Source organism: Paramormyrops kingsleyae, chromosome 6, assembly GCF_048594095.1.
Source record: "Paramormyrops kingsleyae isolate MSU_618 chromosome 6, PKINGS_0.4, whole genome shotgun sequence".
Classification (NCBI taxonomy): domain Eukaryota; kingdom Metazoa; phylum Chordata; class Actinopteri; order Osteoglossiformes; family Mormyridae; genus Paramormyrops; species Paramormyrops kingsleyae.
Genome location: NC_132802.1, coordinates 26977503 through 27120421, shown reverse-complemented (window position 1 = coordinate 27120421; position 142919 = coordinate 26977503). Strand labels below are relative to the sequence as shown.

Genomic DNA, 142919 nt, shown 5'->3' with positions numbered 1-142919 from the left:
TGCTTCCCTGGTCCGTACCTCGTAACTCATGGCAGTATGTTTCATTCACCCCAGGGTCAGACCTTAGCTTCTTCTCCAGAGAATAACAGCAAAAAGCATGATCATACTTATACCTATTATTCATCTAAAGTATTTTTAGTGCAAATGCATAATGTATTGAAAGATTTTTTTATCCTTCCCTTTGTCTATTTCCATGTTAGATTCGAGTGGACTGAGCCCTGGTACATTTTGTCTCACCCAGTGTCTGACTCTTATTTATTTGCCAGTGCAAGACACCAATCAGCCTGAAATTGGTTTCTGCCATAATGCACCATGCAGGTTTAAAAATTCATCATAGCATTTTATGGTGTCTCCTAGAGGTTTTACTTACCATTTTGGATTGCTAAGGTCTGAGGTCATACCTATTCTTCTACATGCACTCATTTACTCCAAAGGAATAATTATTTTGCAGCATTGGTATAAAAGTTGCTATACACATCTCTTTTATTTGTGATTATCTCACCAAATAAACAGAAATGCTAATAGCTGCCTGATTGCTAGCATTTGTTCTTTCTCCACTGTTTTTCATTGAGTTAGTCCCCACAGGGCCTGCAGACTGAGTGGCTCTGTTTAATAACTGGAGACGTGAGCCCAGTGACAGACTGGGTAACTGTGTATATTCACATGGATTAAGGAATCCTGTAAACAAGGCCACTGTCCACCTTTGTGCTTCACTCAACCACACTGAACCACAGATACCATTTTCCATACGCAGGCTCTGTTTAACATAAATTATTAACGTTTGAACAAAAAGCAGTGAGTTTGTTTATGTGTCTGTGTATAATGTGCATGTATGTTTTTATGCATTATGAATTATGTGTTTATGTATTTATCTGTCTGTGTTTGTCAGTGTACACATGACTGTCTTATGGAAACATTTTAAGAAAAATTATACAAGATAAATATCTCATACTTTTTTTAATCTAATGAAAAAGATTAAAGTAAGAAAAAAGCAGTCAGCGGGAGGACCCCTTAAATATAGCTCTGTGTGTGTGTGTGTGTGTGTGTGTGTGAGCGAGTTTACCTATCCTTATGGGGACATAATGTCCCCATAACGTGATAAATATCCGTTTTTTTCCCTTATGGGGACCGGTTTCCTGGTCCCCATAAGGGAAAACTCTATTTTATAAAAATCGGTGACTGCTATGAAAAAACTAAAAATGCAAAAACTGTATTTTGTTTGGTTACTTATGGTTATGGTTAAGGCAGGGTGGGGGTTAAGGTTGTCATAGTTAGCGTTAGCATTTTTCCCATTGAAATGAATGAGCGGTCCCCATAAGGATATGTTTACCCTACATGTGTGTGTGTGTGTGTGTGTGTGTGTGTGTGTGTAGTCCAGGTATACCCCCACAACGTGACGAATACCCATTTTTTACCCTTTTGGGAACCAGTTTCCGTGACTGCAATGAAAAATCTTGTATTTTGTTTGGTTACTTATGGTTATGGTTAGGGCTGGGTAGGGGTTAAGGTTGTTAGCATTAGCATTTTTCCTATAGAAATGAATGAGCAGTCCCCAAAAAGATATGATTACACGAGTGTGTGTGTGTGTGTGCGTGTGTGTGTGTGTGAGTGTGTGCAGGTGTGAAGTAGCACTCACCTCTTGGCCAGCCAGTGTAGACAGCAGGCTGTGAGACGGTGAGGTGGGTGGGGTCCCATCTTCAGGGTGAGCAGGACTGGGATCATCTCTCCATTCCTGCAGATGCACAAAAAGTTCAGATCAGGCCATCCCTGAATGTCGGCAGCCAACTAAATGCTTTAAAGGGACAGTTCACCACAAAACAGAAAAACAGGTATGTTTTAGAGTGGTTTTAGTGCTATCTATCCATCTAGGCGGTGATTGGTGTGTGGAGTTTCTACAGCCAATATCTCCAAAACTAGGCAACTCCTAGGCAGATGGATAGATAGCACTAAAGCCCCTCTAAAACATACTTTTTTCAGTTTTGGGTGAACTGCCCCTTTAAGAGCTTCCTACTTAACCATGTGGCTCCACCCACAATTTTCCTCATGGCGGATTAGTTATTACTGGGTAGGTGCTATGCGATATCTCTACTAGGAAGCCGAATCAAAGTGAATAGCTATCACTGTTGCTCCCTGGCTGCTAAAGGAAGGTTGCTCCTCACCACAGTTGGAAGCACCGTCACTCCATCTTCCTGCCCATGGATGGTGCCCGGGTCCTGGGTCTGCGGGCTAGGCGGGGGCTTGGTACCGTCGGTTCGGCACACCGTCCGCTCACCCTTGCCGCCCCCGCCGCCGGGCCCGGCGCTCAGCTTGCGCACTGGGTTGGTGAGCCACTTCTTGAGGGTGCTGATGGAGCGACGGGAACCGGGGGAGCCGGGGGCAGAACCTCCAGAGGCCTGGGGGGGCAGTGATGCCACCGAGGTGGAGATGCTGCCCTCGCTGCCAGCCACAGAATATGACTCTGCTGTGAGGGGGGAGACATGAGTGATGGGAACAGGAGGTGAGTGGCGGGAGGGATGGGGGGAGGGGGAGGGGCTTAATGGCAGGATAAACAGAAGAGGACCCAGGACGACACCTGCTAAAATCATTCCTAGTTTTCTAACTTTTTGCCTCCGGGACAAATATAAATTCCATAACATATTTATATTCAAAAGACAGTTAATTTACCTCCACATCTGAAAGAAAACCTTATAACAACAAGACCACACGCTCTAATATTGGGGAAAAAAATCTGCCTAAAATGTATAATAAGTAATAGTGTTTTTTTGCAGAGATGGTTTAGCAGCAATATTATATTGCTGAATAAATTTAAATCAGTCACATTTTTTGTTCATATATGGAACAGATAATTTTAGTATCACCTTAGAAAATGGCAAAGTGAAGGAAAAGCCAGTAAAATCAGTATAGCAAGCAAATAATGGAAACTTATAAGGACTTATAAGTTTGTTTATCTGGTTTAGCATTTGTGCTAAAACAAGCTTGTCAGTTTTTACTTATTTCAAAATCGTTTTGAATCCTTTGAACTGTCAAATCCCAAATTTGGCATTTAATAAGTTATACAATAAATGGTCAACAGAAGTTAATGGGGGGGGAGGGTACCACAAGGCCGTCCTGCCTTTCAGTAGCTCAGAAGAGGAAGGGAGCGCTAAAGAGGGGAGGGCTGCCGTCTCTCGGTGAAAGACCAGGAGTGGATAATGACCCACACCAAGCCAGCCTGGGAGCGATTCTGCCCCGAGGGATAAAACGTCCATTTGGGCTGCTGGCAGGATTTAAACCCTGTGCCAGGGGAGAATATAGGTGCGGCTGTCATTTAAATGATTATTAACAGCCGCATGCAGCACAGAGTTTTGTTACTTAGTCCGTGGTGCTTTATCATCGTTGTGTGAAGCAGAGAGGAAAGTCTGTGTCAGTGTTCTTGGCTGTTGTGTGACCCTTGATTACTAAGAATAGTCCAGACACAAATCACACACTGAGTCTCCGGGGGAACGTCACAGAGATCATGGGAACAATGTTTGGGGGGGGGGGGGTTATTTTAATTCTGAGCTAGAGGAGGATCATTTATTACGCTCAGGCCTTGTACCGCCACTCTTCCCACATTAGCAGATCAGGCAGGCATTTAGGAAAGTATCTAGTACGTCATCCTCAAGTCCTTTTCTGTTCTTCATGAATCGATGTGACCAGTGGTGACAAAGACACACGGGTTTCTCTATGTTCACAACGAAGGGTGGCGTTAATGTTGATATTTGTTGTGATAGGTGAATTCAGTGTTATTGAACTGAGCTTAAACTGTGCATATCCTGGGTCTTTTAATGACATTCTTGTTATAGAAGCGCTGAGGCAGACTATGCATGAATGCTTCATGGCTTAGAACCCAACTCACCTTGAATAAATTGCAGTGATTTGCTTCAGATCAAACAGAATCATATTCACAACTACTCGATGTGAATGATTTGCTTGGTCCTTGCTGGTTGGTGTGTGTGAATGCAGGAGCGTTGGAACCAGGGGGGAGTGGCATATACCCTCCAAAATTATATTTGCAGTCATTTATTCCCCCAAATAAATAGACCTTTGTATTTTAAATTACTATGCAGTTGTACCAATCCCCCACCCCAGTGTCAAACTTTCTCTTACACCATTGTGTGTATGGCATGTGTTTGAGCAACAGATATCAATATGAAAGGAGGTCAATGAGAATTTCTCAGCATAGATGAGACACACATTTTATATCAACACCAAGAGGTTTAAAAGTTGTGAAGTGGCTCGATGGATATTATTCAAGGGCTGGGAATTGCATTCCCGTTCATGGTTCTCTGATTGGAGGTCACATTTTCTTTCTGTGTTTGCACTGGTTACGTCCTATAGTGCAAAAACATTTTAGGTGACTCTAAAATTCCCATCACTGCGAGTGTCTGCATAGCAATGGACTAGAATCTAGTCCAGGGCTGTTATGCAGGTTAAATAATATAATCTACAACTGTGTATTGTAAAGCTGATGTGTTTAGGAATGCAGGGCCCTACGTCTGAAACTGCTCTGCATTCACACATTCCAGACTTCATGACTGATGCATGAAAATCCCAAGGAAGCGCTTTAGGTGGTACATGAAGAACTTTGCACTCCAAGTGACAGAGACAGCTACCAGATATTCTATTTGCAGTCCCTGCATGATGAACCATAGAAGAATGAGGACAGATCCTCATCATCCAAAGTTTTTTTTTGTATTTTAGCATATGCATAACTTAAGTCAGATTAATCAGAATAGCACAAATGCATGCATATGTATATGGAACACTGTAATCAGACTAAATTTCTGAAGGTCTGCTTTCATTTAATCTTACCGCTTGATGTGTGCTGTGCTTTCTAACAAACAAGACGTGTTGCCTGTTGTCACACCATAGCAACACGGTAAAGGCTTTCTGTCATTATTGTTTATATAAGCGCTTGCTGGGTGGAAAATTAGCTTTGGTCAAACGAGTGGATTCAAGAAGGCAAAGCTCGTGCTTAACCTGGGGTGCAGTTAACCTCCAGGGGCTATACTACAAAAATATGGTTAGTGGGTGGCACTGTGGCCATATACCTCGAGGTTAGTGAGTCTGATTGCTGCCCCAGCTTAGTGCAGCCTTTGCATGGGTCTCCTCACGATGGCTTCTGCAGATTGGTCTGTGACTGTGTGCCTGCTGTGTTTGCTGTGGTGCCCTGTGCAGGAGATATGCCTCCTACTGCTCTATACTTCTTGGATTTGGCTCTAGGCTCACCGTAACCCAACATTAGATAAGCAGTGATGGAAAATGGATGTGCACTGCACAGAGAACACAGCAAGGTTCCTTTTGCCTGACCTTACCTACACATGGCACAGGTTCCTGCTAGTTTAGCATATCATCTGAAAAAATATAATGGTAATGTAAATGTGGAAATCAATGCAAAATGTTCTTTATTTGGATTGCGGTTTTCCCCTTGGGGCTTAATTAATCCAGCTTTACCTACAACTGTAATTTAAACGTTTATTTGTGTTTCACAACCCTAGATAACTTGCAGCCCTTCAGTAAGTCATGCGGGTATCAGAAATATGAAGACCTATCCAGCTTTTCATAGTGTCATTATAATTAAGCCATAAATTGATTTGTGAAATTACTTATGAAGGTGAAACTTAAGTGTTTCAGAGGGGCTTTCACAAACATGGGCCATATGACCCCGTCCCTAAGATCACAGCATACTTTGAATCCAGAATAGTTCACATTTCCAAATTCAGTATTTTGACATGGCATGCACCACATTTCTAAATGTACTTCTTGTTTGCACAGAAGGAGGTAGGTGTCCAAACGGTGCTCTCTTTGCATGAAAGCAAAGCGTGAGGCCCCTTTTTATGAACATTTACAAAGGCTTCCCACTAATGGGATGCCATGAACAAACAGGATGTTTATTGTAGCCCCTGGTTAATTCCTCCCTTTTGTGCTATTTCACTGGATTTATGCTGCTTGTCTCAGGGTCAATTAATCATGCATTGTAGCAGGAGATGCACTGCAGGTGTCAGGCAGAGAAAAGTAGCCCTATTTTACTTAAAATGTCCTTCAGAAGAATTAATCTCAAAGAACTTTTGAGAGCAGCTCAGCCCAATGAAAACTAGAAACACAACATCACAACTATCTGCAAAATTCTGCATTTTAAAGAACTTTTTTCCTTGGCAGTGAAAAGAGTAAGTCATTCATATTTGCTTCATCTTCCCAGTCTTGGGCTCAGGGCACATTTTATGGTGCGCCATTTTGGACATTGCAAGTGCACATGGAATACTCGTTAGTGTGATCCAATTGTTCTTCACTGGCAAGCCAGGCTTTGAACTACGTGAGCCCAGGAAGGAGAAAAAAGTGCACAGGAAGAAGATTACATTACACAGCTGGGGCGCCCCATGCATCCTGAGGTCGAACAGTCTGACATCTTTGGAATTTGTGGGAAAAACCAGAGCTCTTCATTACATCTCAATCTGCTGCTAGTGTGAAAGAACAACTAAGACGGAAACGAACACAGGGCCTGTGTACAAATCACAAGAGTTACTAAAGCTACAGACCTTCCTGAGAATATTCAGAGTCCAGTGAAAAGAAGATGGTCATCTCTATCAGTCAACCAGGTAACATTTAGTACACAACAGCATTACAAACCTATTTGGTGTAGAGGAATTTAACAGTTTTTAAAATAATATGTTTAAAGAGGATGCAAAGCCTTACAAAAGAAAATTACAGAACATTTCCATTTCTCATGTCATTATTGCTTTTTTTTTTTAAAATGCATGACTCATTTGCTTGTTCTTATACTGCTCCTAGGAATGCAAACTTTTATCAAACAGCATGTGGAAGGAAGGTATTTATAACCAGGGAGAGCAGTGACCATAACATGATGACAAACAGACGCAAGTGATAATCCCTCCTTATCTCCTGCCTTGAAGACCTGACATACCCATGAGATAGTACTGTGCCATGTTAGCTGAGCTCAGCCTCAGTACAAAAATCCATCCAATGCAAAATGACTCAATACATAATACAGTCTCGGCCATTATCAGGAATCCTGTGCAAAAAGTTTCAGATTGTGTCGGCTGAAGGGGCCGAGATTAGAAAGAGGTATCCTCTTGAATCAAATGACCATGACGTATATGGTGTAATAATAATGACACTTTTATTGATCCTTGTGGGGAAGTTCCATTTTAGGCCTTGTCCACACGTACACAGGTATTTTTTAAAACAGCGTTTTTCCTCCTCCGTTGTTCAAATGAAATCCCTGTCTTGACAGTGCTAAAAAGGACTGTCAAGAGCAATATTACTCTAACCGTGAAGCCATGTTGGCCAATCAGAAGCTTTATTACCAGTTCTGCTAGGCTAAGGACAGTTCATGTAAACAGCAATGGCGAAACGCTTTGACATCAAAGAAAGTCAACAACGGCGCACAATCTGATGTCACAAGCCAAAAACTTTCTGAAAATCTTCACCCTGGACGGGGTTTTACAAAAGCTCCATTTTCAGTGATGTGAAACACTGTTTGCATGTGGACGAAAGGCCAAAACGCATAGAAAAAACCTATGTTTTTAAAATGACCCATGTACATGTGGACAAGGCCTTAGTCCTACTCCCATCCTGCACTCCATGACGCACACGTAGGAAAGAGGAAGCTTGACAGTGAAAGGCAGCCCCCCCATGGAGCTGGGGGGTATGGGTCTTGCTCACAGGCTCATGGACATGTGACTGTTCGGCCAAAGCCATGCTCGAACCGCCAACCTTTCGATCGCAGATGCAGACGCTTAGCCCACTTAACCACATACCACGTATCCAAATGAGAAACTGCTCCCAGAGATTTCCTCACATAACAACGATGTCCGTTTCCACTGACACTGATCGTCTGCATCAGGATGTTGCCTGGCATTCTGCCTGTTAGTGTAGATAAGCTCATGCCATTTCAATATTTCAATATTGGCTGTTACTCCTCATACAGTATTACCTCTGCACTCACCACTAACCTGAGGTGTATCATCACCATTATCACCAGTCACAGGTTGACAGGGGGCACAGCTCTGGTGCTCAGTAAGGCTACACGGGCAACATCTCTCCCCGTGCCTAGCAGAAAACATGCTATGATGGGCACTTGGAACCACGTGGAGCCACGTCATCCATCATCTGCTAGGGCGTCCGCTACTCTTGGCAGACCTGCTCCCGAGGGTCTCCCCAACTCAGCTGGGTTTCATTCATTTAGTTCAGTTTATTTGGGTTTGATCATAGAGAATTAAGTGTTGAGTGGAGTACTCCCATTCAGCCAGCATGCCCTGAAGGGTGGGAAGAGAAAACACGAGGGAGGAAATCCAAAGGGCACTTGGAGCAGTTGTGTAGTAGGGGAGGGGAACAGAGGAGGAGGGACCAAGGTGGTGCATGAGAAATTGTTGGCCTGAGGTTTTACAGTGGTCACATCTGGAGTAGCTATCCACCATCGCCTGCCCAGAACTTCAAGGGTCACAGTGACTTCACGGGCCATCAAGGCATGTCCTGGTCATGCTGTCCTACCGGTTAATCTGCATATCAGCAACACCACATTTAATCTGTTTTATTTAAGAAATGACACAAAGCTATGCACGATGACAGAATGCTGCACATTTTCTCCCACATGTAGTGCCTTTTTCAATTGCAATGATCCAGTACATGCAAAACTGGAACAATGAGTGAGGGCATGAAGCCTGAAAAACATTATGCCTAAATCGTTGCACAGACACAACCGAAACTGTGTAAATCACAAAAGGAAGGACAACAGCACACAATATCCTGTTGCTTGCATAAGTGTTACGTTGCTAAATTCAGTCCTTTGTTGCTACGTTCAGTGCAGTGTCACTTGCTGTGCTCAGTGCAGCACGCTGTGGATCACCTCAATTTATTAGCTTCTACGTCAGTCACTTGGCTTTTCTGTCCTTATTATCTAGACCACAGGATGTCATTGTCCAGTGTGGCTGAACCTCTAATCACAGCTGGTTTCACCAGTATAATCTTATGACAGCCCAAGCTGAGTTTCCAGTGCCGTGTTAAAAGACATAATCAAGATCCAGAGGGAATCCTTCCCATTGCATGCCTGCTATCTTGTACAGAGACTCTGTGCAGCTGCACGTTTGGCGGAGGGCATAGCTGCCGCAGCTGCATGGGGGTGGCATGCGCAGGCACACAGGGACGGCTCTGCAGCAGGCCTGACCATGTGGCCCGTGAACAACACGGCCACACCTGCACCGAGGAAAAGCAGGGATCTCCGAGGCATCCCAGCTGAGAAAGAAATCAGTTACAGTGTACGTTGTAACGTAAATCTTTATGACGGCTTGTCATCTGCAGCGCTCCCTCTGATCTCAGCCGCTGCATTTTTGTTCCCCCCCCCCCCCCCCCCAGACATGCACAACTTTCAATCAAAATCTATTTCAATCTATTATCCAGCGGAGAGTAGTTCACTGTACCACCCTACAAGGATCGAGAATTAAAAATATCTCATCATACACTAGCATTAACTACACTGAATTGGAGACATTCTTCGTATCTGTGGTAGATGGTGCATGTCTGTAAAATAGAGAGGAAACAGACAATGGCCGTAGTGGCACTCAAACTGTGGCTCATGAGATGATTTTCTGAATATGTTACATTTTACCTACTGCCCCCCCCCCCCACAGACCTTGTTCAGTAAACATGAAATACGGCATCAATCTAACCGGGAGTCAGGAAAGAAAGAGTCGGAAGACTTCACCAGTGTTTGGGGGACCACACCCAACAATCAATTGGCCAACCATCCCTCCCTTGGAATGAATATACTGGAAAAATCAGCTTATAAACCCTTAGCTTCTGTTAGGCATCACAGTGGGTCTGAAAGATCTCAGCTATGCAAAGATATTCAGATCCGATATTCAGCTGAGTTCCTTAGCTTGATAGAACATTTACCTCCTCACAGACGTCTGACCACATTCCAGAAGTTTCTGATTCCAAGGTTTTCTTAAAAGAACAAAGACAAATCAAATCCTCAGTCAAACCTTCATATCAGTGTTTGCCTTAACCAACACAATATTCAGGGCTGGAATGCAACATGCCAATAACCCATGACCCACTAAATATTATTATTGGAAGAACAGCGTGAAACAAGATTTAAGCACCCCAGAGGATGACTCAGAGTTTAGTAATAGTGGGATGGATCCAGCATGCTTCATTCACAGCACAATGTCTGCTCACCATCCAGTTCCTGCACTGTCAGGGCTAGGATACGAACAGTCAAACACTTGGATATCTCTGTAACCTCACTCAAGCTCCTGAAGAAGTTGCAGCTCAAGCTACGCTTCCCATAAAGCCGCTCTTTCTTCCTGGATTCAGCACAGGAAAGCCATTAGAGTTTCTGATTTTCAATTATTCCATCTGATTCCTTATTAGGGACTTGAAGTGCATTTAGCCGAGATTCACTACCAACGACTGACTCAAATGAACTCTTAATTGTGATTGAAGGTAAACTTAGCACAACAATATAAATGTGCACACATCTACAGTTACACAAAAACCTACATGCACACCCACATTATGGTAATTAGACTTTGCCTGTCTCCCCCTGAGACCTTGAGCTATGATCCTCCTTACATCTACTTTCAGTCATTTTCTACCTGCTCAAATTGCCATAGCAACCACGGAAGATGGAGAACTGAGGGGCACCATTGGCTGTTGATATCTAAACAGTCATTGCACTAGTAGTGACACATCAGTGTTCATTTTACAGAAGTTATCAATTTTTAATATATTAATAAAATCAGGCATTTTAATTAGATCTTACATCACCGAGCTGAGCCCGGTCTTTCAATATCGCTGCCATCATCTCTCATTCTGCCTCTTAGTTCATCCACCAATGTTTCTTTGAAGTGCTGATCTGGATTCAAATCTTTGTGGATCTTATTTAAAACATGTTTTCAATGGAGCAAAATATTTCAAACAACACACATAAATATACTTATTCACTACTTAGCAATTCGCTATTCAGGAATAATTTGCTACAGCCGTCTCCCTGAAAGAATAAATCACATTATGAGAGATTACAAATGTAGCCTGTACAACTGGAAGCCCAGGCAAGACTCTTCGTACATTTATCCTTATTAATGACACCATCTAGAGTCAATAACTAACCTACTTCACTTTTTTTCTACCCGTGTCCTGACAAGACACATAATCCTCTTTATATATGCTAATGCCTGTGGTTTGTAGTACACGAGACCATGTTTGATTCTGGTATGTTTACACAGAAAATATAGGTTTTTAGCAAACAAGCTATTTGTTTCTTACTTAACTACCAGAGCTAACCAAATATCAACATGCTTAATTGCCATTATGCAGCAAAGATGCAAGCTGGTAATGATTACAAGCTTTATCATTCCATCCCAAGTTGTTACAGATAAGAAAATTACCAATCATTTGGCAACCTGGTACATTTCTGTTATATGCATCTAGATGGCATCTAAACAAACTGACTACATCCCTATGTCAGTGTGTTTTATTAGTCTGTTATATTAAGTTATATTATGTGAAATGATGTTTTGGATGGTCTCTTACTCACTGAATGTTAAACCACATTCCTGCAGAAATTCCCTCATTTGGAAGTTTGCAAATAAGACTGGGGGAACCAGTGCTAGTAAAAGTTTATCCAATTTTCCAGTGCCTGTCATGTATTTTTGTTTATTAGCTTGCATTCCACTTTCTCATATTTCTTTTTCATGGAGCTCGACACTATACTACAAGCTGTATTAAAAGTTTAGCTGAATCTTTACTATAATGAACTGTTTAGAAATCCCTGCTCTCTAGGTATCAGTAGCTGTATACCTCATTCATATTGTACCACATACAAGAAATAACAATTAAAAACAAACCTTCAGATTAATCAATGCTTTCTGGACACAGACCCGTTTCTTCAGAAACACCTTCTGTATGACAGCAACTGTTTCATGACGGTTAGTTTACAGACAAACTAAATATTCTCCAGGACTGACCACAAAAAAATCTTACTCTCCCCAGTAAGGAGGGACACCAGCTCTACCTACTAACAAACAAAATAGTTATAACAAAGTCCCAACGCTGACTTGCCTGGATGTGCAGGATGAGGGAGGGCAGACCTTGGGGAGGGGACTCAGTGCCCCTGGGTTATAATCTGATACATCCTGCAGCAATGTCATCATTTATTTACTTTACCAGTCTATAGTGGCCTATTTGCTTTTCTATGCCACGATACACTGAGGATGTGGCATCAGTTCAGGCGATGCCAACCACCACAGCACTGACCCTGAGCCCTCTGGAGGGAGTAGTGAAGAAGAGGATGGTGGCAAACTTTGACAACATCATAATCAATTCTGCCCATCTACTCCAGGGGGCGCTATCTTGGAGTACATCTAGTCACCGGATCAGTCCATTATGTTATGAAGAATTTCTGGAGATCCTTCCTGCTTGCTGCCATCAGGTACCACAAGGAGTCCATCCAACGTGCCCCCCCCCCCCAGCCACAATACACCAGGAGACATCGCAACTCTGCAATAGTAAAAATCTGTGCTGTCTGTTTTCTAACTTCATATGGCATCCACTTATTTTATTATTCTTACTACTTACTACTATTATTATTTTATATATTTTTTTTATTTTTGTCTGTGCATCTTGCCTGTCTTGCACTGGATGTATGTTTGTCTGTGCTCTACATACTTGCTGCTGTATGCACAAGAATTTCCGTCTGGAATCAATGAAGTTCATCCAATGTAATCTCTTGTAATCTTATCTAATCTGTCACCATCAGTGTAAACACATTTTGTCCCACGAAAAGTTTGATAAACTTCCTGTTGGAACATTGTGGAAGGCAAGCATTCCCCCACCCCCCACCCTTTTTGCAACATACTGCACTGAATCCATTGTGCAACAATGTAACCCTTTCCTGCCCAGTCACTCGCTCAGTGACAAGTGGTCTATTTACCGAAACTACAAATGTGAGGTCAAATATATTGTCAAATTAATTTTAAAACATCTTTTAAGAAAAAACATTTGCTTATCACTACATATTCATGTCACATGTACAGTATGCAATTACAGCCAAGGAAAAAACTGTGAGACCACAGCACAATAATTTTGTTTCACTCATTTATCAATATATGGGTGTATGTCTGTGAATAATATATATTTTTCTGCAAATTGCAGTCTGATTCTTCTCAGTTTCTCATTCATGAAGGGCTTCTTCCTTGCTTTATGGGACTTCAGTCCTGCTTCTAGGAGCCTGATACAAACTATCCTAGCTGTGCACCTCACACCTGCACTTAATGTTTCCCATTCCTTTGGAAGGTCACTTGATGCCATCCGCCGATTCATGAGAAGCTGTCGGATAAGTTAACAGTCATCTCTGCCATTAGAATGCCACTTCCGCCCTTTGCCTGGCTGGTTTCTGGTCTTTCCCAGTGTCTCCTGCTTCACCTTATTCTTGTGTGCTGCTCTCTCAGAAATTTTGAACCTGGAAGCATCCTGCTGCTCAGCATAGCTTCTGCCAGCAGAACCAGGATTAAACCAGGATTTAAAAATGCAGATTTGTTTCAAAATATAGAGTGGGATCTTAATTTTTTCCATGGCTGTATATATAGAAACTGTATATGTAACATTATATAATCATTTGTTATAGTGAAGGAAGTCTTAGACTATCGTTGTTCTCCAACCTGTGGTTTTTCTAAACAAGGTTTGGAATTCGCTCCTGAGTTCAATAACAGGTTCTGTCATTCTTCTCTACAGCACATTTACAAACATACCCCAAGCCCAGAGAAAAGGAGAGATGGAGATGGAGATACTGGGATAAACAAAATACGCCAGGAAAGGGATTTACTCTGCTTGTGGGAGAAAAAAGTTTAAGTAGGAGGCGATAAGTGGGTTTCGGAGAGTAAACTGCAAGAAAAGCAGGCCTGATACTGCAATGAGTGTAATGGTACTAGACCAGGGGGATGTGAGAAAGAGTAAGTCAGAGCAAGACGGAGAGATGCAGGAGGAGAGATGCAGGAGGAGAGGTGCAAAAGGAGAGATGCAGGAGGAGAGATACAGGATGAGAGATACAGGAGGAGAGATGCAGGAGGAGAGATACAGGAAGAGAGATACAGGAGGAGAGATACAGGAGGAGAGATGCAGGAGGAGAGATACAGGAGGAGAGATGCAGGAGGAGAGATACAGGAGGAGAGATGCAGGAGGAGAGATACAGGAGGAGATATGCAGGAGGAGAGATACAGGAGGAGAGATACAGGAGGAGAGATACAGGAGGAGAGATGCAGGAGGAGAGATACAGGAGGAGAGATGCAGGAGGAGAGATACAGGAGGAGAGATGCAGGAGGAGAGATACAGGAGGAGAGATGCAGGAGGAGAGATACAGGAGGAGAGATGCAGGAGGAGAGATGCAGGAGGAGAGATACAGGAGGAGAGATACAGGAGGAGAGATGCATGGGAGGCTGAACTTAGCTCCAGGAATGAACTTACTGCTCCAGTGCAAGTTCACATTCCTTACTAGCAAATCACACGATATTGAGACCAGGCTCATTTTGTCTTCATTCTGTCTGGAGAGGACTGTGTGAGTCGGAGACAGTCTGCCAGAGAGCAAGCGGGCCTGAGAGCTTGGGGGGGGGGGAGTGATCAGTGCAAATATAACCCTTGCTACTACACAGAGAGCAGCCACATCTGCATGCTTTTGTGTATACTATTCCTGCCACTTTTTCCATAATGTGCAAAGATATTCAGCAACCTTATAAGCTCATCTCAAAAAGATATGACATCATGGAAGAAGGAGATACGTCCTATTCCTCTGTCTGGCCGTGACAGAGGCCCACCAAAGCACAGGAGCAGTGGTGAGGAAGCAACGTCCCTCTCTGCTGGGAAGATGCCAAGAGAGCTTTCTTTTCATTTGGGGAGGGGGGGGAATTTGCAAGAAAAACATCAGAGTTCCTGCAGATGGAAAAAAAGACATAGAAAAGGCCTTGGATAGGTTCAGAAAGAGGCTGCAGGTGCAGGTTGGAACAGATTGTAGGCCTGGGGATGGAAACCATGGGGGGGTGAGTTTAAGGACCGGACATGTGAAGTGGGCTTGGTGGTGTAAGAAGATTAGGAGCCATCACACATTTTTAGTAATTTAGTAAACACCATCCTCAGCAACCAAATGCCTGGAGAGATAAAGCGTGTCTGTCGCATGTGTGTCTGCGTGGGCGCACGTCTGCGTAGGCGCACGTCTGACGAGTGTAGCAGCTTGAACCATCTGAAAGAGCAGGGTGTCAGGGAAGAGCAGAGCTGCTTTCACGCTAATGGAAAGCAGACGAACTTCAGGCTGCTTAATGTGGTTGGTTGGGGGGGCGGGGGGGGGGGGTGGTAGTGACTGGTAATTGTTGTCAACATTCAGTCATATAATTTTTTTCCCTCTGCTAGAGGGTCTGTCCTGATTCACTGGGACACTGAAACGGGAGATCAAAAAAGCAGGAGGGAAAAAAGCTCAGGAAAATAAAAGGAGTGTAAAATCTCAGGCAGCAGAGATATTAAAGAAAAAAAAAAGGTCTCTGTTTTCCACTCTGCTTTGATCAGTGAGATACTATCCTGACAATATAGAAATTCCCTCTTACAGTAGATGTATCATATTATTTATAATTTATACTTTATTTTGTGCTGACAGCATTAAAGAAAAAGTATAAATTGGCTTTCTTATCTATCTATCTATCTATCTATCTATCTACTTACCTACCTACCTACAGACACAAATCCATACATCAACATGTAGGTAGGCAGAATCTTTTATGTGTTTCATAGACTACATTGTCATCGGAAGCAGACTTCCAAGCTGTCTGACCCGAGCTGATACACCAGCAAACAGACAATTAGGAGGTCTCAACCAAGACATTGAAATGTCAGCACTAATTATTGCTATCCAACAAACCCGTGCCCTTTATAGTGTAAATCATTTCACGTTGCCTTCTCGCTGTAATCTCCTCAGTGGAGCTGTGACTCATGCCTCATACCGACATTGGCCCTGGGTGAAGCTATTGACATCACCAATTAATGCTCACAGCTCTTGGCCTCTGTCCTGTGTTCTGAAAAGGCCAGAGGTTGTTTGTTCCTGCAGACAGACCAATAAAATGGAAACACCAGCAATCAGACATGACTCTCCTCTGCAATGATTGGTCAGTGGTCCACTTCCTCTTTATAACTTGTAGGCAGCCTTCCTGCCCACATGTTTACAATAGGATGGTCAGTCAAACTGAATGATGCACTAATGCACATAAAACATCCAAATGCCTAGGCAGCCTCTCATTACCTATATCGCACATTATACAGAAGCAGCTGGTACTGGTTATGGTACTCATGACTTAACCTAGTGCAGTGAACCAACATTTAATGTGAAAATCAAGATTAAAATGAGGTCTGATTAGCATCAACATGTCCTCTGTCATTTAGTGACTCTCAAAATGGGGATATTCAGACCTCATTCATGACCAACAAACAACAGACCCAAACATAATGAGCATGTGTCACTGATTTGCAATAGGCTACATCATTTTGTTCCTGAGCAGGGTACTAAACATGGGAACATAGAAATGTTACTGAGACATCCCCCATTCACCTCGCTTAATAACACACCTACTTCATAATAACTACTTTGTCATTCTTCACCATCAATCCCAAGCCTGGATTTTATGCCATTGATGCATAGTGGAAAAATAATTTCTGCAGTGTATGTGTGTGTGTGTGTGTGTGTGTGTGAATATGAGTGTCACAATTAATTGACCTTTCTTTTTCTCTCTCTCTCTTCCTCTCTCTCATTTTCTCGCACGATAAGAACATCATCTTTATACTCCTCACACAGCCAAGCAAAGCCAATTAAATTCAGCTCAAAGCTGGGGTTTCTGCTTATTTTGCCCTTTTTACTCTCCTCCACTGTAGCTCAGACTCCTCAGCTGAATGTAGCAGGCTGCCACTGGCAGTTACTTTGTTTCAGAGGCATTATCACTGCTCAGACTCCTCAGCTGAACATAGCAGGCTACCACTGGCAGTTACTTTGTTTCAGAGGCATTGTCACTGCACAGACTCCTCAGTTGAATGTAGCAGGCTGCCACTGGCAGTTGCTTTGTTTCAGAGGCATTGTCACTGCTCAGACTCCTCAGCTGAATGTAGCAGGCTGCCACTGGCAGTTGCTTTGTTTCTGAGGCATTGTCACTGCACAGACTCCTCAGCTGAATGTAGCAGGCTACCACTGGCAGTTACTTTGTTTCTGAGGCATTGTCACTGCACAGACTCCTCAGTTGAATGTAGCAGGCTGCCACTGGCAGTTGCTTTGTTTCAGAGGCATTGTCACGAGGGTGACTCGCACCCTCTGCGGCCACACCACGAACCAGCCGCGCCCCCGCCCCACCCCGGGTGAGATATCCCAGTGAGGAACCCTGTCACCTCACCCACTCAAGGGCTTCCAGACATCTGCTCTTTCCTTCTCCCCCCAAAAAGAGGGACGTGTAATTTTGAGTGCATAAACATGGTGATAAACCAAAAGCAGATACTGAAATGGTCCAAAACTAGGATGCCAGTTTTATAGCTGAACCCAGAGACGATGGACCCAGTAATAATCCATCTTACACAGTAATATCAAAAATTCCATTATAAAGTGCCTGCGTTAACAGAAAGATCGATTGAAATTTATCTGAGGGATCTCAGTTTGTGCAGTAAAACTTTAAATCAAGAAGGTGCATGAAATACTGCCAATACATTTGGTATGGTTTTCACAGAAAGCTGCCCAAGTTGTTGCATACAATCAAATCCACGCATACATTTCGAACACGCTTACGTTACTCGTCACACAGAGGTCAGCTGACCTGGCCAACACACACCTGGTGCAAAGCAGGGAATGCTCTGCTCAATGGTCGAATGTTGCCTGGACCACAGTATGGAATATATTATGTATTTCTCTAAAACTGTCATCTCAAACACTCTACAGTTGTTTATTTGCTCCTTACAGCCTGTGAAATCATTGTGTTACCTACTGAGTCCTAGCCTGCGGTACTGCTATACTATTCACTAGGAGTCCAGCTAAATAAGCACATCCATCTTCGAAACACGTACCCATTACAGGGCCTATCAAAGGCAGCAGAGGGCACAGATGTGCTCACACCCAAAGGGCAATTTAGAAGTCAGTTAACCTAAGTGCATGTTTTTGAACTGCAGGAGGAAACCAGGAAATACCTACAGGAAACCCACAAAACATAGCAACACATTCCACAGGGTGGGATTTCAGCCCCTAACCCTGTCCCGCTGTGGTACCATTCAATTTAATCAATTATTCAGTTTGATAATAACACTATGGGGAATGAAGGTAACTTGGTTTAAAGCAGCCCATATGTTTTAAATGACATCAGGATGAAACAAAACTGAACAAGTCGGTGAGAACAATCTGTCGCATATTAAACGACACTGCCTCGTTCATTTTACGTTACACCACAACCCTAGAGGGCGCATGTTGCAGATCCACATACAGAGGGCAAGTAAATGTATTGAGGCAAGTGTATGAGTCGTTTTAATAACGGAGATGAAAGCTCTTTTAAAATGGAACTTACTCTTGGTATAATACTAGCAACGGCACAGAGAGGGAAGCCGACAATTTAAACGACACTCATGGTTCCACGCTAACGAAACAAGCACATTCCACGGTAAACATTTACACGTCTACAACAGAAATGTCTATTGTACATGAAATGCACATATTAATCTACAGTAATTAAAGTGTGGTGCCACTAAGTGCATAATTAGTCCTGCTGACCAACCCCATGGAGTCACATATATGTCAACCAATCATGAACATTGGGTGGGATCAGAAGAAAACGAAAGGTTCACCTCGGGGTCCCTGCACAGGCAGCGAGTTGAAACATGAACATCATGGTAATGAAGCATCGCAGGACATCACATTGCCAAAGCAATGTCGATTCTGTCAGTTTCGTCTAAAGTATGCAACCAGCTTCACAACTTCCCACACTGTCTACAGCAGCCATTTAAAACAATTGAATTTTGGTGACTGAAAACATTTTCAAAAACAAAAAGAAAGCCAACATTATTTTTCAGTAATGTACTGTATTTTGAATTATATGATATTTTGAGAGAGAGTCTCTTCTTCTTTTGGGTTTTTTTAAATTAGAGCTTGCATGTTTTTTGTCTTAAAATTAAACAACTCTACAGATATCCAATCAGGTTGCCACCATTCGTTCAGTCAGTATGCAGGTCAGTCATTCATTATTCTTACTGCAGTAAGAAGCTACACCATATATCACCCATTTTGTTCTGTCAATAATAAAATGGTCCTTTTGGCAAGCGTTCTCCTAGCTGCGGGTCAGAGTCCAATTCCATAACTCTTTCTTTACATTTTATCAGATGCTTTTGTTCAAAGAGAGGCAGAATTGAGAAGGCAGGGTCAGCCAGCCCCTGGAGTAATTGGGATTAAGGGCCTCGCTCAATGGACTAACAGATTTGAACCACTAGTCTTCCATTCACAAGGATAGAGTTGTAACCCACAGAGCCAGACATCGCCCCAGAAGTGTAGGACACCAAGACCGAGACGGAGCAGGGGAACCTCCATCTTTATAGCCATATAAAATAAGCTGAGAACCTCATATGGCAGCTGACAACCAGTAAAAAACTTGCAGCTGACAACGAGTAAGAAACCGGCAGAAGACAACGAGTAACAAACCAGCAGAAGACAACAAGTAACAAACCGGCAGAAAACAACAAGTAACAAACCGGCAGAAGATAACGAGTAAGAAACCGGCAGAAGATAACGAGTAAGAAACCGGCAGAAGACAACGAGTAACAAACCGGCAGAAGACAACGAGTAACAAACCGGCAGAAGACAACGAGTAACAAACTGGCAGAAAACAACAAGTAACAAACCGGCAGAAGATAACGAGTAAGAATCCAGCAGAAGATAACGAGTAAGAAACCGGCAGAAGACAATCAGCAGACTAAGGTTAGAAAAAAAAGTTTTCAGAGCACAGAAATTTCACTTTATGTATAAATCATAAATTCACAAATCAGAAATAAGCTACTTGTTGAAAAAAGTGTTAATTTTTAGAAGCCCAATGGATGGTTTTCTGTTCCTCCAACAATTTCCTTTGGAAATCCTCTTGAAGAAAAAAACATGCTATAAGATTTTGAGTGGAATTTGCCTATTTATGATAACCTATTGCATACGTTTTATTGTAAAGTATTGAAAGCCGCCTAAGTAATTTACCAGGATGATTTACAAACACAATTGATAAATGACTTAAATCCTTAGATGGTCACATACACTCTACATGCCCCTTGTGTACAGCTAAAGCACATGAGAAAACAATACCAGTAAAGACCATCACAGTGGAAAGGAACTTTGAGGAACTTAGTCTAGCATCTGCGCTTCTATGTGTATGAATGATTTTTCTTATCAAGTAAAATGCACCATGTGTTCAATTTCAATGAAGTATTATGAGAATAAACAGACAGCGGATAATACAATTCACACTATACTGTTCTATACTGTCATCAGTTGCAACACTGCCAGCAGCAATAATTACCCTCCATCAATACCAGCATTATCTCTTTTTTGTTGTTATGCATCACTTAATTTATCCCAACCATCAAAAGTATGAAAAGGAGCTTTTTTTATGGTACAGAAATTCCACATGCTGTCCAGACTTGGCCAAAGGATGTTCACAGATGACTGCCCATCTGTCTAAGAGCCCACAGCCCTTTCTGCCACAAAAACCCGCCCAAAATACCTCTCAGAATGGGGAACACCTTATCCAGTGATTGTCTTCCATTGAATCTGTTTGTTGCTCTATCTGTCAAGCACCCCAAGAGGTTGTTATACTCAAAAAAGGAGTATTTGAGATTTTCTACAGCCAGAATAGGCACTGAGGTAACTGAAGAAAGAGGTCCAACCAGCTGCAAGGATGGAGAGAGCAAAGACGTGGAAAGATGGGAGGAAGCCAAGGAGGAGAGAAAAGTGCAAAAATGCAGAGACCCACTGTGGCAAAGAAGTAAAGGAAGAGATGCGGATGGATTGGGAAGCAAAGAATGGTAACTGAGAGGAGAGAGATCAAGGTCCCTAAAAATGAGACACTAAAACAGACAAGCGATTAAAAAGTGAGTCACTGACCTCTGACCCTGGCATAGCAGCAGCCACACTTTGCCAGCACTTTTCGGAATAAGTGCTGGCAGGCACAGCCCTGGTGATGGTGGCTGCCTTTCATGGTGAACCTCAGGAGCTCGTCTCAGGACCACCAGCCGTGGGCATGGCACAGTGCACGCGCAGTAGAGATATCCCTGCAGTGTGTCCCAAAAAGGCGGCAGGAGGAAAAAAACCTCAAACCATAACGACAGGGGAAAATCCTGCGGAGAGGTCCACGAAGTCAGCACATGAGAAGGATAAGAAATTACCAAAAACAGTCCAGTGGTTTCTCAGTCTGGGAAGCGAGGAAAAGTGGGAGGCAACGAGTATCCCTCACCTTCCTCAGAGTCTGCTCTCCTCTGTTCAGTGTTTGGCTGAATAACGGGCTACGAGTTTGTTTGAGAAACCAGCAGAGAAAGAGAGTATGTGTGTGTGTGAGAGAGAGAGAGAGAGAGAGAGAGAGAGAGCAACAGAGAGAGAGAGAGACGGCAAGGGGGGAGGGGCTGGAGGAGGTGGAGTCAGCAGCTCTGGTTGCTGGCTATTCCAGGATAAGACCCCCGCCCCCCAATCTCTGTATCATGGATTTTCCCCTTGAAAATGTGAAATCCCACTTATTGCATCCCAGTGCTCCCCCACAGCCATTCACTCTCTGCAGCACTACCTGTTACTGCAGAGCCAGATGCACAGTAAACATGTACTGTCTGGCACAAGAAGGAGTTTAATTGCCACAAGACAAAAAAAGGAAATGAGTGCTAGGATCATGTATTTATGCTGTCAGATGCATATCAAAGTTTCCTATTTAGTGTTAATATCACTGCCAGAAAAGTGCCAGGATCTGTCTTCTAAATTTGTGAGCTGCTGTGATAAAAAACATTGAAATATTAATGAGGATAAATTAAATGAAACATAAATTAAAACTTGCTTAAGTATTTCGTCCAGTGGGAAGTATCATATGAGTCTGATCTCCTATGCGTGTGTGCATATCCGTGTGCCTGAAATAACACAGGCAGAAGAGATCTGACATGAAATCTCCCTGCAGTCAGTCCATGCGTGACATTAATCATGTGATTGGTGATTCAGTGGCAGACGGAGAGCGGAACCGGAGGGCGTGGAAATGCGCATGAGTGAGAGAGACCGTATCTGATGGGTAAAATGAGCGAGTGTGTGTCACCGGCAGGGTGAGAGAACGTCCATGCAAGGCCTGTCCCGTGAACTTCCTGGGAACACTGCGGTTAGTGCGGAAGGGCTTCGTCATGCAGCGACGTGAAACCGGTGCTCCTGCAATGTTCCGCAATGCCTTTAGCCGCCGTCTCTTCCCCAGACTGACGCCCTGCTAAGTCAGAGAAGCCCTCCGTCCACTGCAGACATGCATCCAGGTAGTCAAATTACAGGATCGAATCCCGTCCGAAATTTGTTCGAACCCCACCCTACCGAACACCCCTAGAAATTAATTTCCGGCTATGGGCCTGGTCCACAGGAGTCACAATACAGAGAAGTAAGTATTGATAGAAATATCATCATGCATGTGATAAGAGGATAGAGCTAAAAAGCAGGCAGTTGATAACTAACCCCAGTCCCCATGTGCGGAGCAATAGCTAAACCAAAGAACATAAAAACGCCGCATCTTGCTAAAATTCCTTGGTTAACCTTTCAGTCATATTTTCCATATTTTCATCCCAGATAGAACACATTTTGCCTGGGTATGTTTCTCACAGCAGAGACTATAGGCACAGAACGACAGCTAAGGTGGGGAACATGGAAATCTGTTTCCATGAGCTCCCGGGGGGCTGCAGTGGGACAAGTGTGGAGCGCGGAGCGCGGCGTCCCCTGCACACATCAGTTTGGCTACGCGTGGGAGTGATGAAGGCTGCTATTATGAATGGGTCTGAGCTATCGGTCTTGACGCCAATGCACAGCCTGGGTGTCTCTGGTTTGAATGTGACAGAGCAAAATCAGGAAATGAGGTAACACGCCTTCGCATCCTTTACCCCCGACTGTTCTAACAGCCATTTATAAAACAGGTAATTATCCTTGAGAAGGAAAAAATATATAAATGGGCAAAATATACACCTACAGGTTGTTTTGGGGAGGGGTCCATGGACAGCTGCCTGAGTCACAAGATGTACAAACAAACACACAAATATGTACTGACTCATGTCATTCAATATAGGAAGGAGGCATTTATTACTTAATATATTAGTTAAAACGTACAGGGGGCACTGCATGTCCTGTCTGTACCAAACATCAACCGGAACTTTCGTTCAGCTGTAAGTTTCACAGCTCTATAATTTTGGACCCACAATGGACACAAATACATGAAGCAATATAGATCACTGCAGGTCCTGGTTCATGGAATTCCAATAAACAAAAATCAGAGGTTTGAAACCCCGCCCCTCAGAATATCCCCGCCCAGAAAAATCACCCAGGGGACTCCTCCCCGGTCAGTAGGGTTGCTGGACGCCAGCCAGCTATGGGCTGGACACATAAATATTGGCATAATATAACAAGCTAACCTGAAAATAGCTCCGACATCCCAGGGTGATGAGCACGTCCACCCATCATAAGAAAACTACATCACTGACAAATAAACTGCATCACTGACACAGCGCCTTCCTCTTCCAGGACAAAGTATACACAAGACAGACATGAAGTTTGTCTAATATCTTACATGAATAATTAAAGAAAGAAATGAATTATAATCTCAGAAAGGGGACTCAGAATGTGCATATGGAGTGTAATTTAAAGCATGCACATGAATGCCTCTGGACGCATGCACCCGAATTACTGCACAACCAGGACCTTTGCTCTTCTCCCTTATGCTCCTCTGTCTTGCCTCACACATCCAATCCATCTAGAGCCCAAAGTATTCATTTCCAAATATGTTTTAACAAGAGGGACTAATATTTCGTAGGTTGTGCTGACATGGGTTGAGAGGTTCCATTCCAGATTGTTATGCTGATGATTTATGTTTAAAATTTTGGCTTTATTTTATTACATTTGTTATTAAGCCACTGTGATCTTTCTTTCCTTTTTCCCTAGTAAGTTCATATCCTCCTGAGACCCAAGGAAAAAAGTGTCCTTCAATTATAGGTTATTTGTCTTTGGAGGAAATAAGACATCTTACAATTTAGATTTTTTCAAATTTATTTTTATTTTTAATTTCACAGCATGTCCTCTTTAGTGTACAACAGGAATAAATATGTTTCCTTACATCAGTGAAAAGATAGATGCAAAAACAACATGTCCACTACAATGGACATAAATGCATGGGTGGGGTCTCAGGAGGATATACTCCGTCACGTGAATAGTTCTGATTTTAATATCACTGTCACTGGATGATCATGAAGGGCGACACCTAAACACCATCTAAATGGAGAACAGAAGCTCCCAAGACTCCATGACCAAAAATAGAACACACTCCATTTGTCATTTGCAATGTTTGCATACATTGTTCCCTCTCTGCTTGAACCCAAATTTCCTGCACGTCCAATAACCCTAAACATGGGCTGGGAAAATCCAGGACATTGTGAGATAAGGGGGGGGGGGTTTCCTTAACTCACAGTCTCAAAACAAAATGCATGTTGTCTCACTCTCCCAACAGGACATACAAATGTCTCCTTCCGGGAAACAAATGTATAAAAACACCCAATTCCATCACACGCCTATAACTGCATGTGCAGATATCTATCAGTCCATCTTCTGCTGTAGTTATAACTTTAGTCTATGAACTGAACACCTTTGTGTATCTATCCACTCATCTATCATCCAAATGCTTTTCAAAGACAGGGCCTTAGAGGGCCTGGAGCCTATCGCAGGCAGCATAGGGCAAATGATCTTGGATGGGAAGCCAGTCCATCACAGACCATATACACAATCATATATAAGACGGAATTTAAATGTGACTGCATGTATCTGTACTGCAGGAGCAAACTAGAGGAGCAGGAGGACATCCTCATAACACAAGAAGAACATGCAAACTCCACACATCCAGAGTGTGTGTGGGAAGTAGATCCTAACCCTGGAGGTATCACACAACAGTGCTACCCATTGACTCACCACTCAACCTTCTTATAGCCATACAAGACAAGCATGAATACTAACATCAATACCTACTATCACACGAGGACAGACAAATGACAGACAGGCAGAGGGACCTTCCATTCAGAAAAAGCACGCTTTTTAGATTCAGTGTAAAAACTCCCAACACTGGCTCGTGTTCTCAGAAACCTGTTCTCTAAATTGTGCTTTAATTTAATTTCCCTTGCCCTATTACTCACTCTCTCAGTACAGCAGTGCACCATTTAAGGTAAGTCTGCACTGGGAGCACCAGGAGAGCTACTGGCTCTCAGCCTGCAGCGGCTTCATTGATGTTTCCCTTCGCGGGTCAGCGGGGAACCAGCAAGGAGCTGATCTCAGCCATGCTGGGGCAAGCTTGTGGTTCACACTACCCTCAAGCTGTACAGAGGAGTACTGCATCTCTGCCACTGCCCCAAAAATAAATGTTTACATGACTATGAAAAAATCGTTGTTAGACACTCTTTTGGACATACAGGGCGCTATTTGTTGCTTCATGTGTTAGCTTTTGAGGAAGAATAGAGCAAGACTTTCCTAACTGTGCCGATCGTTGCTTTTCCCAAAACTATCAGAAGCCTTCAAAAGCCACTCTCTCTGTCTGGCTCCTTCTCTTCGGTAATCAGCAAATTCCACTGAGACCAGCGTTGTGACCAGTCGCCATCAACACTTGGGTATGAGTCTCAGAGACTCACTGAAGACGTGACACAGACTTGCATGTCATGCAGCACTTGGTCATGCTATATGAAGTTCATGAGTAACGAGAAGTCTGGTGAATCATTCGATTCCAGCACATGCCCCATCCTTGGCACCCCCATCTCCGACCCTTCCCCTTTATGAGATTACTCCCCACACTCTGCGGAAACATTTCCATGTGTGTATTTTTTTTTTGCCTGGCTGCCCCCTTGCCACGTTACACTCTCCCCCTAAACGGCCCCTTCACTCCCGCCCGTAACCCCGACTTTGCCATCTGTCCCGTTCACTCTCACTTTCACGTTGGTTTGCAAAAGACCTTCCCTGAGGCTGAATCCCCCACCAAACAGTGCATTTTATGTTAAAAGGCTTTTCTCCTGCGTGTAGTCAGAGTATGGAATAGTCTTCCTGATAACGTAGTGCAAGCTGAATCCTCGGGTTCCTTTAAATCAGAGCTAGATAAGATTTTAACAACTCTGAGCTATTAGTTAAGTTCTCCCCAAGCGAGCTCGATGGGCCGAATGGCCTCCTCTCGTTTGTATAGTTCTTATGTTCTTATGTTCACTAAATGTGTCTCAGCTCAGCCACAAGCCCAGCCCACCATTTTTCTTTCCTGTGAAGTATACCCAATGTATACCCAATGTATACTTTTGTTTATATTCCAAGCATATATTTTCAACAGTGAAATGAATGAAAATGAAAGACTAATATTTATATTCCTCATTGCTTCCACATGCCATGTACTTGGGGGTATGAATGTTGTATTTCTCTAGCACACAAACACATATGGACACGCAGTTTCTGCAGAAGCCAAGATTCACTGCAAGATGTTCCGCAAGGGGCCCAGTCTGAATGCATATTTATTCTGTGACTGGGAAGCCTGATCTTTTAATAAGTGCTAAAGAGTTAATCGTGACTCTGAATCTTGGGGTAGAATCATAGAGCAAAACTGTTTCTGCTACCTAACAATCAGTAAAAAAACACATATTACTGAGATTATTTTTGCTTTTGCAGTCCAAAAAGTATTCATATAGTAGTTTGCAAGTGCCACCTTTGATGCAGTAACATTATATTATATACTAATATAAATATTGACTTTTTCAAGAAGTTTAAAAAAAAAATGTTTTAAAATGTCACTATATTTTAAGTCAATTTATACAAAATCACTGAAAAAAATGAAAACAAGTCTTTTCACTTTTCTGTCAATGTTGCTTAGAGGACGGATACACACATTAGAGGAGCATCTTTAGCAATAATGTAAATGACACATGAGCATAGATATTGTGAGGGGTTTCATTTCTGTGGTAAAATCCATATGACGTTGAAATCATGGAAATGCTTCAGTTTGTTTCATTTTCCGGTTTCAAGAACTTGGAAAAATATATGGAAATGTCCCATAGCTTTTCCTGCATTTGGGTCTTGTGGCACACCCAAAATCGTAGATTTAATCTTTTTCATTCTGCAAAGCTTCTGATATAACACGTTCACCTGTCACACATCCTCCTCTTTTTCTACAGCCGAGTGGACTCACGCCGACGCTGACCCACCGACATGCACAATCACTCCCACGTCGGCCTGGAAACCGGCCTCAGATCAGTGCCCTTTGGGACGAACCCAAGGGGGAAAAGACTGAGCACTCAGGGCACCGGAACTTCTGCTCCAAAACAGCTGGAATATTTGCAGGCACAGCCCTTTTATGGACATGGCTGCTTCCCCCACGGGGTTTCTCCAGAAGTCTGGCTGCGCATTCTCGCAATCGCTCAGGCAGGACGACTGCATAGTCCAATTAGCCTGAACGTCACTGCTTGTGACAGCTCATATCCTGTCAATGTGATTTGAAAAAGGGCAAGAGACATCACAGGGTTGGCGAACCAGATCTGGTCCACCTAGAAAAATATTTGCCCCCCTGAAAGAGGCTTCCATTTTTAGTTTTCGTTAACCCACCGCACCCCCTAATTGACCCATCTGCGATACTACTGCTAGTTTCCGAGTTTAAAATATTTCAATAAAATTATATTGTAAAGTAAAAAACTATTTCTAGATGACAGCAACTTAATTATATTAATACACAAGTTTCTGACCATTAAAAAACATTGCCCAGACAAATGCTCACGTAAATAAAACTACAAATGACAATTGTCATTTCAATTTGGCCTCTAGAGGGAATATGGCCTCCAATAACATGTAGATGCTTGAAACAGGAAGAAATTAACAGCACAGAAAAAGACGAATTCCACGACCATTCTCAAATCCTACCTTGTAAAGCTATGATACAAACCCAGGAATGAAATTACACAGAACATGGACAAATGAACAGGAAAATCACTTTTTATACTTTTATTTGCTATTTTCAAGACTGAGAAAAGCTGATGACATATCGCCTATGCTGAACCAATCGAGACAAGGTTTATAATGATTCTTACCAGGGGGTAGAGCATTCAAAATAATGTGTTTTACCAAGGACAGCAGTCTCCAAAATGCTTACAATGCCAAGGGAACCCCATGTTAGTATGTGTGTGAGCGCAAGTTTGTTTACAATTTGTTTGTTTATCCGTGTTAGTAAAACTTTTAGAAATTGGTTTGTGCTTGGTTAGCATCCCATGACTGTCAGGATTTAAACTAGAACATGTTTGTGCAAGTTGTTAGGGTGTTTTAAGTGCTTTATTTTGCAATGGTCCAATAACTAGTATTATTAGGGGTGTACAGACTAAAGGGATACAAAATGTCAAATAAGCTAGAATTAGTCTGTAACATGCCAGGGACCATGAAGCTTCGGCAAGAATCATACATTGTTTATTTTTATAAAGTATTTAAAACAGAGCTGTAATTTTATGTTTGCAAAACTATACTGCCCCCTTATGGAGCACCATTGCAAAAATCAGCCCATGGTTGAAACAAATAGCTAAACCTTAATGTATTGTATACCATACTATCTCATACTGTAATTTTTTGCACATTAAGCTCTTATGCACATTACACTTAAAGTATTTATTTTTCTTTTTTTTTTTCTATTACATTGTACCTCTGCATTTTTTGTGTGGACAGAAAAGTAAGAATTTCATTGCACAGAGAAATGCACTTTCTACTGTACATATGACAGTAAACGCTTTGAATCTTGAATTTCACCTGCATTGTTTTACAGATGAACAAATCTCTCAGTTTCAAAAAAAATCTGGCCTCCTCTGGCCACTCTCATTAACAAGGTGTTTTCAGCCGCATAATCGCCTGACAGGGTATTTTATGTTCATCACATCATTCTCTGTAAACTACAGAAACTGTAGTGTGTGAAAATCCCAGATATTCCAGTTTTTGAGATGCTGGAACCACCACATCTGGCACCAAGCTCCAGATCATTGATATCAGGCATCTTGGCCAATCTAATGCTTGGGCTCAATGGTAAGTGAACTTCTTGATCCCATCTCTCCATTACTAATGTATTCATCTGCGGATTCATTCATACATCATCAACTGCCTTCATTATGGAAAACGAGTTCATCCAAAAAAAACAAAAAAAAAGGGAACAGGTAAACTTAAAAAAAGACAGCTTCTCGTATATATATTCCATACCTGTCCTATTCAGGATCGCAGAGGTGCAGAGGCTATCCTGGAAGCTGCGGGCGCAAGGCAGGGAATAACCCAGGATGGGGCACCAACCCATCCAAGCAAAGCTTCTCATGTCTACCCATATAGAATATTCATTCTTATGTTCCCTGGCAGTGAATGGATAGACCTAGACCACTGCATGAGTGCAGCCCCGACCTGAACAGAAGCAGCTCTAAATTAAACGTAAATTTGACCAGTGTAAGTGCTCTCACTTATCTGACAGGTTCCAGGGGTAGAGCTCTGTCTCCAGTCACAGCAGACAGCCAACCAAGCAGCAGGAGCGTGTGTCTGGATTTTGTGAGTCACTGGAAAGAGTTGTGACTATTTTGCTTCTTCCTTAAGATTTTTTGCCCTCATCTGGACTATTTATGTAAACTGATACTGCTTCTTTTGGATCAGAAATAGATTCATTTATTTGTGGATTGCGTGGAATCACACTGGATTGTGCAAAATCTGTATACAGTGTCCAGATTCCTTTCAGTGAAATTATGCCTAAATTGTCTTTGACAACATTAATCCCTTTAAATAAGGGAGTAATTCCAGATGGTAGAAGCCACCTCACAGTTTCAGGGATGGGAGTTCAAATCCCATCTCAATTCCATCTGTGCAGATCATCTTATTCTCCCCAAGTTGCACAGGTTTCCTTCAGGTGATCCAATTTTTTCCCACTCCAAATACAGGCAACTAGATGAACTTGTTACTAATTTGCACATAATACATGCAGTATTCTGCACAGAACACACCCTGCCTTGTGCTCCCTGGAACATCGGTTTATTTATTTATGCCTATACCATTAGATGTCCTTGCACGTCACAATGTTGCAAATCCTGAATTTTGACAGGTTCCAAGTCACCCGACAACCCTGCACTGACTACAAGGTTTGAATATATATGGGCAGGTAAAATATATATTTTTACCCAAACATTAGCAATAACACAGATTATTTATATCTTAAAAAAATTTGAACTTGTTAGTAGTCGGCCCTGCTGAAATTTCATCCTGGATATTTACATACTTTGCCTCAGTTTTATACATGGTGTAGTCAACCTCTTGATGAGTTTATATCGCAATATAACAGAGTATGTCCTGTTTTAGTTTTAAACCCATAGCACATTCCTTTTTTGATATTGATATACACTCCCAAGCTTAGAACTCCCAAATTAGAACATTCTTTTGTACCATCTATGCATACATGTGGTCAGCAATTCCTGAACTTCATTATGAGTCATCTCCCTGCTCTCAGTATATTTTATTACCGAAAAATGACCTTCTTGATGACAGTGCGAGAAATAATGAGGGAAATGGCAGCTTAAAATAGCTGTTGTGGGGCAGAATGCTGTGGGAGGAACAAAGGAAGTAAGGCGAGTGGTCTTGGTAAGTATGAGGTCATAAACAATGGCACAGTCTTGAGTCTCTGCCAAAGCCGCCAGCAGCTCTTGAGCTCCAAATACCCACCAGATTGGTGATCCTTCACGTTCGCTTCTCTGCACAACGACACACAAGGTAAGCAAGAGGCACAAGCAAAGTGAGGCCCACCAACTCTAACTGGATGTAATATAAACTCCCTGCAGTCGACGTTACTCTTGTTCCTGGAAGTTGAAGAACTGCAGAAAAGGATGGTGCATGAGGAGAAGAATCCATTAGCTGGTGTGATTTTCAACCAGCCAACTGATCAAGGCGACAGATAATTGAATCTGACTGTGACTCCTTCCATGAACTCAGTAAACATATTTTTTAACACCTTTCACGAATAATAGTAAATGAAATACCGCAAAACAGTCCCCTGCATGCATAATGATTAGACAATAAAGAACAGCACTAGAGTTGAACAAAAACAAAAAAAAAAACACCTGCTCAGACAACTTAGGGTTTATTTCATGCCTTCATTTCTTAAGCAAAAATGTAACCAAGCTGTCAAAAGCAAGTCATTTCTACAGAACATGTCTCTGTTTTTCATGTGTAAATGTGTTCGCGGACAGGTTACCCTACAAAAGAGCAAGTTGAGGGAGGTATAAAGACAATTTCCCCACGGGGATCAATAAAGTATTGATTATTATTATTATTATTCTCTGAAAACAAGTCATTTCGTTCACCTCCTAGGATTTTCACCACACCTACATAAGTCTGTTGTCATTTACATCAAGAGACAATCCTTTTAAAGATTTAGGGAAAAAAACTTAAACTTTCGATAAGGTACGGCCAAAAGCCACACCAAGACCGTACTGTTGCCACATCCATTTCAATCAGAGAGCTGTATCTCAGGCATGCTTCAGCCAATCATTGCCAAATTTTGCATAGTATTGTACAGCTGTACCACAGAGAGACCCTACAAATTTTGTATCGATCGGTCAAACGAGAGCGCTATAGCCACTATCCATATATGTCTAAGACCCACCTAGGCTAACTGACGTAAAATGAGTCACCAGATCAGGTAGGAAGGTGTCCAGCGATCTCACCCATTTGACCAACAGCAGCGGGTGGCTCAGTGGGCTAAACTTGCATGCATGTAATCAGAAGGTCGCCGGTTCGAACCCAGCTTCGGTGGGTCCTCGAGCTAGACAGCCCGATGTGTGCAGCATGCTCTCTGTAAAGCAAGTGGGGAAACATAAAGGTGTTTTCCCCATGAAGGTCAATGAAGCTTCTATTATTATTATTATTAAACCTGCCATTCAGACGGGCTCAGGCACTCCTCCGGAGGGTTCAATTATAATTATTTTTCTTCCCTAAAACTGAATGCCCAGCCTAAACTGTAAGGCCTAGGCTGACAAAATTTGGCAGTAAGATGCCTATGGCTACCCACTACTCAGCCCCTCCGACCCGTCCCAATCAGTCAGAGGGGGGCGCCGTTGCGCCCCACAACACGTTTTGGTCGATATCTCTTGTCCTACTTGTCCTACACTTAAATTTTATCTCAAGTTCAATTCACTTTGTCGTGCCAAATCCAGTAATATATATAACTTGGTTCTCCATCTTTGTGTTTTTGCATGATTTATTATTATTATTATTATTATTAAATTCCATTTAATGGCAAGAAATGTATGTGGATGATCGAGAATTTGGTAAATAAGTGCATTGAAGTCTTTACTGTGTGCTATACAGGGCAAAAGAAGAGAAGGAGCAGAGATGATTGAAGTCTTACTGTGAATCTCTCCCTGCCAGAGTCCAGCTCAGCACCAACATGTAAGGCAATTACAGCCCAAGACAAGGATCACCAGCAGTATTTACACTCTCTCTGATATGCAGCATCCTGTACTAGGGCACAATCAGATTAATGGCAAACACTGATTATAAAACTTTAAGGAAATTTAAGGAAGAAGGTGAGCAGTTTGTTCGCACATCTGGAACCTGTTCAGCATGTTCCTGCTGCTTCCAGTTTCCTCTGTGCTACATTACCAAAGCTGACCCGCCTTCCTGGCCCCCGCAGTGCAAAGCCCGGTGGCTTGCTTATTACCAAGATGCCAGATAACGCCAAAAAAAACCTCAGATCTGATGAAAGCCTTAACGAAAATCACATAGCGTTCTTTACTTAGTGTGAATGACTTTCCTTGTGTTAACACAAACCTCCACAGTGGGATTAAGGGTCACAGTTCAGAGAAAGTAGGTTGTGCACTGTTCACGCTTAATGTAGCACATTACTTACTCCACATCTTGCTCCACATTACAGATACTGGATATGCAAAGAGAACCATCTGTAAACAGCACAGATTTAACTATTTATATATAACTTCATCCCTTTTACTAAAATTAATAGTAATGGAAGTATGTCAAAATGTTTAGAAAACACAGTTACAGGGCAATATAGTGAAAATTAACAATTATTTACAGTACATGCAGTTTATAAATCCATAATTTATACATCTTATCTTTATAATGGTTTCTCTTGTGGTGTCATCATGCTGTTGTTGATCTGATTTGATAGTACTACACCCATTAAATTTTATATTAGTTTTAAATAAAACTTATTGAAATTACAATATCCTATCAATGCTAAGTCAAACTTGACTTGAAGGCACCTAACAATGGTAATGAACCCAGGTGAACTGGGTAAAGAGATAAATTATCTAGCAAATTAACCAGTGCACACCCTAAAGCAGACATTCACCTCAGAGGTACAGCAGTGAAACCCCCCTGGCATCTTTGCATATGAGTCTCCAAAGGTATAGCTTCTTAGCCAGCTAAAATTCACCCCATAAAAATCCCAGCTTGCCATTAACCTATATTGGATACTTATGGAGGATGGCACAGTAGTTGTCACTGTCACCTCACACCTCTGGCTTTGAGTCTCCGCCTACATTCCATGTGTGTGCAGTTTGCATGTTCTCCCCATGATGTCATGGGGTTTCCTCTGGGTACTCCGGCTTCCCCCCATAGTTCAAAAACCAGCGGAGGTTACTTGGAGTTATGAAATTGTCCGTAGGTGTGCTTGTGTGAGTGAATAGTACGTGAGTGTGCCCTGCAATGGGTTGGCACGCCATCCTGGGTCCTTGTGTGAGTGAATAGTACGTGAGTGTGCCCTGCAATGGGTTGACGTGCCATCCTGGGTCCCTGCCTTCTGCCCATAGGCTCTGGACCCCCTATGACTCTCAATAGGACAAGCGGTATCAGAAAATGTATGGCTGTATAATCATGATGCCTGCCTTAATCCAACTTGAACAAATTTACATAATTTCATGTAAAATAATTGGTTTAGTAATGTAAATATAGATTCAAGAAACCAAGTGGAAGAGGCTTTTTTTCAAAATTCTTTTCAGTGGTTATCCTGGGGACTTACCATGTAATATAGTTTCATCATGGGCGTCGCTGCCATTAAATCTGAGGGGGACGTGTCCCCCTCACATTTCATAATTATTCGTTTGGACCCACCCACATTTAACATAAAATATTAGTTTTATGCCAGTGTGTCCCCCCCAGATTCAAAATGCTTCTGACGCCTCTGAGTTTCATCACATTGAGTATAATTCTATATGTGCAACATGTGCATTTTTTTCCAGACTGTGTCATTTATCAGTAATTGCAGTGATTCCTTGCCATCATCCTGTCCTGCACCTGGTGTCGGAACATTTGTCCCTCAGGCTTCTTTTTGCCCTCATGCACGTGTCTCTTGCCGTGTATAATGAGCAGCCAAACAGATGCTGACACCCCCTTACCTGCTCCTGTTTTCCCAGTCTTCTCCAGACAGTCTGGTGGCATTCGCTCCCAGGCCATTCCTACGGGACCCCAGTCAATCTGTCCTATTCCCTGCTTCTCTCCATCCATCGAGCAGCCATCTTTGTTGATATCTGAAATCTGAACCATGGGATACAGTGTGAAACACTCTCATAAACTCCTTCTGATTACATGGAGCACAGCTTCAGCACCTGCTCAGCCTTCAGTCAACTTCTGTAAAGATAAATTTTGACATATATGACCACATTGATTTAGAGCCAGATTTATGGTGCTTTCCTTGGAACAACATGGAACTGAACAAATATCCACTAAAGCAACCAAGAAGTAATTATTTACACCATTTAGGGGTCATTTCAAGATCATGGGAGTTTTACTTACACAAAAATGTTCTGAGGGCAAAAGGAAAAATGATTGGTTCAGAGAGATGACCAATAAAATTGTAGAGGAGGTGAGTCCAAGCAACCAGAGGAGGTGGACCCAACTCCTCTACAATCTGATTAGTTATCTCTCTGAATCAATCATTTTCCTTCTGCCCTCAGATGTTTTTATATATGTAAAACTCCCACAAGCTACTTGGTTCATGCAGTTAGTCCTTGGAGTCTTGATATCCAAGTATTACTCTGTCACATGGGTACTTTAGTTTGTTTACATTGTTTACATTGTTGTAAGCAATCTCCTACACCCAGTCCTGCTTTTGATAATCTGCGACCTTCCGGTTTCATTCCATTTGAACTCTGAACTTGCAAATTCCTAGCTGGAAATTTCAAATGGTACACCCCCTGATGATGGAATTCGTACTCGAGGTAACTGGAACACAGCATAAGCTAGTTAGCTACAGTACAAGCTACAGAAAAAAAGTAGCTAACTACATCAAAGCCATTTCACCGGTAGGTCTAATACTTAATATTTATACTGTAGGATACTCTTAAAATAGATTCATTTAAAAATGTGAAACTTGATGTTAAAAGTAAAATGAAAATCTATATTTTTTTTACAGTAAAATCCCGTTATATCCGCTTATAACGTTATAGAATATTGTCTATAATGGACGAGGTTCACGTAGGTCCCGGTGTTCTGACGAGTTGAGCTACCTATCGAGACGTGCTATCGAGCCTTTCGGCGCATGTGCAGTTCCACCATCTTGGGATTAGGGTTAGGTTTCAGGGGTTAGGGTTAGGGTTAGAGTAAGGGTTTAAGGGGTTTTTGGCGGGTTAGGGTAAGAGTTAGGGTTAGGGCTATCGATTAGCACTACGGTAGCCTAACTCGACAAAGTAGCTCAACTCGACAGAACACCGGAATTTGGGGCAGAAAATGTCATACGCCCCAAAATCAATCAGTCGTATAGGTTATAAGTCGACGGCAACCGGTAGTACTTTTTAACGATGTATAGCGTTTTGCCATTCTACATTGCTGTTTGTAAATAGTTAGTTACTGGAAAAGCTACAGCGTTTTAAAAGTAGTTTAGCTACTAATAAGCTACTAAAGAAGTAGTAAAGTTAGTAGCCTTCCTAATTGTAGTTAGCTACTCCCTAACACTGTCAGTGGCACTGAGGTATACAGCAGCATCTTTATGACCCGCTATTTAAATTGTTTGAATTGTTTGTGCTGTTGCTCAGGGTGTCAGAGTATACATAAATTGTGACATTGTAAGTCTAACTGCAAGATATAAACATACCTAACCCTAACCCTAACCCTAACCCCCCCTCCCGAAACAAGTAATAAATCATAAAGTCCTGTACCAACTTCATTTTACTGTACTCTAAATATTAGTACTGTTATTATTGCTTTGCATTAATTGGTGGTGCTGAAATAAGAGTATGCTTCGCATTTCATTTGTTGATTAAAAAATGGATAAAGTGAAATTTACAGACATTAATAAAACATCAAGTTACAGTTTGAGGTATATTTTTGTTTTAACCAAGCAATTAATAACATTTCAATAAAAGTTAAATGGCAAATGAATATATATTAAATAAATTGAGGGCTTGTTTAGGGTGAAAACAAGCCTCCATCCCTGCTGCAGTTACATACTTGGCATATCTTTACATTTAATTCTTTCCCTTCTGATAATGTAACTCCTTCTTCTTCGATTTGTTTGTTTCCTTAAGGCCATGACAATCTGTTTTCTTTCTGACTCCATTGCTGTTCACCACTGCAAGAAGGTGCCATACATGTACCACAGCTCGCGGTAAACATGTATCGTTAAGCGTACAAAACAGACATTCTGGCATGTCCACCACGGGGGTAAAAGTTAACATTTTATCGGAGCACAATTAACCATAGCAGTCATGCCAGTGTTAACCCCTGGGACCAGAACTCTTCTAAAAGAATGGCCCAGCAGAGAGATTTATTTAGCTAGCTTCAATAACCTCTCCAAGCATCTCTCCCTTCCTCTTGAGGATGCTTCTGATCTTATCTAAGCTTATTTCTGGAATGTGCTTGTAAAAATCAGCTGCCACTCCGACGAGCAAGGGTATTGATAAGTTTCTCTGACTCAGTGAGTCAGAGAGATGCCCCTCAGCAAACCCCCTTTTCCCAGCATTAAAGGGCACAATTTTTAATGGACACATCAAGATAATGTTTTTTAATGGGGAAAGAGTTGATGCTAGCCTCAAAGAATTATAAAACATGAGAAATAACTAGGTTGTATGCTGTGAAAATATGGGCTATATCGTTTATCTGAATGAGCAATTTAATGCAAATACTTCTGCATTGTGAGAATAATAATAATATGCAAAACAGTAAAACTATACTTCACAAATTAACAATATAATTAGCTCTTCCTATATATGTTTAAAAATGTCATATTGTAACAGTGTCACAATGATGTCAATACTGATAATTACTATGTTGTAAAAAACTACAAACAGATTCTGTAAAAGTAGCTAGTGCTTCTAAATGTACTGTATTGGGTGGTGAGGCTGTGCCTGAACCTTTGCTCTAGAAATAGCATCATTTTACTGATAGCTAAGACACATAGATAATATTATAACCATAGGAAGTTTTCATAGAGCTGGTCCTACAGGCATAAAATGTTGTTTCCTTACTCCAGCTATCGTGTTCAGTTCCTTCACACAGTATGCTTCATCACTTTAATTTGGCCCGAATGGGTGTACAGCAAACAGCTAAGCCGAACGCAACAGCGGGGTTTCTTATACACAGAGGTCCTGTGACTTACCCATTGGTGGTTGGGTATGGCCAATGAGGTCAGCATGTCTGCCATGGCGCCCAAGATGCGGTCTGTCTGCCCCTGGTTCTTCTGGAGAGCGTTCATCCTGCAGAACTTTCCCTTCTACCACTGCCTTTGCCTCCTCCAGCAGCCTCTGCAGTTTCTGTCACTTGTTCCCTCTGGATCTTAGCACCATGGGCCACAGTGTTTCTCTCGTTTGTCTGAGTACCAAGAACCCTCAGCCACATAAATAATGCAGACTCACTTCGGAAAACATGTCCCTGTGTTAAAGGCGAGCCGGCTTCTTCTTCTCCTCCTTCCTGACTGTCTCATTCCTTCAGGATCAGTTCATCTCCTCAGGCTGGCTTGGAAATAACTTTGAGTTGCTTTTCATGCGTGCTCAGCTATTGCCCTGTTTTCTTTCCCAAATTCCCAAATGTTAAAGCCGTGTTATGTTAAGATTAACCATCGTACCCTCCCAAAAATTCTGTTTCCAAGTTTCTCATTGGCTATCAGACATCACCTCCCCTTCTCTGAACCTCTCCTCCCTGTTCAATCCTTCCCCTTATAGTCTTTCTCTCAATCCCACCTCCCAGCTCCCTCTGCAGTGCTGTTAACCTTCTCCATCTCTCTCTCCATCTTTCAGCCGCTGTTCCTCCTCTCCTCCCAGGACATCCCATTATTTAAATCCTTTCCACTTTCCACTTTGCAACACATGGCCTGTGTAAACCCTCAAGATGGTTCTCATCAGCCCACCCATTCTAGGCAAGCCTGGGGGGGAAAGTATGTGCACAAGGAATATATAAATGGATATGCTTGGTTATCTTAGAGGATCAGGTTTTGATGTCCCCACAAGACAAAATCCTCGGTAAGTTGTGGGGGCTTGGTCAAAAAAGCGAATGTTTTATTAAAGAAACCGATTTTAAAAAAAGAAGAAGAAACTGAAAATGCCAAACCTTTTTGGTTGCTACTCTTGTGAATTTTGATTTCACTAGAACTGCTGTCTATGACATGACTATACAAATGTAATAATACATAATAATATGCACCTTCCTAACAATAAGTGTTTGTGCATGTGTTTGTGTGAAGGTTACCAAAAAGTTAGACACACAAAAATAGCTGGTTAAAACTCATCTGGTCTGACAACAGGCCTGTTTAAACTGGTTCTGGCATGAACTATGGAGGTAATATTAGCCAAACATATGGCTTTTGTTAGAAAGGAACCTTCATGCCGCTACTCCTGTACCTGGGCAGTCTGCTTGATCAGCGCAGGGGAATATAAGCACCTTGTCCACTGAAATTAAAAACCGACAAAACATGTTTACAAAGCTGAAGTGATGACAATTATTTCTGTAGATTTTATTAGTTCCTGACCTATGCCATTCTGCACATAACATATAGCATCTAATTGCAAAAGTTAACGTCATTTAACTAGGGCAATACATTATTGCTTCACAGATAATTTGGATACCATGGAGTGTTGAAAATAGAAGCCGTTTAAAAATATTACTAGTACCAGGAAATAATGACTCACATGGCTATCTGGTACTTGGTGATATATACTTTTCACAGAATGGAAGTGAAAATTGACTTCGCGCTCTGACGTATGGCTGCAGGATGGCGCCCCCTTCTGGTAGACTACAGCATTACAGCCAAAACAACATTGTAATAGTAAGTTTCCCTATGTTAACACTACATGATTGGACTTAATTTATTCCTTTCCCTTGTGCTTTTCTGATTAATCGGTCTTGTGTTTCACCTCGCCCAATACCGATTTAATATATTTTATGTTTTAAAAGTTTTCTGTTTCTTAAAGTTTTGCTGGGATCGCAAATGTTATGATTTTTATTTTGAAAAATGCAAAACATGAAAGTAAATCAGTTTGGTCTGTCTCTGTTGGGTGATCAAACTACCCATTTGGATCCCGACAATCCGTAGCCGTAGTATTTGGTACAAATACTTCAAAAAATATCTTATTACAAATTAGAAATACTTGCTCATGAAATGTAAGAAAATAAGACAGTGATGTGCTATTTTTAAATGCATATAAACCTGGTGATGAAGGTTCTTAAAATGACAGAATATAAATAAATAAAATGACATATTATATTAAGTATTTTAAATATCTTAAATACATAAAATACAATCTTTCAAAGTATTTTGTTACAAATTATACGTTATTTTTTTCCTGTCCAGCAAAATACAAATTTCAAAATACTCAAAAGTAATGAAATACATATTTTAAATACCTTTCATTGAAATCCTGCCCATTTCCGACTGTGACACATGTATCCGCATGTGTAAGTTGCCTCTGCCTGGTTATTGTAATGTCATTGCACTACAGATAAAATTCAAGTTTTCTTCCAAATAACGACAGGCAAAGGTTTATCTACTAGACACTGTGTTTTCCTTCTTAAGATAATCAGCACTCGGATGCGGATATATCAAAAGAGTGTCCATCATCATAGTTCTATATTTGCTCTTGTTTTAAATATCTAATTTATTCAGTGTTATATATATTAATTTTGACTTTGTTCATGGGTGGCGTGGTGGTGCAGTGGTTAGCAAGGAGGTCCTGGGTTCAATCCCAGGTCCTTTCTGTGTGGAGTTCGCACGCTCTCCTTGTGTTCGCGTGGGTTTTCACCAGGGGCTCTGGTTCCTGCCTGTGCCCATTGTTCCCAGGATAGGCTCTGGTCCCCCCTCCCCCATGACCCTAGTTGGGATTCAGTGGTTTCAGAAAATGGACGGATGGATTTTCCACAATAAAAGGTATAGCACTTATTCAACAGGCAAATATGAATACAACATATATATAGGTTCATAAGATTCTTGTATCAAGTTTAATTTGTGCCAAAATATAGGGGGTTAATGGTATTTAAGGGTTCATGGAGGTCACTGACCTGGGTTAGCTGAGGGAGCATCAAATCTCACAGAAGAAGCAGCCTGTGCTGCTACTCCGACCCTAATCTGCCTGCTTACACCACTGGGACCCTGCTGCCATCATGTGTGAGTATGTCAGCCTGCCGTGCCCTCACCCGTAAACCTATGGCAATCTTTAGAGGCCCATGTGACAATGCTGGCTGATTAGGAAGCTTTACTTAATTAATAAAGAAGGCCTTTAAATCTGAAAATCAACAAAATGATCCATATATTTAACACAGTAGAAATGTGTAACATAAACAGTCATGTACTTTGCACATTAGCTAAATTGTAAGAATTGGTATACCTCTATGTGTGTAACAGCCTGAAATAACATTTCCTCTTACATATCTGGCTCACAAACGTGAGTCGACACTGACTCACAGGTGTGATGCAGTTACCAATTAAGACAGCAGTAACAAATGCTCATATATAAATTATGACAAAACCCACTTCAAAAATACATTGCATAAATTAATCATTCTACTAATAACATAATGTGTTATATATACAATTACACAGATCCTTCGAAAAAAGATCTATGGACAATCTTTAGCATTAAAAACTGCCAGAGTCATCATGGACCAGTGAGGTCAAAGCTGGTCATGTGACTAACCGATCACTGTTCACGCCTTGGGTAGCATAAGGAGGAAGTTCTGCTGTAACTCCAAAGGGCATCTTTCAAAGAAGGAAACTGCTCTACACATTCATTCTGTATCATATTCCATTAATCATGCAGAAGTCAGCAAACTGACTACATTACTTTATTCATTATGTTATTTAAGAGTTGTTTCACAGAAGCAGAGAAAGTCTAATTCAGAGTTCAGGAGAAATAGGAGACAAAACGGGAGATGAGGGGAAGAGGAGGAGAGAGTGAGAGAGAGAGAGACCCAGGACCTTCAGCCTATTAGCAGGTAAAGCTTACTACTCTTACTCCCCCTTAATCCCCCTATAAAATCTCCTCTAAGGAAGAAGAGCAGCAGCACACTTCCAGAATTAAGCAGGGCACCTGCATGAAGACTCAGGGGGATCCTCTTATTTTCCGGCAGCAAAAATACACGAGTGAGAGGCAGGCTGGAACGTTAACTCTGAAGACACTGGGAGAGCAGCGGGGTCCCATCAGAAGAGGATCATCAGCTGTGCCCCTCTCCAGTCATGCGGGACCATGTACACCTGGCTGGCTTTCTTAACAGTAAGTGAAACATCCGCTACTACTAACTGTTACATCTTTGTCGCGGGGAAAACTTGGATTGTCATTTTTAGGGATGTATTCATGAGTAATATGTCCAAAGTTTATACAGAAACCACCACTATACAGTCGAGCTATGAAGCCAAAGTGATAGCTAAACATGGAAATCTCAGCTTGAGATGGGGGGCAGGCTCACAGTGGGGAGGGGGACAGATGCCGCTTCCTACTGGAATGGGATGGCAAGGGTTCATCTGTGAACACGCCTTATATCAGCCCAAGTGTCCTATATGGGTCCTGGGCGTATGACAGCCCCATTCAACGGACTCCACCACATTTTAATGTCAACTGTGGAAACAATTGTGATTCTGAGAGAGAGCCTTTCTTCCTGTTTTAATCTTCTCTCCTTATCTTCTTCTCTGTCTCTCTGTGACAGAGAAAGACCCAGCAGCGTGTTTAACTCGAAAAGGCTGCCAAATATAATCACATGACCCTTAGGAAAACTCAGGCATATTTTTCTTTCTCTCCGTTGTGCATTTGACAGCTCTCATTTAGTGGATTGTGACTGGACAACTTATTGTGATTTCACCATGGTATTTCAATGACTTGGGTAGCTCTGTAATTCCTTCCAAGGGTAGAGAAAGAAAGGATTCAAGTATGGCTTTTTTGTCAAATTATGATTCATAGGAAATATTATGACCAATTTCATACAATGATCAATTGTGCCCAGGGAACTGGGTAAAAGTATCTCATATAGCCACACTTAATTAATAAAATGGGACACAACATTATACTGAAATGGCCTTTGGGGTGACAGTCATTATGATGCTTAAGGACATACTTATAGTCTAAAGACTGCTCAACTCCCAGGAGGTGCTGTTGGACTCTTCAACAAAGTATTTGATCTTCAGTAAGGCATAGCAATTGTATAAATGGGCATGGTTGTAACTCATTTTGAATTTGGATGGAAGCAGCAGAGAATCACTAATAAACAGTGCTTTCTCAGAATGAGTAATTTTCAGTAATTAGAAAACTGCAAGCATCTTCTTGCACTGAGTGACATGAATAGAGCATAGATAGAATAATGAGTTTTATGAGTAAGAGATGTCTGCTGACATAGAACTGTGCTATATTGTTAGAAGTCTGTAATGACATATATGAACACCTAGTAACAACACTGCCCTGACTGTTATTTCTAACACAAGGTCTGTGAATCCTGTCCCTCCCAAATCTCTGTTACGTAATTTAGCTATTTTGCTAGATATATACTGTATTTACCTCAGAGAGTAGTAGTTTATCCTTATCAAGTACTAATATTTATTCTGAAGAGGCAAAAAAAATTGTGCCATGAAGATTTGGACATCGAGTGAGGGACTGTCAGTGACAGATGTAACAGTAGGCCATGGCTTCATGTGAAGTTCAGGCCATATGCTCCATCTGAGCCAATTAAAGGCAGCCAACCTCCTGCTCAGGTAGCAGCTGTGTACCACGTGTTACACGACCAAGGCAGAGTCCTGCATGTAAACCATAATATGGATTCCAGTGCTATCTCGGCCATTTAGATTAAAGGTAAAAATTAGAAATTCCCAAATTTCGCTTGGACATTGTAACAAAAGTCTCTGCCTGATTGTTGACATTATTGGCTACAGTAATCGCACTTGGCTACAGTAATGCAAATTTGAAGAGCACACCTACTAAATGGAAAACACCCTTTTCTTGGGCAACAGAAAATGCACGCTAAGCAACGCCAGGCTTGGGATTTCACTAAAGAAGGAGTTTTTCCACAGTGTATTACAGAGGAGAACATCAGTAAAAAAAAAAAAATATTGTGAAAAGCTGCAGCCACAAATAAACTGGACTAGACACAAATAATAACCAAGGCCATTCCTTTATTAATTCACTGTATTCTTTAAAAGAGAAACTTTGTCATATGTGTTTACTTATTGATTTAAAATGCCTGAGCAAAGCTTTTGCTTCTACCTCAAAGCACAAATAAATAACTCTATGGCGTTACTCGCCATGTTGCCATGAACTTTAAAATGAAACATTGGGGTTTGCGTGTCTTTAAAGGTTTCAGCTTTAGAGATGGATTTATGTCTATTTACCATTGACTAGGTTGTCTATTTTAGACTGATTTTCCAGATAGAACATACTGTTCCATTTGGAACACAATGAGAGGCTTGTAGACATTGTTTCACGAGTTAATTTATGCCACATGGTGTCACTATAACCACCACTCAAAATGAATTATGAGGGTCTAATATTCCACCGGGGTGGCAGTGTGGGTAGTACTATAGCTTGATACCTACGCAGTTGGCAATAAAAAGCCAATGTCCACGTGTGTGCACATTTTCCCTGTGCTGTGCAGATTTTATTTGGATTTTCTGGTTTGCAGCTAGTCTGAAGACATGCCATATGGAGTTATATATACCTCTACTAAAAGCATTTTACAAAAGAAAGTGCTAAAAGACCTCAATTGATCTTTCTTCCTGATGCCCTTGATAATTTATCTTAGTTACTCATGTTTCATTTTAACGTTTCACTTTTCACTGTTTATTACTCTAATATCATTTTTGCTAAAATATTTCTGTAAATAAAGATACTACATGATCTTAAAAATAAGACTATACAGCACTTCTCTTAAGAAGTAAAAGACAGCACTGAGTGATAATTTTTCCTTGTAGCATCCCTCTTTTTAAACCATCTTTCGGAGTCATTTGAATAAGGTCTGGTACTATGTTGGCTTGCCTTGTGGCACCAGTCAGAGATTTTTGTTGAGCATAAATCCTTTTCTGTCTCATACCTTCTCAAAGCATGTGATGCTTTTATATATATTATAGTCATGTGGGATTCCTCCCACAGTCCTATGACATGTACTCACTAAATTGCCCATTACGGATGAGTGTGTGCGTGCATAGGTGTCATGACCTGCGCGTACGATCCTCGTGTGTGCCACGCCCCCTCATTAACCACATGTGCTTCCCCGATTGTGACCGGCTGTTTTCCGTCAATTTGATATATCCTGTGTATCTAAGTCCGCGTCTGAGTCCGTGTCCTCAGATCCGTCATTGATGTTTGTTGCCGCCTGCCCAGTGCTTCCCTCGTTTCCCCATGGTAAACCCTTGTGTCCTGGATCCTGGCCTGCCTGCCTGCCTCGTCCTTCCCCGCTTCCTGCTTGCTCGCCTGACACCGGTCACGACAATGTGTATGTGCACTGCAATTAGGGTTTGAAAATTCAGGGAAACTTTCCATGGGAATTAAAGGGAATATATGGGAATTAATTGGAATAATCTGGAAATTGCAGGTTAGCCTATAACAGGGAACTTCACTGTAGTTAAAAAAAAATCTTGATAGCATTGTGTAACCAAGTGCTTTTGAGTAATTATGTGTGCCAAAATAAGGTTCTACATCAAAACACTGCTTATAAGTCATATTCTATGTTGTATTATTCATACAGTTTGCTTTCTTTGCTGTATCTGACAGCTTATGTGGAGTTCCAAGGAGTTCAATATTTCTAAAATTCCAAGCTTAATTTCCCATGGAAAGTTTTTGGAAAGTTACCAGAAATTTTACGCCCCTTTGCAACCCTAACTGCAATGGACTGGCACCCATCCACGGTTACCCCAGCCTCGCTCCCTCGTTAAAAATGCCTTGTGGGGGAGCTGCACACCATGCCAAGGTGATGGTGATACTTGAGTATTACAAGAAAGCAATATGTTACCATAATGTGCCTTGTGCCGTATTTTATTGTAATGTCATCATCATAATAAAAAAACAGGGTGATTATAATGTAAGGTAAATGATCTGTTTTAGTGTTAAATCAGCATATAATCATATTTCATATGGTCTTCAAATCTTTTTCATTGTGACATTGGGACACGTCCACATTCTAAGCTTTGTTTCCACCTACATGGTCAGGAACTGTTTAGGATGCAGACTGTGCCAGGGTCCCCGGACTGTGCATGACCACAGGAGCCAGATGACACATATCCATACCCCGGCTACGGAGGACCCCCACCTGGGCTTGGGTCTGCTCGATGACTCCTCAGAAGTGTCCATCTCCCAGGATGAATCGGACTCAGGGAGCTTGCTCTCTGATGATTCGATCTTCCTCAATTACGAGCGGGCAAGGCGCTGGTCCTGCCCTGGGACTACACTCTATGAGGCTTGTGCCAGGAACGAGGCCCTGACAGTACGCAGAGTCCTGGAGAGGGGTGTCACCCAGGAGGAGGTCATGGAGCTTGACATCAATGGCAGGGTAGGAGAACGAGTCCAGCCACAGTGCTGGGACTCACGCTAGTTAATGCCAAACCACTGATTGCTGTGCTGTTGTATTTCTGCTGTGTTCAATGACAGAATGGCCTGATGATGGCAGCTTGCAAGGGCTTTGTGGACATTGTGTTAGAGTTGTACCACTGTCCCTTCCTGGATGTCAACCATCGGGACAATGACGGCAACACAGCACTCATGATGGCATCGCAAGCAGGTCTACCCAGGAAGCACGTCGCTGCTTTCTAGTCATTCTTGTGTTTCTGGTGATCAAAGCTGCTCAGCCTTGTTCTGTGACGACCATTGTTTTGCAAGGGCACACAGTCCCAAAAGAACAATAGCAGAAACAACATGACATCACTATCATCAAACACAAGGCCTCAGGGACTAGGAACAGGGCCAAGGAGCACATGGGGACACTTTTTTGAAGTTCAAATTAGGAGGAATCTCAAGATTGTGTCTCTGGGGTATTGGAGCATTCTGTATAGGAAGTATAATCAATCTGTACTCAATGTAGCACCAAAGAACTTATTTCGACAATAAAGGCAGAACACTTTAGGCACCATAGTCAGCAAAAGCATGAGCATTATTATGTTTAAGCAGTAGACCAGGTTAGATGTACTGATGAAAAAGTGACTGAAGAATGCAGTGAGGATGAAGAAGCCGTGTCGCCATCCGTCTGTCGGCCTCTTGTGACGCCCTCTTGTCCTGTTTCTTCAGGTTTCATCACTATTGTGAATCACATCCTGAACTACTTCTCCGGCGTGGACTTGGAAGTCAGAGATACCCGGGGCTTCACGGCTCTTATCAAGGCAGCCATGCAGGGCCGTGACGACTGCGTGACAGCGCTGGTCATGGCCGGTGAGCACCTGGCGGGTACTCGGGAGGCCACCACATGAAGTTACTCAGTGTCTAAGGCTGCTCAAGGTTTTCTACAGGATTCACACGGATGCAAACGGGGGATAAACCAGGAAAAGGTTACGGTGTAAAATCCAAATAAATTGGTGACAAGGTGACTCAGCAGCTAGCATTGTTGGTCCACAAGCTCAGGAGATGTGTCTATGTCTCTCTATTCTAGTATCGGTGTCTCTGAATTGTCCTTACTATCCGATTGTGAGTATGCAGCCTACAATGGATTGGCATCCCCTTCCAAAGTATTCCCTGCAGAACTAAGGAAAATGCATGGAGAGATATCCAGCAAAATAGTCCACCTGTTTTATCTTGAATGTCCCTGTTATAATATCAATGAAACTCTGCATGAAAACTCTGCATGAGTCTATCTGTGCCTTTGCTGCAGTCAGATATCCATGGTCAAGTGTACAGGGTCCTTCATTTCTGAATACGCTTACAAATTCTATGAGTTACTTTCACCCAGAAGATTGCTGCTTCCATTGACAGCAGTTCACATGGCATTCTGCAAGCTCAGCGCGATGTAGGTCCCACCAGCCACAAACAGTGATGCAAGAATCATGGAAACTGAGAGGCAGATCTGAGGACATGTTTTCTGATCTCCTGATCTCCTCTGATCTCCTCTCAGAAGAGTGTGGATTAGCCTGCCGTGGCTCTAGCTGACCTATTAAAAGAACTGTAAGTGATCTCCAAATTTAACCATCACCAGCTCATTTCACTTGAGCATTCCCAATCACAACCTAATAATAGTTACCAAATTCACCCTTGATATTTCTTCCTGTTTTTCTGTTCTGTGTCTTTTCTCACAACAATGTTAGCATAAGCAGGCATAATTAACAACACAGTTTTGCAAAGGTGCAGAAATTGATGTGAATAAAAAGATCTGTATTCCAGCTATATTCTCATCTGTTGTGCTTAAAAAGTAAGACTTTAAGGGACAACTAATAATGTAATACTGTATATAATACCGGGAAAAATAATAATACCTAGTAGGTAGGAAAGAATGTCAGTTCCTTTTCCTCTTCCATGCACAGGATATTCTGGAATGCCAGGAACATAATATTTCACCTCGTCCAGTTTGACCCGACACAGCTTGCATTCCTCTCTCTCTCTGGCCAGCCAGAGTTCCTGACACTATCTGAACCCGGATCAAAACAATCTCTTGTCCTTGCTTTGTTGGTTCATCATGTCTGCTGCTGCAGCAACTAAGTTCAGCATTTCTTACGTGACATGTTGTATTACTTCTAGTTATCTTCCAGTTTAGAAGCAGTGTTTTGGCAGCAAACACCGTAAGAATGAACAGTCTTGCTACCACATTCCCACGGACTACTATCATTCAAAAAACGTAGAGTCAGACTGTTTATTTCTACTTTAACATGATCTTCACTAACACAAAATTAGCCTATGTTGAGTTGGACTTACCTCAAAGTGCTTTCATAGGTGTGAAGGTGATTATGTAAGCTGTCCCCTGACCACTCGGGTAAAATACAAACGACCCTATACGCAGAGTCACTGATGATGTGAACTAGACCGTGCCTCAGATTTAACCCTGGCTGTTAAAGACCCTATATTAAAGCACAATATTTTTACTAAAATCTACTTAAGGTAATAAGATTATTTCACTTGATCCTCAAAAGGTGGCTTGGTACATTTACTTTACTATCACAAGAATTAGTCCAGTGAGAGTCACCCTACATCCATAATCAAAGAACTTGCCCTGGTAAAATAGTTTAAATACAGACACAGACTAAAAATAGTCACAATACATACACAGACTAAACAACAACATAACAATGTCATACGTATTCTACACAGGCAAAGCTTTACAGAAGAAGATCATCAAAAAACACACAATAACTTGTCATGCATAACATGCTGTCATCTGTCAATGCCGTCTTAAAGAACCTAAAACATTTAAAGAGTAATACAATGTGGAGTTTGTTTCCAGTAAGGTTTATTGATTATTTTGTTCTTTCTTCTAAAAAATAGTGGCACTACTGGCTCCAGATTGGCTGGCAGATTTGTATCCTGCTCTCCTATAGCTGATACTACCATCTGGCAACCACAAGGAGGAGTTCTGCAGCAGCCAAATATAACCAGGATCATCCTGCCACATAACAGAGGGTTACAGGCAACTTGGGTTCCTCAGTTGCAAAAAGCGAGCGAGCTCTTAATCTCTATCCAACAAGAAGAGGTGCTCTGCTCCTCTGGGTGGTGCTACCTCTCCAGCACAATGATGTGTCAAGTGTTAAAAGAAAACCATCCCTGACTGGCAATGCATATGAGTGAAAAGTCTGATAAAGCATCCATACTGTAGTGTCTCAAGGGGGTAGAATGAAAATGAAGAGTCCTTCCTTCCTTGAATACTTGGGGGAGAAAATTAGTTTTCCTAGCATTAAAAAAATCTAGTTGTCTGAGCGTGCTTTTTGCATATCTCTCTGCACCTTCCCTTTGACTAGGAGCCAATGTGAATGCCGTAGACACAGCAAAGGGAAGGATCGCTGAGGACTGGGCGCTAAGGACCGGTCGTTTTGAAACATTCCAGAAACTCCGGCGCCTGATGGCCCAGCCCTGTGCGGAGCAGTTCTGTGAAAGGTACATCCCAGAGTGGCCAGATCTGAATGAGCTGGTAGCCAAGGCAACAGCAGCCAAGACAAAGGGGGAACAGCTCGCCCAGTGCCTGCAGTCCACCTTCACCATCAGCTTTCCCAGGGATCCCCAGGACAACGGCGTGTTGGACCACATGGTTCGCATCACCACCAGCATCCATAGTCCGTTGGTGGTCACCGGGTGCCGCCCGCTCCATCTCACCAGCCCCCCAGAGTTGGGAAAGAGGCGTAAGGCTGTACCAGAACTGGCACAGCAATCCACAAAGGGGGAGCTGAGAGAGCCGTCATTAACTGCCGCCATGGACTCTCCTGTCAGCTCTACTTCCTCCATGCCCTTGACCTCCGGCGGTTCAGGCACTCAGCCAAATGTCCCTAAGCTCTCCATAGTCTGCAGCAGTGTGCCTAGCTACCTCCCACGTCACTTTGGTCGCCATAACAGCATCTTCCCGACCAGTTGCATTCCTCACATCAAGGTGATAAAGTCAGGGGAACGCACACCCAAGACGGAGAAAAAGAAGAAGATGTCAAAGCTCCACCTGGAGCCACCTGTGTGGAAGTACAAGGAGGCCAAGGAGGAAAAGAAGAAAGAGAGGCTCAATGTAGAGCAAGAGGCGCTAATCAAAGACAAGAACCATAAGACCCAGAGGACAAAGAAGGCAAAGCACTAAGTCCGACCAGGTGTCACCAATGAAAACGTCCAGTATAATGTGGGGAGATTAAAACACAAGACTTCGTATCACCTGAGCATTGGCTTTTTCTAGAAGCTAATCTCCCACTATTACAGAGGTTAAGTGATAAATAACAACAATGGCAATCACTTTTGAATTGCTAAATTATGCTTATAAAAACACTTTTCTTCTGATGTATCAATATTTGGTCTGATCTATACTGGATATTTTGCTACCCATATTTTTTCAACAGATAAATAAATATTTAAATAAAATATTTAAACTGTACTTAAAGGGTTAATTTTCACTACATGAAGTCATTCTCACCAGCAACCTCTGTGCCTATTGTGAGGAGCTAAACAGTGTGCAAATCAACACAAATAATAATCTATTTACAAAAACATTTCTGCGAAACTAAACTTCCTTTCACAGATCCCAAGATTTTACGTATTTTACACATGTGAAAGTGTTAGCGTTTGCAACCGGAAAGAGTGGGACTCAACAGTGTGGACAAAAAAGTCACCACAAGACAGAATAATTGTAAAAATAAAAACTTCAGAAAAACAAAAAAAATAAACGTTGACATACAATCAGTGAAGGCAAATAAATTCTGGAGATTCTGGAGTAACATATGCTCAGATTCCCCCATTATTCCTTAGATGTTTGCCATGCAAAGATACAAAAGCATGTTTGTTGTATCTATGTAAATAAGACACCTGTCCAATTCAGGGTCACCACAGGAAGCAGAGGGCACACACACCAGGGAATTTAGAAATGCCAACCCACATAAAGCATGGGATGAAAAAGTAGGACCCCACACAAACTGGGTTGAGGCTGGAGAAAATGCTCTGGAAATAAGACCACGGCCACCACAGCACATTGACATACAGTTGGTGTATATACACTCACATGCACTGTTAGGAAAATAAAACCAGTACATTGTATACATGGGTAGATTTTCAATGACAATAAAATTGTTTCTGTTCTGTTTTTTTGGGAGGGGGGTGTAAATGTTTTAAAAATGCAACAGTTCTGTGACACATGCAATTACTGTGAACAAATGCATCAGTTATTATGGGTTAATTACGATGTGGTATCTAATCAATCCCAGTTCCATAAAAACCTTACAGTGCTGATTTAGAATCATTTGGGCATGTAAGCACAATTTAGAGCAATTAAATTAAAAAGTCAGTCTTCAGAACAGTGTACAAAAGAATGAAAGAGGAACAACTGCACCAGGCAATGACAATAATCATTTCTTTCTTTATGGAAAGAAAATCATGTTGGAATGTGGATTTAACACTCTGAAAGCATCGACTGACTGAAGGCAATCAGAAACACAAGAGGCAAGTGGGGAAACAGGATAATACCCACAATCTGCCCAGTGCAAAGGTTGTCCTCTGACAGACGGCCAGTGCGGATCTCGAGAAAATGCCTCGTGGTGATGCAGGCAAGTGAGATTTTTCACAAAACAATGGTGCCAGATTGTTTCCTTTAGATATGTACAAAATAAATAAATAAGACCCAAACAGAATATGACCAGCATAACATTGCAACTAAACTACATTGCTTTTGTGAGACAGAAAGTTCCCTATTTTCTAAAAATGTGATTTATAAATAATCTTCGTTCCTCTGCACGAAAACTGCCGTCGAATTAGTCAGCATTCATAATCTTAAAATTACTGACCTTATAATATCTACGGCTATGTAGAGACAGCATGACAATTAATGAATCGATGGCTCTTGAAAGGGACCTCTAGTCATTAATTTATCCAGAAATATATATGTGGCAGATATGCTGGTTCTGCCACAAGCAAAAAATACATGTCCATTTTGAAGACATTCAAGACTGATGAACGCACTTTTAGACAGTTCAGCAAAACCATCCAAAACTGGGAGTAATAACCCACTGATTACACTTAACTTACATTCCATTTATAAAAAGGCATTACAGTAAAATCCCGTTATAACGGACTTCAAGGGACCTGGCAAAACAGTCCATTATATCCAAAGTCCGTTATATGCAGAGTTGCTACAGGACACTATTTACTCACGCCACACCCCAGCAGACACACTTGTGGTATAGGTTATTCTGTTGTACATGTAGTAATCTATGACTATTAATAATCCTGACTACGTATCTGCGCTGGATATCACCGGCACTGGGGACCAAATTGTTTGCCCGTTATAAGCGAAATTCCGTTATATGCGAGTCCGCTGTATCCGATGCTTTTTCTGCATGTTCTTAAAGGCGCACGGCCGGGACCAGCGGATCTCGTACGATATTCCGTTATAATATAAGCTAGTCCACTATAACGGGATTTTACTGTATTGTCATCCTTAATTTATGACATGACAATACTAACGTAATGAACATTCCATTGAAAAGCCTGAAGACCCAGAGCGAAGACAGAACATTCTAGAGAAATGCTGGCTATATATACTGTTGACAGGAGTTGTCATTGATTTGACAGCAAGTAATAATAAGTTTATAATAATCATTCCTGTTATTCTCCAATATATATATTTTTTCCTTGTCTGTCAGTCTACAATAAGGACTTGTTTATATCTATGACCCTTAATGTTAGAAACACAGCTTAAATATTAAGACACGCATGGTGAAAACGACGGAACATCATATTCCCATTATGTCACTGATAAATGAGAAAGATGAAAAATTATTAATCTAATAATGACTTGTTTTCTACTTAAAGCCTTTATCTGAGGATTTCCAGCTGTGCATCAAAATATAAACTGAGAGACATGAGAAAGAGCGATGACTGCAAAGGAAACATTTTTCACTGATAGTTATTTATAAGTTATTTGTGTTTGACCTCACTGGATTGTAATGGATGCGATTCCCTTAACAGAAATTAATGTACCCAATTAATTATCCAGAAACATTTTTCCACACAAAAAAAAAACACTGTAGTTCTCTACACAGTTTAGGCAAGCATTATTGGGTCCATTTACATTTTATTTGATTTGGCAACATACATCCATATAAAAGCAGGGTTAGACATTTCCTGGAGTAATCGAGGATTGCGGGCTTTGTTCACACTGTCAGAAAAAAGGGTAAAAATTTTACTTTTGCTTGTCAGTGGGGCTGTACCCTCAAGGATCTGCCAATTGTACCCTTAGCTGTATGTAAATGTACCTGTAAAGGTACAGAAATGGGCTCCAGGGAACATTTATGTACCATTGATGGTACATTAATGCTATTTGTACCTTTGGGATGTTCCTCAGAGTCCATTTGTGTATCTTAAAAGGTACAATTACAAGGGTACAGTATCAGAAAATTGTTACCCTTTTTTATGAAAGTGCAAGGTGCCCAAAGGTGAAATGATTCAGCCAACCCTGGGATTTGAACCTGCAACCTTCTATGCAGACACAGTATCCTAACCTGCTGAGACAAACACCACCCCCCTTTAGCTCAGATTTTTTCTGTATCTGACTTCTTTTAGTATTTTATGCATTTTTATAATATTATAGGTAATTTTAGTGTTTCATTTTAGTTGTTCTGGGGGGAAAGGGCAAATTAAAGGAGAACAACAACCAATGAATGTGTGATCTGAAAAGATCACGCCAGGGTCTCTCGGTGCAGGAAGGTCGGCGCGTCAGCCCTGCCCGCAGTGAGCGCTGGCGGCCTTCCCGCAGCCTCGGCTCTATCGGCGGCGCCTGTCTCGCTGCGGCCGGCTGTCTCTGTGGAGCCGGGCTGCTGCGCCGGTCCCAGCGGGTTTGACTATCCCGGTCCCATATGAAGGACCCCATTCGCATTCCAGCTGCTGACACGCGCACACACTCACACACAAACGTTTTAAAATGATCGAATTGCAGTAAAAATAAAATAGAAAAGAAATAAACAATTGCTTCAAACACACACGCTTTGTCTGCATGGACAACGTATTGATCTAATACATATCCATTAAAATTACTGAGGGGCTGTGAAGTCGCGGATGCAGACCATAGGCACAGGCGCCAGATGGAAAAAAACACAAACTAAATGGCTCGGCAGCAACAGGAAAGCCGTCCAAGAAACATACGGACCTCGTCAGATACAACAAAGGGTGGGACTATATAATATTTTAAAATATGTTATCGTGCTGTGAGATCAGGAACGCGGCAGCCTCTTTCAGTTTGTCTAGAGATCGAGTCTGGACGCGCAGACGATGTTTGTTAGTTTGTTGAGGGAGCGGAAGGCGACTAGTCCCGCTTCAAACGGCAGATCTGCCTCTTCGCTTTATCAGCCGCGGAGACATGCGGGAGATGCCGTGTTAGATACGGCTCCGTCCGGGAGCCTCAGCTTCGGAAACGGTCTGACCCGCTCCGCGCACTTGGGGCTGGACGTTTTCTTTCTGTACACGAATGTTTCGGGACTCTAATTTATACTTATTTCTTTCTAACGGCGATTATGTTTTTTACATAATGCATTAAATACTTAACTAACGTGACTGGCGGAAAGTGTTTGCAAAAAGTTTTATTTCTCCTGATGAGAGAACTGTACGGTGCCCTGGGAAGGAAAAATGTAGTTTAACTCTAATATAAAACTTAGGACAGCCTGGGGGATTTTCTGAGTCGTTTTTTTTTCTTCTTCTTTTTTTCATTTTTCACCATAGACTTCTGGAACATATTACAGCTCACTCCGCTTTTTAATATGGGCCATGTGTGGCGTATTTCTGATTTTCTGACTGCTTTCGGAGCTTCGTGAATAAGAGACGAGCGAAGGAACTTGTGTCGAAAGAAGAGAAGCATTCAGGTAAAGCCGATTCGGCTGATTCATAATGATTATAAACAGGATCCAGTGAGCTGTTGACAGTATGTAACCTACTTGGTTTATAAACACAAAGAAACGTACAAACGCCTATATGTAAACGTATAACCTACATCTGTATAATGCAACATTTACATAATGTGGCAATCACGCTTTCAGAGTCGAGTTCACACAAGAAGTCTTGCGGCAAATCTATATTATTCCATTATGAACGCGAAAATAGCTACATCAGAAGCGTTGGGGTAGTTTGCAAACCTTACAGACTATCTACAAGGTAATAAAACTCTTACTTGCATGTAAATGTGTGTGCAGACTTGAACTGAAAATCTCACTCCAGCAAGCTGACCAAAGTGGCAACCCTGGAATTTACCATTTAGCCCGATAAGCTCATTTAACCATTACAACGTGTTACTTATTGAAAGAAGTATATGTTAATATATGTTTTTCATCATTCACTTTTCTTCAGCTGCTTGTGACTTGGATTAGCAGGAACTGCAGTTCCAGGGACATAGCTGAAGAAACATTACTTCTGCTTTTAAGTATTTACTGTTAGATATGGAGGGCTGCAGGTTGCAGCTAATCAGGGTAAATATGCTGGAGAAAAAAAGATTTGTATATCACTTCTCCTTTCTGGGGCCACTGTCATTGTGCTTGAATGTAGCACTTTGGCAGCGATTGAATCTCAGCTCCAAATGTGTCATTTTACAGAGAACAGAGATACCAGTACATTATGGACTCAAAACACTCAGACTCATCCTCGGATAGTGAGTGGTTTTTTGTATCTTTGGGATATTTTAGTAGCTCTATACCAAAACCCCAGATATGCAGTAATAGATAATAGGCAGTCATGTGCTGTGTTTTTTTTTTAACTACTTGGATACAAACTTACATTATAACATTAATTTTAGTGAGGAAATACAATCCCCAATGGGTTTGGTGCTACCTATGTCAAAATTACTCTCACACTCACTATCAGACATTTACTGTTTGACATCCCTGACAACCTACCATTTCCCCTTTTACAAGATAATTTCAGCTCCTCCTAATAATTAGAATAATTAGAAATGGGATGAGCTTGGGCAGACCATTTTTGTGCGTAATGACTTTAATTTACAATGTGGTTCTACTACTGACATAATGTGGGTTTTGATTATGCAACATGTCGGACGTCTCAGTTTGCACGGTGGATCAGACTTACAGGCTGGTTTGATGGCCTTCCATTAGAGTCGTGAAACTGGGTGGAGGGCTGCTGCCTGCCCAGGGTTTGTAAGTCAGGGGCAACAGCACCCCCCCCCCCCCAGCAGGTACTTACCGGGGGTTGATTCATAATAACTACGTGAAAGCGGAGAGAGGAAACTGCCCTGGGCTCCTGCCATGGGCTCCTGCCATGGGCCTGGACGGCGAAGCGGACGCTGCTTGGTGCCTCCGGATGCCCCGCTTTCCCATCTGGGGGGCACAGTTAGCGGCTTCCTGAGGGGAGATGGCTGTCCCTGGAGACCTAAACCATACAAAGAGCAGGAGCCCTTTTTAATGTGCCCAGGGCAGCCTGTGATTAAGGCAATGATGTCGTAATGCAAACAAGATACAGGAAGCCGTGGGTGGCGGCTATCGCCTGACATCGGCATGCTTTTGAGCTAATTTAGTCTGAATCTGACTGCGATGATTTACATGGGATTGTTATCAGTGTGGTATTGGTGCAGCATGATGCTAAACATTAATCTGCTGTCTGACTGAGTCCCATCGGACTCTTCAGCATCTCCGGCAGGGATCTGTTTATGGCTTCCCACAGCGCCACCAAACCAAGACAGGTGGTCGTGCCATCATGGGAAGAATTTCAGCAAACTATGTAGTATAAGACAATATAATCGCATCGCTTTATTCCTCACATCACTTGACACTTATTGATCATTTAAATAAGACACCCTACACTCTCAAGGTTTATCTCTGCAGAAGGTATGTATTCTGATTGCCCAAGGATTACTTCAGGCACATCTTCATTTACAAAAGCTTTTTTTGTTTTGAAGATTTTTCCCCCCCCCCCCAAACTTGTCACCACCAAGCATGAAACGTACAATCCATGCTTCATACCAGCCTTGTACAAGAGCCACGCAAACTTAAGTTTGTCTGACCTTCACTTTAACACTTGGCACTTTGGATGGTGAACCCTGGATTTGTAACGGAGGACAGTCAGCTCCGATATATGCAGACCGAGGCCCCCGGTGTCCCGTTTACATCCCCATCCTATTCGCATGGATGTAAAATATTGCCAGGTTGGGTGTGGTCCCTCAGTGGCAGGAATCATAACTGTCAATATTTACTCTGAATGCGGAATAGCCGGCGAGCCGGGCCGGCATTCAGACCCCCGCCCACACTCTCGCGTCCCCGTTTTAAGTGGTGCAATTATGAAGCAGGCAGACAGCCTGGACCCTTTCACTCCGCTGTCTTTGTGCTCAGAACTTCCTCTGTTTGTGGACTGGGGACCGCGCTCTCTATTTTAGTACAGATACCTAGAGAGTCAAGCAAACAAACGTGGGAGGAGGAGAGTGGATGACCATAGAAGGAGAGGCAGAGAGAAAAAGAGAAAGAGTGGGAGAAGGAGATGGCCGTTTGGCAGACGGATGGAAAGGGAGCAGGGAGGGGGATGAAGGGGAAAGAAACTGGCGATTTGGCTTAATAAAATAAAAGCAAAGTAATGAAGACCTTAACCAGGATAGTCTAAGTTTGAGACCAAACCAGAACTTAACTAAGAGAGAAGCTAATGAAGTAATAAGCAGACATTCCTTACCACTTACTCATACATTAAAATTTTATTTTTTAACAGATTGGACAGTATAAGTTTAGTTAACATTATCAGTTACAAACAGTTCAATATTCCTTATACTGATTTTTTAAATGTGGAAAAGAGATTATCAGTGTTGGCAGCAATAGGTAGTAGATAATAAATAAAGTGATAATATTATTTAAATTAAAATTATGTCAACTATGAAGGCACACCATGGAGTTAATTCATTTCAATTGTCTCCAAATCTTTATCTAAACTCTGTTAGAAATGGTACTGAAATAAGGGAGAATGATACAGCATCACTGTTAGAGGACAGCAAAGCAAATGTCGAGTACTTGCTGATGTATTCTTGTTTTACAGAAGTGTGTGAAAGTGTAGACAGTGTAGGGAATGATGTCACACCCACTCAGTTTCTGCTGGGCTGTGCAGCAGATTGTATACGGCTGTGACAATAGCCCTCTGCAAATGACAGGGGTCTTTGACAATAGCTGCAGAAAAGGAGAAGTTGGATTACCCCATTGTGGCCTTGATTCTGTTCGTGTTGTTTGACACAATGCAAAATGATTCCATGTAGCCAGAGTAGTCCATTCCACATCCAGTGCATGCTGGGTCAGTCACAGGGGTGGTGAGATTATGGTCTGATTTCTCAAATAGTTTTAGCCTTAAATTCCCATAAGCCTGGCTGTAAGCACCAAGCTGTAATGGACCCTGACAAAGGGTGTTTGAAATGAAGCTCTCTCTGTTTGACAGAAATGAAGGGGGTCAAGGTGTTCATGCAGCTGCTGGCCTTGCTGGGACTATGGCTGGGACTAGCAGGTAAGTCTGGGTTGCGTGCAGTCAGTAATCCATCTCCTGGACATACCTGTATCTGTGCTATCTGGTTAGCACAGTGTTTCCCAATCCGGTCCTTGGGGACCCACAGTCCGTCCATGTTTTTGCTCCCTCCAAGCCCCCTGCCAGACAATACACATTTTTGCTCCCTCCCAGCGATAGGGAGCTGAGAGGAAGCAAAAACGTGGACTGTCTGTGAATCCCCGAGGACCGGATTGGGAAACACCGGGTTAGTTTTATATTGCATTAGCATCCAGATGCACAGCATCCCTTTGAATGACCAGTGTGGCAGCATGTTGCATGAGAAGGGAACGAGTGAGTGGTTATAAAAGAGGCTGTGTGTGGCTGGCGGGTGATCGGCGGGAGCAGATGCGGAGATGGTTCTGAGAACAATGGGGCAAAGGAAGCGTGTGTCTTCCTGTAGTGCATAAAACTACAGCCCCTGATGCTCCTATCGCTGACCTCGAAACACAAGCCAGCCCCCAGGGGACCACGCAGGCCACCTGCCCCTCGCCTCTGCTCTCAGGGTCTTTCAGCTGGGCCCAGTCTCTCTGTTTTGTCTGTGTCTGTCATTCCCCTTGTTAAGAATGTCATCCTGTCACTTGGTTTCAGTGAGCATGGTTGAGCTGAACTTATTTGATTTGATTGCAGTTTACTGTAAACTCTACTTGAGTCCCTGTTTGAGACCCATCACTGTCTCATTCTTCTGTCCCCTTTACTGTAAACTCCATTTGGGTCCCCCTTTCACCTTCCACTTTACAATCCCTCTATCTGAGAGCACTTCTTAATATAATTTCACTTAGAAATAGGTACATTTTATTCTTTGCATGTTTGATGTTTCTGCGAGCACACTTGTGCATTCCTCAGTCACTCCACTTTGGTGTTTGTTTGTCTGCATTTTAGTTTGTCAGCAGGTCCTTTAAAGATGGACATGTGCTCACGCCTTTCTTACTGCGTGTGTGTCTGTATCTGCCAGAACCCTCAGACACGCCAGGAGAGGGCAAAGTGCTCTGCGCCTGTGAGAGGAGGTACAGCTGTGAGAACGGCACGTGCTGGGGTGACCGCTGCTTCTACATCATGCTGGGGGGCAAGGACCAGAGGGGCTGCTTCCAGCGGGCCCAGCAGGAGCAGTGCATGACCCGCCTGCCCAACTTGTTTGTTCATTGCTGCTCCTCTCACCTCTGCAACGCCAACACCACCGTCCCCCAAGATCCAGGTCAGTGCTCATCTCAGGCAGCGCCGACACCTCGTGCTTTTAGAATCTCGCTCAGGGGTCACTCAGTGCCAACGCTGATTTAGGAGGCTTTTCATTAATCCGGCATCTCCAGGGCTGTGGGGGGGGGGGGGGGGTCTCCTGCTTGATGCTCTTCAGGTGCGCAAACCCAAAGAGGAGTTACGGTTAGATATGCGAAGTCAACACACTCTTTTTGAAATTACAAGATAAATAATTTCAGACAATTTTCCATATTTAATGTGATCATGAAACCAAAATTCAAGAGAAGAATGAATCGATCATTAACAGGCCATTTTAAGACTTCGATCGCATGACGCTTCAGGCCGTTACGTTGGAAGGTCAAGTTCCTCTTCAGCTTGCTGACAGGGGCCTGCAGGTTTTTTTTTTGCTAAAAAATCTTAATATTTTGAGATAGTCCTTCAGTGTTGCTATATATGTCTTAATAGCCTAGTTTTCCCTCTGTCCTGTCATCAACTTTGTAGGGTAGTTTTCTGAAAGATCAGAAATGGAAGATATAGCTGACGCTGGAGTTGAAAATAATGAGACACTGGGGTTGTCAGAAAATCGATTCTCAGATACTAATCGATATTTAAAATTAGTATCTGATTAGATACTCATTTTCACCATTATTGATACCAACAGTGCGGCTTTTGCCTCATTTGCCACACAGCACCACTACAGCACAGGCGTGCATGCGCCCATGCACCAACACTCACACAGCCCCTCCCCTCCTCTCAATAGCCACAGAACGCATTTCTGCTGGTTAACACACACATACCGAGTTGGCCGAACGTGGCCGCAATTGAAGGCACTTTGCAAGCTGCTTTAGTAAAAAAAAAAAAAATGCAAAAGTGCCGTTTGGAAGTATTCTGCAGATGAGCATGGAAAGGCTAAGGATGTGGATAAGCCTCTATGCAAACAGCGCTACAAAGTTGTGGCGACGAAGTCAAGTAGCACGTCAAACCTGGCGAAGCATCTTAAAGACCAACATCCTGGTCTTTATGAGAAATTTCACGAGGTCGGTAACTGAACTATTAAACACTTATCAAAAATGTTAACTTGACCGGCACACACCTTAACATTAGCTGTTTATCTATAAGCAGTTAGCCAACAAACATGTTAGTCATATGTTATCATTAAGGTAGCAGATAGGCGCAGTGGCTAATAAAATAATATAGTTAATTGCAGCTTCACATTGCATTCATTATGCATTCATAGAACATTCATAAGCAGCATGTAAGTATACCGTAACATCCTAATATACCTTAACAGTTTTAATATACATTAGTAACAAACATTATATTATACAACTTTAATGTTTCTTATCATCATATAATGTTTGTTAATAATGTATATTAAAGTGGTTAAGGTATGTTAGAATCTTGAGGTACACTTACATGCTAGTTATGCATGTTTTACATATCTAACAAAACTTACCTTGATTTCCCGCTTTACATCACCAAAAACCTTAAGTTTCAGTAAGGGTGTGTAGACTTTCTATATCCACTGTAGATGAACAGCGGAGTAAATTGCTCATTGCTTGATTGTGTGTGAATGTGTTCTGCACTCCCACATCCTGGTGCTCTCTGCCTTTATGCCATGTGCTTCCTGACCCAAGCTCAAGGCTGACCATGGCCATGTAGGCAGAGAAGGCAAAGGGAGAAGGATGGATTTACAGATCTAAGCATGACATCAAATTGTCTGTTATTGGGAACTGGAAATGAAATTGTTACATTAGGAGAACTTGCCGGAGTGCTGCTGTACTATAAAGGAGAATGTAAGACAGACTGTGCTGGACCTCTGAGAAGGAATGGGACTGAATCTAGCTGTGAACACCTTCCTTAACCAGAGGTTCAGACCCTTCTCCTGTATAAGGGCCATTCTTCTCTCCATTTGTCCAGTAGTTGAGACAAAAGGGGAAGAAAGCATGATCGTTCTGGTGGGGGTGCCCCTGCTGGTGGTGCTGGTTCTCTCGCTGGGCCTGTCTGGCCTGGTGTGCTGGTTTTGCCTGCATCACAAGCGCCTTAGGATGACACGGCTGGAAGACCATGACCCCAACATGCTGAAGCTCCCCCATGGCGCGGACCCCTCCTACGGGGTAGGTTTCATGCCACTGGGTCACGCTCAAGACGTGGGCAACTCAAGTAGCGGCTGGGTTGTCGTGTGGTTGGGACTGTGGACAGAAGCTGGTGATTATTCATCAGATTTAGTAAGACACAATTTCCAAAAAATCAGGCATTAGTTCATCACTTGGGAACAGGAGTTTTCCTCAAAACTGGTACTGCTAATGTAATACAGCAAGCTTGGGAATTTTGATCTAGTCTAAGTGGGTTTTTAACAGTCATTCAGCCCTGTCTCCACTCTGGGGTGATTCAGTACTTTAGTGTGCTGCCATACATCCACCCGTTCCAACCTGTTTCCTGTAAGTCACAGAATCAGTTTGGATGTGTGTTTCGCAACATTAAGTTGGGCAAGAGGGGAGAGAACAGCTTCGGAGTTTCATATTTGCGGCTCTAACACACTGCTGCTAAGGATTCTTGTGAAGTGGAGTTTGTAGAGATTTGGCAGTCATGGGTGTGCGTGTCCCTTGTGATTCTGATGCCAGTAAAAAGGAATTTGCCTCCCCATCTTTGGCAGGAGATATTTGAAGAGTTCTGCACGTCTGGCAGTGGCACGGGACTGCCTTACCTGGTACAGAGAACCATGGCCCGGCAGATCTCTCTTGTGGAGTGTGTGGGTAAGACAGGCTGTTCCATTCACACTTTAAATCTGTTCCACCCAGTCTTACTGACCGCTCTCAAAAAGCAGCCGAAACGCTTATATAAGCTGAGGGTTTTCCAGCGATAGGCAAGTGGAGCACAGGAGTCTTCTGACAAATCTGTTCTGTTTTGGCCAGCCTCTGTCAATCTGTGCCTGTCTGTGACAGCAGCCCACTGCCCCTCACTCTGCTCCCAGGGAAGGGCCGTTACGGCGAGGTGTGGCGAGGAACCTGGATGGGCGAGAATGTGGCCGTGAAGATCTTCTCCTCTCGAGATGAGCAGTCCTGGTTCCGTGAGACCGAGATCTATAACACCGTTCAGCTTCGACATGACAACATCTTGGGTGAGACGTCCAGCAACCAGAGGGCAACGTGTTTCTGTCGCCTATTTCAAATTTATCACACAATACTTTTCTTTCCATTTTATCACAGGTTTCATTGCCTCCGACATGACATCCAAAAATTCGAGTACCCAGCTCTGGCTGATTACACACTATCATGAGCTGGGCTCGCTCTATGACTTCCTTCAGTATAGCACCTTGGACCCCGAGAGCTGTCTGCACATGTGCCTGTCTGTGGCATGCGGCCTAGTGCATCTGCACACTGAGATAGGCAGCACGCAGAGCAAGCCTGCCATTGCCCACCGTGACCTCAAAAGCCGCAACATCTTGGTCAAGAGGAACGGCCAGTGCTGCATCGCCGACCTGGGTGAGTGGGATGGATCAAGTCTGTGTTTTATACATGTTACCCCTGGTTTCCAGCTGTCTGGTTGCTCAGTATATCTTGATAGCCTCAGGTTGTTCTACCTGCAGTGGGTTTATTTCTTACAACACTGTTTCAATGCTATTGTGATATTGTTTTAGCCCCCATTTGGTTAATTAACTTACAATTTAGCCCCTACAAAACAAAAACATTATTTACTGAAGGGTTCCCCGAGAAGGAGCAGGAATTCATTGCTGTTAGACCCCATTTGGTGACGCAGCTAGCTGTCTTTTCAGGCCTGGCAGTCATGCACTCTCAGACTACGGACTACCTGGACGTGGGCACTAACCCCCGGGTGGGAACAAAGCGTTACATGGCCCCGGAGGTTCTTGACGAGAGCATTCGGACCGACGTCTTCGAGTCCTACAAACAGACAGACATATGGGCCCTGGGCTTGGTTCTCTGGGAAATCACTCGCAGGACTATCGTTAACGGTAAAATCCATCATCATTTCTTGTACATATTTCCTTTTAGATCAGTCACATTGCCCTCAGTTTATAGTGTCTGGATTCACACATGAAAACACAGTATTTATATTATACATTTTACTTGATCCTGCAAGACAATTCCAAGTGTCTGAAAGCAGCTGTTGTCCTGACAGAATATTATTTGTTGTTTTCTTTAATCGTAGAACAGCTTCTAAAGAAAGTGCTCCTTTTCCGTCCTTTTTAAGCAGCTCTTATTGCTGTCAGTCCAGAAACCCACACATCGGTTTTAACCCAAAGTATCTCGGTAACAAAAAATAAAAACTGTTGATCTGAATGGAAACATTATTTTCCAACAGCAGCAACTGCACAATGAAAACAGCAGGTCGTCCCATCAGCATTAAGCTTTGGCTGCATTTCAAGTGGGATTTGACTGAGATTTTACCTTCCCACACAGTACGATCCCTGTCTTTCTCAGCATGTGAATGTTTTATGCATTTTTTATTGACTGATTGAATTTAATGGTTCTTAGATTCTTGGTTTTGTGACCAGAGTGAAAAGGGGAAAGGAAATCATGTCATGGAGAGCTAGAGAGAGATGATGTGCAGCTTCTCAGCCATCTCGTTGTTCATCCCATGTCACATCCCATGTCACATCCCATGTCCTGATTAGCAGTTCAGAAATTATAAACAGTCTTATCTGGTTTCAGCACCCAAACGCTAATACACCACACAGTTGAGAAAAAACATGCTACCAGTTCTGGGGAACAAGTCAACTCTCTACTTCTCAGTATAGCAGGCTGTTTATCTTAACATTTCCGTCTCGCATCCCATAGCTCCTCTGACCCACAATTATAATCCAATATGAATGTGTACAGAATTACATAACTCAATAGCTTGGGAGGTTGTGTAACTAAATCTAATTGTATGGAAGATTGCATTTTTAATTAAATATAAAACAGTTATAATTCTGGCCCTGAATAGAGTTCACAGTTACACATGTGGCTGTTTTAGTATAGAAAATTTGACATGCTTTGTTTATACTATAGAATGATATTGTATTCTTGTTCATATCTGCACATCAACTATGCATTTTATCATTGCAATTTACAACTAACACATTTCTGAAAACTATACAAGATATTTGGTTTAATATAGAGCTGAGGAAAGACTCAGATCCTGCTGGATCCTGAATACACATTGCATTTATTTAGTGCTTTTAAAGACACGCAATGTGCTTTACAGAAGCGACGGGGAGCCACTTCAACCACCACTGTGCAGCACCCATTCTGTGCCACTAGGCTCAGCACCCAGTAGCTAAGGGAATTCACCAGTTACACACAGGGGATGATGAGGAGACCAGATTTGAAACAGTGGGTGGTTTTATCCAGGACATTGGGGTATCACCCCTACTTTTTCCAGAAGATGCCCTGGGATCTTTTATTACCTTAGTTTTATGTCTCATCCACTAGACAGCACAGCTTCCCTGTCACTGCACTGGGGCATTTGGGTCCACACCATTCACCACACCAACACCCCTTCCAGCAGCAACCCAGCTTCCCTAGTTGGTCTCCCATCCAAGTAGTGGCCAGATCCAAACCTGCTTAGCTTTAGGGGGAAGTTCCTAAACTGCAGGTGGTACGGCTGCTGCCAGGCAGAAGAAACCAGTTCAGTACCATGTCTAACTGTCAAAGCAGTGTGTGTCGTATGCCTTGATGTACACATCAAGGAGGTCATTTCTTCACCCATGCAGCAAATGGTCAGCACACCATGAAACGTTCTCTGAAGTAAGTTCCAGATGGTTTATGCCAGTTTTTGCCGTGCCCCAGGAATTGTCGAGGAGTACCAGCCCCCGTTCTTTGATGCAGTGCCTGCTGACCCCAGCTTCGAGGAGATGAGGAAGGTGGTCTGCGCAGACCAACAGCGACCCAGTCTCCACAACCGCCTACACTCCCACCCAGTGAGTCCCCAGTTACAGATTTGCTGCTATAACACATCCTGCAAACAAACCAGGGAAATGGCATCTCACAGCCTAACACACCAGACAAAACCACCTAAGAGTTACCTAGGGTTTGGTTTTTTGTGAACATTTTCCCAAACGTAAGCACAGCTATTGCATTACCCATAAATAATTATGTTAGAAGGTGTTTCCCACCAGTCTTGGTTTATGGAAACATGGATATATAGCATGCTTACTACTGAAATTTCCCATGTGGGATTTGAGACACATTTGTTACTTGATTTCTGCTGTATGTTATTTTCATTTTTATTTTCAAGATGTTTGTTGTTTTTGAGAAATGCAATGTTTAAATCAGATTTCAGTTTCAGTGTCTCTGTTCCTGTCCAGATTCTGTCTACGATTGCCAAGATCATGAAGGAGTGTTGGTTCAAGAGCCCGGCAGCTCGACTCACTGCCCTGCGTGTACGTAAAACCCTGTCCAAGCTTGACCAGGACCAGGATTACAAGCCGATCAAACTCAAACTGGACCTCTAAGTATTGGACCACTCTATTGGATGGTCAAACTGACATTCCACCAATCAGTGGCTTTTTGCTTTTTCTTTTCTGTTCCTTGTTGTTGCTTGCCGGGTTTTCCATGATACACCTTTACTAGCTTAACACTCACTCTGAAGGGTGCAGCTCTGTTGGGCTTTCCATGCGATACTGGGGCCACGGAGAGTGTGCCGCAGCCTGGCCAGAGCTATGGAGTGAGAGAGATCTGATCTTAAATCTGTTCTGATGGAAGCACTGTGCACTGCAGAGCTGTCTGTGTGACACCACATATCACACAGTCTGTCAGCTTTTCACTCGCCGTACTGTATAACTGTCCGGTGGGTCTGTCACACACGTCGCCCCAAAGCCAAGCACAAGGAAAGGTAATCGATGCTCTTCTTATTGGCATAGTAAACCTCAGTATTGTGTGGCATGCTGGGATGTGTGAAAGTTCAGATGTGCAAGGCTGCGTTTCTGTAAAAGTGAGCGTGGGCAGGGTGAGTCAGAGTTTCACATAACTCTAAGGGTTACTAGTGTAAGCTCTGCATAATTAGTTTGGACGTCCTCTTAATACGGACCCTATAATTGCATTGTGCAGACGGTGAGGGATTTCCATAAAGATAGGTAGACAAATGTCTCTGTTGCACTATTACTCAACTCCCTATTCTAAAAAGAGACATGTTGGCATATGTATCCCTGGCGAGCACTGAATTTAAATGCAGCTTGCTGTCAAAGTATTTTTATGCTGGTATTTGTATGTTTTCAGTTTATTTTTTATAATATCTTTATAATTAAATTCAACATAGTATTTATATTTGTAAATCACTGTGACTATGTTTAGAGATAGGATGGTATAATCATTAATCTCATTCTAAGCTGAACACATTTAAAGGATTTCAAAGGGAAATTTAATAAAATTCGTCATTTATATTAAAAATCTATTTCTCCTGCACTTTTATTTTAATATGATTTTGTATTTCCTGCGTGTACTGCCCGTTTCCCAGGGAATTTAATAAATAAATATAAATAAATAAATAAAAAGCAATTCAACTTGTAGTACTATACTCTTTTCACTAGATGGTGTTGTGTCATTGCCTGTGTTTGGCTACAAAATTTAGCTGTATCGTAATCTCGCATTTAATGTTGACATCAGCAACTTCCATGACTGCCCATGTTGACACGTGCACTATTGTTGCTTGCTAGTTCATGGAATACTCAAACCACTAGTGAATCATATTAGACCAACTCCTTTTACCCAGTAACTGATTAACTATTTAGTATGAGCTGGGTTTTCAACAATCATGTCCAAAAATGTTTTGCTGCTGTTGAAAGATTATAAATGCTAGGGTTTATGACCCTCAAGATCAACAGCCAGTAAGCGGCTTGGCACTCGGGGACAGGAATCTGAGTTTGAATCAAATTCAGCCCACCACCTGTGATCAAATTACATATGGAGCTATATTTACTCCCGTGCAGACAAATATCACAGATAACTTTTCCATGGCAACGCAATTGCCATATCTGGGCATTACTGGCAGTACTCCCCAGCTGTACACAAACATACACAGTCATATATATATACTTACAATTTTGAAAATTTGAATATATGCACAATTGCATAAGCATAGATATTGTTGTTTGCATAGGAATGACACAATAAATCCACATGTCCACCCGTTTGTCTATATCTGGACCCCGTACATGCCTGTCTGAGGATATATCTGTCTGTATTCAGGACTTCAGAGAGATAACACTTCTTCAAAGCCCCTGTCTGTCTGGTAAGTTAGGGTGAGGGGCTATTTTTAAAAGAGTGTGTGTATGTGTAGTTGAGGGGGGGGGGGGGGGGGGGTGTTCATGAGATTGCAGGGGTATCTCTGTCCTTGTTTCCTAAACACTGACCAACACTCAGCTATGTCTTCTGTTCCTCTCTGTGTCTCTCTCACGGTCTCAGTAGGCTCATTCCAAGTTGCACAGCCTTGAAATTTGGACACAGCACACACACGCACACACACGGTCTGTACTGAGAAATCTGCAGATACATTTGACAGCTTGATAACAGCTAAGCTTTCGGCTACATGTTGCAGTGGCAGACCAAAGTTGGGGACAGCATCCCCATGGAGGGAAAAGTGATAGGTAACTAAATAGATAATGCTTTAAGATTGCAAAGGAAAACTGTAGATGTTAAACACACTCTTTCTCGGGCAAATACGAATGAGCTTGGCCACAGGCGAGATTTGGAATCCTAGTGATACATTTTTGTGTCTACAGGGAATATATAATTTTTTGAACATGTTGCTTCGGTAACACATTCATCAATTTATCACAAGGGCAGAAGAAAGATGCTAAAATGTATGGAGTGATAAAAAAGGACAGATATACCTAACAGGTCATTCATGCACCCTGTAAGAACCCTGTTTTCATGGCTGCCTACAGATCATAGACATCAATATGTCTGTGTACCAAAAACTGTAAAGTTCTTTTTAAACAAGCACACAGTCTTTCAGGGACTAATTTAACACATAGATGCTCTTACATTGAAAAAAAACTATCTGTGCTCTTTTCTCTTCCAGTTATCACGCTTCATGCCATCCTTGACAATTAAGGTGGAAAATACATTTTAAGGTGGAACTTAACTCATGCTTAGGTCAAAATGCTGTGACCGATCCATGTTTTAAATAGGGTTTTTTAACGAGACTAATAAGACATGTAAAAAAAAAGACTGACATGCTGTTAATAATTTAATTCACACTGGACTAACAAATAAAGGATACCTAAACAGTAGGGTCTATTTAGTCCATAACCTTCTACTTAAGCCACGATGCAGAGCTCTGCTCATCCAAGGGGATCCTTGCGAGAGGGCATTCAAATGTTACTTTTTCTGTCCAGTTGTTTTGACCACCTTGGCAAGGCGAGCGGAAAGTGCCATGAAAGATGGTTGTCTGTGACAGACAATGGGAGACAACAGACTGGTAGAACATCATCAGTTGTACCGAGGTCCCAGTCTGTGCAAAGCTGCCAATGTCTTCTCCTATGCCAAGAGCTCAAACCAGCCCATCTGTCTGGAAGATTCTCACATCCCTCGCTTCTTGCCAGAAAGCCTTGGAAGAAAATCTTTAGAAGCTTATTTTGTGGCTGAGATCAAGATTCTCACAAACTCCACTCTTTATCCAGTCGCTTGCCAATGCTTTTGAACGTGGAGGCCGTCCAGGCGAATCGGCTTCTGAGTTATGCATGCATTTACAGATGCTTGTTGTGTGTTGTTTGTGAACTAGCTTTTTTGCATTTTTCTGCATTAAAACATTATGTGTGTATAGCATGACTGCGGATATTCTAAATTGTGAAGGCTTTCCTCAGTACCAATGAACATTCTGATTACTTATTGAAAAAAATAATAGAGTGGGTTTACAGTATATTAGCTAAACCATCTTTTCTGTTTTTCCTAGGTTATTTAAGATTAACATTACACATAATGCGCAGGATAAACCAATTATTTTACATATTGAAAGAATTCGCGTTCATTTAAAGAATATATACGGAATGACGTAAACTGGATGTATTTTCAAATGATCCGCGCAGATTTCCTTATGTGGCTAAGGTTTATATAAAAATTTCCGGAAGAAAAACTTTAAATCGAACAGACTAAATACGCACACTTGCGGCGCATTCTGACATAGCCAACGATCGCATGTTGGCAGATCTTAAGCAAATGCACAGACGCTCGTCTGGATTTGCGTTTCAAATATGCTTTCTGACTCATGTCCCGAACTAACCTTTTAAGCTAAGGCTGCCCCTCACTTTCCACTGTGTTTGTCCTGCACAGCCACAGAAAGGGAAAATGTCTCACCACAACAAAAGGGCCGGAGCGGCGTGGCGTCCCCTTTAAGCGGCGTATCCCTTTAAGCGCCTGGCTGGCCGCGCTCGCTGTGTGTTTAAGGTCTGGCTCCCTTGTCAATATCACACTTTGAATGTATCAATGCAAAGCGATGGGAATCTTGCAGACATGGCTACAAGACGAACGATTTTAACACTGCTGGCCCTGGCTGGCCTATTTAGAGCTTCAGTCGGTAAGTACAAGAAAACATTTGATTTATCCTTGCCTATCTCCTGTGTACCTATTTATTTATTTTATCGCGATGTGTAAGGCGAGTTGGAGCACTAGGCATTTCCTACCATGATCGCTTAACATGGCGCTGCCTGGGACAGTCACTCAGGCGTGAGATCATGCTGATTTATAGTTTGCTTGCTATTAAACTAGCATTATTATTTTTTCCTGCCGCCATTCATCACCGATCATTTATATCGTGGTAAATCTGTTAATTGCAGTTAATGATTCAGTATCAGTTGTACATCCCCACCTTTCGGATTCCATGTATTGTTTCGATCGATAAATGGCTGTTAACCGAGTGGGCGACAATCACTCGTCTCACCTTTAGCGATCCGGCGGATTTAGTCGGATAGATTTCCGCGGTGGAATTTTATTTTTGTCATTTGGAGACTATGGCCAACTTGTTTATTTTTTTTTTATAACCATAAATATTATTCGGCTCTTTGTAGCGCTGCCCCCCTTAACGTGAGAAAGCTAAGCTAGCTTAACTGGGACTGATGTCTGTAAGATGGCAAGGTAATCGGACCCCGGTGTTATTAGGCTATCAGACGGCACACTAATCCATTTTTCCATTGTAAAATGTATGATGCTGCTTCATCATGGATACTGAAAGCTGACCAGCTAACTAAATTGTCATTGAACAGATACCGTGATCTTACTATTATTTTTTCCACTGTTGCCGTGTTTATTTTTTATTTTTCTAGGTTTTAGATTTAACGTTTGGGGGCTCCAGATGGTGCTTGACCATCTAGATTATTTTGTCATTGGGTAATGGCACCGGTTACCTTCATTGAGATGAAACCAGACATGGGTTCAGGCCAGTCTTTTTGGTGAACAGCAGCGTTTTGTAATAATAGTGACCCAGTATAAAGCAGCATGTCCGTGTGCTGTGTATTCACGGCACGTACGAAATTGCTGAATTAAAAAAAAGCACCCGTATGTTGTAATGAAAGTTATCTGATCCATTAGTCTCGTATCACAGCGGACCAAAACAAGCGGTTTCGACTCCGTCGCGTTGCTCGCCCCCGGGTGTGCGCGTACGTGCGCGTACGTGCATGCGGCTCCGCTGCGGAGCCTGTGGTGTGTTTAAAGGTTGCATGTTTCGGGGTGATTGTCAATGCGACCGGACACCGCATATTAAACTGATCTTTACCCTTTTCGTTCATGAATTTTACTTTCAAAATTTATTTTTCTGCTGTCGTGAAGCTTGTTTACATTGAACAGGTTGAATTAAAGGGGCTACCAATGGGGGGATAAGGGGAATGGGGAAACAAACGTTTTAAATAATCAAGTTCCTCTTACCATGACAGGCTGGGTGACGTTTGTACGGCAATTCTCAATAATTATAATATATTTTGGGTGTGTGCTGGCCCATACGTGAATGTGGTACAAATTTGTTAAATTGGAAAGTAAAGAAATGCATGTAGGCTACTCTGACAATTGCTTGATTTAATGACTCCCCACTTTACTGAATATCACGTCTATTGGTTTAAACCAGTGATCTTTTGAAGTACGTCTGTCTGCAGAACAATTCGTACGACGGATTTGTAATATGTGTGTCAAGTAATCCTTACATGATCAAAAACTATATGTGAGTTAAATTGCTACAAAACGTGCTATGGTAAAGTGAGTGTTTTCCTGATCGGGCAGTAAAGCTGATATTCCCGATGACCAAACGAGATATGCCCTTGCCGCTGTAACGTGTTTTGCTGCTTTGCATGTAAATAAGGGGCCGCTTTGTGACCAACTGTCACGGCAGCCTTGCATTCATCCCGTCCAGACCAAAGTCAAAGTTGAAGTCTGGGCGCTTTGTGATGAAAATGAGGGTAAACGTGGCCGTTTTTGCACCTGAGGTGGACTGAACAGCTGCCTCTTGTCTTTTTGGCTGAGCTTGTCTGGTTCCATCTAAGACGCTGACGGCTTTATTTTTGTCTTTGGTGTAAAAATGCCGAGCAGTTTCACTGTTTCATTAAAAGCACAAGGCCGATGTCGAAAAATATTTTTTCCCTGCTGCCTTTATTTGTCATTATGAATCCATTACTCTGCTAGTCAGGGTTACGCATGATGTTTACTTTCTTACATAATTGCTTGTTTAAGGTGTAGCGTCCACACTTTACTCCACAGAAAGGCGATGGATTTGAAAAGGCAACGGATAGTGGATTTAGAATGAAGTGAGAAACGTCCTTTTTGATTTAGAATAGGGGTTATTGTGCTGCGTCATTGCTCCAGTCTGCTCCACAGCAGACCCTTATGCTCTTTTCGAATTTTAATATTAATTTAATGAGGAAATGCGACGTCTTTAGTATTCTAGTAGAAAGACGTTTTTAGGGACACTTCTATGGCAGGATTGCATGTTTGGGCCTAGAACCTGTCACTTCGCACCCTTCAGGAGGGGAGGATGTTCTCTTGTCACGGCTTGCCACACTGAAGGCGATGGATTCGTTACCCTATCCTCTGACTCTTGAGTTCTGTCTGCATCAGCAGGGTTGTTGGGTTTGTGGTGCTCTGTCATATTAATTTGAACTGTAATACACTCCCTCTATAATTAAAAAAGATCCCAAAACAAATGGTGAAATGGACTTAGTGGAAAGATGATTGGCATATTGTAAAAAAGGTGGGGGAAAAATCACTAATAAATACCTAATTTTTGTGAAAATTCACTTTTGACTGTGTGGCTCAAATATCACACTCCGTTGTCAACACAGTGGCCACAGTGAGGAGAAAGTCTTTTGAGCTGAAGGTGATGCTCTTCGTATTCGGGGTTTGACCAGCTGGGCTGGTGGCCTTGCGTCGAGGTGTCGGGGGGGGGGTTATTAAGCAGGCATGTGCAGCGGGAGCCAATGGCCTGTTTAGCAGCATTTTGGAGTGCCGTCGTAAGAGCTCTCACACGCTCTGAGAACCACGCTGACTCTGCTAATCCTCTGAGTTAGGAGACCTGCCAGTGACCGTTCATAAACATGTCCACCTTTAAATGTGATACAAGTGCCAAGTCAGGTCTGGCAATGAGATTATTACCACAGCTTGCTTGTTATTAATCTTACTACTTAAAGATGGACAGCGTGTATTGTGGAGGTTGAAGACATGGGCTCCTTATCTGAAAGATGTGAGTCCAAACCTCTACCGTAATGCCGTTGAGCGGCTATTTGGCATGAATTGTTCCAGTAAACAACCCAGCTGGTTAAAAGTGTATAACTGTGGGTACTTTTCAGTTAAATGTAAGTTAATTGGGAGATCTGAATTGTGTGCTGTTCATTAGACATTTTTTTTTTATGTTGAAGTGCAATTGTTCTCAGACAAGTGGAACAGTTTATTCTAGGTGTAATTAAACCTGTTTCAGCAACCAGGAAAGGCTTTCAGGAATGAGACATTAATTCTTGAAGGAATTCAGTATGCTGTAGCTGAAATGTATGGTAAATGTCTGTGGCATTTGTCCAGAGGTGTGACTGTTGTAGAGGAGCCTTAAGAGGCACATTGCCCGTAGGTTATTTCGTCCCCTGCTGTTTGATATTACTGTCAAAAGCAGGCTACGTTATTTTCACAGTCACTGCACAAAGTTGTTTCCCCCCCCCCCCCATTTTCTCCTCTCCTCTTATAGACATGGCTGGACTTGCTTGACACTCCTGCATGCACAAGTGAACATTCAGATCTGTGCCACCCTGATGTCGTTGTGCCCAGAGTGAAACGGGCCTGTCTTTCTGCGGGTTTTTCCATCAGCAAAACGTCTGTTTTTTTTTTGTTTTTTTTTGGGACTTTACACTGAAATTGCTAACAAAATTAATTTATGCAAAGAGTTTTTTTAGGGGTAGAAAAGTTTTCTTTAATCATTGGTTGGTTTTCGTGTAGCTGCTTATCCAGGACAGGTTTCCAGGGAGATTGGAGCCTGCCCTCGGAAGCTCAGGGCACGCCCTGGATGGGATGCCAGTCCGTCAGGAGGTACACACATGGCCACCATGGTCACACACTGAGGCCAGCTTAGCAACTTCATGTCATTAAACTGCATGGTATTTAATTAGAAAGTACAATGTTCCACTTTGAATTGAGTGTTTACAGCTTTGAGACCCGAATCAAATTCTTTTGATTCTGTGCTGTGGAGAAATTGAACATTTTATCAGTGTTACTGCTGATGTGTATTTTTTTAAAAACCCATCTGTATGTAATTTTGCCAAAGATAATTTCCAACTTAGGAAAATTTTAAACTGGGCTCCTTGGGGGGGGGGGGGGGGGGAGGGGATGAGCAAGTAAAACAATTTATGTCAGATTCGTGTTTTATTAAATGAGCAGACAAAGCATAGCTATGCGTGTGTACTCATGTCTTTAAGGATGAAAGCCAAAGAGCCTACAAACAGCTCTTTGGTGGGTGGGTGTGTGCACGCGCGCGTGCGTGCGTGAGCTTGTGTGTACGCATAATTGTGCGCGGATGCTTGCATGGCTGTTGGGAAGGCTGTTAGTCATGCATCTGAGGTCAGGGTCATGGTTAAATTGGGTTTGGGGGGGGCGTCTGTTCTCTCAGACTTGCCACTGAGCATGGGGAGGGTATTTCTGCGTTAATGGAATGTCCAGTAATGTCTATTGATTGAAAAGGGTTGTTTGGGGGTGTATTACCTTAATTGCAAATGTAGACAGACTGGCCTTGGTGTGACCTGGGCTGGGAGATATTATTGTGTTACTGAGGCACGGTGCCTGAATGATTTCCTGTGTCTGTTTTCTTTATTTCTAGTTTTTCCTCTTTCAGTTATTGTTTGATTTATTTCCTTGGTCTTTTTCTTATTTTTTAATATAATGTACAATGTATCATTTATGCAATTATGCTATTATGGTTTAATGCTAATTTATATTTATTATTGAAGGTAGACTTTACTAAATGCCAGACCATCAGCTGACCTTTTTTCCCATCTGGAATATTTTTGGGGGGTGGGGGGCTGTAAATCTATTAGTCTTGCATTACATCAAGTCTGCATTATTTGCTCAAGGCCTTTTGTTACTTATGATGTTCAACAAAATGTCGAGTCAAGTACACTTTACGTCAGTGTGTATGTAAGTGCAATGGTGGCAATATGCAACGGCAGCCTTGCTATAGGGCAGAATATTCCCCCCGGAAAACCTGAGACAATGTTAAACGGCTGTTTTTGTTTGTGTCTGTTGCGTAATAAAGGCGAGCCGAGCGCTCGTCTGAGCGTGACAGATTGGAGCGGCCCGTAAAGGAAGCATGACGCACTGCTCCTCCGGAGGGGTGCCGGCGTGGCACGCTCCGGATCGGAAGCTGGGCCCAAAGCTGGGACGGGTCCTAGAGTTGGCGTGCCCCGCGGGATGCACGAGAACGTGACTACGGGGACAGTGGCTGTGCTGTAGCAGAGAACAGACCAGAACAGCTCGCCTGGGTGACTCCGTTAGGTACTTTGGTGAAGCTGTCTGCACTTTAAATAATAAAACGATTGCAGCGCTGCTTCTTTTGAAGGCGATGATCATTGCTGGGGGTTTATTAGGATTTATTTTATATTCTTTGTCGTTTGTTGTTATTCTGAAATCCGAGTTTCAGAGACTGAGAAATGTCATGGATTTGACATTAAGATCTGACGTCGATAAATTCCTGAGAAGCCCTGTGGTATGTTTTAGACTTTTTAACCAAATTGTGACGCAGGTCCCACGCAGCGCTCCGCCTTCGATGTGTAGTTTCGGTAAAGTCATACCACTTCCCTTTGAGGAAGAGGGTCTTATTGCAGCAGTTTTCACATTCGAACCTTTTTTTCCTTGGTAGAGATTAAATCTCAATAGTGGCTATAAAATGGTCATGTGAAATTAAAGCAATCTCTTAAGTCAGAGTCTAGACTGTGTTTAATGATGCCTGCAGCTGGCCTTGCTGGCAGACCTCTCGCAGTTGGGGGTTAAATGCCTCCCTGTCTGCTCCACTGCTTTTTTAACCCTGCCCCCCGCCCCCCAACCCCCACCCAGCAAGCAGGTATCTCACCAACCCTTTCACATGCGCTCTCTCCTGCCTTTTCTCACGCGGCCTAATGTTCACACAAAGGGTCGGTGCGACTGCACTGGCTTCCGGGGCGTGCGGCAATTCGCCGTTCAGCACTGCTCACTCACGCGCCCTCTTACGTATGCGCATGTGTCTGCAGACACACCCTGCATGCCGCATTGTTATCCATCTGATTATAACAGTCATCTCTTGCAGTTATGTACTCTGGAAAGTTCTTGCCTAAAGGAAGGACAATGGTACTGATGTTCTAATGGTCAGATTTGGTTTCCAAAGGTTGAGGTGGAGATGCAGGGGGGGCGGGGGGGCACCAGTTTGACCTCCTGCATGCATGCGAGCACAAACATACAAACAAAGAAGCTCCGGAGAACTCCTCTTGCAACCAATGCGCATCTGTCAGTAAGGTGTCATGCTGAACTCCTGGTGATCGGTCTGGGAAAAGTCGCATTCACTGCGTGGTTTCTGTGGACCCTGCTGGTGCTTATTTAACTTGCCCTCACCCGCCCCCCCCCCCCTTATTTTCTTTTTTTCTCTCACTTGGCTACCAGCTTATCCAAGGAATCACTTAGTTTTGCACAATCCGGAAATTGTCATGTAATCATAAATGGGTGGGAAAACGTTGAATGAACCGTTATCTGAGTCTCCAGACGATGCAGAGAGACGTGGCTCTGATTATCCAGACACCCTCGCACCCTAATGCACTTGGATGTGCTCATTGTTTTGTTCGAGTCGCCAATGGCAAGGAAAACAGAAACCCCCTCTCTTGCTCCTTGTGTTCCAAGGCAGTCATTTGGGTAAACAAGGAGAAGGGGTTGATTTATATGTGTGTTATTCACACTTGGGAAATTTGTATTATGTTAACCAATACAACAGCTTGAATTTTTTTTTTTCTCATTTAAGTTCATTGCATTGAGGCTGACTTGACGTTACGCTACAGGCTCTTGTTTTAGCGACTTGAATGATTTCTGCCCACTTATGTCTGGTTGTTCAGATCCTGAAGAAGTCCTAAATTAATTTATATCTTAAATATTTATCTGTGTTTTTACAAAAGACTTTCCATGTGGCTTGAGAGTTTTTATTTGTATATTTTTCTGGTCTATACTCGTGCCCTGTACCTGTCCATCCATCCATCCACACTTTTTGATTTAAATATTTATTTTGATCATGTGGGGACATTTTTGGGGAAAACTTAATTTCATAAAAATATGTGGCTACAATTAATAGATTTAAAAAAAAAAAATACCAGAAGGAATTATGTGGTTTTGTTACCTATGGTTAAGGTTGTCTTAGTCAGGATTTAGGTTTTACCCATAGAAATGAATGGAGACTCCGCACAATGATAGGAATATATGCACTGTCCGTGAGTGCACACGTGCGTGTTTGCATACGGGGCCCCTGTAGCAAGCAAGCCTAAATATATGCAAAAGAAGATGGTGTAAGGTCTCTCCCCCCCCACCCCAGTTTGAGAACCAAAGAGCTGACTGTCAGACAGACTGGCGAAAGAGCAATAAGGTATAGCCTGAAGTCTGTACCCTCCGCGCCCTTTTAGCTGATCTACACTGTCCACATGCAGACCTGCGTTCCATTGGACTGGACGAGCGCAGCGTTGTGTGGTTGTGTGTTCTTGTCTACCCCTAGGCCTGTTTCTAATCCCTCAGATGTGAGCGTCGTCCTTTTTCCGTGAGAAAGTCACTCCTCTGGAAGCACTCTGGCTGAAGGCTCCCGCTAGGAATGAGATCGCTGAAGCAGATGTACTGGAGATCATATCTAACCCTGTAGTCAAAGGTTAAAGTAGAATAGATATTAGAAAGTATTTGCTTGACATTTTTTGTTCTGGAAATGCAAGCCATTAGGAAATTCACAGCATTAGTTTTCCTTGAAATATGGTTAGTCAAAAGTCCTACTACTCATTATGAATTATTAATTACTAAATGATTGGGCCTGTCAGTTTGCCAGTATAGATTACTGGAGTAAGACAATGAGAGCTTTTTTTGTTGGCTTTTTAGAATAACATGAGACATTCCAGCAGTCGTGGGCTCAGTAGTGGATATAGTGGCTGTTTTGCCTTGTTATCAGGGCCTGGCCACCTCTGTAATGGACAGGAAATTCCTTGTGCTTGAACACCATTGTCAACTTGGAGAAGCTCCACCTCCTGTTATTTGGTACTTTGTGGCTTCTTTTCTGTCGCATGAACTGGGAGCCATAAATTTTACACGCTTGTCTCAGAAGTGTGTCGCAATATGAGTGTGGATGTTTATGTCGCAACCGGCTCCCTCGCAGGCCTGTGGGAGTGGTGAGGTCGACCCAGAGGGGACTTATGGGAAGCCTACAGGTCCGATACCGTAATCGGCTGGCTGCCGTCCACAGCACATTTGGACGGCGCTACCGTGGAATGATTCCGCTAAAGACGTCTGCTGGTATCCTGACTCCTGCTTGGAGCCTGTGCGTGGTCCCCAGGACTGTCTCAAACCCCCTGATAACGCTTCCAAACCCCGCTGTAGGACACTAGTCTGACATTCCCATCACACAAAATCTGATCTGAGACATCCTACGTCTGGAATGTCAGGCCGTCCTCTAATACTAGGGGTAGAAAGGCTTAAAAATGAGGCTGCATATTCAGTTCAGTGGCAATTTCAATCGATAACCTTTGCATAATAATAGACGTGGAATTGCTTTTGTTTAAATAAAATGAGCAAATAATGGCATGTGGACTTTGGGGGTGGAGAAACTTCGGAGGAAATGGAGAGATTGCTATTCCAACAAAACGAGTGCGTGAACATTTCAAGAAAGATCTCCTGGATTGATTTTAGTCAAAGATGATGAAATACTATTTTAAGTGATGAAGAGAATGTTCATTCGAAGCAGAGTGTTATTGAGCTCTGGTTCAGGATAAGGACGCAGACGGCACTTGTGTGTTTGTGTGTGTGTGTGTGGTGTCTCTCGTTAGCCATGAGCTACACCTCATTTCAGCAAGCACCTGTTGCACTTTCACTCAGCGGCTCTCGACAGACAGACTGGGACAGACACTCCATAGGCTTTGGATGCTGCCCGTTCCAGAGACGATGGCTGTGCTATGGAATAGACTCCATTGCCTTTTTTTTATTCATAACTATTTTTGTAAATACAGACACTCATTTGATTTATAGGCGTCCTGTATTTTCTTGCCCCTCTGCGCAGGGATATTTTAACAGTAGAAATTTTAGTATATCAGCAACGTCACTGTATCCCTGTCTAATCCATTGAATGTTTGGCTGCTCCTGCTACTATAAACGCATTAAGACCAGGCATGCATGTGCAAGGAGCCATGTGCAACACGTTAAACTATTCTGCCACTTCACAATCTTGTCTCATCCAGTTCACTTGCAGCTGTAGTGTGTTTCATGTGACACTGTCAAGCAAACGGGCACCGTAACTTAGTCCTTTGAAGGAGCTTGCGTTGTCATTCTGGTTTATGTTGTGCGCCCCCTGGTGGTCGGTTTTCAGACACCTCACCTTATGATGATAGTAGCTTTGCCTTGTTCCCACATGTTCACCGAACCCACCCCGTCTCACCCACACCCCCCACCTCTCTGTTTGCTCCTTGCTGCACAGCTTTGAGGTGCAACTGCACGCAGTGCGAGAAGACCGACTATGAGTGCGAGACAGACGGGGCCTGTATGGTGTCCACCTCCCACATCGAGGGCCAGGAGCTCCACATCCGCATCTGCATCACGCGGGACAAGCTGGTGCCGCCGGGGCAGCCCTTCTACTGCCTGAGCGCCGAGGGGCTGCTCAACACCCACTGCTGCTACACTGACTACTGCAACAGCGTCGACCTCAAGGCCCCCATTGGTGAGGCGCAGTGCTGCTGTGCACTGGGTGTGCTTGACACTGTGGGGTCGTTCCTGACCCCCCCCAATCCTACGGTTCATTCTGCACTATAATTTGGGCAATGATTCGCTCCTTCCATGTCTCTCCTGATAGTGGATTAGCGATCGAAGAAAGTTCCACTGCTCCTTTCGTTTGCTTTAATGACTGTTGAAATCCCCGCCGGTGCCGTATAATGTGGCTTTTGTTCAAACACACACGTCTGTTCCATGTAAAGGTCACATGGTGTTTCTACGCTCATGTCAACCGGTCCCCGGAAACATCTCTCTCTCCAGGAACGGCAGAGAAGCAGGCAGATGAGGGCTGGCTGGGGCCCGTGGAGCTGGTGGCCGTCATCGCGGGCCCCGTGTTCCTTCTGTGCGTGCTGTTCGTCGTGGGCGTCTTCCTGTTCCAGCACCACCAGCGCGCATACAGCCACCGGCAGCGGCTGGACGTAGAGGACCCCTCCTGCGATCATCTCTATCTGGCCAAGGACAAGACCCTGCAGGACCTCATCTTTGACCTGTCCACCTCCGGTTCTGGTTCCGGTATGCAGAAAGCTCCGCCGTTCGTGTTCCACCCTTTCACTGCTGTGTTTCTGTTTTCCATACCCCAGGCCCTGATGCCCAATCAGTCACGGTCCCTCCACACCCCAGCACATTTTCTTGTCTCTGTTATCTTTGTGCCAGTGTCAAAACTTTTTTTCCTCCCTTCCCTTGGCTGCCCTCATCCCACCCCTGTTCCTTCCTTTCTTCCATCCCCTTATCACACAGTTCTTTCCTCTATCGCACCCAGAGCCCGGCCTTACAGGTTAACCGTAATTGATGCCCAGCGTTACTATTTTAAAGTGCTCAGCACAGTCCCAGATGCTAACGGGTCTCACAGAGATGCCCCGCAGGGGACACACGTAAGCTAATATGGCAGCAACGCAAGGTCACCTGAAACTAGACACCGATGCCTGTTTGTCGCTCGATTGCAAATCCGTGCCAAATTATCCTCTTGGGTCCGAGTGCAATGTGATACGTGTGACCCTCGCTTGCCTCTAAAATGTGCTGTGGGCTGGTCTGCCAGGCCTGCCCCTGTTTGTACAGCGGACTGTGGCGCGGACCATCGTGCTGCAGGAGATCATCGGGAAAGGCCGCTTCGGGGAGGTGTGGCGGGGCAAGTGGCGCGGCGGCGACGTGGCCGTCAAGATCTTCTCATCCCGCGAGGAACGCTCCTGGTTCCGCGAGGCTGAAATCTACCAGACCATCATGCTTCGGCACGAGAACATCCTTGGCTTCATCGCCGCCGACAACAAAGGTACGCGCGGCCGACTCCAGCTCCTGCCCGACTCTGACAGTCAGGGAGTTTGTTTTTGTTCAAGCTGTAGCACCTGGATTTCTGTGAGCATCGTCACAGGGATTCCAGGGTCAGTCATCTTCTGGCTCATTCACTAGACTATATCTCTGACGTCCTGCAGACAACGGCACCTGGACTCAGTTGTGGCTGGTATCTGACTACCACGAGCATGGCTCCTTGTTTGACTACCTGAACTACTACACCGTCTCCATCGAGGGCATGGTCAAGCTGACCCTCTCGGCGGCCAGTGGTCTGGCACACCTGCACATGGAGATCCTGGGCACACAGGGTAAGACCATCGAACTTGATTATTGGGTGACGTGAGGCTGTAGTCAGAGCACGGAGGAGGGTGAAGATCTGGGGCTTTTCTCGCATGGAAGTTGGTTACTCGGTTAAAGTTGTTCACTTGTAGCCAGAAGGTTGCTCCGATTAAATATCTAGCTATGGGAACTTGTGATAAGCAGATACGAACGATGCAATGAGGTGAATCCGTGTTTCATTGCCCAGGTAAGCCGGGGATCGCCCACCGTGACCTCAAATCCAAGAACATCCTGGTGAAGAAGAACTGCACGTGTGCAATCGCAGACCTGGGCCTGGCCGTGCGCCACGAGTCCATCACTGACACCATCGACATTGCTCCCAACCAGCGTGTGGGAACCAAGAGGTACATCACACATACTCCACATTAACTGTACCCCCCCCCACCCCGCCAGTCCCCAGACTGACCATGCAGCCCTGACCACCTGCTTCCTTCACGCGTTTTCACAAACTGTCAGCTCAGAGCTCTGCCTCTAACACAGTTACTACTCCCTCTGATGTTACTGGCCAGCAGTCTTTAGCCGGTTTTGATTAGTAAGCCTGACATAGTAGTCACTCGAGTGCCCAATGACACTTTCAAATAAGAGGTTCAGTTCTGCTGCTTGTATATTTCAGCCGAGGCTGAGAATGATCAGGAAGTCATGTGGTTTCTGTGAATCTGAGAGCGTTTGTCTTGCATGTCAGGTACATGGCCCCTGAGGTCTTGGATGAGACCATCAACATGAAGCACTTTGACTCGTTCAAGTGCGCCGACATCTACGCTTTGGGCCTCGTGTACTGGGAGATAGCACGCCGCTGCAACACTGGGGGTGAGATGCCGGGTTGTGACAAAATAGGGGGGGTGCAAGGCCTTCCTGATCTTCTGAGCTGAGTTTTATGGTTTACAACAACAACAAAATTAGTAGTCTTGGCAAATGACAAAATATTTAAATTACAAAAAATCACTTTCAGCTATATGGTTGGACTATAATATGAACAAGTCACCATCTGTTTTTGAAATTGTTAATCAAGGGGTATGAACTAGTACATGTCATGGTTCTGTATTCCATGCCAATATCCTGTTTAGTTTTGAAACTGGTTAATTAAATGAAGCTTTAACATTAACGTATTGTGCCTGTGAAAATACAAGGGTGTTAGTGGCGGAGTTCTGTGCAGGCCGATGCCTCGTTACCTAGCGTGATGCAGATTAGTTTGCCCCAAAGTGGACTTTTGGTAGTACAGTCAGGTTGTGAGGACACTGTCATGTGCCCAGGAGTCCACGAAGAGTACCAGCTGCCTTACTTCGACCTGGTACCCCCTGACCCGTCCATCGAGGAGATGAGGAAGGTGGTGTGTGAGCAGAGGCTTCGTCCCAGTGTGCCCAACTGGTGGCACAGTTACGAGGTACGAGGTCGGGCCGCCTTGCCACATGGGCTGTGTGTCGGCTGCCCTCCATCCATCCATTGAAGCTGACGTCTCTCCCCCCCCCCCCCAATGCAGGCCTTGCGTGTGATGGCGAAGATCATGCGGGAGTGTTGGTACGCCAACGGGGCGGCCCGACTGACAGCTCTGCGCATCAAGAAGACACTGTCCCAGTTGAGTGTGCAGGAGGACATTAAGATCTGAGCACACGTTTGTTGTCATTTTTTATTACATTTGTTGTAGGAGACGCACAAGAGAGGAGACAAAGGACAATTTTAAGAAGACCTGCCAGTTTTTATAGTCACAGTCCAGGTTGTGACAAGGCCTACCTCACATTTTCAGCCAAAACTACTGAGAACTCTGCCCCTCCTTTCCCGCCCATTCTTTGTTTACCGTCTGCCTGGCCCTCCCCACACCCACTCGGCTCCCCCTACCCTACCCATGATTGTCCGGCCCTTTCCAAGCTGGCTGCCCATTTTAAGTGCTACTACTTTCAAAATTTTCTGTTTATGGCAGGAATTTTAATGATAGCGATTTTTGTTTTCTTTTATTCTTAGTTTTTTTTTTTTGTCTAAACTTTCTCCATTGCATATATATATATATATATTACTTTGGCGACCTTCTTTTAACTTTTATTTTAGGGATTTTTAGTGGGTATTTATTAATTTTGTGGTATTTGCTTTACTTTGTGTTTCTTCTTTTCCCTGCAAGGCTGCTTCATTTTGCTGTGCTGATAATGTGAAAAGAAAAGAAAAAAAAACTTCAAAAATGAGGTAAATTGCCTCGTAAACATACAGGCAGGGTGTAGCATCTCCTACGTGTGTTTTAGCTCCAGAGAACCAGGCCACAGGCTGGAGAGGTGCCCTGTGGGACCTGCCTCACAGGTTAATGATGGAGAGCGTTCGTTCCAAACTGTGTGAGCTATGCGCTCAAGACGGGAAGAGAGCCTCTTTCCAGCTGATGAAATGACTATCCAGGTGCTCGCAAATCAAGTCGACACTGTCCAAAAGTCATGTGATTGGTGCGCAACCTGCAAAGGTGTCAAAGTGGTGCTGATATTGTAGCCACTCTTCTGAGAGCCGCCGTGCAGCTCTTTGAGGCGTCTGAACCGATCACCTGCTCACGAACAATCCTTTCCAGATAATCAGAGCATCAAATGCTTCATCATGCTGTATAGGCAACGATCTCAACGTTTTGAAACGGTGAAGGTTTCAGGTAACCTTTAAAGCCAAGAAGTAGTTGTGATGAGTTTGCAGGACACCAGGGAAGCCGGTTAAAGAGACGGTGCTGTACGACCAGTAAGACGGACTGGCTCTGAGCCGGAGACTCCCCATGTCACCACTTACAGCCAGTTGCATCCTGTATCGTGAGAATGGTTTGCAGGAAAAGAGGTTTCTTGGTGACATTGCCACTCAGGCTCAAAATGCTGCTAGTCCCAAAACATAGTTTCTCCCTTTATTCACTGATGGTGTCCGAAACACTGAGCAAATGAAGTGAATGAAATGGCAGTTTGTAAAATATATCTGTATTCTGTATATAGATGAGTCCAGTCATTTCGTCCCACTTCACAAACTACTGTATTCTTCTCTTCCCCATCAGATACAAGGTACAAATGATCTGTAATAAACTGAACGTTTACAACTTCAATGGTACTATATTTATTTATACAGCTTTTATAGATTTTCATGTTCTTCCCTGGAAAGATGAACGTTCTTTTTTATACTTGTAAATATACCTGCATGTAACATACTTGCAAAATGCGTGTTTTTTTTTTTTGTGCATTTTTCCCCTTTTCCTCCATACACAAACTGTAAATAAGTTGTATAAATTTTTGTGTTTTTTTTTTTCTAGTAGTAAAAACTATGGTTGTTCCCAGCTTTGGAATTATCCGTAAGGAATACCGCTGTACTTATAGATTAAAACCTGAGGTTTTAATCTTTTTACTTTTTTTATAATTATACAGCGCCTTTAATAAATGTAGCTATGTTTCCAGTGTGCAAGGGGTAATTCTCATTTTTATTGCCAAGTTTCACAGGAACACCTTGTACTCCTGCTAACCTAATTGTGATGTAGGACTTCACCCAGCGAACAGCTTAGTATAATGAGCAGACTCCAGGGGTAACCTCCTTCCGGCTGAAACAGAAGAACATAGCCTTGTCCCCCCATGAAATGAATTGGGAAACTGGGTGAAATTTTATACAAGGCATGTTTATTATGAGATGTATTAAACACTACAATACAGTTGTATTTTTAAAGCCAGTACTAGTGCCTGTGGTGTTGTGCCCTTTCTGGGGTGCTGTTTGTACAAGGGCGGATAAAATAATAAAAATACCTAACAATATTAAGGATATATTGTTACCCTTATATTATTACCCTTTTACCTACAGAACAGCCTCAGTCACACAAATCCTGAGCTGTGTGTAGTGGGGTATTTCATCATTCTTCATGAAAACATGCCTACAGTTTAAGGAATGAAGGTGCTGGAAATGTACTTGTTGCACTGAGCTGCCCATAAAGGTTTAGTGATGTTTGAATCCACTATAGAATTTCTTAGTGTTTGTTGGGGTGTTCTGATAGGGAGGTGTTTGCACCATGAGGAGTACTTGGTCCTGTAAAATGGTCTCCTATTTGTTTTTATGGCCGTTATATGACTATGCAGAGCAATCATTGGATTTAAGAACTCCCATAAGACAACAAAGGTGCCGATTCAGTTCACTGGCGTTTTTGCGGCTGTACTTTCGCGGTGTTTACCCTGCTTCAGGTTAAATCGCTGTTCCTTTTTGCCAGTAGTTTCTCTGTGGTTGCTATACACCGCCACAATTTTTGAGGCTTTCCTTAGAAGCATTCAGGAATTTCTGTTACTATTGCAGTGCCCTGCAATCGGTTGGTGCCCCATCCTGGGTTGTTCCCTGCCTTACGCCAGTTACAGAAAATGAAGAAGGTTACTAATGCACTCCGAATTCTGACTAACTATCTTTCCGCTTTGGACGTTAGTAGCTTTGAATACTCACCAGATGGCCAAATCCTTTTCACAGTTCACCCCAGCCTAATGTGACACCTTTGTAGCTGCATTTGTAATTCTGATATAGTTAGAACGGGGTTTATTTTTCTATGCTGTATTTCTTTAAACAGATAGTAGTTATCTAGTCTTACTGCTGTCATTTTTCTTGCCCCCCGAAAAATAGCTTGTAACAAACTGCTGAAGGGATTTCCCCAAGTAAACAACAACCGCACTACTAAATGCCATCTGATTTCCTTTGTGTAATGTGGCCGAAACCGATGCAATGGAAACTTCACTTAACCCCACTTCCTGAAAGAAAAGTGAAATTTCTGATTGAATTGAAACCATACTGACGAAGTTGTTAAGGAATTATGACGTGTGTCATGTATGATTACAATAAATTGAGGTGTGGGGTGTATTATCAAGAAGATAGATATGATTTTTCATTAAGCATCACTTTTTCTGGTCTCGTGGTCAGTTCGAAGCTAAAAAGAGATTTTTGTTAATGAGTAGCTAGCAGGAAGCACCGGAAATTACGGCAACTAGAAAGTTTGACAGTGAGTAACAAGGTTAATGTTTCTGAGTTTTCATACCTTATACTTGGAGTGAATCCTACTCCAAATTATACAAATGTATTAACAGTCTGGTCACACAAAGGTGAAATGCCTCTTTCGTACAGCCACTCTACATGTGAGTAATCAAGTTGGACTTCAGCTATTTGCAGTGCTTCTGATGACAAGGAAATGTGTAGGTGTGTTTCTGTTTACAGGGCATAAAAGTGTTATGCAATCTAAAATTAAGACAGGAGTAATGCTGAGTTTTTGCTGGCAAGTGTTTTGAAGCCAGAGTTATGGAAATTCAATAAGCTACAATACTTGAGATTTTCAAATTTTTTGTTGTAAAGCAAATCTTGCAGGAGGAGTTTGTAAAATGTAAGTGAAACTGTAATAAATGCCTTTTTCCTATTTTCTCTTGCATCTTGATTCCTTTGGTTTATTTTATCAGGAGAAAAATAAAATGTACAGTGCTACTCTACCATCATAGGATGTTCTAAGTTGACCTTCACCTGTCTGAAACTCATTGATGGCACAAAATTCTGCATGAACCACTCTTCCACCCGCTTTAAAGCCTTCCGTCTTAGTGATTTCAACATGCAGCATATATGTTTTTATATATAACAGATGAGTCTTTACATTAGACATTTACATTAAAGACACTGAAGTTTGATTTTTATTTACCGTGTTGCTGTTAGTGAATCATCACTGTACAGAGACCTCTCTGTCAAATTGGGGTGGTTGATAAAGTGGTCCTTTAAAGCTTCCAGTACTTTCTGGGCACCTTTAAACAGTCACCCCAGATATGGCCGCATGTGTGGACCAAGGCCTGCAAGGCAGGACTCCCTTCTGCCCTGTGAGGTCTAGCAGAGATATAAACACCTCATTTGAGCAGTTTGCTGCAAATTCAATTCATTATTAAAGTAGAAGAGTTTGACCAAGACCCCATACTGTCTGCAATGCTAGAAAAACAAAAGTAGAGATGTTCTGTCTGTCTACACCCTCTGTATTTTACCCCAAGGCTCAGTCCTCTGACCCATTTGCTACTGAATTTTGATGAATCTCTACTTGAATTACTCAATCCATTATGCTCCAGTAAGGTCCTCAGCAGGGAGACATGCAATGCAATTCAGCACAAACAGATCTCCAACATGAAAAACAACATTTTAGCTGTAAAAGTGCAAATCCAAAACATCTTTTGGAAATGGGACTCCAGCCCTGGAACTGTACTGCTCAAGTGACAGCCACTGAAGGAGGCAGACCTAGAGAGAAGCAGCCATCAACCTCTAAAAACCATAAGTCAGAAACTAGGATCACCAAGGATGTTTATCAGAGCAAAGCTATAACTTAGGAACGCTGGCAATTTTGAGAAATGGTCATTTTCAAATCACTGTAGTCTGCATAACATCCAGAAGGCCCTGAAAACTAGGACCTTATTACACTGAGGCTACGGCTTCTTGATCAACACACATTTACCAAAATCCCCAGATACCTCCCCCACAGAATATGTTGCTCTAGCCCAAATGCGACTCCTGACAACACAGCTGCAATAACTCTTGAGGTACAGCAGACTTCATGACGGCTATTGACTCATCCATTGTGACGACGGTTTATCACAAATGCATTGAAAAATAAGTGTAAGAAAGTTCAGTTCCTCTTTTGTTTGGGGGGGGGGGGGGGCGGCTTGAAACTATACAATCCAGAGCAAAATTTCCTTAGTGTTACTGTCAAAACAGGTTGTGATAAATAAAACCAATACAGAACAATACAGATATATTTAAATTTCAGTTTTATTTTTCTGAACGAAATAAAGCAGAAACAGTGAGAAATGGAAAGGGGGGAGCCGTATAGAAAGAGAAACATACAACTTCTGCTGTCAAAAATATATATACACAGTTCAAAATTATATCCATACAAAACATGCCACATACAATAGAAATTATAATCTTAAGTCATCTCCCCTAAATGAGCTGTGCTGTACAGAAGCATGTTCTTAAAAATTAGCTAATGCTTTAAAAAACCTTCAATATAATCATTTTTCATAAATTAAGTTTGCAGAGAATTTAAGATCCAAAATAAAACAGGTCAAAATAGTTCAGGCAAACGTGGGTTTTAGTATGCTCCGTCATACTTGCCCCCCTAAAGACAAACATTTAATAAAAATGAAAAGGAAAAAAAAAATAAAAAATCACAACTCCTGATTACATTTTTTGTGCAAAAGTCTAGCCCTCTAAAGTAGTATTTCACGAACACTGAGAAAACAGTTCATCCTCATCTACGCATAGGTGATGTCAGCGGCTAAAAATATGACGACAGGATGATTATCTAGTTTCACGCATGCTTTTCCAAAAGAAATGACAATGAGCATAACAGTGACACTGATGATGCCAATAGTGTTTGGGGTTTCAAATTTGAAATTTCCATTAAAATCTTTCATTGCTTCTCAACGTAACCACTCCAGAAGGTCAGATTTGGACAAACTAGTAGTAGCACGATTAGCAAATACGTGAACAATCGTCCAAAATTAAACTGCTGCGGCTTCGTTTCACCGTTTTTATTTTTGCGACAGGTGAATAGTTAAAAATGAAACTCGACCAAAACTTGGCAAACAGAACTCCTTTGCTACAGGGCTTGCCTTACACATGATCATTATTCAAGTCATTGCTGAAAACACATTCGATACTTCTGCAGTAGGCCAGCTTGCAAGCTTGCAGCAAAAAGTCTGAACACAAAGGGGTGGGAAATGCTAACAGAGGAGGAAAATTCATATACATAACGATAGTAAGTCTGCCATTATATATTTATATATATATAAACCTTTTAATAAACTGATATCCAGTGGTTGGTTTTTTAAAATCTATGATTATTTAACTATTATTGATTTTTAAGCGATCAAATTTTTTGCACCCCGTTTATATATATACAAAATTTGTACACTTTCGCATTTTTAACAGATGAGGTCATAGGTCAAGGAACGAGAGAGCGGGAAATCATACAGGGTTGCAAAGACACAATGCAGCTCCCTTTTCAAGATTAAAGTTATTTCTAAAAAGTAAAAATAAACTAATGCCCTTTTTATGCCCTTCGCTGCCTTGCTTCAAGCCTCCGACAGATAGTACCACCTGTAAACCCACTACACGCCGAATCTGCTGGCTGTAATAAGGCAGGGAAAGGCATACTACAGTAAGAATACGACAGGTGTGTGCAGATGTGCACTCCTACGTCATACAGGGGTGACAGCGGCATCCGAGTGCTGTGCGGAGTTTGAAAACAAAAGGGAAGCAAACACAGGAGGGATGCTGGAATTAACACAGGAAAAATTTTGTCAGAAGTAGTCACATCATCGTTCTGACATAGTTACTCGAATGCCGTAAAAATAAATGTAAAAAATATATTCTTCCTTCAATGAAGGTTTGGTAGCCACGCCAAAACACCAGTTACTAATCTGTGACTTCAAATAAAATCCATAATTATTCCATATATGTTTAAATCAGAATGTGGAGCCAGGTTTCCATGTCTAACACCAACCCACACCATCCACAGCTAAAGTTTGATTTTGTGCGTTTGCATGTAAAACATTAACACACACACACGCGCGCGCGCGCACGCACACACACACACACACACATGAGTATTTCACCCTATAAAATCCAGAAGCACTGGTGTTAAGATGAGAGTCTACTAATAGGCTTCAGACTTAAGTCCTAACTGCATAATCTCGTCCCAAACTGTACATGTAATCTGCATACATAATCTGTGACAAAGATATGGGATAGTTACTTTACGTCATATTATTGTAATCTAGATAGAGCAAACCTGCTGCTAAAATTTTCCCTGCATGTCCGAAAAAGCTTTTTCAACAAGAGCAACTCCCACAGTCCCATTCCTACACTAGCAGTACTATATTTTACAAAGCCACAACCTACATGCTCACTGAGGTAGAATGGGTCGCACTAACCCACCTTCAACTACACGACAAACACGTGCCATCTTCTGACACCAGACCCAGCATCAACAGTATTTGGAGAGAATCTTTCTTCTGTCTCCACCCACGATACACGGTTCTACTGAATAAGCCACCGCAGGATTGTCTTGTCAAAGTATAAACAGTTACTCCACACAAATGAGCGAACTTTGTATTCAGGTAATAGGTGCAACCTAATGCATCAGCCTGTTGCGGTTCTTGAAAATGGCTTTCTACGACTTTTTCGAAGAACCTTAAGAATCTACCTTGTATCAACCTAAGTTTGGAGCAGTCCGGACATGATTAAATAGGACTCGAGGAAAGGGAAAAAAAATAAAAAATGCTCGGTTTTGGCAGAGAACCGCTTGTTTTTTCTTGTTTTGTTCCCAAATCGACAGACTGTCCCATCATTCAAACTTTGGCTCCTGGTTATGAATGTAGAGTCAATTTCATTTTTGCTTTCATTTATGTATGAACAGGTTGCTTCTACTGTCCGTGACCTCAGTTAATAGGGGACTGGACCACGAAAAATCAACAGCCTTTGGCCCAAGCATATATGTTCTGGCCCCGAAACAGGAGCGCCTGGCGTCCTCTACCACCGTTCCTCCTGTCAGTTCATCCACTTGCGGCAGTTCCATGCTCCACAATGGCAGGGAATCTTGTGCTGATCATCTTCAAAGTCAAACTGGTAATCATAAGTCAGCTGGAGAAAAATGCAGAAGGGAGGGACATGATCATCACAGTTGAACATGGACCTCATCTGCAACTAACCTGCTGGATGCCATCACTTCAGAAAGAGGCGACAGTGCTTTGGATCTCTCACCTCTTCTCCCTTGGGGATCCTGCGGCTGGAGATGATGATGATCTTGTCTTCCTTGTCAAAGGTCACAACCTCAGCCACACAGTTGGGGGCGCAAGAGTGGTTGACGTAACTGAACAGAGAAGCAGATTTTAGACATAAAGAAAGGGAAAAAAAGAAAACATACCGTGGTAAAAAAATAAATAAAAACCAAGTCAGGTGACCCACCGGGCCGGACCGCCAGTCAGTGTGGCATCAATGACATGTTCATTGTTGATCCGAAACATGTAGATCCCACGATTCTGAAAGTACAGTCATTGCCTCAGCTTAATATTACGGAATGATAGTTATACTACAAAACAGGACAACACAAATGATTTTGTAAATACTTTCCTCAAAACTGAGCATAGTTGAACCAAGATATTTTGTCATGAGATAAAACCGAGCATAGAGTCAGAACTTAGTTTTGATAATATGCAGTTGCCGAGTTTTGCCTTTGTAGGGCCGTGTAGCAGATCTTGCATTACAAAAACACTTTTTACTGCCTACAGGGTTCCAACACCGAAAACTCATGATTTGCATGACTACACACAAGTGACAGGAGAAGTATGGGTCCCATACTGGGAGGCCCTACCACAAACTGACAACCACCACCAACTGGAATCAACAGGGATGCCAGCCATGTGTACAGCAATCCCCCTAGTAGTGGCTTCTTTCACTGCTACCACCCACCTGCTCCTCGTAGATCTTCTCTCTCCGGTTGGCCACCTCGTTGCGGATGATGGTGCCGATGTACTCGATGACCATGGTGTGCTTCTCCAGGTCTTTGGCGGCATACAGCCCCAGCCCCTGAATGCGCGAGCGGGCCAGGTACACATTGTTCTTCCACTCCGTCTTCAGCCGGCGATACTGCGAGGATTTGGAGTGGACAAACTGCTTGCTGTAGGGCGTGTTGATTTCGCCGGTGAAGGTGCTCTGGTAAGCCTTGGACATACTGGTGCTGTTTAAGGTGTGAGGCCTGGAAAAAAAGCCAGAAGTGGAAACACCGGGCATGCTGAAAGTTTCTGTAGCAGATAAAGGCTGTGCATTAATGAAAAGAGATATAAATGAATGGGGCAGGGACTTACAAAACAGAGTGGTTTAAAATGCAAAAAAAATCCTGGTAATGCAGGGGAAACGTATAAAGTAGAATTCATGAACAAAATATGTACAAACTGACACCAAATCCAACAGGAAAAAAAAAGATTTAGCTTAGAACCCCCTGGGAACCCCATGCACACAAACACGGCGTGGCTTTCAGCTCCCTCACCTCTTGCAGTGGGTTAAGCTCTTCGGCTCGGAACGGGCGCAGCCCGTGGGGTTGATCATGAGGGGAAGCTCCATCAGAGGGTGCCGGCCATATCGGAAGACGTAATTCTGGCAGCTCTCCACCCCGGGAAGCTGAGGGGGACGCGAATGAAGAACTAGCATCAGCAGGGCTCTCCGCAGCAGGGGCGCCGCGTTAAAGGATCCGGAAGGCGGGTGTACTCACAGACTCTGTGATGCGCAGCACGGCATGCAGCGTCAGGCCATACATCTCCTCACCCTTCACGTGCTCGGTGAAGAGTTTCAGCATGGAAGATTCTTGGCGCAGCTTAGCCACCTGCTCCACCACACGGCTCCAGATCCCTGGGCGGACAGAACCAGATTAGTCACATTTAAATATGGAGGGTCCAGTTAAGAGGCAGGCAGTAGAGATGCAAGTGGGCCGTACCATCAGGAGTGGTGTCCCGGAAGTGCAGATCCTCCTGCCCCTGCTCCAGCACCCGCACCTCGAAGAGCGGCCAGCCGTCGGCCTCACCGATGCGGCAGCGGTAGCGGCAGCGCCGGTTGGGCACGCGGGTGCTCCAGTAGATACGCGTGGCCTCGTAGCCCACGGGGAAGATGGCGGTGGGCGAGTGAAATGCGACCATCTGAGAAGGCAGCAGGTGACCCACAGAATGGAAGATGAGGCCACCAACTCGGAACATGTGGACACGGTCGCCGCGCTGCAGGATGCAGGCGATCTGCTTGACGTCGTCCCGCTCGATGTAGACGCGGCGGAAGACGGCGAAGTTGCTGAGCTCTTCTTCACTGGGGCCCTTGAGCTTGTGCTGCGTGCACAGCATGGTCTTGTCCTTGAAGAACATGCATCGTGCGCGAATGGCGCAGGCAAAGTGGTACACATTGGGGCAGCGCAGCCGGTTGCAGCTGTTGGTGGCGCCCGTCTTCTGGCAGCAGGTGCAGCGTGTGCGCAGCCCCCGGCGCAGTGCCACCTCCACATTCATGAGCGCCCCGCCCTGAGTCTCATACACCTCCGTGGACCACAGTGCACAGTTGAGGTGCACCCACAAGTCCACGTCAATGTTGAGGAGGCGCGCCGGCCCGTCGGTGGAGCCGTCACCCTCCTCGTGGCAGAAGCAGCATTTACGTCTGTCGCGGGGCAGTTTGTCAGGCCGCAGTGTGATGCGCAGGCGCTCCATGAGCTCGGACACCTCCCTGCTGCTCTCCCTGCGCGAGCCGCCCTTGCGGATGGTGATGACCAGCTGCAGCCGCTTCCAGCGCAGCCCCTTCCACTTCTTCTCCTTGGGCCGTGCCTCCTCGCACTCCTCCGGTGGCGGACGGCTGCGCTGCTTGCAAGTCTTTGAGGAAGAGTCGTGTATGGGAGAGGTGCCCACCTGCGGGGTCACAACCTCGGCTGGAAAAGAGAGCAGGGGCTGCATGATGGGGTCCTGCTCTGGCTCACTCTTGATGCTGACGGTCAAAGGGCTGGAGGCGAGTGGAAAGGCAGAGCGGACAGGGTCCTGCAGTCCAGGTGGAGGGGGTGGCGGCGGAGGAGGGGAGGGAGACGGTGGTGGAGAAGCCTCTACAGGGAAGATGGGTAAGTGGCGTACGTCTAAATCTGACACATTAGTCGCGTAACAGTGCTGAACTGGCTTGTCTCCTTGTTCTTCATTCTCCTAGGAAAAAAAAAAACAGATCTTTAGATACCCAAATAACTCAATAAGAACCTAATCCACACCAGGATGGAAATCACAGCCATGCAATCAAACCAAGGACAAAAACCTGTTTAATAAGAGACAGGATGTCCACTGGCTTCTTCAGAGTACAGCCAGGCAGAGAGACGTCAAACTGCTTCAGCCAGTCGGCACTTTCTGCATTTTGGCATGGAGTCTCAGCTAGAAAAGGTTTCACAAAAAGAATCTATTTGAAAAAAATCAAATCCTTCTTCTGCTCCTCATTTACATGGTATTTAGATTTACTATTAATGCTTTAGTATAAAAAAATAAATAAATAAAAGCGGTAAGGCTACCAGTGGCTGTTGCGTCGGGGGTGCAGTCTTGCTCTCCACTCCCTTCCCGACCTGGACTCTGTGGAAAGGCCACGGATACAGGCATCCGCATTTGTAGGAGCTGGGCCACAGCCACCATCACTGTGTTCAGATTCTACGTGGAGGAGAGGTGGTCAGACAGCACAGTCCACAGGGAAGGAGACCGGCAAAGGAGAGCAGTAAGACAGTGGGACGCAGTCACCTTTGCTGCAGCAGCAGACAGGGTGAAGGTGACGGACACCTCGCTGCCTTTGGCTTTGCCCCAGGGAGCAGTTCCGGATATGACCTTCCCTCCCTGGTCCAGGGATACACCGAGTCCTTGCAGAGGTTTATTCTCAGGAAAAACTAAGACCGTAAGGAAAAGGGATGGTAAAAAAAAAATAAAAAATTCATTTCTGACAGATGGATGTTGCCAATAAGGAGTGATGGGAGAAACAGCACGTCTACAGCTGCTGTCCCCACCTGGGATTGAGGTCTGGGGGATGAGCGGGATGATGGGGGAGATGCCCCTCTCATCCTCCTCCAGTTTGGGCTCCCTCAGAAGGGGAAAGCGTTGGGCTTCATCCCCCAGGACGCTCTCGGGGGAGGAGGGGGGCACGATGCTTTCTGAAGCGTCGCTGTCCTCATCACTCTCCATCCTTCTTAAATACACAGATGAGAAATTGAATGACAGCGCGTTGCTGAATGGCGTCCCGAGCCACCGAGGACATGGCAGAGCAGGGTGCGAGTTTCTCACGAACCTGATGTCCTCGTTCTGGTTGTGCGGGGGTGTGGGTAGGGCGGCCAGCAGGTCCACCCCCTTCACCTCCTCAGCCGCAGGGCCTGGAGGCAAATGAGAGATCAGTGTCCACCAACACATTGAGCCTGGGCATGTTTCTACATTAACTTTGGGTCTGAAACACCCAGCTCTTACGGAGGTTCTCCTCAGGGCCTTCAGCATCCTTCTGGGACACTGACAGTTCTTCCACAGCAGTGACCCCATTCAGCATTTTGTGCTGCACAGAGGGGGGTGGAGTGGGGGGCAGTGAGGACGGCGGTGTCGGTGGGTTACTCAGGTTGTTCTGCGGTGATAAGCAGCAAAAAATGTTTCAGGCAAAACAAATGCTCTTGTTAAATTTACTTACACAAATCCTTGTTCATCAACCCTTTACACAAATGCTGCATGAGGAACAATGCATCATATCGTACCTTTGCAAGCAGCTGAGAGTAATAGTCTGGGATATTATCCAGGACTGCATTTCCAAAGGAGCCCTTCAGCTGCGCCTTGCCACTCGCTGGGCCGCTGCCAAAAGGCGCAAACAGACCCAGGCTGGCAGTGATGGAGGGCTCCATCAGAGGCAGGAGGGACTTCAGAGACTCCTGCAGATACAACAAAACATCACGATGCTGATAGACACTCCACTCAGGACGGAGAACAGAAGCACGCAGCACGGTGACAGGCACACGCTGGTTTACCTGCTTCAGCTGCTTCATTAGGGCTTCTGCATTTCTCCCCACGTCCTCCTTTTTAGTCTTTTTTCGAGAGTTTGGTACTCGCTCACCAGTCTTGGCAGTTCGCTTTACCTTCGGTGCAGGAGCCTTCTTGGAGATGGACTGCAGATCCTATTGGAATATAGGAGGAACATAAATGTGATTGATGAGAGTCCTTGGGGAAAAAAGGAAAGAAAAAAAAAAAAAGAAACTGGTGAAGACCAAAGTCCCTCACCTCCATGCTGCGGGGAGTCCCTTGCAGTTTCTGCTCCAGCATAGCTAGTTTACTGTTAATGTGCCCGTTCATCTCATTGGCAGTGTCATCCGAGGGCCTCTGAGCCACAAGCTGCGGGTTTTTTGTTCGAAGGAGCTTCTGCAGCAGCTGCTGCCCGGTCTCAGTCCGCGGGACATGGGGTCCTGAGGGCATCGCAGGGTTCTCTGGACTGACTGCATTAAGGCCTGTCAGACCTCTAGAAGCCAGAGTTTCCACATTCGCCTCTCGCTTTATGCCTCTGGTGTTGGCTTCGTCTCCTACCCGTGTATCACACTGCATCTCTCGAGGCTCTTGTTTGATGTTCTCCAGAGTCATCTGGCATAGAGACTCTCCACTTCGGGCGTGGGCTTGCTGAGGCAGCTGGTTCAGCGGTGATGCGTGCTGTGGATTCTCTCCAGACTGGCAAGCGGGGCCATTAACTTGGATAAGCGATGTCCCATTGTTTGATAATTTCTCTGAGGTCTGAGGGTCAGGCTTCAGACCTGCTGAATCATTAGACCCACTAGCCCCACTCAAGGGTGAGTCTTTGGGCTCTGCTGCCTGACTGAAAGGCCTCGTGCCAGATGCCTGGGAATATTTTTTGGGAGAGGCAACATGGGCTGGCACTGGAGGTCTACCCATGTCTGGTTTGCTGTTGGAAGCTGTGCTCAAATTAGATTCTTGTTTTTGGACAGCAGACAGCAGGCTCAGGTCTGGGGAGGCAGAATGCTTTACGCCTGCTGGAGAGCCAACAGTAGCAGGACAGGCCTGAAACGGACTCGAGGCTAGTGGTTTGGAAGCCAGCCGGCATGGCAGTGCCTGTGTTGGAGATGGCTGATGTATACCGATGGGGTGGACTTGGGAATGTGGCTGCACAGAAGGATCTCCAGGTGAGTTTTGTTTTAGAGCCTGATGAGGTGACATGGCCATCTGAGGACCTACGTGGCCCTGACCCATCAAACTGAGTGGCACAGGTGTTTGGCACCTTGCCACTTGCTGCTGCAATATTGATTGTTGTTGGGAAACAAAACCGTGCTGGTGTGAGGGGCCATGTTGTGGGGATGGATTCATTTGACGCTGTTTCTGTGACTCGATCATCATATTGGGCAGTGGAGGCTGCTGTGGCGAGCCGAAGGTGCCTCGTTGCAGCTGAGGCGATATTCCTGGGAACTGATCCATCATTACCGGTTGCCGGGGTGAACCCAGAGTCCCTTGCTGTCCCAGCGATCCATGTGGAAGTTGATGCGTTGGGAGTTGTTGGGCTCGGTCCTGCTGGCCCTGAAGGTGGGCTGGACCCATGGGTTGCCCTTGGTTTGTAGACATCCTCAGCATCTGGTTGTGCTGGAGTTGTCGCTGGGCAATCATGGCTTTGATTTGCTGTGGGGGGAGGTGACGTAGCTGGGGGTTTTGCGCAATTAAAGCCTGAAGATTCACAGTTGGCCGAGGCTGTGCGAGGGGCATTCCAGGTCTCGGACCCATTAGTCCACGCGGGCCCCTTATCATACCCATCTGATTCATTGCTTGTTTCTGCTGCTGGGCCAGAAGAACTTGTTGCTGGCTAGGATGGGACAGAACATTTTTCTGGGCCTGATCAGATTGACTCATGCCTTGCAGCTGCCCCATCACTTCATGTTGTTGCCCCATTACTTCTCGAGGTTGTTGGCTAATTAACGATTCCTGCTGCTGGCTCATGTAACACATTGACTGTCCTTCCTGCTTCACTGTGACCAACTTCTCTTCAACAGAGCTTTGCCTCTGCAGTGGAAGCTGCTGCTGCACTTGGGAAGACATGGCTGCTTGCACATTGCTTAAATAGCTCTGCTGTTGCTCAGCTCCAGACAATGGAGAGGCGATTGCTATCTGCTGTGCTTGCTGCTGCTGAGCCATAAAGACATGGGTCTGCTGATGCTGCGACACTGCAGTCCCATGCTGCTCCCCAGCAGGTCCTGCATGCTGCATGGGTATAGGAGTGGGGGCACCCTGTTGCTGTGAGGGTGTTCTTGGACTGAGTATCATACCTTGTTTGGAACCCGAGGTTTGGACTTCCTGGGGATGCTGCAATGCATCAACGGGGCCTTGTAGCTGTGAGCCATCCCTAGAGTGGTGAGACTGAGGGGTGGGTCCCCCAAGCTGTTGGGGATCTGCTGGGGACCTGCCCACTTGAGGCAGAGCAGGCTGAGGATGGCTTCCCAACTCTGGCTGTGGATTATTTTGATTTAAAAAGCCTTGTGGCAACTGGCGATGTTGGACTGGTTGCTGCTGTAACTGATTCTTAACAGCAGTTGGTTGCTGCTGGGAAAGGACCATCTGCTGCTGTGGTGTGAGAGGAGCTTGCGGCCCTCTGAAAACCTGCTGCTGGGGATCCACTGCTCCTTGCTGGCCAATCAGAACCTGTGGACTCTGCTTGTGTTGCAAAGGTGCCTGGCTTCCCATTACTGTCTGCTGCCCTCCCAACATGTTCGACTGTGTGTGTCCCATGGCCTGGTCCATAATCATGCCTTGTGGGGCCTGCATTTGGCCTGGCTGACCTTGCTGGTTACCCATCATCCCAGGTTGTATAGCTGGCTGCTGCTGGGCCAGATGACTACCCATCATGCCTTGCGGTGGTTGTCCAACTAAACCCCCCTGCTGCTGACTCAACATTCCTGGCTGCTGAGGCAGTATGGGCTGTTGTGCCATCATTCCTTGCTGCTGTTGCAATTTCTGGACCATCTGCACTCTGTGATGCTGCAGCTGCCTTGCATCTGGCACGTGAGCACCAGAACCTTGGGGGAAGAAACCTGAAGAGGGCCCAGGTGGGGAACCCATAGGGAAAGCCTGACCTGGAGTTCTCACTGGCATGCATATAGACTGCTGGCCCATCATGGGAGCCCCCTGCTGGCCCATCATGGGAGCCCCCTGCTGGCCCATCATCATCTGTGCAGGAAGCTTGGAAAGCATACGGGGACCTTGTGTCGTTGGACTTGGGGCCAGTACTGCAGGGCCCGGTTGATGCTGATGCTGCTGCTGATGCTGCTGCTGTTTGCTGCGATATTCCGCCATCAGATTGGTATGCTCCTTCTGTTGCTTGCGAACCTGATCCAGCTGCTTCTGTATTTTGCTCTGCTGCTCAGTAACCAGTTTCAGCTTCTCAGCATCGGCCTCAGCAAACTCCCGGCCAGCCTTCTTGGCCGTGCGCTGCTTGGCACAGAGCGCCTTACGGGACTTGCGGTGCACGCCAATCTGCTCCTCCAAGAATTTGAGCTGCATCTGCAGGAGCTGTTGGGTATGCAGCAGCCATTCTTCATAATGGTGCTGCTCTGTGTCATCTAAATGCATGGCAGACAAAGACAATTTTAAGACGGGAAATGGAACAGCACAGAGTCACTGTCACAGAACAAGAAAGACCGAGTATTTTACAATATAACGAATTTAGCACTGTATAAGTACTCTAACACCAGGGGATTCCAGCTGCTTCAGATGTAAAGAAACAAAATGAAAAAGAAATTCACAGGTAAACAAAACTGAAGAAAGCTTACTGATAATCCCCTGAACAAACTGAGGCGGGTTGGGTCTACACTGCATTGGGTCACTGCTCTCCCCTTCCTGTGGAAGAAAATTTATCCATATTTTAAAATGTATCACAGAATATTACAATTAGAATTAGGTGATCAGGGATCATTGTTGACACACCACAGCACACAACGAAATGTGACCTCTGCATTTAACCCATATGTGACATCGTGACATAGCAGGGGGCAGCTAATTCAGCACCCAGGGAAAAGTGCTTGGGGGCGGTACCTTGCTCAGGGCACCTCAGTGGTGCCTTGCTGGTCGGGGTTTCGAACCAGCAATCCTTCAAATATATTAGAAATATTTTCCAGGTTCTGATTATCCAGTCACGTCACTTGAAATCACCACCCGTTCTTTAGCAAACAATGATGTCTTTATTGGACATGCATTTGTGTAGAGAACTGAAAGTGCTCACATTTGCCAGTCCTGTGTGCATCCTGCCTTGGGTATCAGTAGCACTTGGTCCCGTGCCAAGCTTCTGAGCCAACCGGGAAACCTGCTGCCTAGTATAAGAATATGAGCAAAGAAATGAGACTGCTTAGCCAGTAACAACACGCAAAACCTTCAGCAGAGAAGTGCCCCTTCACAATAGAGGACATACAAGAACACGCCTCAGATCTGAATACCTGTTGATGCCAGGTGGCACGCCAATGTTGCCCTGAGCCATCACTCTCTTTATGCCCTTCAGAGCCACCATTTTTGCCTTGGCAATAGGGTCCATAATATCATCAGCTGCAAACTTCTCAATATCTATAACACAGCACCGTACAAAACAGTGATTCTTTAGTACACAAGGTTAAGATACATCAAACAAAGGTTTTATTTTGAGCAAAACGATATCACATCCATCACCTTTGTCTTCATAGAAGTTGTCCGGCACTTGTGGCTGTTTCGTCACTGGCTGCTGTGGCTGTGGTGGATTGGTTGCTCTTAGGATTCCTCCGGATTGCCCAGCTCTGACCATGGCCTGCTGCTGAGCCATAGCCATGTGGGACTGTGCGGTCATCTGAGTTCCCAGCATCCTTTGCTGCTGTTGCTGCTGAGGAGACAGCATGTGTGGTGGCCTGGGCACCATCCCCGCCTGACCCATGAGCCCTTGTGGAGGTGGGCAATGGTGCTGAGAGAGGAGCCCCTGGTTTGCATCCGGAGGAGGAAGGCTATGGATATGCGTATTCATCCCTGCCTGCTGGAAAGAACTGAGCTGCTGTTGCTTTTGAAGCTCTTTCTTCTCATGCTCGAGCAGGTCTTGGATCAACAGGGGGAGTTCACTCTCCTCCAGAGAGCTTTCCACTTTCAGATCAACAGAAGGAGAGTGCTGACCACTGCCACCTGGCAGCCCAATAGGGTCTTCATCCAGGTCAGTATTTGCGGGAGCTGATGGGAAAGACAGATGGTCAGGAAGAGAATATGGAATTCCTCCTATCCTAACAGAGCTCAGAGAAGCAGAGTTGGTGGATTGAGTGTTGGGAGGCTTGGTGGTCGTCGTGGTTTCAGGAAGAAGCACAGAGGCTGCTTCTCCCACCCCTGATGGTCCTGGTTGTCGTGCCTCTGCCTCGGCTGGACGGGAGCATGTTGGGGTTTGAGTGCAAGTCAGCCCAGAACCCAAAACGGCATCTTCAAGTTTAATTACAGGTTCCCCAGATGGGCCCGAACGCACAGATAGACAAGAGGAGGGGGCGGATGGCCCAGAATTTGATGGAGCCGCTGAACCAGAGGACGTGGAAGCGGTATGAGAATCCTTCTCTTCAACCTTGATGTTTGGAGCAGCAGTGGAAGAAGGTCCTGGGACCTCACTCTCTGCTTCTACTAGGGTTAACTGATCAGAAAATACATCCTTAGGGTCACCCTGGTCAAGTTCTGGGTCTGTATAAGCCAGAATGTCAAACTCATCACACTTCAGCAGGTCATCCAAGTGTGGGTCTGCAGTCTCCAAGTTGTCCAAGTTGCCTAAATCATCATCCCCCTTATCAGGATCCAGATCTAATGGGGGAAGGTCATCTTCTTCATCTCCTGCCCCTGTCAGCTCTTTGGGAACAAAGGGATCTTCCAAGTCTGGTTCTGCAAGGTCAAGGGTGCATGCCCTAGCTGGAATGTCTACAGGGGCAGCCTTTGGTTGCCCTAAAGGAATTGTCTGTCGAACTGGTAGGTGGGTTCCAGGCTGGGTCTCAGGGTTGGAATTTTGAGGTGGCAGCAAAGCTTGAGGTGCGATTTTCTGGGCTGGTACAAAAGCCAGGTTATCTTGCTGCATTCCTAGCCTGGGGTCCTGGGTACCTTCTGTTAGGGAAGACAGGGTAGGGGGCAACGTCTGAGGCTGGTGAGATGGGGTGGGCAGAGACAGGGAACGCTGCATGAAAGGGGCACCCATGTCTTGCTGCGGCATGTAAACACGCGGCCGAGGTTGTGGTCCTCGTGGTAAGAACTGTGACCCCACAGGCATCCTCTGAGAGTTATGCCTCAGCTCTATGAACTGTAGCGGTGCTCTTGGTATACAATTTGGAAGGTTCTCCCCTCCCTGGCCTGGTCCTGGGGCATGAGAGGTGCCAAGTGCCTGCATTCCTGCTGGTAGGTTGAGGGGATGGTTTACAGGAGCACCAGGATGATGTCTGGATCCCTCAGCTTCCACACTGGGTGGTGGGGGGAACCTCCGGAGAGCAGTGGCCTGCCTCTGCCACTGAGGATGGAGAGGAAGGCGAGGATACAGACCCTGTGGATTGCTTGGCCCTGGAGGTCTTCAAAAACAGAGAAATGGATCAAAGTCTCTCTCAAACACTGGTTTACAATATCAGTTTAATCTAAGTAAAATTACTAATGTTGCCTTTGTACCTGAATGTTGTGGGATCCACCACTGCAGGTGTCCCAGTAGGTGGTGGACAGTTTAACTTGTTATCCACAGAGCCGATTGTAGGAGGGACAGTTCTCGTCAGCGGAACGGCACCTGGGGCAGCACCAAGCCTGTCCTGGAGGGACAAAGGCACCGTAATCCTTGACAACCATGCAATCGAACCACCAATCTGGGAATTCCGAACTTCATTTTCAGTCATTTAAAAAAACCAACAAAACTTAAGTCTCGGTGCCATTACAGGTAGAGTTTGTGCTGTTCTCATAACTGAAAAATTATTTTCTTAATCCACAAAACTAATTTAAATTAAAGATTAGTCTATGCACAGTTTTTTCACAGGATGCAAAGGTCATGAAACATGATGGTCGCTATACCTGGGGATAAGGAGGTGGTGCCCGCTGACTGGTATCCTGCTGATAAGGAGCCATTTCTCCCCCAGGCCAACTGGAGGCGCCACCATTGGCAGAAGCTTCTTTCTCCTGCCTGAGTGAGTTTCTTTGCATTTGTTGCCGTTTCAGTAGTTCTCTCAGCCTTTGTCTCTGCAAGGGGTAACATAGGGAAACAATGTATGTTCATGCACGTGATATGTAATAGGTGTGTATGTAAAATTAATATCAGTATAAATAGTCAAAACTTATTCCACAAAATTTTTGACTATGTACATTACTTCACTAAGACATCAGGCTTAAATAGGCACCCTAATTCTCTAGCATTTGCAAAATCTCAAAAGTGCTGTAACAATTTGTTCCATTTTCATTATACACAGGAAAGTCCCAAACCAAATAGCCATTAAGTATAACTGGGATTTTTGAGGAGCTGAGATAATGGAAAACGAAAGCAAGGGGTATAACTGGCAGCATATCTAATATGGTTAGACTAACACTTATTCAGCCCAAATGCAGTCAGTGTCCTGAAGCCATTTTCTGGCCCAAGTAAGCAAACTAATTAAACACCATGCTTTGTCTAATCCTGACATGTGGTTTCACAGAATTTTTTATTTTTTTTTTTTTAAATCAGTCTTTTCAAAAGATGGAAACCAATTCGTAATGCTTTGTTGAAGGTTAATATCCCGTTTGCCGGCAGTCTTCTGCGCATTTAATAGGCTTTTATATAGCAGAGATCAAAATCCAAGAAATGAGTTACCTACAAAATAAAAACATAATAACAAACACAGGCTTGTTAAAGAACATGAGTCGCTGGCTAAAACACCTGCAAAATGAAAAGCCTTACGAGGGGGTCAAGTTCTTGCTAAACCTCTGGGGAAGATTCACAAAACCATTAAGCACAATTTTACCCAGCAGAATAAGTTCTCAAACACCACAGTTATCAAAACACAAAGCATTACCACTATCAGGTGAAAGATACCATTCTATGCATTGCTCCTTATACTTCGTCCTTGGACTCAGTAAGAGATTCTCCCACTTGCGGCAGACCTACCTGTCTGTGCTTCTCCAGCTCTGATGGGCTAAGGCCGATGAGCGCAGGGTCCTGGCTCACAGAGATATCAGGCAGGTCCTGGGTACCTGCCATGTTCGGGACATGTGCAGTGTCCGGCACCCGCGGGGACCCACTGTCAGGCATCCCAGAGGGCAGGGACATTCTGGCTGGGAATGCGTCAGGCGTGGGGTGGGACTGAGGCTGAGGTGGCTGGCATTCCCCAAAAGGCATGCCGACCTGGGACTGTGTCCCAGGAAACATGACCAAAGTAGGGCTACGATTAAAAGAAGGGGATCCAGTGGGCTTTCCTGAGAGGGGGTCTACCAGGGCAGGAGAGGGGGGAGGCAGGGGAAGCTGCTGACACAGCTGGGGAGAGCCCCGGAAAGCTGGGCTGCCCTCAGGAGTGGCAGAGGAAGGCCGGGGTGGTTTGTGCAGAGAAGCGAAGGGGTCCCGAGACTGGGGGCGCGACGGTGGGCGAGAGTAGGGACTGGAAGGCGACTGGAAGCGAGGGGACTGCACAGAGAACGCGTCACCGGAGAGGGGCGACTGAGAGCTACCCTGCGACTGGGGGCTGGACGGCACTCTGGAGCAGGAGTCCTGCAGGGCAGGAAGAGGCCGTGGGGGCAAGGAAGGGCAGTTCTCTCCTGACGGGGGTCGGGGTGTGAGTGGAGGCTGGGCGTAAGGGTCTGAAAAAGGGGTGGAAGGCGATTGACGGTACCCCTCCAAAGCTTGATTGGGAGAGGCACTGGGTGGGATGAAGCCCGGGACACCGGCTGCTTCCCCTTGATGGCTCCGGGGGGTCAAGGGTGCCTTGAACAGTCCGTCCCCTGCCTCCAGCATCCCTGCAGGAGAGCCAGAGCCGAGGTCCTGGCGCACTGCTGAAGAGGAGCGGGGGGAGGGCACCCCCATGAAGTCTGCCCGGTGTTGACCCGCACCAGCCGGAGACGAGGAAGCCGCAGCAGGAGATGGGGCCGAGCCATATTCTTGGCGCCGGAGAGGGTCTCCGAAATGTGAGGAATGAGTCGGCGATAGGAGAGGGGAGTCCCCTGGGCCACTGGCTTTAGAGAAAGTGCTTTCTGGGGGAGCCAGCGCCTCCTGGGGGGCCTGCTGTAGCGATTGTAGCGGGTGGCCCTGCTGTGGTTGGTGTCTACAGAAAGGATCCACTCTGCTGGGCGTCCCAGGATGCATGTCGACGGAGCCCAAGCTGGGATGCCGGCCCTGAGGAGCGCCCATCGAAAGATGGCCACCTGAAGATGGGGGCATCAAGGGGTTTGAGGCTGGCTGGGAGTATGGTGTGGGGGGCTGAGAGTGAGAACAAGGAGATGGTGGGGGCAGCTTAGCCAAGGAGTCTATATGCGGATCTTCCATTTTGAACGCTCTTTCTGAGTAGAGGGCTGCAGATGCCCTAGAGTCTGAGGGGATGGGGTACGGCCTCTCAGCTGAGCTGGGCTGGGAGGGAGTGGAGAGGAATCCCGATGGGGGAGGGATCTGGAGGTGGAGGTGGGGCCGATCTTTTGGGCGACCAGCCTCAGTCTTCACGGGACGGGCAACCTGAACCTCAGCCTGACGTCAGGAGAGGAAAGAGCAGAGCGTCAGTTCATGAACAGGCCGGACCTGTTTCATGTGCGCTCCACACACTTGTGAAAAGAAACCACACAGACTATCCTCACCTTCTGTGCCTTGTTGATTCGCTGAGCAGCTCTGTTGTCTTTGGCCTTTTGCTAATAAGGAAAACAAAGTCACTCGCGTGGAATAAACATCCTTATTGTGGGGGTGGGGGGCAGTAGACAGCAGAATAACCAGGATCGCATTTCATCGACTGCTGCATGAAACAGAAGTCACATTTAAAATGGACACTGCATTGACTCTTGGATGTTCCCTAGCACTACTGTTGTGATATTATGATTATTTCACATGAACGCTGTAATTTTAAAGCAGGGAGGTTGTGACAAGCAGCGCATTACACTCACCAAAAAGGGAACCTTGTCAGCAGCCGGCACTTTCCTCCAGATCTTCATGATCTGTTTGCAACGGTTCGTCCAGTCTGTTGGAGCACAAAGACAAACCAGTCAGCACCCCCCCCCCCATCTCTCGTGCGGGGAGCACACAGGTAGTGCTGCAGAAAGCCCATTTCAAAGTTCTCACCTGGGTAGTCCTGCTTCAGGTGGGGGAAGTTGATGTTAGCGTAGATCACGGGGGAAATGGTGGACAGCTCTCCCAGCTCCTCGTCCTTCTCCCAGCGTTGAAGGCTGCGCTGGTTGTAGGAGAGGCCATCACCTTCCGGTTCGGTGGGGGTCGGAGGTGTGGCTGGTGTGGAGGGGGTTGCCCAGGGGCTCTCATCTCCCTGGTCTGGGCTGAACAATTCCCCCCGGTCTCTGCAAACACAAATCAGAGAGACTTAAATGACTGCCCAGAGACTGAGTAACAGTCGAGCATATTTACACAAAGTAAACAAAGGTCAGACAGTAGCAGTGATTCAGGTACACAGTGGAACAGGTGGGTGGGCATTCTTCCTTTATTCTTCCTAAATCCTTCCTTAAGTCACAATAGAAACAAAAAAATAAATATCTTAGTATCTTTTGTCTCTTTTCCAGAGTATTCCTTTAAAAACTAAAAGGTCTATTTGGTAAAAGGTAATTCATGAACTTCGTCTTGTGAATATCGAAGTGCATTTCCATAGGGTCGTCTTACCGCACATCAAAGTACGAGGACTGGGAGAGAGGGGGGAAGGTCTCCATTACACCCGCAGATGGCAGTGACCCTGGCAGAGAAGCACCTGTACCACAGTTGAAATGGCAAAGTCCCATTAAGGCTCATTCACTTAGAATCGTAATAGGCAACGACGATTTGCTCTGTGCAGCGAAGGAATGGAGTAGGGATAGTGATGGCTAAATGAAGTTTCATTTGCTGCAATTTTTGACCCCACTAGAGGGTGGTCTTCGTTCTTTTGGGGCAAACTTTGAACCCTTTTTTTTTTTTTAAAGAGCACCACCTAATGAGGTCAGAATATACAACAAATGGTTCGTGAAGCTTCATTTAGCCATCAGGATAGAGCCTTCAGATTGCCCTGTCAAAGCCAACTGGAAATCTTTTAACTTGGCACCAGAGTACAACCCAAACTACTCCCTGTTTTTCCCACATTCCCAAAACTTTAACCTAGACAGCCTTTTCGTGCATTCCATTTGCCTCAGGATCCGATTTTCGGATTCCGATATTACGTCACATCCGCTAAAAACTCGGGAAAACAGAGTCGGATGCCACGGAAGTAGCAATACCATGGACCCATATGAAAAAGCAAGATTTTTTGCTTAGCCGGACAACTTGTCGGATTTAAGGTACCTCAGTTTAAATGGCCTTTATCTTCATTCACTTACAATTAGCCCGAACTACCTTAAATCCGACAAATAATCCGACTAATCATGAAATCCAATTTTAGCCCGGTTAATTGGTAGCCATTGTTAGCAATATCACTTGATAACACATCACTCACGGTGCTTAACGTATAAAACTCCGTAGCAACACGTCCACAGATAAGTTGGACGGTATAGTGTATGTGACTGATTTAATGAGCCACAAATGAGAAGTAGTGCTTAAACAGGATAAAACTACAACTTTCCCTTCTGTTGAGAAAGGGTGCAGCCATCTTGGATTCTGAACTCGGGATCCTCTGTGCTGCTCTGAGATATTTCTCGGATCTCCGAGAAACGGGAGCGCGCATGTCGTCACTTCCGGCTTCAAAACTCGGAATCCGACTCGTCTGAGTTCCGAGGGCAAATGGAATGCATGATTTGCTCCCCGCCCCCCACAACATACCTGGAGGGAGGGTCCTCTGTGGCAGCCCACTGCGGCTGAGCTCCACCTTCACAGGCTCCATGATGGATGCAACGTCACCCTGCAAGGTCCCACCTACAGAGGCACTATCAGTCACACCAAGCACCTTCCGGAAGAACTGCTCAGTGTCTTGGCTCTCTACACCCTGAGGAAGACCTGGAACAGAAAAAAATAAAATAAAAAATTAAACGTGTCTGTCATGCGGTGTCACATTCTAACGTGCGACATCCTTTCGGCATAATAAGACAGCGTTCTCAAAGGCAGACCTTCAGGCTTGACTGGCCCGGGGGCTCGGGAGTCACTGGCAGTCTGGTCTTTGGGAAAGGGAGACGGCCCAGCTGCTCCTGAATCAGCAGAAAGAAGCACAACGACAACTTAAGGTTTCAGGAGAACGCTAATGTACAATCTTCCTGTATGTTACAGCAAGCCCTCCTGTGCAAGCCCACCTGCCCCCGCTGCCAGAGCCTCCACACTGGGGCCGTTCTCCTGTTTCAGTAGTGGGTCTCCGTCCTCTTTGGTTTCTTCTGTAAGGAAGGAATGAAGTTTTATGGCTTATAACATGCATGCATGCAGATCATACGTGTAGGCTGACATCACTCCCTGCCACAAACGCACCTGAGTCAGGGGCCACAACCTGAGCGCCCGGGTCTACGGTAGCAGATGCCGCAGGGCGGGGGAGACGCATGGCAGACGGAGTCTGTTTCTGCCCAGGAGGAAGCTGCAGAGCTTTCTTACTGAGATCCAAGAGCGTCTTCCCAAAGAAGGCCTCCTGCGGATCGAAGAGAGCGCTTAGTAATGCCTAAAAGGGCTCAGATTCATGGCAACGTTCAGTGATGAAACACGGGCGAATCGAACCGCTCGCTCTGACCTGGAGGTACACTGGGAACATGTCTTCCAGCTTGCTCTTCTTCCTGCCTCTGCGCTTCTTGGCCTGCTCCCCTTCCACCTCAGCTGCTTTCAGGTCAGGTGGACCCTCCACAGGGGTGTCTAGATGGGACGCTTCAAACACAAATCCAACAAACTTTAACACCACAACCCCTTCTACAAAGCCCACTCCCATGGAAAACCTTATAGAGCAGGGTAATGGAAATGACCCTGTAGCTAGCTACAGAGCCCATACTTGCCTTCCTCTGCAGTTCTCTCGGGGGGCTGCCCGTCAGCCACCATCACGTCCACCGACGGCTGGATCAGCCCCTTCTTTGCCCTGAAGTTACACTTTCTCTGCCTCACCATGAATCCACCAATACCTGAGGCAGACAGGCCAAGTAACTCGCAGGCACTCCCACAGGCACTCCCGCAGGCACTCCCCAGGGAGAGCTCCGCAGGCACTCCCACACACACTCCCGCACGCACTCCCCGGGGGAAAGCTCCACAGGCACTCCCACAGGCACTCCCGCACGCACTCCCGCACGCACTCCCGCACGCACTCCCCGGGGAGAGCTCCACAGGCTTCAAAGCAAACACATCCTGCTGGCCTCTCACCAGGTCTGTAGGGCTTCCTCTTCCTCTTCTTCCCATCATCAGCCTCCTCTGCCACGCCCTTCATCCCATCTCCGTCACCAGCAGCCTCTATGCTGTCTTCAGGTCCCAGGTCCCGGTCAGGACCCCCCTCCCGCTCAGGGCTCCCAGGGGCCTCTGGTTTGGGTTCACACTCCATGGCCTCCCCCCCACCTACAGGGACATACATGTACAGATGGATGCTGAGCTCTCAGGAAAAAAAAATACCACATAATCTAAAGCAGCTAAATTCACCAAGAAAAACACAGTCTTCATTCTTCATTCAACATAACTCCAACTACACCAAAGCCAAAAACAACCACAGATACCTCTGGCCTCTTCCTGCTCCCCTTCGCCGGCCTCCAGCCCGAATGGGCCCGAGCGGGAACGCCGCTGCCTCCTCTTCTGCAGCGGGGACATGGAGATGCTGCGCAGCACTGACATGCCTGCCTCCGTCAGCCACACGCCCTCCAGCCGGTAGATCTGCGGTTCTGAAGCACAAGAAAACAGAATTCAGAAAAGTGGGTGGAGCCAAGAAGCACGTGAGTCAATACACAATAAATTAGAAAAAACAGGCAAGATAACGACAAAAGACAGGGAAGGGGAGGCGATAAAACATGTACCTGGTTCTTTTATTTTCACTGCAGGGACTATGGGCGTTTCCACTACTGGTGACAGACAGAAGAGCTCAGTAAACAGACAGAAGTGAACAGCACTGATACAGTATCCTGCCAGGTAATGCAAACCACAGCTTTCAATAACCAATCACGGGTTTTGGTAAAGAGTCGCTGTCATACCACTAGGAAATAAAAGGAAAACCCGAGGCTAATACGCACTGAAAAGTTGTGCATGAAAGTTATCCCAATGACATTTTTACAAAGTCTGCCATGGCAGAAAGCAAACTATTATTCTGCTGTGAAAAAATGTCCATTATCCTGGGCTGATTCAGCAAGCAGCTGGCAGCTTACCAATAGGCTTGGGCACATAAGGAGAGCAAGCAGAGCAAGCAAAGCCTTCATCAGATGCCTGCTCCACCTCGTCTTCGGTGTAGAGGCCCTCACAGACCGCGTGGACCCACCTGTGGGAAATCGGAGACGAGATTGGTGACCTCGTTTTCCCCAAAAGCCCACTAGCTCATGCCCAGTGATCAACGCTTAATGTGTCAGACACTATCCATGACAAACCTGCAAACAGCTACAAGTTTCTGAAACTGCTCACATACACTCCCCACCGAGCTGATTTCTCTCAATGCCAGTTGGCTCTGCTGTGACCATTGCTGACTGATACCAAATTCTGTCAGGTGCTTCCATGCTGCAGAGCCACACTGGTCACCAGGCAGGCCACACTGCAGGAGCACAATGCTAATCGCATTACTGCAGGGCTGCTGCTCGGAGCCGGGGGAGGGGGGGTTGACAGGCAAATTACAGGCCTCAATACCTGCCAGGCACGCTTTCACATCATTCTAGCAAACTTTGCTTGGAAGAACAACTTAGGTTCAGGGTCATCTCTGAAAGACCGGGCAGTGTGAGGAGGGCAGAAAGCACAGCCAGTGTGGCACTGGCAGGCCTACGGGACCCACCGATCGCAGTGCTGGCACTGCAGCAACAGCTCCTCTTCCATGAAGTTCTCACGGCACACAGGGCATGTGACCAGGCTGGCACAGGGCCCACAGTGTGTGTAGTTGTTCTGCCACTCGCAGTGGAAGCCAGGAGAGCGGGCCCCGCACTGCATGCAACACACACACCTGCCCAGGGACACGAAAGGTCAGGGAAACGCCAGGGAAAGACCCGAATCGTTTGTGCGGAGCAGGTCTCCGGGAGGGCCAACGCATCAGTGAGACGCACCACTTGCACTTCCAGCCGCCCTTGGGCACGGTCTGCAGGGGGGGGTCCAGGCAGTAGGTGTGGTAGCTGATGTCGCAGTCGTCGCACAGCAGCAGGCGGGCAGGGTCCGAGGCCTTGCCGCACACCTCGCACACGATGCACTCCAAGCAGCGCCAGCCCTTATACAGCATCATCTTGGTGATCTGAGACGAACCAAAGGCCACAGTGGTGAACAAGGAAAGCCAACAAGATATCTTGGACCTGCCTCCTCTACAATCTGATTAGTTCTCTCCGAACCAATCAGAACATTTTTGTGCAAGTAAGACTTCCATGAGCAATTTGCTTGGCAGCACAACATAGATCAGCAGTGGAGCTGTCACCAAATCTCTTCCCCCATCCGAATTCCTTCCTCCTGTTTCTCTATAAAGTTCAGTTCAGCCTTAGTGCTGCAGCAAGAGTTCACAGCAATAAAATACAATTACAAATGTTTTCTAAAAAGTCTTGAAATATCTTTGCATTTAGCTTAATAGTATGACCATCATGTTTTATTAGATTTTTAACGCAGATGTAGCTCGATTGCGATGTGTTTTATTGACTAACAGCACATTCAGCTACGAGTGAAATATACAGTAATTATCTAATGAAACGTCAGTTGTACTATCAAGCTAGATGCAAATGGTTTAATAGTAATTAATAACATACCTTTTAAAAAAACATTTGTAAACACATTTCATTGATGTGGACTCTTGTTGCAGCTGTAAGGGTGTAAAGTGCGTATAAAGCGAAGAATAAAACGTCGCTATGGAGTGGATAATACATTAATAATCGAATAAAACAAGTCCGTTGTACTATAAACGCTAAACGCAAACGTTAAACTTAATAATTAATGGAAACACACTTTTTAAAAAACATTTGTAATCATATTTTATGGCTCTGGACTCTCGCTGCAGCAGTAAGGGTGAACTTGAAACGTACAGGATACTTTGAAATGGCACCATCTCACTTAATTGCTATATTGGCAATTAAAGCACAAACATTCAATAAAAGGCGCAGTTGGCCATGCAGTGCAACATGGCTTAAACACCGTGACGCGAATCGAAATGCACACCCCCCTCCCGCACCCCATTAACCCGGATATTCCCGGTTAAAGTGAGGAAATATAAACGATCAGTCTGCAGAACTGCCAACAGATAAAGGACGTTACAGGTGGTCTATAAGAGGAGGGTGCAGCTCTCACCTTGCTGTTCACACAGTAGGGGTGGTAACACTGGGCACACTGGGCGCAGGCCAGTAACTGTCCTTCCGCTCCACGGCCAAAGCTGCCACATACGACGCACATGTCCTGCGGAGGAGTGGGGGAGCACGGGGTCAGGATGGCTGGCTGGCTGAGAACAGGAGCCCTCAGCTACCCACCATCGGCGATATCTGGGCCCGCTCACCTGCAGCAGGACGAACTTGTCCGTGCTGGAAAAGAGCACCACCGTGTTCTGCATCGTGTCGTCTTCCTCCTCCTCTTCATCTTTGCCAACTGCAGTGTCTGCAGTCATACTCAGCTGTGAAGCACAAAGAATTAGAGCTATACTAACCTCATACACACAAAACACGCATGCTAGCAGCCCAGTGATGTAATGTGTTTACTTTTCAGAATTACAGATACAGGACTGCATAAAATGTAGAGAATAACACGCAGGCCAAGAAAAGATTAATAGAGGGTGGAATGTAAAGGTGCGTTACCAGGAAGGCATCAATGCAGGATGCCATGGCTTTGAAGCGAGACCGGCCGCGACCTCTTCCACTACCACCCCCACGGGGGCGCCGTTTCCCAGGAAAACTACTGCTCCGGCCCTGAGAAACAGAATGATGACTGAACCACCGTAGTCTTAAAAGTGTCAAATTTGTGTCTAACACTATTGCTGTGGCATCAGTTTTATCTCATCAAAATAAAAAAATCAACCTTATGCCGATGACTGCGGTACCTGCTTCATCCGCGAGCGACCAGGAGAGCCTCTCCTCTTTATCTTGTCCCCGTCCGGTTTCAAGGGGTCAAAGGGCAGAGAGTCGTCGGTCTCTGTGAGCAGCGAATCAGAGCGCGGCCTGCCTGCTGGCACCAGACTCAGCTCTGCGGAGTGTGACTGCAGCTCGGCTTCCTCAGGGGAGCCCAGGAAGCCGCTGCTGCTGCCGTCTCCGTGGCTCATGTTGGACATCTCATCCAGGAGGAGGTCCTGCTTGGCACCAGTCTCCAGAAGCTCCTGCTCTTGCTTGATCTCAAGCTCACCCTGAAAGTCTTGCTTGGTACCACCCAGCTCTTCCACCTCCTCCTCCTCCTCCTCCTCCTCCTCTTCTTCTTCCTCACCTTCTTCCACCTGATTAGCCCTAGTGTCCATGTCTGCAGAAGAAGGGCCTTCTACCTGAGGTGTCAAGGGATTAGTCCTTGGTTCTACTTCAGCCGGCTCCATAGACTCACACTTCTCTCTGATGGCAATAATAGGCTCCGCCTCCTGGGTTTCACTGGGCGGGCTCACAGGACACCGTGCAGATACAGGGGAAGCCTCACTGGCACACAAACCCTCAGAGCTGCATTTTTCCTCCTCTTGTGCAGACACACTAGATGCCTGAACCTGGGTCTCCTTCTCCTGCTCTCCACTGTCCATTTCCTCGTCTGCCACGCCCAGCATCTGGGGGTCCATGTCGTCCTGGGGAGGCCGGGCTGCGGCGTCAGATGGCTCATCGACTGTGGTGTCTGGGAGGCTACATGGTTTCAGGTCCCCGGTTTCACTTTCTTCAATTCAAACGGGGCACAGAGTCAGCTGGTTACCACACAATTACAACATATACAGCCGTGGAAAAAAAATGTAGAGACCACTCTATATATTTAAACAAATTAACATTTTTAAATCCCAGTTTAAGCAGAAGGCTGCGCTGAGCAGCAGGTTGCTTCCACAATTTCTAAGACAGAAGTACACAAGAATAAGATGAAGCAGGAGACACTGGGAATGACCCGAAACCAGCCAAGTAGATAGAGAGTGGAAGCGACTTTCCTATGCCAGAGATGACCGTTAACTTATCCGAGAATTTCTCATGAATTGTAGGATGACATCAAGTGACCTTCAGAAGGAATGGGAAACATTAAGTGCAGGTGTGAGGTGCACTGCTAGGACAGTTTGTATCAGGATCCGAGAAGCAGGACTGAAGTCCCATAAATCAAGGAAGAAGCCCTTCATGAATGAGAAACTGAGAAGAACCAGGCTGCAGTTTGCAAAAAATATATATATTATTCACAGACGTACACCCATATATTGAGAAATGAGTGAAACAAAATATTGTGATGTGGTCTCAATTTTTTCCGAGGCTGTATATGTAACAAGTGCAAAATTCAGGAAGTTTGGTGGGGGTCTATTATTAGTCTTTTACAAAAACAATGAGATAGTTGGTAAATGCCGCTCAGAAGCACAAATTCATATGATCTAAAGTACTGTACTCCCCTGAAGTTATATTAGAAATTGAAAAGTATCAGAGCATGAATCTGCAATTTTCACCCATTAACTGGGCAGTTTTGCTTCATGCCAACTTCAAGAAAATTTCTACCCACCAGGTTAAAATAACACACCAGTTCATACCAAAGCTTGAAGAGACCCATACCTGTGGCTGCTCCCCGGACAGACAGCTGCTCCACAGACCCTCCTGGAGTCTCCAAGGATGGTTCTTCCTCCATTGGGGTTTCAGGCTCTGCTGTGACTCCCGTTTCCGTCCCTGCTGTGACTCCCGTTTCCTTCCCTGCACCCCAGAGAGCCGCCTTCTCATTACACACAGCTGACAATCTCTAAATATATGCCTCCCACTTCCACGTCTCTGCTGGGTGATGATAGGCTGCTCCATTCCGTCTTAGATGAGTAAACTCCAGAGAAGTGGAGAAGCAGCCTTACCCTCCTGCACAGGCGGTCCAGCGCCGTCCCAGGCCTCTGACGGGGTCTCCACCTCGGCCCCCGTCGGACCGGCGGGCGACATTGCCGTAATGACAACCGCCTGTGCCGGCGGCAGCGGGGGCTCTCGGCACAGGGAACAGGTGTATTTATCTTCTGGAGGATCCGACGGAGAAGCACACCCGAGGTGCACCATCCTTATGGAAAACCACGACGACAGCCATTAGAGAGAAGCAGCAATCATGTAATCGGAAACTACAAAACATCAGGAAATTATAAAACGTGAAATACACCAAAACAAACAAATTCATTAAAAAAAAAAAAAAAGATTGGGAAGAAGGGAACACATTCATTTGTTCAGGCTAAACTGCAATTAACTACCATTAAGCTGGCAGCAACCTTCCCGACAAAGTGACCGAGACTGAGGTGGAGGTGCAGTCTCAGTCGGTGGGGCCCGGCTCACCTGTGGCACATGGAGCAGCGATGCAGGACAGCCGAGGGACCGGCCTGCCGGCCACAGACGGCACACTCAGCCACGGCCAGTGGCTGGCAGCCGTCACACACCGTGTAGTTCTCGAACCACTGCGTGGAACATGCCAGGGACAAGCCCCGCGCCCCACAAACACTGCAGATCCGGCAGCGCTGTACATGGGGGGGGGGGGGGGGGGGCGCGCAAGGGAGACCACCAGTTATTAATCTGCCATCTCATCTACGACCAGCCATCTAACCGAGGAGAGTCAGTGAGGCGGGAAGGGGGACACTGGGCTCACCCTGCACTTCCAGGGGTCAGAGGGCAGGGAGTCCATGGCCGGCTGCAAGCAGAATGTGTGGTAGCCCTTATCACAGGCCTCACACACAAGCATCATGGAGTCCTCCCCGGGCTGCCTACAATGGGGCACGGAATAAGACCGCTTTACCATGTGACAGGAAGTCCCGTATACGCAGGGGTACCCGCGCCCCGCCCGGCGCCTCACCTGCAGGTCTGGCAGACCTTGCACTCGGGGCACTGCCAGCCGGAGCGCTGCAGCGGGGTGGCGCTGATTTCCAGGCAGCCAGCGTGGTAGTGCTGCCCGCAGCCCGTGCAGAACAGCAGGCCAGGCAGCTCCCCCGCCGAGTCACACACTGCGCAACGTGCCTCCTCGCCCGCTGCGGGGGGAGGGAGATGCGGCCTTCAGAGACACAGGCAGGCAGCAGGCCAAAGCCCCACCCTTCATATGCCGATCGCAGAGTGGTTACCTATCTCCGTGGCCAGGTCTATGTGGTCCACGCACAAGAGGGCCAGTAGCTTCATGGACTGAAACGACCCACTCGCCGCCGAGCAGGGGAAGTGGTAAAAGCGTGAGCAGCCCCCCGCCTGGCATGGAATGGTAGCACCCAGCCTATTACAGTATTCACATCGCTGAGGGGGGGGGGGGCAACAGGGAAAGCAAGAGTGAGCCCAGGACACTAATCAATCATCAATCAAACATTTCACACCGCCCACGTCAGATGTTATAGGAGCATTCCAGAACGATCGGCTATAACAAGTAAACTTCCAGTGACCTGTCAGCTCCAGGGTGCTGTGGAGAGTCTGAGGGCCACGGCTCCCTCACGCCTGCCTGGCCCCCCTTCTGCCCGACTGACCTGTTCTATCCCTGAGATGATGGCCTTCTCCACACCCTCAAGCTCCTCGCCGTCTGCTGCTCTCACTCCATCCGACCACATCGCGCACCAGTGGTGGACCCAGCAGTGCCCTGGACAATAGAAGGCAGTGGCCATTAGCAGGAAGACAACCCGGCTGTACGCATACAAACCCTTAAAGGTCGGCAAACTGCGATCGGGAAACAATCCCTGCACCCACCTGCACTATCGAAGAGCGTGGCAGCAGCAGTGCCGTCGGGAAAGCCCATGGAGGACAGGTCGTCAGTGCCCGGCTCGGGGGTGGAGGCGCCCTGGGCCCCCAGAGGCAGCTGGCCAGGGGCGGCACTGAAACGTCGGAGCTCTCGCTGCCCGTGCAGACTGCGCTCGGCACAGCCACACAGTGCACATATGCGGGCGGCCTCACTGTGCCGGCAGACATATGGGTATAACCATCATGTGACAGACAGACCCACCCACACACCAGCACCAGCTACAGAAAGATGCATCCATTCAAACCCCAGAGCAAACTGGTGAAATCATTAAGACCACCCTGCCCACCACAGAAAAACAGCCAGGCTGGACACTGGACACAAAATATCATATTTCACAGAAATCACAAAAGTCACTGTGAATTTACATTCCATGACAGATAATGTACTGTAAGGTTAATGAAGTACTTCAACATTCCCTTGTTGCCATTAAAGGAGCAAAAGGAGTAGGCAGTCATCATCCGAGAGTTTACCTAGGCACAGGAGATGTGTCCTCTGATGCCCCTCGAGTTTCCTCCCTGGGTGAGGGGGCGTGGTGCTCCTTCGCAGGGAGGACGCTGCCCTTTGGAGAGACGTTGTCGTCGGCTGAAGGACAAAAAAAACAGATCGGAGCAACAACAATCTTAAGAATCAGCACACAGAGAAACAAAACCTTCCATTTACTGCACGGATAAAGTATTTCTCACACTTTGGAACCACAGCTAAATATATCAAACGTTGAAGGAGTGAAAAAAAAAAGCACAGACCATGTATGGGTGATAAGACTAGAGCCCAAATCACACTGTACAAGCCCCACATATACCGAACAAGCTACCCCTCAAAGTCTTAAATTCCCAGAGGTTTCAGAAATTGCTGGACATGCAACTTTCAAGATAATATGCTCCAGCAATACATCTAGAAGAGATTCTAAAGTCACACAACCTGACGGCCAGTGATTTGTAATTCCATAAAACACCATGTACCGATTTCCCAGAAATAAGGTAGCAACAGAAGGCATGTGTGGTTTATCTGTTGCAGATTACAATGTCCTTTAAGGAAAGGCCTGGTAATATTATGATTACAATTTCACAAGCTTATGAATGATAAACGATGATAAACCAGCCAGTAAAGAAGCTTTTCTGGCAAAGGGATTAAGAGCAAAACACTGTCACAGTTTGTGGAGGTCTGATGTGTCAAATCAAATGGCAAATCTAAATGAATACGAACTCCTGCACAGAATGAAAGTTCCAGTACTCAAACTCGAATAACTATAAACTTACCGTCTCACCTCTTACAGTCATTATAACCACTGACTGTGTAAACAATATACCACTTGATGATCATTAGCTATACCGAACGCATTCAGCAAATTTATAAAAAAATACATATAAAAACAGTGGCATACACTCTGTTTACTGCCATCTTATGGCAGCTTTGGAAATAAATCGTACAGAATGCTCAACAATGTTTTAAAGATCCCTTTTCAATAACATACAAGACAAGGCAAGGACCAAAAAACATCAAAGGCAGGAGAAAACACATTCAGCTGCACTCACGTAACAATTTCTGAAAAAATTAAGCAGCGATGAAAATTTGATTCAAACTTTGCTTTGAACTAGATTATACGTTACATTGTTTCCATAATATGGTCAAATCGCACAAGGATTACATCTACTGAAAACTCATAACTGTCTGCTTACCTGCCGCTTCAGAATCATTCTCTTCGCAGTTAGACTTCTGCTCGTCCATTCCTTCTCCCTACCTCGATCTCTTTGAAAGAGACCTGGAATAAAAAAACAACAAATGCGTGAATGAAGGCATGAGGTATTTGAGAATTCCGACTAAAAGTGATAAGATGACGCATTAACGCCAGTATCCGGTAACTGTCCATCCACATGTGCACTTAATGCACAAGTCACAGTAAAGGACGCAACTACATACCACCAAACTTCTCTCTTAACAGTGTCATAATATAAACTTTAAACAAGTCATATACTGGTTCCTAGGAGTTCCACAACCTTTAACTTTACCTGCATTACACCAATAAAATTAGTTTATAAACAACAAAAATGCCAATTGCTTTGAAACAACCTACATTGTATCAACAAAAAAATCTTCAAAAGCAACCCAAATATACTAAATACCCTCGATTCCCTTGATACTAAATCAACAAGCCCTCAACAAAAATTCATTTCCATCTATGTGATTAACATGCAAATAAAAACAAAGTTTAAAATATTTTTAATGACAAACAATTACATCAAACACAAACCGTGGTAAATAGTGTTCAGTCGTCCATTTTCGCTGTCAAACTTTGCCAAGCACTCACAGCAAGCCGACTAATTAGAATTCTCTGGTATATTCAAAGCCGGTGAAATCATCACTTAACCGCGTTAAAACACACATATGCGGTCGCTAGCTAATTCCTAAAACTCGGTGAGACCACACTAGGCTGCAAGATTCCGCAAACTACTGGCTCGTAGCAGACAAACAGTTCGTTACGCATTTCATACATTTCCCGATACAACTTTTTGCTACTACTACGCGCCAACCATCGCTCATAACAACTTTCTAATGACTCGCACAGGTAAGATTTAAAATGTTGCTCTCTTTAAATAAAACTATACCCCCAAGCCAGATACACAAAAGACAATACAACTTCCGCGAAGCACACTTCCTGTACGCGCGAGACGTCGTGCTGAAACACCAGCGTCGCGTGGAATCGTTCCTAGGCCGTTTACATGACACACAAACTAACGCGATTATTCAGTGGTTGATTTGCTGATTATCCTTCCTAAATCCTAAATATTTATTACAGACAAAAATATATTTACTTTAGTTGACGGACTCTCCAATTTATCTACGTAATTTCACTGACCCTAAACAGTAGGGCAAATGTTGATGGGTTAAGTTCATGTGTAATTTTTTGGGGGAAAATCGCACTTACTACGTGCATTTTATTTACTTCGACTGGAGCGTTGTGGTTCAACATCTGCTATAGAAAAAAACCGCCTGTAACGCTCGCGAAACTGCCTAAATTGTGCCACAAACCTTATCGTAGCATTCAGTGCAGGTCAAGGAAGCATACTTTTACGGCTTCGCAAATGAAGGTGACATCCCACAAACACACATGTAGACTGTAACTGCCTTCACTGCACTTGATTTACAACTGCATTTCCTCCCACTGCAGAAGACCGTTTTAGAGGGGAAGTGGCCGTTTTAAGCCCCTCAAAGAGCACGAATCGATTCATTTTCCTGCGACAACATAGCCCGAAATTGGTCGTCTAGTTCCCTCTATAATAACATTTAAAAGTACCGATTACGCACAATATTCTAACAAAATATTACTGACCTGTAGTTTCATAATTGAAATGTTGAAAGTTTTCTATAATCTGTACGGTTTAGCATAGATGGGATTATGTAAAAAGAATTATACTGGAAACATATCAGTGAAGGTTTACTCCAATAGGTTATATTTTTGGCAAATATTCTAGCCGATTACCTATTTGATTTTTCTTCAGGGGTTTATTCCTTATGTTTTTTTGTTTGTTTTTTATTTACAACATGTTCGCCAGATAAACATGCACCAGGGAGACCCCTAATTCTGTTTTTCAAATGTCAAGTTCGTCCCCTCTTAAATTTACATAAGTAGGTAAAAAAATTATCAAATTTCTGCGCGAATACAAACTGACTTTTAATGTTAAACTTGAAATGTTTCTGCTGTCAAACGTTTTGCCAAAAATGAATGGTTGATTATTACTATAGGTCGTAAATTATATATTTCCGAAAGATCCCTTAAAGTCCTCTGCCCGAGACAAATATTGGATGGCGGATAATTAATTAACTATAGACCCAGTAGGTCGGATACCAATCAATGTCGATTGGACTGAATGTAATTTCCCTTTGAATAATGCACCGGCTGTGTTTTCATAAACGACACGAGTGAATTGACTAAACCAATGTATCTTCGGTAAGTAAATGAATATATACACAAAGATTTCGCGTCTTAAAAACTCAACACTTAAGATGTTTTACAAACCCCACCATTTATATTGCAATAGCCAATAAACAGCAACTGATTACGACGCCTGTTCCGAGGCTAATTGCGAGTAATGAACTTAACCAGCTAAACTACCGCCTGGTTTCGCTAAATGGGAATACCGTAAATGTGACCCGCCATCGGTCAAGTGCCATTCATCTACCGTCAAATCCGTAGTCTTTTTTTTTAAAGTTATTGCCATTTTGCAGTTTAGGCTAAACAGGAAAAAAGGCGTTGAAATAACTCCACCCACGATATATGGTGTCTGAATATACGCAACGTTTGTTTTACCTAGCAAACTGCCAACAGCTGTCTGCGTTATCAGAATGTTTGCACATGGGTATATTGATAGGTAACGTAAGACAGCATGGTTAATGTAATTAAAAATGTAAACCTTTTTTTTTTGTGTGTGTGTCGAAGCCCATGTCAGCCTTTGCTAATTGCACTGAGCTTAGGCCGTGGGTCGGGCTGCAGCCCCGCATGTTTCACGTTTGGCGAAGCTCGGTCTACATCTAAAACCACGAAACAGCGCCGTTTAGTTTCCGAATAATTACTTTAACCGACTCAAATGTAAGGGCCGGTAAGCAGCGAAGCCCCCCGCTGATGCCGCTCCGTTATTCGGCTGGGGCCGACCTGAGGCTGGGACACGGCGGCGTCGCAGGCGCCAAGTTACCCCGCCGGCTCTCGTACCCGCTCCGCACTTTTAGTCATGCAATTTTTTTTTGCATTTCGCCATATTGCTGCATATTAAGTTTATCGGAGAGGCCGCTATGGATGTAGTTTAATAGTCCCTGTGGTGTGATGGCAAAACTTACTTTCCGTCAGTATGTACCAGCAGATAAAGTGTAAATTTAAAATGGGAGTTCGGTGTTTTTTATAAGCTGGACAACAGGCTTGTAGGCCAAATGTTTGGGTGACAGAATAACAAGTCGCTCGCAATCGATTGAGAAACTGCGCCTCAGGTACGTCGCCGGTGTTAAAATGGGAGCGAAGCGACGCTTCGGCGATGACGGGGAAGCGCTCGCTGCTTTTTTTATCTTTCAGTTTGTAACATTTAAGTTTTGCAAAGTAGTCGGGCGATTCAATATCACCCGAAACAAGTTTCCATGACTAAACTAGTATGTTCGGAAACTGGAGATTTTCAAAGTTAAACTGCTACGGTTACTGCACGTAAAGAGGTAGAAAATATTATCCTTTATAACCGGCGTTACACAGCTTGTCGGAGTTCAGACTTCGTTTAACTAGAGATCAACGACTGGAGAAGAGACTGGTTTAATACGCCGAGACCCGATATCTGTTCATCCACCCAGTATAAACACGCACTTAAAATTGATGCGAAAGCACCGGGGCTAACCCGGGGACGGAAGACTCGGTAACACTTAAGCGATTAGTTTCTACAGCCAAACTCACCTTATTTATTTTTTTACAGTATCCGTATGTCTTCGTACATCAGAACAATCCACCGAAGGTAAATTGCCAACACGGCGGCTCGCATTTGTGCTGATGGCTTTAGCTCGATCACCGCACGAAGCAGAAAAGTGGCAGATGGATGTCCAGCGAATATGATGTCCTCCACGCCGGAGTCCAAACACAACTAATCCCCGCAATCTCTGATCTCGATGTCCTAGATCGGTCGAAGCTGTGTCCGGCAGCTTGCAATAACAGTGTTTTTTTTTTGTTGTGCTCACGTTATGCAGACGCTTGTCCCCCCCTAAAACACTTCTAAGGCCGAACAAAAAACAGCTTCCCTGAAACTGGGTTATTTTTTTTTTTGCGTTTGCCACAGATTGCATGGAAGGGCATTTAACGTTCTTGCCGTGCTGCCAAACTTCAGTTTAATGCCCCAGTCCCCCCCACTCGAAGAGACTGGCTTGTTCCGTCTACTTGCTTGGTGGCTCACGCGTTGCGAAAACTGTGATGCGAGCTAATGGGAATTTTTTTTTCTTTTCCGCCGCTCTTGTTTTGTTTTGCATAGCATAGCATGCTAGCACCTAAATGGTTATCTATGTTTGCTAAGACAGTATTTTAATTTCAACGCGAGCAAAAGTGGGGATTTGAATAACAGAGAGGGGAGTCTGTAAGGGAGGCCATTTTGACCACTGAGAAATAAACTCCCATGGGCGCCACTTATGTTTTTTTTTGGTTTTTTTTTTTTATTCGAACATATGCTTACAACACAACAAATACACCATTTTAAACAAAACTAAGAACGAAAGATGCAAACCGTGTCCCAGTTTGAGAAGTGGGATCATATAGACTTCCAGATTATCTTGTGTCATAATTCCGTTAGCTTTTTTTTGTCCTCGCCAGAGATAAAAGCAGTAGATGTTTAGAGCTGTGGAACTTGAGGAAGGACACATCTTGCAAAACGTTGTTAGATTGGATGTTAAGCGGCGGCACCAAGAAGAGGCCAGAAGAACCGAACGAAAGTGGCGTTTTAATTGGACATCATCGGCAACATGTTTGCATGTTACACTGAGATCAAGGCGGGATTTCATCACGTATAAACGCTTCACTTTGGGCTGTTAGTTGGGTCTGCATACCGTCTCTGCTCGTCATGTGGCCATTGCACCTCAACGAGTAACTGGGGTCACCACTACACATTCGTACTACGTTGAATGTATGCTACTTATGATCCTTTATCGACGAACATTTCGTGGTACCATTCACACGATCATCGATTCATCCACCACCTTCACCTTCCCCGATCATAATCGGAGTGTGCACACACTGATTTTCTGTTATTAAAACAGTACATTAAAATGTAACGTTCTGCTTAATTTTCTTTTACGTTGTATCATTCACTCCTTGGTTGTTTCTAATAAAATAGGCCTAATTTAATAAATGAAACAGCACAACGATTTAGACATCCATTTACATCATGCAGTGAGGTTTGCAACCATTTTTTTCCTGGCCACTGCACAGTGATACGTTTGTGCGTGTGTATGTCGGGGGAGGCATGCAGTAAAACGATGGTAAAACGATAAGCAGGTCTTGTCAATCCTATAGACAAAGTGAAATTGGCAGGCAAGTCGGCGCCCCATCAGAAGGGCACCACCTTCTTAGAGTGCGCCGACTTGCCAACCAATTTCACTTCGCCTCAAATGGGGGGCGCCGGCGGTGATGCTCGCCTAGGGCGAGCCATATTGGTTAGGTCGGGTATTGATGGCAAACATAGGCAGACAGGCTTTAAATGGAATAAACCCTGACACTGGAGATAAATAAAACCGTCGTAAAGTATAAATTAAAAAAAACATATAGAGTGTTCAGATAAATGTAATAAAAATTTAACTTAGTTATCACACCTATACAATTCACTGAATGGGTATATATTTTGAATACAACTAAGTATGCAACCCTTTCGGACTTGGAACTAACATGTAGGTCTCATTAAAATCGGGCACCATTGCATCATTAGGTTTGCTTTTATCTTGAATACACGAACATTTCAATAATGGGAGCCCACAAGCAAATGGTTGAAATCAAAATATATTAGCCGACATTAAGTTGGTTTATGTATAGTACACCCACGGGAGGTGGATGGAATAACGCAAACCCCACATGAAAACGGGTGTTGAAGCAACTTAATGACAATTATAAACGAGGCTACAAATGTGAATCATATTAAGCTGAATGCTAATGATAAGCATCAAAAATATATCTGAAAAGTCAAAATTTTGAGGCATCGATCATAAAAACTGCAAAATTATTTAATGCGTTAAGGGGAAATCTTGGCAGTGTATACCCTAAAGATGGACAAACTTCGCATAACAGGGATTGTGACATCCAGTTGGGATAACAGGACTCTTGCTAAACATCACAAAATAAGGCCCAAAAGTGCTACCGAGTTGATTCACCACCTCGATCTGTACGTTGAAAGCTTCTGGTTCTGCATTTGGAGAAAACCAAAGGACAGTGCTTGTTGGTATGGGCAATAATCTCCTGCGTAATCGAGGATATTTTCAATGCAGGTTTGCCAACTTTGGTCAGCTGGTTGGCGTGAGATTTTCAACACGTATTTACATGTTTAAAACAGTTTTATTACCTTGTAAATAGTCTGTAGGGTTTGCAAACTGCCCCAACGCGTTTGATGTAGCCAATTTTAGGTTAAAAATGGATTAATAGAGATTCACCGTAAGATTTCTTGCTATGAGCGTTTCAGTTTGAAAGCGTGAGTGTCACGCCAGATGCGTCAGAGTTGGCACCCCTGTCAACGTCTTTAAAAAATAGTTACCTTCGGATAATCGCTTGTCTTGCTTGGCCGTATAAACATAACTTCTCTCTTAAATGCATTTTTGTTTAAATGTTTTTTTTTCCCAAGTAGCATTATAGCTTGGCAACTTTATTGTTTTAGCCTGTGCATGTTCCGGTGTTATACGATTGGTAGCCTAGTTATAGGCTATTGGCGTTTGCTCAACAGGAGAATGACATCCATGAAGTAACGTTTACCTGCGAAGAACCTTTCTTTATTGAAAGCTTTGATAACCATTGCCACTCAAGATTAAGTGTCTCCACATCGATTCGAACTAAATGATGATTTAATTATGTCTGTATTAATCCTGATAGTAATAACGCATGTCGCCGCGAGACACTTTTGATTTGCTGTTCTCGTAGAAATCGATGACGTGCAGTATTCACAAAAACCGAAAAAAGAAAAAAGGAGGGGCAGCTGGAGCCTTTTTGCAAAGTATGAGAATAGATTAGAAGATAGAATTACAACGTATAAAGTCGAAGTCATGTGAGGCGTTCTGGATTGAAAACATTGAATATAACATACTGTAACTGATACGCATATGTGACATCTAGATTGAGCCGCTTTAAGCAACACACAAAAGGACAAAACCTAGAATAACTGTCGAAGGCATTAAGCGGTCTAAATATATACACCTTTTCCGTCTTATAGATCTTACTTCGTCGATTAAGGGCAACTAGCTGTAGGTCCAAAACTATCACGACACCAAAACGCTCACTCCTGTTTTAGCGGCGACCAATTAAATCACACCATTATATCCGAGAAACCAATTACATCGTAAATTCTGGGAGGTTGCTGGTTCGCGTTTTAGGACGTAATACCGCCTGTATGTATTTGATGTATCACTCCGCGCAGGACAACTCATTCAAATCGACTTTGACACACAGTTTATCTCATTGGAGAGTTTCGTTTCAGCGATGATACAGAACTTTCGTTCATCTCTAAGAAGTCAAACATCACATTTTAATAGAAACTGGTATTTTAAATTTATACTAAACGAAAAAAACGTTAATTGTTAGTTGAATGAGAATTCCCCCGGGTATAAAACACTTAAATGAAATATAATTAAGGTGCCAAATTGTTATTGCTTGACTGTGCGTGTGTATGTGTTTGTGTGTGTGTGATTACACAATGACATTAGTAGTATTACTAAAGTGTTTCTATCAGTTTCAACGTTTCCAATCGATTATCTATGATCTATATAAACATTACAGTGGCGTTCGGTTAAAACTACGTCTGTGTTGCCTTAACGGTTGACAAGTGTGTTTAAAAATGCGTGTCTTACCGTAAACCACGTTAAGTGAAAGAAACTCATTGAAAATAGAAGTACTACAGTGTTACCTCAGAACTCGAATTTAATCCGTTCAGAACTCTGGGTCGAATCCTAAAAAGTTCGAGTTGTGATCGAATTTCCCCCATAAGAAATAATGGAAAACCAATTAATTGGTTCCCAGCCACAAAAAAATATACCTAAATATGTTTTTTTTAGCATTTAAACACAAAATGAACCGGATAAAACAAGAAGAGCATATATTTAACCTAAGGGGGAGGTAACTGAAGGCCCAATTAATATGGCATTTTCATCTTTGCTGTTTAATTCATTTATTAGCCTTGATAACCTACTGGCTGAATGAACATGCATGTTTTGTTAAAGCACTGTTACTCTGTGTTAGGTTAGCAGTTTTGGAAGATGGGTGGACTGATGGAGGTTTGGTAATCACTTGATGATGTTCAATGAAGTCTTACAGGAGTCATGCTCAGTCTTTGTTAGGAAATGTCCAGAGTGTGAAAAGGAAAAATAATAATGTCATAATGAATGCCCATCCAGACAACAACTCAAACGTGGTTAATTAACAGCAGGACAGGAACAGAAGACACATAACCATGCACTATGCCCTGCAAGGCCCCGAAATTGTCCACACCTGGTTTAATTAATAACCGTCACAAAGTAGGATGGGTATTCAACAAAACTGCACGTCTGCAGCTGCACCTGCATCGTATTGCAAACTGAATAGAAATGTACTACGTAAAAATGCACATAATAAAGAGAAGAGCCTCTGTTATCGTTTCAAGATGACGCAGCTCGCGATATCAGAGTTAACAGAAGCCATAGAAACACAGGGAACGTCCTACAGCCTAACCTGTGTACCTTGTGATTTCTGAGTATTTAGGGGAAAAGCACTTTTCCGATGGGCTGGCGCCCCATCTCGGCAATTCCCCACCTCACTTCGCAGCCTACGGACGGTATAGAATATGAATGGGGAAAACTGAAACTAAGAGATACGCAAGTCAATGCTGCCACAGCACGGAGCGTCAGAAAACGCCCCACTGCGCATGTTTCAGAAGGAAACATCTTAAAACCGCAGAATCCTCTGATACAGAATAGTGTTACTATTTTAATCAGTACGCCGCTTGCATATAGTCAGTATTTCTTAGTCAGTAGATATTCAAATGCGATTGAACAATGTTCATATAGGCGAACTTTTTTTAACGTTTTGCATCTACTTTTGCAGAATTATTTTGGAGTACCACCAAAGGAGCAGTATGCAGACTTTGATATACTTCTGTATTTGTATTTTGTAGATGGAGATCTGGCAGTCTGACATCCGGTCCATGGTCCTTATTTTATTTTTAATGTTAATCTTCGCAGCAAGTATTTTCTACTTTTGTCCTTTAATGCTTTTGGAGAACAAGGCTGCAGCTGTTTTTTATTTTTTATTTTTTATGCTGTCTCATCTATAAAATCTGGCTTATTGGTTAGAGTATTTTACTACATTTAATCTTAAATGTCATATAATAAAATCTCTTGTGTTTTGTATCACAAAAGCAATTCAACTGTGCCGCAAATGAAACATCGTAAACTTTAGTCAAAGGCTTTTTTTACTCTCTATATTTGTTCTAGTCACATAACCTGTTCCAGTCGATGTTATTGCTATTGTGTTTGGCAAGCAAAAACCCTAGATGTCACAAAACAGTCATAAACGTTATAACCTATCTGATTCAATTCTCATCGAATTAAAAAAAATGGATCAACCCCAGATTATACCACTCACGTTGACATAACGATACATGTATATGTCAGTAATTTATGATGGTGTAGTAACATGGACGGTAAATGTATAGGCGGCCGCCTAGGGCGCCAATTTCTGAGTAGGTGCAGACTTGCCATTTCACTGGCCTAAGGCGCCACATCGGCTAGTAGGATTGCTGTGTGCCAAACCAAAATGTACGCGATTGTGACTTGACGCTAGAGGGCGGTAGATACTTACTGGCATGTCGTTTATAGCTCTAGATTTAAACGAAACCCAGTTTACTCTTAGCAAGTTAAAGATTTTCAAATTATTTCAGTATTTTGATGGGCAGGAGCGCCCCGTTTTACCATGTAGGTAATAACTCGATTAGTATTTGGATATTTGTGATCCAAACAATTTGTAGTAGTAGACTTCTGGTATCAGCCTAGACTTACGTGTGCAGTCCAACGTATTGGTTTGTTAGAGGATGGTGTAATGTTCGCAAACATAACACAACACTCACACACACACGGGTTTGTATTTACATCTTTGTACTCCATTCATTTCCAAGGGGAAAACTCTAATCCCAACAATGACAACCTTAACCCCTACCCAGCCCTAACCTTATCCATAAGTAACCAAACAAAATACTTTTGGAATTTTTAGTTTTTTGATTGCATTCAGAGACCTTTGTAGGGACCTGAAAAATGGTCCCTACAACATCAAAATAACAGGTTTTTATTACATTGTAAAATAAATAGAAACATAATCCACAGACACACACACACACACACACACACACACACATACCAAGGTATGTACACCCCACAACATGAAGCTTATAAAACATGTAAATTTAAAATCTTCAGTTTCTTAAATGTGCACAGAAACATTGTTTTTTTTTGTTTTTTGTAGGTGGGTACGTTTAACAACCCCATTCACTGTCGTTCTTGAGTTGAAAGTATACAAGGTTAGGCTGCATGAGGGAGGAATAGTGATGGTGAGCAAGAGAGCAAGTCCGAGATAACGCGGGAATGACTGGGTAGCATGGGAAACACTGGGGGCATGCCTTGGTTTCTCATTAACTACTGACTTTTCTGCTTTGTTCTCCAAGAGTTTAACCCTCCTTGTTCCAATGATGGTGCATGTTTTCAGATAACCCAAATCATACATTGTGTACTCGGCAGGTGTGTGTCACGGCCAAGGCATGAATATTGAAAATTGTATTGAAAAGTGCTAAAGCACAACAACTAACAGTGTAAGTACTGAAAGGTTACACCAAATGGCGTAACTGTGACTCCATCAAAAAGATGAAAAAGCTGACATTCATACGAGTACAGCCTGGGACAAAATGTTAGAACTGTCCTTGAACAGGCCTTGACTGTATAGTAATATTTGATAGGGGCATTCTGATATAATTCAAAGCAACAGAGAAATCAACATTATTGCTACAGTGAAGTTCTTGTATTTAACAACTGGAATATGAATAATGTAACAAGTGATGTGATTGACCTTCAAGACACATAACTCAAGTCAACTCTTTCTTAGCTTGTGATATTCACTTAAATGTTGTATATACAGTGTGTGTTGTACAAACATTAAGCTGAAATCACACACAGCACTGAATATGAGAGTATACACAATCAACTGCTTGTAATTTGTAGAGGGGGAAAAAACAGGTCTTTTTACAAATTAATTAAACTATTATTTGTTTTAATGACATTTTAAAAACACTGATATTACAAATATGTGAGACCATCGTTAAGCTGAATAATTAAAATAGATATATTTATATATTATGATTCCAAGGTAAAAAAATAAAGTTTTTGTTGGTTCTAGCCCATTTTCTTTTTATAATAAAAATGCTGATTTTACAAATTATATCTTTTCCTTTTAGTTCTTAATTTCAGATAAACACAAGTATGAAATGATGATTATGCTACTGAAACAATTTGCTGGTATTTAATGTAGAAAGTGGAAGCTTCTGGAAATGCACAAATGATTTGACAACGGGCATATGGACCATAAATCCAAGAACACATGAAAAGTACATTATCATTGTCTCCAGTGTCATGTACTGTGATTGGCTACACAGACTTAACCATCATCGTCCCTTCCAGGGCCTACTGTTGTAAGTTTAGCACTGGAATTTGCAAATGTAAATATGGTACAGAATTATAAAAATAAGCAGAAGCATAGTGAGAAGATAAATATGCATAATTGTATGTAGGTTCTGTTTGTATACTGGCTTCGATAGAGAAGGACCATGGGCAATCAATAGAAGGTGATCCTTGGAAGCACTGGTTGTAGACTATATGTGAGCAAGCCAATGAAAAACAAACAGCAGTGGATATCATGGGTCCCTACGGGTGGAACTTCTCTGGATTCAGAATAATACGGGCCAAAAAGTGAAGTACTCTTGCATACCAGTGGACTTTCCATCCCTTGTGTGAGACACTGTTATCGCAGGTAGCCTCGTGAATACCCTCGGTAAAAGGTACGACCTGATTGCTCAGGCTGTCTGGACTGTTCCATGTCCAGTGTTCAGGGGGGCTGCTGAAGCCCTGGTTGCCCACAATTTTGCTGAGACTCTGATGAGCGTGACAATGGGTGAGGTTCTCAGAGGAATCTTGGCGAGCTGTTATCGTGTTCCCTCCTACGATGCTCCTCAGCTTCACGAGCTCGGTGAGAGACAGCAAGAGCCGCAGTGGCCTGAAGGCCCAGTGGGCCAGCTGGTGGTCATCAATGGCCGCGTAGCTGGAGGCCAGGACCCCTCCCACAAAAAGGGTGCCATGTTCTGTCAAAGGTGCATAAACCCCCCTTCCTTCCTCCACAGATATTGAGATGATCCGGGACGGTTTTACTCCTCCACCCTCCCCCTGGATAAGGACGTAATGCCCTTCCTTTGCCCTGCTCGCAAACTGGGCCAGGTACTCTCTTGGGTGGAGGGTGCCATTTGGGGCAATAAAGATGAGGTGGGAAGAGGTTAATGTGAGCCTCTGACCATGCTCTGTGTTCAGAACTAAGAACTGGACTCTGCTCTCAGAGTCATAGTGTAGGAAGAGCAGAACTTGGCTAAACACCACCTGGCCCAATCCAGATAGGGCCAGCACTTTGTCTCCTGGCTGAAGGGTAGACAGAGCTTTTCTTCCCCCACCCATCACATCCACCTGCATCCAGCCTGGGAAACAGCCCCCTTTCTCCACTGTCACCGAGTGATCTGGGGGGGTAAGGAGAGAGGACATACGGAAAACAGGGAAAACAAAGACTGATCACTTTGATTTAACTCTCCTTCATTCTGTATTTCCACAAACTTTTTTGTGTGCATGGATGACATTTCAATATGTAAAAAGATCACAGGAAGATGGTTTATAACACGTAGGTAGGTAACCCTGATCCTGGAGTGCTGGTATCCAGCAGGTTTTCTATCCTCCCTGATGAGTTACTATCTGCCTGATTTCAGGTGCGGTTCATCAGAGACCAGCTAGGATGGATACGTCACTTCAGGATCACAGCTGCCTAACCCGGTCAATAACTACAATTATTGCAAGAAAATATTTTGCATGCAACTGTTTTCCAAGTTCTTCCTCTGTTCTTCTCTTGTTTCTCCACATAGTTACTTTTCTATATCCTTATGGCCTCTGATCTCTACTACTCCAACATCTTGGGCACTGTGTGATTTGTCAGCACACATACGGCATTAAACGCGATGGATTTTTTTATCGCTAGGATTCTTTTGTCAGTACAGAGTGGAGAAGGGTCACATTGTTTTTCCACTTGACTTGAGGAATGTGTCAGGTGACCGTCATCGGCAGCCTCAGGCTCTCACCTGCCTTTACAGAGCAGTGCACGTGAAACTTCGACTCGTAGTGCACCCAGTCGAAGCCGGCCTCCACAGCCAGCTGGGCCAGCAGTCCGTACTTGCTGGGGTCACGGTCGGAGGTTGTAATGTCCACGGCTCGACCCTCGTAGTGTAAGGAGTTGGGCGGGTGGTGGCCGTCTTCGTCCCAGGCTTCTGTGACACGCAAACGAACCCCCGGCCACTGGTTCATCACTGCGATGGCCAGCACATTCAGGCAATCTTTGCAGCGCTGTCGGACACAGGAATCACATGTCATTTAATTGAATGCCACTTCAAAAGACAGGATGTGAACAACAATACTAAAAAGTATTTCATTCACACTCTATACACTACTTGGAGCAGGGTAATTAAAGGAAGTAGAACTTATTTGTTCCCAGAAGTTACAATTTTCCTATGAATAGCTATTGTCAATCCTACTTACGGTAGACACCTGTATTCCCAAACGTCTACACCAGTGCTTATGTGCTAAATTGAAAGGACAGTATTGTATAACATATGATGTTATTCAGCAATGCATGCTGTGATTTGTTCACCATTCCCCTGTGAGATCATTTATATGATATTTGTTTTATGTCCATATCTCTGGATGACTGGAATGAAACGCATTCCAAACACAATTCCACCTTTGTCACTCGCTCTCGAATCTACTTCTGCTGGCCTGGGCCTCACATGTGTGACATCAGCAGACATTTTTCCCTGTAATTCTGGTACTGGAAAAGTCCACCTCCACCCCTCCTTCCTCAAACAATCAGAACTTAAGAACAAAGCCACCACAGCCACCTTTCATGCACTCCTTTGTCGTCCTTGCAGTACGAAAAAACATTCAAAGCTGTTCTTCATTTTTTTTTTCTGTTTTCTTCGATTGAGGCTTGTATATTTTCTTGTAGGTGTGTCTATGGGAGAGCTTTGGCTAGAAATTGCTTTATTTTCCATTGTCGCCGGGTACAGTGCCTGATTGCCGCAACTTAAAAGGCGCCATCTCTCAAATTTCAGACGCGACTGTGCCTTTATGTTGAAAGCTTACCACCCTCTGGCAGAGGGCATTTTTGGGCCTGTGAGAATATTATACAGCCTCCTCTACTGTATCCTTAGTTAATGATCCTCACAAATGAAAGCTTTTGGTTGAAACAAAAACTAAGGTGTGTCTCTCTCCACTAGCCTCCGTGCACGGTTAACGATACGCCTCCAAATGGACAGAATGCATTTTCCTGTGGACTGTGGACCCGGAGGGTACATAAGAGGTATTTGCCACAATTAAACACAAGCAGCAGAATAGGGAGGGAGCTTGAGAGAGAGCAGGGGCCGGGACAGTGGCAAGGTTCAGGCTAAGCAAGAGGGCTGAGGGCGGAATGTCCGGGCAAGCAGAGGCGAATGTGACAGCAAGAGTGAGAAAGGAGGACGGAGAGACCGAAAACAAACTGAAGGGACATTTTTCTCGCACTGTACAGCAGAAAGGCGTTTCATTGTCACAACTACAATAGAGGCTTTTCCGACGGTGCCATTACTTCAGCAGGCGGGAATTTCGGACAGGCGACCCCGCAGAGCCTCTAAAAGATGCACAAAGGACCCCTTTGAAAGCCGGGCAGTGGAGAGGGCACCAGCACACACACACACACCCAAGGGCGCACTGGGCAGCAGCAGGACAGCTGCTTATACACGGATACTTACATATGCAAGCAGCCAGTGTAGGAACAAACAACAGACGGCACTCTCAGCAGACGACAAACTGTGTACACAACATTACATAACATACTTACACTGCATTTCTGGTTGTCATTTCCCTGTGGTCTGGGTTGGCTTATAAATGTCCATTCATGTGAAAATTCAGCTAAAGGAAGACCTTCTCTTAATGAGGACCTACGTGTTTTGCCTAAAACCCAACGAGCATTTCATGCAACACTTTCTCCGTTTTGTAATGCCTATTTCAACCTCCACCATGAATCGAACGCAGGGGTCGTACACGACTTTTAACCCCTCTGTCTTAAAAAACATATCTGTTAAGTAAATACCTTGTATAAGCTGACAGTTATGACCACTCAGGCTGCCTCCTACATTTAGAATTGGCTGGAAGTTAGCTTGGAACGGTCCACTCCAGCAAAGCCTTCATATGAAGCTACAGCCTCAATGCGGGTCCCTTTAAACCATGAGCGAGATACAACCATAGGTTAAAAGCAATCATTTTGCTCTGGAACCACAGCTTAACGTGCTAAAAAAATCACACCATTCATCCTAGCCGGGGTAGAGATTTCACAAGCTTGTGAGTCTGTGTGCAATTCAGCGTCACAGTCCACTGATGTGGCTGAGAAATACGAGTGTGCTGGACCTGAGGTGGAAAACACTGGCAGAGAGACCTCATGGTGCACCAACAGTGGTACGAGCAGACAGTCTGCCTCTCCTCCCAACTTCCCTGCTGTCACCCTGCAGATCGGCCAAGTGAAGCCCCAGTTATAGGACCTACTTTAATGGCATCCCAACTCACATCCTGAGAGATTTTCTCGTTAATGATTAAAACAGTCATTGCTAGTTATGGAGGGTATTTGGCCCTGGAGAATGAGCATGAAATAACGACTGGCTGTCAGACCGCGAGGTGTTCAAAGTGCAGGAGGTGCCAGCATCTACGAAGGTTTAAAGGTACGTAATAAAGTGTTTACCTACCAATGGGCAAATAATAATGATAAAATGTGACTGAAAATAAGGTGGTGAATCGTGGTGTCTGTGAAGCCTTGGAACAGCCAGCGTGATTGTGCCCTAACCCGTCACCCAGCGCTGACCCAATGTCATCTCCTCCGGGGGTATATGAGAGAAAGAGGCCTGATGCTAAGAAAGGACATAATTGGAGGGTGGGTGACTGCACAGGGGGACATTTGAGAGCGATATGAAAGGCCTGCCGCCTACTTCCCTGGTGAATTAATAACTAAACAGAAGAAAAACATATGAGGTGGTTGTATCTATGTAATGATGTCACATTACTATGAAATACCTCCAGAGAGCCAAAACGGGGCTTTAAATAATCAGAGCAAATTAACTTGATGTATTTAATATCTAATAAACTAATTAAATATGACAGACAAAAATCTTTTCGCATAATTTCCTTTTGGGTCAATGAACAACCTGATGATTCAGGCTTCAGTGTTAATGTTTAAGAACGAATAGCTGTTTTTCCAATGATGCAAAAATCGAACTATGAGAAGTGGGCAGTTTACAAATTACTGGACATTATGTTTCATCATGTTTTCATAATGTTAAAATGAATGATAAAAGGAAAATTTAATCATTCATTATAAATGCCAGGCACCTGTTACTTTTCTTGGTTAGAAGAACAGACATTAAGTGGTTCTATGAGACTGTATAAAATGTCCACCATAAACCATCAGAAGAGTCGTAAATCTCTCCTTACCTTGGTCATGAATCGATCTGCCTTCGTGTTTTCTTCATCTTTGAATATGATGTCGGGGTTATAGTTGCACACCAGTTCATTGAAGCGCTCAGAACTGCGTGTGATCTTCCCTTCTGCCCTTCCACTGGCTCCCAGGTTAGTCTCAGAGAAATTTGGGACAAATTGCTTATAAGGCATGGGGGTCAGCTTGCGCGGCCTGGGACGAACACCGCCGCCGGGGCCCGGCCCGCATCCCTGGGCGAACAGCCACGTCCAGGTGCATAGTGACAGCAGGCTGAGCCGCGCCAAGCTGCGCCACTTAGACAGCGACATTGGCGCAGGTAGTTGCCTGCGGATCAGCGACCCTCCCAGCCTGCGCTCCGGAACCTAACGCGGGCACCTGCTGCCATCGGAATTCAGCACAGCGACAGTGCGAGTCACCTCTTCTCTATGATAACCACTAATATTTTTGGATCAGTGCAAAATACGATATAATATGCAATATGTTATTACGCTACTCACTCTCTAAAGAACTTTATGTTTTGTTAATATATTTATATTTGCTCTGCCTGTTGGTCCGCCAGGAGGTAGATCAATTTAACTAGTTTTCGGAACCAAATATACCGGTTTGCATACTTCGTAATTACTTTACATGTCTAATGTACACCAACCGCAGTTATAATACAATTTGCTTCGAAAAGTCACCCCCTTTTACATGTCTATAACAGTGAATAAATAAATGTCATGCAGGCAGACATTAAAAAGTAGCTTCGCATATTAATGATGATTCGTCTAAAAGTCACTTCTGGCTGAATTTCTTAAGTAGTAACATCACTGACACGGTTCATCTTCCTGCGGCACCGGAGGGATAACAGGTGCTTCGCTATACCAGCCAGCTGCCAGCCTCATTACTCGGTACTTGCGCGGCGCAAACCTGTCGGCTATTTTACACTATTACTGCCCCCGTATAACGCCCCTTCGTCCTAAAACCATCATCATCCCATCACTCCGTCCCTCGGATCCACAGCGTCCTTCGTGGTGTCGCGGTTTCTGCCGGCTCTTGCCTCTCCGAAGGACTCCGTGCGCTGCTGAAGGCGCTTCTCCAGCCATTGGGTCTTAATAGCGTCAGGACGCGATCGCCCTCCCTTCCTGTGCTTCCCAAGCCGACCGTCTCGCACACGCCTCCTTCATAGACTCCAATCCGGCGGCTTTTTTTCTTTTCTTTTTTTTTTTCTATTTAATTAGGTATTGTATATTCTAGATATATATCGACATTCAGCAACGTGCTTTTTTTCTCGTTTACCTCCTCAAACACAACCAAGATATTTTTGCATTGTATGTCATAGGTGAAGAATAACTGGTGAAACTATCAAACTTATATTTATTATTATTATTGTTATTAATAATAATAAGAATATAATTTTCTATAATCTTGCCTTACCATGCCTACCACCCAGGATAGAATCTGTTGCATTATTGTGCTTTTGCTTTTGTAGTGTATTAATAGCACGGATTAAAGGTGAGGACCTGTGACTCTGAGCCATGGATCCTCGCGACAGCTTCCTGCTTCGGACCAGGCAGCCCTGACACAGACACTGACATTCGAACGGACCTCATTTTCCTCCTCTCTGAATCAGAGAGACTGTCGGTGACACACAGCCCCTGACCTCCCCGGGCCGTGGAAACACCCTTGCGAACTGCAGCCATGTAATATTTTTAAACATGGCAGAACAATAGACTGCAATTAAAAGTTGGAGAAAGCAGAGAAATGATGGCACGAGGAAGAGATAGAGTAAAGGAAAAGCACAGATGAAAAACTATGTGTCTTTTCAATGGAATCTGACAGGGCAGATAATTTTATGTAAAAACACATTAGCTCGGGGGAGGGGAAAACGACAAGATGTATCACGAAGGTCACTGACTGTGCACTTTGCTGGAAATTACCATATGTCAGACAGAAACACACGCTGACACACAAAATGGCAGTGGGGCTGCCTGAAAACACATTTAATCAGATGATCTAAATTACATCTATAAGGCATCTATATTTAGCCATAAGGTCCAGCTATTGGCTACTATAGGAACCGTCTGTTACTATGTGTTTAATAGGATTTGGATGTACCAAAAGCACTTATAGGAACATTCATGACCTCACTACAAACCCAAATCATGACATGCAAGGAGCCAACAGCATATGCTGGAGGAAAAGGAGGAATCTACAATATACATATGAACCAATGTACCTCTCGTGATATACTTCTATAGATTATGATATATTATTATATTATTCTTATATTTGACTGAGTGTTCAGGCTGGGGTGGTTCTAGGATGTGACCCTTAGACGGGGTTCAGCCCCCAAGACATACAGGACAAAATTGTTAAATGGATTTATAATAATCATTTTTCAGGAGGCTGAAGCTCCCATAATGAAGGTCTAGAATTGCCTGTGTATTTAGGAATGATGCATTTCCTCCATTGCATGATGAACCACCAACAACCTTCTAGTAAAGGTAAAGAAAATAGAGCGTTATTAGGTTCATTCAAGTCACACTGGAATAGAAGTCTCAGGAGCAAGATGGAACGTCACATCACTTTTCCCGCACAAACTCGGAACCAAGTTTCGAAAAAAAAATTCCCAAAATGTTTCGAGGAGGAATGACATTCCTGCCTCAATCCAGACACAGAGGAAGGTCAAGGGTGGGTTCAAGTACACAAAATGGAAGATATCCTAAATAATCACAAAATCAAAGGCAGAAACTCAATCAGAAAGAGAAACATTTCATTAGGGCAATCAGAAGCAATGATGGGCTTTTCCTAAGAAGGGGGATCCTGAAAGTGGCCACATTAGACATTCAAATGAGCGGAAGGAAACAAAATAGTGTGTGTTTGAAATTGATTCCATGCAGTTATTATTACTTTTTATATATATGACTCCCCCCCCCCCCCCCCCAAACCCCTTCCTCACCCTGCCTCAAACTCCCCCCCTCCCCCGGCACTCCTAACGGCCGTCACTCCCCCACTTCAGGATGGGAGTATGGCGTTCTGAATAGCGTGGCTTCCTGCACAGCCATAGCACAGAAAGCGAGATCTTTCCTGCCCCCCCGCAGACACACACCCACCTATACTCCGCCTGCCCAATCTTTCGCCGAGACCAAAAAGCCTGGGGGCCTCGCACCTGGGCTCAGAATTACTCACTCAGATATTATAAGCCTGTCTTTGAGAATCCAGCCATCGCGATCCGTCCTGTATATCTGTACCTTTTACCGGTGTTGCCACACGGTGATGCTCGGCATGGAGTGTGAAGGCAGCAGCAGTGCATTCTGGGACATGATGGCGTGACACTGAATGGCCTCAGGCACAAGGCCGATGCATTCGGCTCGATGTTTGCTGACCTGCAGTAGCTGAGCAGGCAAGTCCGGCTTCCTGACAGCATGGGCAAAAAGGAGGCAGGGTGGGGGGAGGGGGGAGGTGAATAAAAGAGAGAGCCAAGAACCCCCCCCCCCCGCCATTCTACTGTCCCTCACATCGTTATCAATGCAGGAAGAAAGAGGGTGGCGGCCGTGTGTGAGCGGCTGAGTGTTCCTCTCCGCTGGGAGACCTTCGGCAGCGAGTACGTAATCCCCACTCTTACTTTCACCTTCCAAAACCCTCAAGAAATACTTTCGTCGGAGTCGCTGACGGGAGCCCGAAAGGTCACAGATCTCTTACAGCAGCCGCCAGGTCTCGTGCTGCTTGAGAAGATAGGGCTATATCCCGCCTGTGTTCAGGGGGCTCTCTGTCGTGTGGCAGTGTCATATTTGTCTATGATGTATCTGTGTGCAGGCTCGCGAGAGGCCGGACAATAGCTAACCAGGGTGGGATTTTCCTGTCCTGAAGTGGAGGGGTCAGAGGTCGAATGTAGAAACAGGGCAAAGGCACTGTACCTTCTGCGTAAAGTGTAGACTCCCCTGAAATAAACCAGGTTTAGCAAGTTCCCTTCATCACAGATGAGCCTATTTCACACACACACACACACACACACACACACACACTGTGAGGACTCTCCATTCATTTCTACATGGAAAATTCCAATCCCAACATGACAACCTTAACCCCTACTCAGCCCTAACCTTAACCATAAGTAACCATTTAGTTTTTTGATTGTATTCACAGATCATTGTGGGGACCTGAAAAATGGTCCCCACATCGAAATAACAGGTTATCACATTGTGGGGGACATTTGGTCCCCACAATGTAATATAAACATAATCCACACACACACACACACTAAAATACATGCACATCCATGTATTGGCACATCTGAGTCATGCACCAGCATGGGGTTTCTTCCTTAGGATTTTGTACCCAGGCATTGCTCTACTCTGGAGCAAGGCTGCCGCCCGGCCCACGTGCGCAAATCACGCGCGAGTGAGCCACGGGCGTGCGAGAAGGGCGGGGGGCGTGCGAGAAGGGCGGGGGCCGCGCCAGGCCGGGCGGACAGCGTGACCCCTTATCAGTTGATTAAAAAGAAAGTCTCGCCTTTTCCTGCGAACGCCGCTGCATTTGCGGGCAGTTAACGGCGGGAATAATAACTCCTAATGCACTTTGGCACACGCTTCAAACGGCCGCCTGTCAGGAAAGCTAATCTGCGTCTTTTTCCCCCCTTCATTCTTGTGTTTTGACAATAAAGATAGGCTATCTCATCCCGTTACGGGCTGCCTGTCTGCCATTCTGTCTCGTATCTGTAGAAATAGCTCTATGACTCGCTATATGGGCCCTGCTAGGACTCCCCACTCCACATGCCCTACAGGCCTCAATACCCGTCCGGTACATGCACATATAAGGCTGACGAAAGGAACCCGTGCGGCAAGAGTATAGGAGAGTAACGAAATGACATCACTGCATAAACGATCTGAGTATATATCAGCCCTTTTGTCTGTAATTTAGCCAGTCAGTGGAGCATTAAAACATTTCAGCTAAAGCAATGATAGCGCCTGTTTAGTCAGTACTCATGTAGCAGAAAAACAGGCCATGAACATCACATACTGTATGTGTCTCAGTACTGCGTTACTGGGAAATCAGTTCCTCATGTTCAGTGTCTAGATCTATACGAAGTAACACTGATAACATCACAATTAGCGTTATTTGGTTCTTTGGTACTTTTATTTGCCCATTTACAGATTTCTACTTGAACTTTGGATATTACTAGGGAGTTTAACACATGTGTTGCATTTTTTCAATGATAATCACTTTATTAATCCCCATGGGGAAATTATCTTCATGCCTCCCTCAACTTGCTCTTTGTATAGTAAGTTGTCCACAAAGGGCAGCCATCTGCAACAGCACCCAGGGAGCTGGGGGCTAAGGACCTTGCGCAAGGACACACAGACATGCTGAGGCTGGGTTTGAACCAGCAACCTTCTGATTACAAGCCCCCAGGCTTAGCCCACTGAGCCACACACTCACACATTGCTATTTTGTTGTGGCTGAAGGCACCAAATGCATGACAATGTATCTGTAATTTGTAAAATCTGACTCTGGCTTACATCTCTCAAACAAAATGAGTAACCAATTACTAAATGCCATTCAGCTGTTTCACAAGATAATTCATTAGGAATGATGTAGAATCATTTTCATTTACTGTTAAAAGAAGCCTCTCAGTTTTAACCTTAGCATAATATTTTGGTTCTGGTATTTAATTCCCATCTTTACGCATTAATCCTAAGGTCTACCAGTGCAGTCTCTTAAACAATTAGCCCAGAATAATTCACTAGAGGAATGTGATTCAGGTTGAGAACTCATGTTCTTTATGGAAATCTTGCTAGTCCCGCAACCCTGCATAGGAAAAGCGGGTATAGAAAATGGATGGATAGAGGTATGGATGGACATCTAGCTAGAACACTTTGTTAATGGATAGCACGGTTGCCTCACACCTTCAGTGTTCAGGGTTTGACTTTCGCGTTGGCTGAGGTTTTGTCTAACGGCCCAAAGATATGCAGTTATGCTAATTAGCATCGCTAAGCTGACGGTAGCGTATGACTGTGTGTGTGTGTGCTGCCATGCGATGGCCTGACGTTCCATCTAGAATGTATCACAACCTTGTTCCCTGTGCTGCCTGGGATAGGCTCCAGGCCCCTCCTTGACCCTGTGCAGGACAAGCTGTTAGGGGGATGGCTAGATGGAATCCAGATTACAAGTGACATGCTATGTTTAGGTTTTCAGATCAATGTATCTTTATATATCCTGTTAACTTTCTAAAATGGACTTCAGTTTTAAAAAGAATTTTGGAAGAGATTCGTATCCAGCATTTATTTGTGTAGAAGTACATTTGAATGACTAAATGCTGTACATTAGCCTCTGTACATGAATCTCTCTGTATGGATAACTAGGCTTTCAAAGAGATTTGACAGTAACTCAGATCCTTGCTCCAGGCCAGCTCTCAAAGAGACTGTAGTTCTGATGCGTGACTCTTTGGTTGTATGCTTTTGACGTAATTCCTTACAAAATGGGGGTCAGAATAAACGTTTCCCCCTCCCAAATTTCAATTTAGTCCAAACAGATAATATCCAGGACAGCTCAGAATTATCAGATGGCAGAAGCAAATCAGAGACAATGTTTATTAACGCTTATCAATTCTGGAAGAAATGTTCCTTGGGACTGTCCCGGCCACACCACGCAGATCTGCTGTTCTGCATGACTGTCTTTCGTTGCTTAACTGCAAAAGCAGCTCAGAAAATGAAGAGGGTGTGAGC

The 142919-nt window shown here is 44.3% G+C and overlaps 6 protein-coding genes and 1 long non-coding RNA gene across 19 annotated transcripts in view; 4 read left to right on the top strand and 3 right to left on the bottom strand.

The window, feature by feature from the left end:
* The window catches only part of arhgef25a (Rho guanine nucleotide exchange factor (GEF) 25a), a 61983-nt gene extending 23483 nt beyond the window's left edge, over positions 1-38500 (bottom strand). The window contains exons 1-4 of one of the 4 annotated variants that reach the window (XM_023844465.2): positions 37896-38500; positions 34699-34837; positions 2160-2461; positions 1637-1732 (exon numbers count right to left, since the gene is read on the bottom strand). In XM_023844465.2, the coding sequence (XP_023700233.1) occupies positions 1637-1732; positions 2160-2461; positions 34699-34837; positions 37896-37991 (633 nt within the window). In that variant the 5' untranslated portion in view covers positions 37992-38500. Of the gene's footprint in view, positions 1-1636; positions 1733-2159; positions 2462-21172; positions 21626-34698; positions 34838-37895 lie in introns of those variants that run through there. The other 3 variants (XM_072712953.1, XM_072712952.1, XM_072712954.1) reach the window with 3 other exon arrangements.
* Positions 38485-50648, top strand: ankrd33aa (ankyrin repeat domain 33Aa). 3 transcript variants are annotated; one of them, XM_023844468.2, is made up of 10 exons: positions 38485-38754; positions 39459-39557; positions 40569-40655; positions 40767-41719; positions 41855-41997; positions 45475-45670; positions 45910-46249; positions 46348-46477; positions 46981-47121; positions 49629-50648. In XM_023844468.2, the coding sequence occupies exons 6-10, from the start codon at positions 45663-45665 to the stop codon at positions 50444-50446; spliced, it is 1437 nt and encodes a 478-aa protein (XP_023700236.2). In that variant the 5' UTR covers positions 38485-38754; positions 39459-39557; positions 40569-40655; positions 40767-41719; positions 41855-41997; positions 45475-45662; the 3' UTR covers positions 50447-50648. The 3 variants fall into 3 exon arrangements, with proteins under 3 accessions (XP_023700236.2, XP_023700235.2, XP_023700237.2); XM_023844467.2 differs by having other exon boundaries at positions 40569-40892; positions 41591-41719; XM_023844469.2 differs by lacking the exon at positions 45475-45670 and having other exon boundaries at positions 40569-41719.
* A 3583-nt stretch (positions 50649-54231) lies between these two features.
* On the top strand, positions 54232-67549 carry acvrl1 (activin A receptor like type 1). Of its 2 annotated transcripts, none has more exons than XM_023844473.2 (10): positions 54232-54513; positions 58750-58815; positions 59807-60046; positions 61966-62162; positions 62702-62801; positions 63020-63166; positions 63255-63530; positions 63821-64018; positions 65838-65968; positions 66356-67549. In XM_023844473.2, exons 1-10 carry the CDS (start codon positions 54450-54452, stop codon positions 66500-66502), a joined length of 1566 nt encoding a protein of 521 aa, XP_023700241.2. In that variant the 5' UTR covers positions 54232-54449; the 3' UTR covers positions 66503-67549. The 2 variants fall into 2 exon arrangements, with proteins under 2 accessions (XP_023700241.2, XP_023700242.2); XM_023844474.2 differs by having other exon boundaries at positions 54233-54513; positions 61969-62162.
* Positions 67550-70156: 2607 nt separating this feature from the next.
* acvr1ba (activin A receptor type 1Ba) lies at positions 70157-87466 on the top strand. Of its 2 annotated transcripts, none has more exons than XM_023844485.2 (9): positions 70157-70563; positions 80176-80415; positions 80727-80978; positions 81502-81732; positions 81893-82060; positions 82279-82435; positions 82774-82898; positions 83342-83472; positions 83569-87466. In XM_023844485.2, exons 1-9 carry the CDS (start codon positions 70473-70475, stop codon positions 83692-83694), a joined length of 1521 nt encoding a protein of 506 aa, XP_023700253.1. In that variant the 5' UTR covers positions 70157-70472; the 3' UTR covers positions 83695-87466. The 2 variants fall into 2 exon arrangements, with proteins under 2 accessions (XP_023700253.1, XP_023700254.1); XM_023844486.2 differs by lacking the exon at positions 70157-70563 and adding an exon at positions 75791-75995.
* A 1351-nt stretch (positions 87467-88817) lies between these two features.
* On the bottom strand, positions 88818-123235 carry kmt2d (lysine (K)-specific methyltransferase 2D). 6 transcript variants are annotated; one of them, XM_023844478.2, is made up of 54 exons: positions 123097-123235; positions 119348-119430; positions 118142-118253; positions 117620-117822; positions 117403-117512; positions 117016-117178; positions 116754-116925; positions 116550-116664; positions 116243-116421; positions 115783-115976; positions 115499-115633; positions 113836-114638; positions 113594-113704; positions 113299-113412; positions 113097-113201; positions 111881-112062; positions 111616-111780; positions 111005-111114; positions 110660-110704; positions 110366-110527; positions 110022-110210; positions 109664-109786; positions 109408-109538; positions 109155-109308; positions 108986-109063; positions 108806-108883; positions 108522-108695; positions 107400-107484; positions 106854-107083; positions 106679-106752; positions 106379-106429; positions 104709-106271; positions 103646-103810; positions 103256-103389; positions 101285-103161; positions 101059-101182; positions 100848-100935; positions 100399-100465; positions 96863-100188; positions 96613-96759; positions 96346-96516; positions 96071-96218; positions 95898-95979; positions 95620-95798; positions 95360-95502; positions 95140-95272; positions 94893-95005; positions 93562-94786; positions 93340-93476; positions 93118-93248; positions 92541-92826; positions 92037-92110; positions 91833-91941; positions 88818-91712 (listed from the first exon to the last, which is right to left on the bottom strand). In XM_023844478.2, exons 2-54 carry the CDS (start codon positions 119394-119396, stop codon positions 91620-91622), a joined length of 15111 nt encoding a protein of 5036 aa, XP_023700246.2. In that variant the 5' UTR covers positions 119397-119430; positions 123097-123235; the 3' UTR covers positions 88818-91619. The 6 variants fall into 6 exon arrangements, with proteins under 6 accessions (XP_023700246.2, XP_023700248.2, XP_023700250.2 ...); XM_023844480.2 differs by having other exon boundaries at positions 95620-95795; XM_023844482.2 differs by having other exon boundaries at positions 110660-110701.
* On the top strand, positions 122047-124466 carry LOC111860625 (uncharacterized). The gene is made up of 2 exons (XR_002842065.2): positions 122047-122648; positions 123116-124466. It is a non-coding gene; the product is annotated as an uncharacterized lncRNA (long non-coding RNA).
* Positions 124467-130645: 6179 nt separating this feature from the next.
* On the bottom strand, positions 130646-137341 carry dhh (desert hedgehog signaling molecule). Its single transcript, XM_023844515.2, has 3 exons — positions 136209-137341; positions 132779-133040; positions 130646-132169 (listed from the first exon to the last, which is right to left on the bottom strand). The coding sequence occupies exons 1-3, from the start codon at positions 136518-136520 to the stop codon at positions 131313-131315; spliced, it is 1431 nt and encodes a 476-aa protein (XP_023700283.1). The 5' UTR covers positions 136521-137341; the 3' UTR covers positions 130646-131312.
* Positions 137342-142919: the final 5578 nt, after the last annotated feature.

What these genes read in the sequence shown, in the direction of transcription:
- ankrd33aa (XM_023844468.2), top strand. An exon ending in CATGATGGCATCGCAAGCAG is followed by an intron (nt 46,478 to 46,980) that starts GTCTACCCAGGA and finishes CTGTTTCTTCAG; the next exon opens with GTTTCATCACTATTGTGAAT. An exon ending in GACAGCGCTGGTCATGGCCG is followed by an intron (nt 47,122 to 49,628) that starts GTGAGCACCTGG and finishes CCCTTTGACTAG; the next exon opens with GAGCCAATGTGAATGCCGTA.
- kmt2d (XM_023844478.2), bottom strand. Translation starts at nt 119,396, where the DNA reads ATGGACGAGCAGAAGTCTAACTGCGAAGAGAATGATTCTGAAGCGGCA. An exon ending in CGGGCCAGTCAAGCCTGAAG is followed by an intron (nt 108,696 to 108,805) that starts GTCTGCCTTTGA and finishes TTTCTGTTCCAG; the next exon opens with GTCTTCCTCAGGGTGTAGAG. An exon ending in TCCTCGTACTTTGATGTGCG is followed by an intron (nt 107,084 to 107,399) that starts GTAAGACGACCC and finishes TTGTGTTTGCAG; the next exon opens with AGACCGGGGGGAATTGTTCA.
- dhh (XM_023844515.2), bottom strand. Translation starts at nt 136,520, where the DNA reads ATGTCGCTGTCTAAGTGGCGCAGCTTGGCGCGGCTCAGCCTGCTGTCA. An exon ending in CAGATCGATTCATGACCAAG is followed by an intron (nt 133,041 to 136,208) that starts GTAAGGAGAGAT and finishes TGTGTCCGACAG; the next exon opens with CGCTGCAAAGATTGCCTGAA. An exon ending in GCACTGCTCTGTAAAGGCAG is followed by an intron (nt 132,170 to 132,778) that starts GTGAGAGCCTGA and finishes TTACCCCCCCAG; the next exon opens with ATCACTCGGTGACAGTGGAG.
- acvrl1 (XM_023844473.2), top strand. Translation starts at nt 54,450, where the DNA reads ATGGCTCGGCAGCAACAGGAAAGCCGTCCAAGAAACATACGGACCTCG. An exon ending in CACCGTCCCCCAAGATCCAG is followed by an intron (nt 60,047 to 61,965) that starts GTCAGTGCTCAT and finishes CCATTTGTCCAG; the next exon opens with TAGTTGAGACAAAAGGGGAA. An exon ending in GTGCTGCATCGCCGACCTGG is followed by an intron (nt 63,531 to 63,820) that starts GTGAGTGGGATG and finishes CTGTCTTTTCAG; the next exon opens with GCCTGGCAGTCATGCACTCT.
- acvr1ba (XM_023844485.2), top strand. Translation starts at nt 70,473, where the DNA reads ATGCAAAGCGATGGGAATCTTGCAGACATGGCTACAAGACGAACGATT. An exon ending in CATCGCCGCCGACAACAAAG is followed by an intron (nt 81,733 to 81,892) that starts GTACGCGCGGCC and finishes GACGTCCTGCAG; the next exon opens with ACAACGGCACCTGGACTCAG. An exon ending in CAGCGTGTGGGAACCAAGAG is followed by an intron (nt 82,436 to 82,773) that starts GTACATCACACA and finishes CTTGCATGTCAG; the next exon opens with GTACATGGCCCCTGAGGTCT.